The sequence below is a fragment of the Ursus americanus genome, chromosome 32 (genome assembly GCF_024610735.1).
Source record: "Ursus americanus isolate L20-20 chromosome 32, mUrsAme1.1.p, whole genome shotgun sequence".
NCBI lineage: Eukaryota > Metazoa > Chordata > Mammalia > Carnivora > Ursidae > Ursus > Ursus americanus.
The window spans coordinates 7,764,645-7,908,823 of record NC_142158.1 but is presented as its reverse complement, the minus strand read 5'-3'; the positions used below and the strand labels follow the sequence as shown (position 1 = coordinate 7,908,823).

Here is a 144,179-nt window from a genome sequence, read left to right as displayed (position 1 = left end):
TCAGCTGATGACAGCACATGTCCATGACTTCTAGAGAAATTCCTTTCAGTGACTTATAATGAAATGTTCATGTTAGGTTGGACTGATCATGAACGTTTATCAGCTAAAGCAATAGGATTTGTGTGTGTGTGTGTGAATATACTTCACTGGGACTCACAAACCTGATCACTGAGGAGAAAGAACCAAGACTACTTTGACGAACTGGGTGGGAGGAGAGGGCACCAGGGAGCACTCCAGGCAGAAGCAGCTGTGGGATCACATGGGACACGTGCAGGAAATTATGGGGCACACCTGCTCAGGAAGATATTGGTAGGTGTCAGTGACTAATGCAGTCAAAGGGCCAGAGGGCCAGCCATGCCAGGGACTCTGCGGGATGCCCGCATCCAGAAGTAGCTGGGAATCTGGGAGGTCAGCCGAGAGGGATGAACTTTTAGAGGTTAAGACAGGAAGAGTCAAGCATTAAGTAGGTAAGATATTCAAAGTTAATGCAAACTATACCTACGCCAGAGCTAGAGAAGAAGCTTCCCAGGTTCTGCTTTCCTTTAGATCTCTGGGTAGATTGGCATGATTTTAGGATCTCATGTGCCGGAAAGAGGAAAGGAATCAACGTTTACCAAGTGCCTGCTAGGTTCTAGGAATGTAACTGCAGAGACCATAGTGTAGAATAGAGAGTTAGCTCAATTATGTTATTTATTAACTTTGGGAACTTAACAAGTTACCTCCCTTCTCTAAATCCTTCTGTAACATCGAGTTCTTAATATCTACTTGTTCAGAGTTTTCAATGTCATTAAGGTATATATAATGATAAGAAAATGATAATGGCCAGTATTAATCAAACGTGTGCTGTTTCTCATTTATCTCATTTCATCCTACACAAACTATACAGTTTAAGTGCTTTTAGGCATTCTTTTTCTTTTTCTTTCTTTCTTTTTTTTATTTTTTTAAAAGATTTATTTATTTGAGAGAGAGAGAGGAAGCGTGTGCAGGGAGGGGCAGAGGGAGAGGGAGAGACAGAATCCTAAGCAGACTCCCCACTGAGCATGGAGCCCGAGGCAGGGCTCGATCTCACAACCCTGAGATCAGGACCTGAGCGGAAATCAAGAGTTGGACGCTTAACCGACTGAGTTACCCAGGCACCCCTAGTTTAGGTGATTTTGACTATGCCCAAAAGCATTTAACATTTTGCTTATAAAAGGGTAAGTTTGGGAAATTATTGAATCATTTAATCAAAAAGTCCAGGGGCAGATCTTTCAAGTTCTACCATGACTACACCTAGAGCCTCTAAATACGGTATCAGAACTTTCTCCTTTTTGCTCCCTGGGCTCTGCACTCTTCTGCTTTGGCTTTATTCTTTGGCAGCCTCTCCCCACATAGTAATGACTTTAGGCTCCTAGCACCCTATTGCTAGAGACCCAGAGAAAAGAACCCAGACTGGCCAGACCTGGGTTGTGTGCCCATCCCTGAATCAGTAATGTGGGCGGGGGGGGGGGGGGCACTGATTGACTACCATGTGAATGGCAGTCTCATCTTCTAGGGAACGGAGAGTTTCGAAAACAATTCAGGCTTAGATTAAGTAATTTGCCCCCAGATCAGTCAGCTCTAAGTGGAGGACCTGGATATAAACCCTGGGGATTTCTGACTCCAAGGTGCAGGAGATTTGCAATCCAGCACCAAAATAGGGATTCTAGCTCATTAGAAAGGGGTATCCAGAGCGGCAGCTGAGGACGCGTGCCTGACTCAGGGACAAGCAAACCTTTAGAGGCTCCATCTTGCCCCCGCTCCCGGCTCAAGTCTAAATTCAAAGCCCTGAACCATGTGGCCAACCTCTTTACCTCTCATTATTTTCCAGTATTCTCTTGTTACTTTCTGCATGAATGCTTCCTTGTATTAATTTCTCCAACTAAAAAATGTTGTACTTCCTCTTCTCCTACCTTCATCATTGCATATACCACTCTTCCACCCAAGAATATCTTATTTTACGTCTCTTCCCAAATGCTTTTCAGCTCTTAGAGTTATGCTAAGGTTCCACTTTTCTCAGAAACCTTTCTTCACTCTGATGCCTCAGGGGGCACATTCCTTGCATTGTTGATACACTAAAAGCCCAGTTCTAGGAGCCAGGCAATGTCAGTTTCCATCCTGACATTTTCAACTTCAGTTTTGGCTGTTGTTCATTGGTTCTCTATTACGGGTGGGGTTTTTTATTCCATTTTTATCTCCACTATTGGTTTAGTTGTGTGTATGTTTCTAGTGGTCACTCTGGGGTTTCTAAGATAAATCTTTTTTTTTTAAGATTTTATTTATTTATTTGACAGAGAGAGAGACAGCCAGCGAGAGCAGGAACACAGCAGGGGGAGTGGGAGAGGAAGAAGCAGGCTTCCCAACGGAGGAGCCGGATGTGGGGCTCTATCCCAGGACTCCGGGATCACGCCCTGAGCCGAAGGCAGATGCTTAAGGACTGAGCCACCCAAGTGCCCCAGCTAAGATAAATCTTTAATTACCATCATCTACCATCAAATAATACTGTCTCACTTTGTGTGCAGGCTGAGATTCTTACAGCAGCGTGCTTCCTAAGGGGGGAAAAAACTAAGGAGAACATATTTATCCGCATATTTACAACTCAGGTCTCTTCATCTGTTTGGGGGGATCACATTTCCTTCAACCTGAAAAACTACCTCTAACAAGTTTTTTAGCACAGATATACTGGCACGAATCGCAGCTTTTGTTTAGCTGAAAAAGTCTTTATTCTGCCTCATTTTTGACAGATATTTTTGCTGGACATAGAATTTTACATAGACGACTTGTTTTCTGCCAGCACTTTAAAGATGCCGTTCTGTTGTCTCCAGGCTTGTGCGGTGTAAGCAGTCACTACTGATGTTCAACTTTTTTCCTGCATGTGATGTTCTATTTTATGTCTAACTGCTTTTATTTAGACAGTCCCTTCTTTCTTCTTTAAAAATTGTTTTTATTTTTTATCTTTTTTAAAGACTTTATTTATTTGACAGAGAGAGAGAGCAAGAGAGCATAGCAGGGGGAGCGGCAGGCAGAAGAAGAAGCAGGCTCCCCGCTGAGCAAGGAGCGCGACTCGGGGACTCGATCCCAGCACCCTGGGATCATGACCTGAGCTGAAGGCAGACAGCTTAACTGACTGAGCCACCCAGGGGTCCCTCCTTTTTTCTTTCTTTAAAAAATTTTATTATTTAAGAATAGTTGACATACAATATTATATTAGTTTCAGGTGCACAACATAGTGATTCGACACTTCTATATATTAGGCAATGCTCACCACTCATGTGTGGTTACCATCTGTCACCATTTAACATCTTTAATATGATGTGCCTTGGGTATGGTTTCCTACTCTACTTGGGGTTTTATTCTGCTAGGATTCATTGAACTTCCTGAATCTGTGAGCTTACAGATTTCATCAAAATCATACAATTTTCCATTATAATTTCTTCAAATATTCTTCCATCCCCCACTGTATTCTGGGATTCCAATGACATTTATTTTAGATTTCTTGACATCGTCTCATAGTGTATTGATGATCTGTTCATGGTTGTTGTTTTTGTAATTTAGCGATTTGTTTTGCAGAGAGAGAGCAGGAGCTGGAGAGGCAGAGGGAGAGAGAATCTCAAGCTGATTGCTCACTGAGTGTGGAGCCCAAGGCGGGGCTCGATCTCATCATGCTGAGATCAGGACCTGAGCCGAAACCAAGAGTCTGATGTTTAACCGACCGTGCCACTCAGGTGCCCCGGATCTGTTCACCTTTTGTTCAGACTTTTCTCTCTGTGCTCCAGTGTTGACAGCTGTCCTTCCATTCATTGACCTTTTCCGCAGGTCTAATCTGCTGCTAATTTCATACAAGGATTTTTCATCTCAGATATTATATTTTTAATTTCTAGTTCTATTTTTGCCTTTTAAAAATTTTCCATTTCTCGGGGCACCTGGGTGGCTCAGTCGGTTAAGCGTCTGACTTCTCCTCAGGTCATGATCCCAGGGTCCTAGGATCGAGCCCATTTCCCTCTTTGTGTCCACGCTTTCCTCTACCTTCTTGAATGAGTGGAACATGTTTATACCAGCTGCTTTATGGCCCTTGTCTTCATTGTCTTTGTCATTTCTCATCTATTTCTATGATTGATTTTCTTCATGGTTATGGGCCGTATTCTCCTGCTTCTTTGTAACTTTTGATTGAATGGCAGACATTGTGAGTTTTATGCTGTTGAGTGCTGGATAGGTTGTAGTCCTTTAAATGTGGTTGGACTTCATTCTGGCAGACAATGACATTACTTGGAATAGGTTGGATCTTTTCAAAGCTTGCTTTTAAGCTTTACTAGGGCAGGTCCAGAGTAATCTTTGGTCTAGGGATAATTTAATCCCACTATTAAGTCAATGCCCTTGAGGCATTTCCATTCCAGTCAACAGGAACACAAATCATTCCTAGCCCTGTGTGAGCTCAAGGAATTGTTTGGTCTGCTGCTTTCCAGTTGTTCCTTCCCTATTCTCGAGTAATTTCTAATTTTGCACGTGCATATCAGTTCTCAGCCCAACACTAGAGAGGGCCTCTCTGCAGATCTCCAGAGCTCTCTCGGTGAAGTTCCTCCCACGTCTATGTTATGCCTTGTAGATCCTCTGACTTGGTTTCTCTGAATTCTGCTTTCTCCCTGCTCAACTCAATGCGTCTACCAAGCCGGTGTGGGTGCCCCTCCCTGCACTGCAGCCTCCAAATCTGTTGGGGCAATCATTAGCTAACTTTGTGTGTTTCCCTTTCTTCAGGGGTCATTGTCATGCATTGCCTGTGTCCAATGTCCTGGGAACGATTGTTTCATATATTTTGCCCACTTTTTTTAGTTACTGTGTTCAGGAAGATAGATCCAACCCTTTCCACTCCATCTCAGCCAGAAGTAGAATTTCTCTCTTCATTTTCTTTTGATTAAAATGTGTTTTCTTTCCTTCTATCTACTAACTCTCTTGGTATCTGTCCTGTTTACTTGCTCCTGTATTCCTTTTTATTTGGAGTTCATTTAGATTTTTTTTCTTTATTTTTATCCTTTTTCTCAGTTCTTTCACTTATTTTTTTTTAAAGATTTTATTTATTTATTTTTTAGAGAGACAGAGAGAGCCAGCACAAGCAGGGGGGAGCTGCAGACAGAGGGAAAAACAGGCTCCCCGCTGAGCAAGGAGCCCGACCCAACCCCGGGCTCGATCCCAAGACCCTAGGACCATGACCTGAGCTGAAGGCAGACGCTTAACCAACTGAGCCACCCAGGCGTCCCTCAGTTCTTTCACTTATTTACAAATATTTCTTTTCTCCAAGAATCTCATTTCAGAGTTTTTCTTATTTTAATGTATTTTTCCTTTCGTATTTGTGATCCTTTGCTTGACTTTTTCTTCTTTTTTTTTAGCTAATTTGAAATTTTAGGTTATGGTTTTCACCAGTTTGTATCTGTTGTCTTTCTGGCGTACTGTCGTCATCTGCAGAGGCATTATTCCGCTTCTAATTCTTCTTGATTTTATTGAATTTGATTATATGGATTTGATCATGATCCTTTTCTGTTGCCCATGTTTATGTGAAACGAGTTTTATTGTGGTTTTAGGAGTAAGAGAAAGGCCAGGATAGCTCTAAGAGCTGCGTGGCTCTATAGCTCCCCCTTCTGTTGTTTTCAGAAACCACCCTACCTTAGAGAACTTCAACGCTCCCTCCTTCATTTTTACTGGCGTTCTTCTTCTTCCTTGGCGGCTATTAACCCTATCCTCTGTATCATGGAGTCCACTTCCAGCGGTTTTCACTCACCGTAAGGCTTGTTCTGAAAGGGAACTTAGATTTTTTAATTTGAGAGTTCATTTAGTTAGCTTCTTGGTCTGTTTTCTGATGGGGGCCAGTAAGGGCAGATTCAAACCTATGGTCCCATCGCCATCATCTTCCAGATCGCCTAGGATCCAGTCATTTCTAAAGTCTTGTAGTTCTGACTGTCATGTTTCTATTTCATTACTCATTTACTTCGACAAATGTTTATCGGGTACCCACTATGCACAATGCTGTGCTAAAAATCACAAATGTGAATAAACAAACTCTAGCCTTCAAGGAGTTTCCAAGTTAGCCAGGAAGGCAAATATAAGCACAATTAAGTACAGCCAGGCTGTGGTCACTGCTGCAAAGATGCTGGGAAATAAGAGCAGTGTCCACAGTAGCCAAGATATGGGAAGAGCCCGGATATAGTTGGCTGGATAAAGAAGAGGAGGTCTATATACACAATGGAATACTACTCAGCCATCAAAAAGAATGAAATCTTGCCATTTATAAGGATGTGGATGGGACTAGAGGGTTTTATGCTAAGTGAAATAAGTCCATCAGAGAAAGACAAATACCATATGATCTCATTCATATGTGGAATTTAAGAAACAAAACAGATAAACATAAGGGAAAGGAAGGAAAAATAAAATAAGATGAAAGCAAAGAAGGAGGCAAATCATAAGAGATGCTTAACTCCAGGAAACAAACTGAGGGTTGCTGGGGGGAGGATGGGGTAACTGGGTGATGGGCATTAAGGAGGGCACTTGTTGTCATGAGCACTGGGTGTTATATGCAACTGATGAATCACTAAATTCTACCTCTGAAACTAAAAAAAAAAAAAAGAAAGAAAAGAAAAGAAAAAATAGATGCTATGGAAACACAGAGATGACATCAGCTAATTCTTATTGGTTTGAAACCAGGGCAATTTTCATAAAGAAGCAACACTTACATCCCCCCAAACTCGAAAGTCTAATGTGATCCACCTAATAATAGGAATCAGGGTTTCTGTAGGAGGGTGGACTGATTTAAACAGTGGCTTTGAAAAAGCCAAGCCGTGTTATTAAAGAACCCGAGCAAGGTAATTAGTGCTACAGAGCTGCATGCTTCCCCCCGCCGTCAGCCCGGCCTCCTATTCCTTTCATCTGTTTTCCTCTTCCCCTGGCAAAGTTGGCAGTTCTCTGGGAGGAAGACAGGATGGCTGCTGCTTGCTGTAGGTCCTATCTCGTTCTCTTCGTGGGAGACACAGCAGATTATAGCTTTCCCTTCTTCTGCTGGAAGAGGAGTCCTGTACTGAGCAGTCCTGCTCTCCTGAGCTGCGATGTTCGCCCCCGGCCCAACACCACCCCACCACCTGGGCAGGCTCTCGGGTTGGTGGAGGAGCCAGGCTGGCATTTCACACAATCAAGCCCCTTTGTTTGGATCTGCTCATAAAGCCAATGGGTTGATGTGTGCGCTGGCACAGGCAGAGGGCAGGCTGCCATCTACCCGGCTTTCACCCAGAGCAGTCTTTGTGGGCAGATCTTCATTATACAGTACCAATGTGTGTGTCTCACTTCTATTCATAAGAATGGGTGTGGTTTCTTTTTAAGTGTTGAGTCCTGTATTCAATTATGCAAGGTTTCAACTAGAAATTTCTTTAAAAACATAGAAGATGTGGTTATTTTTTGCAGTATTTTCTTGGTCTGTGATGCTATCGCTTCCTACAGAACCAGAAGCTCAGAAGCACCCCACGAGGCCAGGCAGGAGGTGGGAGAAAGGAGGAAGTGCACTGAAGAAGGCCTTCTCTCCATGAACCCCAGTAATGACCTTCCAGAAAGGGGAGCCTGCTAAAGATAAACACAGCCTGAAGCAGTTGACTATAAGAGGAGGAAGAGGAAGAGAATTCAGTCCAGGAGGGAAGGGACTAGCAGCCTTCCCAGCTGCTCCTCACTCTGGCCCTTCTGGGGACCCTGCTGTCCCTATGCCAGCTTCCCTGCCCAGGCCTTCAGGCAAGTCACTGCCGGATCACCACTGCTCCTGCAATCTAGGGGTTCACTGACACCCCTCAATTCCTCACCAGGTGGGGTGCCCCTTTGCATGATAGTTCCATAAGATGAGCTTAGAACCTTCATCGAAGAAATTAGAAACTAGAAACTGTAAAGCTTGGAAGCAAAGGACTTACAAGCTACAGGATTCTTTTTTTAGAGAGAGAGAGAGAGAGCATGGGGGGAGGGGCAGAGAGAGGGAGAGAGATAATCTCCAGTTGACTCCGTGCTGAGTGTGGAGCCTGATGCGGGGCTCAATCCCAGGACCCTGAGAACATGACCTGAGCTGAAATCAACAGTCAGACGCTTAACCGACTGAGCCACCCAGGCACCCCCGAGCCACAAGATTCTTGTCCTAACTTGATTGTCTTGCAGCTTGGCTTCCTTACTTCAACCCTGCCTGAGTTGGGCACCGAGTAGAGAGACTCAGTCATTTGGGTCAAGTGGACCTGGGATGGAGCCCTCTGTTCCCCTAGGTACTGGCTTTGTTTCTCTCTCACTTCTGGGCACAGCCTGAAGTAAGACTCTGGCCTGGGGCCTCCCAGAGTTTCCGTTTTGTTCCCTCAAGTTTCCCTGAGCAGCTGGTGATGAAGACACTTCCGTTTGGACAGTCAGCATTTCTCTTTGGGGTTTTAAACCTCCTTGAATAAATCCTTGAGCTCTGTAACCCTGGCCTGGTATTCTTCTCCCCATTTCTCCCGGTGCTATCCAGCCTCCCACGCACACAGCTGCTGGATTGTTCATGATAATTAATCTTTCGTCAGATCCCTCCATTCATCCCCAGTGGCACGGGCTGGAGTTTGGAACTGATCACGCTATGCTTATGGGGACTTAAGTGGAGCACTTTCGTTCCTGGGAACACATCTACCCCGCAGGGGCATGGGCATGGATAACCAGATTCTTTTCGTGTCCTGGTTTTAACTCATTTTTAAACCATTCACTAAGTCCCTAGTTCCTTCTTAGTGGTTTCTCTAGCTTTTAGCTCCTAGGTCCAGCAGTAAGTGAAAAAGCTCTTTTGCCAAAGCTTCTGTCCACTAGAGTGTCAAGCAGCTCTAATGATAATCAGGCATCATTCTGATTACAAACTGTGGGACTTGGCAAGTTACATAACCTCTCTGGGTTTTAGTTTCTGCATCTGTAAAATAGGAACTGTCATTAGGCGCATTCCGTACAGTTAAATGCACATGCAGCACCTAGAACAGCGCCTGCTGCATAGCAGAGCTCGATGTCATTACTGACTGTGGGCACGAGTCTGGATAGCATTAAAGACGGTGCAGGAAAACTGCCATCTCTTAAACAGAGTGTCCTTCTGGGCAAGCCTCCTGCCGGTCTCCTCAAAAGGCATGGCCGGCGCTCAGGTCAGAGAGCAGGAGGATGGTGACGCCACGCGCGCGCGCGTGCACACGCACGCACGCACAGTAACTGAGCCTGGAGAAGTCATGGACACATGAGACTCGTTCTGGGCACTCCCAAAGCATGAGGTCGAGCTCTCTTGCTCAGGCCTGTGGTGCTGGCAGGACGGGCAAGTATGGCGGTCTTCGTACTGCGAGGAAGCTCCGTAGCCACAGTCGAGATCAGAAGTGGCATTATAAATAGTACAAGAAAGCCCATTTGGACACAGCCCTCAAGGCCAACCCTTTGGGAGGCGCTTCCCTTGCAAAGGGAATTGTGTTGGGAAAAGTAGGGGTTGAAGCCAAACAGCCAAATTCTGCCATCAGGAAGTATGTCAGGGTCCAGCTGATTAACAATGCCAAAAAAAAACAAAAATAAAAACAAAGCCTTTGTACCCAATGATGGTTGTTCGAATTTTATCGAAGAAAATGAGCAAGTTCTGGTTGCTGGATTTGGTTGGAAAAGTCATGCTGTCAGTGACATTCCTGGGGACATTAAGAATGTCAAAGTAGCCAATGTCTCTCTTTTGGCCCCATAAAAGGCAAGATGAAAAGACCAAGAGCATAAGTTTGATGGTGCACACATGACAGCAATAAATTTTCATACGCCAAAAAACCAAAAAACAAAAAACAAACCAAGTCCGAGGTTGAACCATGTGGGATTGCTAGGGTTTGGGGCAAAAACCATGGATTCCTGTTGGTCCTGCTTTTAGCCCAAGCAGAGAACGGTGGAAAAGGGGATTCCTAGCTCTTTGCACCTCCCAGGTTCTCCTGATGACTCCTCCAGTAGGACGCAGCTTCTGCATCCAGACTGGCACCTCCAACGTGAAACTGCCTACTCTTCTTTTTGCAGAGGACTCATTAACATGCAGATTCTGACTCAGTTGGGTGGGGTGCGGCTGGCGATTCTACATTTCCAACCAGCACGCTGGGGATGCTGCCGCCGCCAGACCATCCTGTGAGAAGCAAGGCTCTAGAACGTTGTCGGTAGAGTTTTAACACATTCTAGCTCTGAAGATGGCAGAACGAATCTTTCCCGTACAACACTAGCGTACTAAAAACAAAATAAAACCAAGCTGCAGCAGGTGCTGCGTGTGACATCTGGGTCACATTTCCCCACCCCCACCCCACCGGTCTGGGGAGTTCCATAACCTACTTTTTTTTTTTTTTTGCCGCAAACCCACTAAGCCTATAAAAAAGGATTTTTTTCTTTCCTTTCTTTGCTGATCTTTCATTCAACAGATATTTCCTGAGCACCTACCGTGTCCGAGGCACCGTGGAACAAAGAAAAATTCCAACCTATGCCTCATACTGTGACGGGAGTAATTATTGGAAATGAAAACTGACCCTGTGATTTCTCATCTTACAATTCTGTTTCTGCAAATATAAAGTGCAGGTGCCCTAATATGGCCCTTCTGATACCTGCTGAAAGTCAGTTTACCCTACCTCAAGCCCTGCCCAGTTCTAGAAACGTGTTCCCACAGTCTCCTGCTGAGCAGCTCTGAGATTCCCTCCCTCCCTATAGACAACCTATAGAGCCTACTCTAATACAGACATGCGTGGCTCACTCACCGGCTTCCAGATGTGGCTCCCCAGCACTCGTCTCCGGAATTCTTTCCTGAACACCCAGCTGGATTTCCTGCGCCCCCTCAGTTCTGACAATTTTACGTTGAAATTCCAATTCTCTCTCTGCTAAACTTCAAGCTTCTTAAGTGTAGAGAAATTTCTCAACCATTTCCCCATCGGCCACTTTTGCTGAACTGCATTTTGGTATAAGTGCTATGAGTCCTGCAGAACTCCTTGCTGGCAGGTCTTCCCATCTGAGATGCCCATGGACTTTGACCTGCTTCCAAGTCATTAGTTTTGGCCTCACAGCAGCTGGTGAAGGGCTGGGCGACAGACTGCCGAGGAATGAAAAATGTTCCAGGGTGAACGTGCGTCATCCGTGCTATGTGACATTTTACAGCCCAGCTGTCGGGACAGAATCAATAAAAACCCTGTCAGTGCAGGGTGAGGAGAATACGAAATAGGCAAGCAAAGGACAGGAGGGTAGGGAGCTGATGTCTATCTAATGCCAAGCACTTAGAGACAGAGTGGGTCAGGAATTTTAGATCTGATCCTACCCTGGAAATTTCTCAACCTTGGATACAATGCTATGAAAAAGGAATTCAAATGTTTGGCTCCTTCTAAAACTGGTTCTATCTTGCTTCACCTAATGTTTGGCATGGCTAATCTTTCCTAATTTGACAGTTTTGTAAACCATTTCATTTTACGTCTTTGGAGTGCTAAAAATCCATTCTTCCTTTCTATGGGGAAAGGGTTTTGGAAAATATTTAATTTCCTTGCTCCTCTCTTGAAATCACAACCCCCATTCAAAAATCACGGGCACACACACACCCCAACGACAAAACAAAACAAAGACTTCTTTTTCCTTTATGAGACAAAGTATGTGTTTTTATTGTGGAAAGACATACATATAAGTGAAAAGATCATTTCACTTGGGTCCACCATTTGTAGGTAACCAGTTCACGCCCAGTGCATATCTTTCCAGATTTTTTCCATGCACATATATATGTATAAATATTCTTATGAAAATATGATCATACTATGACTACCATTCGTAATGGTATCTTGGGGTCAATTTAGAGCCATATCTTATGTGGTGCCCATACAGGTCTGTACTGTGAAGACTGCGTAACCTCGCACTTCGTGGATCTACCAAAATTTACTTAATTCTCTGTCCCTGGAAATTTCTGTTTCACTAATATTTAGGCATTGTAAGCAATGCTTAAAACAACATTTTTGAACTTGTGTCTCTGGCATCATTATTTCCTTAGGATAAAGTTCAAGACATGGAATTCTTGGAAGTTGAAGAAATTAGCAGCATTTTAAAGGTTTTACAGCATTTACTTTAAGGTGTATCTGTTACATCTTGCTTCATATGAATTGCTCTGTGTAGCCAGTGCCCAGTCTATAGCTTTGAGCACCAGGAAGGCCAGCCTGGTGGCCTCATCAACACGTGTTCCCAGTATGTCTGCCTCGAGGTAGCCGACTGCTGAGACACGGCCTGGAATTCAACTAGTCTCTTGGCACGACAGGGGCAATCTGGAATGTCCTTTTGTTGAGGGATATTTTCACCAGGAATCCAGATGAGGACAATCCCTCCGCCAATCTCTGAGAATTTGTCTCGATTCAAAAGCTATTTTGGGTTTAAACTTCTGCAAAATGTTATCTACCCTGGATTCATGTTTCACTATGGAATCCAGTGCTTTTTCAGGCGCTTCGCCCACACTTCCTGTAATCTGTGCGACATCATCCTTTTCTACAACTTCAGGTGTAATCCCAGCTTCTGTTTCCATTACGGTTTCAAATCCTGGAAAAAGAAAGCGGCGGTCTGGAACTCAACTGTCCTGATGATCTGTGTATAGCCTGCTTGTGTCTCAGTCTCCGGTCTGGACTTGGATGCCACCTCCTGCGGTTATGTGCCTTGTGACCTCTGGGGCAGCCTTGGGGGCCCGATAGCCACAGGCCCTGCAGAGAGGAGCACCAGACCTCAGCTGGAGGCACCATGATTCTCCTGCCTGTGGGGGAGGATTCTCAGAAGGGGGCTCAGATGGGTAAAACTTTTTCTTGGGTAGCTGATTCCTAAAAACTCACAGCCGGCTGAGCCCCGTGGCTCTGGGTAGCAGGAGAAGGAGGCCTGGGTGGAAGGCATCATGGTGAGGCTGGGCGGGACACGGGCACCTGCAGCACAAAGGGATGAAAGAGCCGTGCCCAGCTCACAGGCCAGCGGCTGCCCCCCTAGCCCCGCCATCCCCGCAGGCTGCCCGCCCACCTCACGCAGCACTGCTCAAACCGGCTGCCAGGCCAGCGCCTCCTCCCCAAGTCCTGCTCCGCCGACCGCCTTAATCCTTCAATATATGCGCAACAGCTGCTTTTAAATCCTTGTCTCATACTGACATTTAAAAATCTGTAATTTCTGGCTCTCTTTCTATTGCCTTGATTTTCCCCCAATTATAGGTCACGTTTTCCTACCTCTTCCCGTCTAGCGTCTTCTAATTGAATTTAGGACATTGCAAATGTTTCACTCTTAAGCATGTGGATTTTGTTGTCTTCTTCTAAAGAGTGTTGGGCTTTGCTCTTGCAGGTGGTTAACTTACTTGGAGATCAGCGTGGTCCTTCCCAGGCTTGTTTCCAAGCTCCTTTGGGTGGGTCTGGAGTAGCCTTTCCTTCAGGGCTACTTAAGTTCTAGTCTTAAGGGGAAACCTTTCTGGGATTTCTACTGAATATCCTGGGTAGTTCACTGAAATATCTCCATGTGGCTGCTCAGAACTCAGATGTCTCCAGTCCCATGTAAGCGAGAATTACCGAATAGTCGCTCTTTCCCCTGGTGGTTGTTCTGTGCTTGGCCTTGTGGAATCTCGCCTGCTCACCACCAAGCCAGCCTTCAGCCAGAACCCTCAAAGGTGCCATGCACGTTTATGGGGCAACTTCTTTGTGTGGACTTGCAGCTTCGACCGCCCTCAGCGTGCCACACATCCGTCTCCGTCTTCCCAACTCAGCAAGACAGCTGCACTCTGCTTGGATTGCTTCTCTCTGTGCCATGGTGTAGAAGGTTCTTCAGGCAGAAAGCACAAGTCATTGTAGGGTTCACCTCATTTGTTTCTCTTTTTTCCAGAAAGTACAGTCCTGGGTCTGTTTCCGTGGACTGAAAACGGAAGTTTCATAGATTTTGTCCAGTGCTCTCATTGTTTATGGCACAAGGGTTGGTCTGGAATCAATTTACTTCCCATACACTCCTTTTAATGAGGGTTTTTTTTGGGGGGGGGGTTATTATGTAGTTAAAAAAAAAAACAAAGAGTACTCTGGTTCTGAGGAAGGTTTTTCTTGCTCTTAAAAAATAGTTGGGCAAAAATAAGTAGTGCCTTTTCTGCCTCTGAAAGCATGTGGTGCCACAAAGGGGCTGCCACAGCGCCCGGGAGGGAAGCCCATCTAAGCGGAAGGCCAACAATGTGTTGAGAATAATGGTCTAGAAAACACCTGGGTCTGTGGTAACGTCAGTGAGATGATGGAGTAACCAAGCCTGGAGTTGTCCTAGTTCTAAACTAGCTGTTCTCAAATCTGTCAGCCTCAGGGCCCCCTTACACTCTTAATCACTGAAAAGCCCAATGAGCGTTCGTGTATGCGGCTTACAGCCGTCAATATTCACCATATTATTAATTGAAATTGAGAACATTAAAAAATATGTAATTATTATTAATTTAAATAGATACTTAATCTATGATAAAATCGAAAACCCATTACATATTACCATAAGTAACATTTTTTATGAAAAACAATGTTTTATAAAACAAAAAAATAAGTTAGGGGTATGAGAGGCATTGTTTTACATTTTTGCAAGTCCCTTTAATGTCTGGCTTAATACGAGACAACTGGATTTTCATAACTGCTTTTGCATTCAATCTGTTCTCATCTGTTGTTTCACTTGAAAAACAAACAAACAAATCTGGCCTCACTCACGTCTGTAGTGGAGAAAGGGGGGAGTATTTTTATTCGTGTTCAGATAATTGTGGGTACTCTTCTTTGGTAGACACCAAAAACTTAACAAGTTGTAATTCCTTAAAGGTTATTTATAATGTGACCTCTGAAACGATCTTCAAAAACACTTATACTTTATTACAGGGCTCAGTAAATTTCTTCTGTAAGGGGTCAGATAGTAAATATTTTCTCCTCTGCAGGCCTTGAAGTTTCTGTTACAACGGCTGAAGTTGCCCGGTGCAGCTCAATGGCAGCCTCAGTGATACACACACACAAGGGTGTGGTTGTATTGCAATAAATAAAAGGTTTTACAGAACCCTTTTTGAAATTAGCTTTTTGTAAATAACCGCTGACTTCTGCTTTAGGACAATTAAAATCCGTTGGTCTATCCTGCACTTGGAATGGATGGTTTTGACCACGCAGGGGCCCTGAAAAGGTTTCAGGGACCTCCAGGGGTCACTAGACCACACTTTGAGAACCGCTGCTATCATATTTTTGTTATATGGGATAATACATTTCTTCTTGCAAAAGACGTTTTCAGTTGGATCTTCTGTTCCTCGCAGACAAAAGCATCCTCGCTCATAAAGTCCCAGGTGCTTTCTCAAGCCAGAAATCCGCATAGCAGTTTATTTTGGATTCTGGGAAACGGCAAATCAAACCCCACCGCGTTCCCTCCCACCAGTTTCATGTGCCAGCCGTACAGTAGAAATCGCAAGTTGCACGTCAGGGCTGAGAGGTCCCGAGGCGGCCCCTGGGAGCCTCGCGGGGCCCCAAAACATTGCAAGAGAGCTTGGGAAAGTTTCATGTTTTCACTGGGAAGAACAGAGGTAGCCAGAGTCCTCATTATCTAGACAAGGGATATGTGAGTCCGGATTCTCCAGAGAAACAGAACCAACAGGATATCTATAAAGACATTATTTTTTAAAAAATGGCTCACAAGGTGTCTGGGTGGCTCAGTCCTTAAGCGTCTGCCTTCCGCTCAGGTCATGATCCCCGCGTCCTGGGATCAACCCGCATCCAGCTCCCTGCTCAGTGGAGAGTCTGCCTCTCCCTCTGCCCCTCCGCCTGCTCGTGCTCTTTCCCTCTCTCACATGCTCTCTCAATATAGAAATGAAATCTTTTATAAAAAATTGGCTCATAGATCACGGAGACTGAGAAGTCCTGTGGCCTGGCATCTGCAAGCTGGTGATTCAGGAGAGCCGGTGGTGTAGTCCCAGTCCGAGCCCAAAGGCCTGAGCACCCAGAGAGCCGACAGTGTGAGTTCGCATGTGAGAGCAGAAGGTAGACGTCCGGCCCCAGCAGTCTGCTGAGAGCAAAGCCTCCCTCTCTTTATCCTCTGCAGGCCTCGGGCGGATGGGCTCATGCCTGCCCACACCGGGAAGGACGATCTGCTCTCCTCGGTCTACCGATTCCAGCGCTGATCTCGTCCAGAGCCGCCCTGCCAGAAATAACGTTTAGCCAAATATCCGGGCACCCCAAGGTCCGGTCAGGCTGACACGTAAAATTAACCATCACCATGGGACAAGGCAGGATGCGGCAGCGAGAACTTTACGGTGTGAGACTGCAGGGGCAGGTGTCTAGAACGCGGGAGCTTGGACGGCGGGCAGAGAAGAGGCGGGGCAGGACGGCCACATCCCTGCCACCTCCCATTGCCCAGAATCCACCTCAGGGAGAAGGGGGGACAGTAAAGGCCCTGAGGTGACTGCGGGTCTTCCAACCCGACAAATACTAACCCTCACTGACTAAGCTGAAGTGTTTCTGCCAAACAGAACAGCGGCTCTTGAGCTGGAAATGAAGATCAATTTTAGGAAAACTTAAAATTTTTTAGATGCCTGTGTTTCTGTCCTAAAAACTTCATATTTTCTTCCTTTTTTTTTTGAAAGAAGATTTTATTTATTTATTTGTCAGAGAGAGAGAGAGCGCACAAGCAGGGGAAGCAGCAGGCAGAGGGAGAAGCAGGCTCCCATGGGGCTCGATCCCAGGACCCTGAGATCTTGACCTGAGCGGAAGGCAGTCACTTAACCAACGAAGCCACCGGGCATCCCTAAAAGCTCCTATTTTCTAACAGTGGACATAATCAGATTCAAAAGTTTGGCCAACCTGATGAAAAATACCTCACTCCCATTTTATTCATTTATTTTTAAAGATTTTATTTATTGGAGAGAGAGCGAGCGCGTGAGCATAAATGGGGGAGGGGCAGAGGGAGAAGCAGACTCCCCTCCGAGCAAGGAGCCCCAATCGGGGCTCAGTCCCAGACCCTGAGATCACGACCTGAGCCGAAGGCAGCCCAGTCACAGGTGGCTGGGGGCAGTGCATTCGAATTCACCACAGTGCCTTCCACGTTTGTGGGTTCGGAGCTTCAGAAGAACCTACCTGCGTTGAACTGGGGACCACGAATTTTACCTTTACAGTGAAGAGACTGACAGTTCGTCAAGCATTAGACAGACCACTCACAAGACCTAGTCCTTCACTTCGAGTTGGCCTTCTGCTCGTCTCGGATGTTGATGCTGTTTACCATGGAAGTTACATTTTGTTTTCACAGGTGCACTGCCCTCCCATGCCTTCCAATCAACTCTGGCTTCTGGAAACAAGGCCAGAGTGCTAGGGCTCCGTGCGATTCAGGATTTTGTTACTTCCCAAATTTCTCTTCTCCTTCCCAATATTCTAATAAACATAAGCACATCCTTTGAATCTACGTTCCTTATGACAGAAGCAAGTAATTTTCCATGTTGTGCAATTTTCTTGTATATGAGACAGTTTGCGCTTGCCTGCAGGGGTCGTGCCCATTTGTGAATTTCTCTGATTAGAAACCAAACGGTACACAGGCTAAAGAAGCCTACCTGAGATCCCACTGCTCTAACAGAAGCAGTTAGTTTTGTTTTTTTTAATATTAGCTTTAATCATTGCTCAACTCCACAGATATTTTAAATGCATATCATGCTGTGTCATTAACTAAGCATTTCTCCTGTGAGCATTGCCATCGGTCTGTTATATTTAGTCTACGAACGTGATAAAACATAAAAACAATTGTATTGTGCATTTGCACAATCCTTGGCTATTGTAAAATTCAAATATTGTCACATCTCTTTATTCTACTTCATTCGTTCATTTATTTATTTATGTATTTATTTACTCATTTACTCAACACATATTTATGGAGCTGGGCAATGGGAGTACAGATATAAATAGGAGAGACACCGTTCCTGCCCTTAAGGATATGAAGTCTAGGAGGGGAGATAGATATCATCACGTGATTTTCAAGCATTTACCCATTTGAGCCATGTATTCATGTTCTATCCACACAAGCATCCAAATAGAAATGCCCCCCCCTTTTTTTAATGATCTTGCTAATTGTGTACAAGTGGCCCCATGCGTGGCAGCTCTGTGTGTTTTGGTTGATCGAGTTATTTCCTCAGGGCTATAAAAGCAGAACCATGACAGGGATCTGGAAGACTTGCTGTCCTCTTTTGTGGTTTAATCTCCAGACAGCACTCCCCTCTACTTCCTGCCACAGGATGGGTAGTCAGATAAAACGTTCTTCTGAATGAGAAAAACAATTAAGCATTGAAAATGTGAGAAGAAGAAAACACAAGATAAAAATAGAACTCCCCAGCCTGCTCTATGAAACACATTTTTAACTGGTGGATTTAACGGTAGCATTTTTACCTTATTCTATTCTTTCTGGACTATACCATGTTTATAAAGAGGAAGTCAGCAAAACGTTAACTAACTGTACCACTTAGTATTTTAAAAAAATCTGTTTAATGTTTCAGGCCTAGAACTAATCATGAACCCTTTAAAAAAAGCTTTAAAAAACATTATTTAAACAATAACTCTTAAAAAATAAAAAAAAATCAAAATAAAAAATAAAAAAACGTATTTAAACAATAACTCTTAAAACTTACAAGATGGGGCGCTGGGGGGCTCAGTCAGTTAAGTGTTTACCTCGGGCTCAGGTCATGATCTCAGGGTCCTGCGATCCAGCCCCACATCAGGCTCCCTGCTCGGTGGTGAGTCTGCTTCTCCCTCTCCCTCTGCCTGCTGCTCCCCCTGCTAGTGCACTCTCTCTGTCAAATAAATAAATTAAATATTTTTTAAAAACCCTACAAGATAAAAGAATAGCTCAGTCAATTCTTGAATACCCTTCTTCTAATTTCAGCAGTTACTCATGTTTTGCCCATTGTGTGGCATTTGTGTGTGTGTGTGTGTATATTTTTTTTTGCTGAATTATTAGAAAGTAGATTATAGACATCATAAAAATTCACTCTTAAAAGTTTCAGTATATACCTCCTAAGGACAAAGACATTCTCTTATATAACCATAATGCCATTACCACTCCGAAGAAACTTATCATTAATTCAAGAGGGTCGTCTAATATCCAGCTGCCAGCTGCAGAGTCCTGGGATCGTGAGCTGGCTCAGCCCATCCTCCTGCTGGAACTAGCTGCCAGCCCCGCTGCCTGGGCACTGAGCCTTGTCCCCGCTCTGTCCACTGCCTGTCCAAAGCTAGAAGTCTGACTTGGGGGACTGTCACCGCCCACCACCTTCATCCATCAGCTCAGACCCCTGGATGCTGACGCATTGCCACATCCCTAAAATTGAGCCCACCGTTTCCTATCCCTGCGGGCTCGCCCTGCAGCTCGGCTGATGCCTCTTGACCTTGACCCGTGGCCATGCTGTCGCTGTCCATTGATATTTCAAATGGCAAGTGAAGGCTTAACCATATGTAATGAGGCTGGCCATAGATACTTCTAACTTGTTCCTTGAGCATAGTGCTGCTGAAACAAAATGGCTTTTAGCAGCAACACCCATGAGCTTGAATTTCATTAATATTTATATCAGGAGAGAGCTGCTCATAAAAGCAAAGTGCATTTCAGCTTCTTAGTAAAGGGAACGCTCGGGACTGATGAAGATCACATTGCTGACGGTGCTGAAGAAGCGAACTGCTTCAACTCTCATTCCTCTTGTGTATTTGATCTCTCAGCCTAAGCCTGTCTCTTGCAGCAGGGCAGGGAGAGCAAATTCTTCCAGTCCCAGCGGCCATCTGCAATGGCCATCACAGGACGGAAGATAAGCAGCAAAGACTCGGTGTCAAGATGAATGGGTCTGGTGACACAGACATTTGCCAGTCCTGGCCCTTGTCCTGGTCACTGGCGGGTCCAGAGAACGGCGAGGACTCTACCGAGCCCTTTGCCCATGGCAGGAGAGAGTCTGGCGTTTCTCGAGGGCACAAGCTCCTTTGAATAAGGGGTACTCACTATGCTCGCCCACTAGTAAAGGGAACTTGCTGCAAGGATCAAAAGCCCAGGAGAAAAGGAAAAAGCAGGGGAGTGAATAAAACCAGAAACAGGCTCCACGCTCTGACAGGCAGGATTCTCAATGCATCTTGTCCTTCAGTGAGTAGAAATATTTCACTGGAAATAAAATGCCACAGGCAAGCGTTTGGGCTTTCTGTGTTCGCCACATTAACACCCCGACAAAGGGCTGTGGCATTGTTGATGCAGGAAGTGAGGGGAAGAGTAGATGGATCCCACCCCCTCCTCCCTTTCATGCAGACAGTCCTGGAGGCTGTGTGCTGGTTGCCTAGGAAACTATGTATGTGAAACTGCAGAAAATGTGCTGTCAGGCGGCAGGAGATGCAACCGCTGAGTTTTTTGCTGGCATTGCCTGATGCCAGGCCATTTTCTTAACTCCTCCGAACCAGTGTCCTCGTGCACCAGGAGGAGATAATCTCTACCTCGTGTGTGCAAGTGTGCGTGTGTGTGTGTGCGCGCGCGTGTGTGTAAAGTGCCTTAGCTGATTGTAGAATACAGAAGGAGCTCTGTGTGGATCTCCCTTCTTTTTCGTTCATATCACAAACATGTGGCACGGAATAGACTCCACGGAATAAATGGAATAGAGATCTAATATAGAAACCATTTTGGTAACAAATGAGACATTCACTCAATTTTTGTAACTGGAATGATATTTAACACCTAGTAAGAAAGTTTGTTATGTGGCATTAGATGATAAATCTCTCGCAAATTGAAAAATCATTTACAATGCAAGTACTTCTCGTTTATCCCCTCTGTAAACTGGAAATGTTTAAAATGTAATGTGTGGGATGCTCTTTGAATCAGCACAGCCGCATGGCAGGTCTGAAGAGCCCATCGCCAGCACTCCGCCGTGCTCTGCCCGAATTCCGACCCAGGAGGGCTGCGCACAGGAGCCGGCCGTTATCAACGGCAAAACTGCAGCATCGCTACTGATAAGAACCATATTACTGACCGAGTGACGACAAGGGCCCTTTTGATGCCGCTCCTTGGAAAGACTGCACATTCCCATCCCAGTGCCCCACAGCCGGGGCCCTCCCCGCCTTGGCACCCCGGCCAGGGTCGGGCCTCCTCACCAGCCTGCCCCCCCCCCCACTGCCCGGGCAGCCCGCGTCACGCTCCCCTGCAGGCAGACCAAGCCGTGCAGCGTAAGGAGAGGTTGCAGACCATGTCTGCATTAGGACTTCAAAGGACTTAACTCTAGAAGTTTCTTAGTGAATCAAGGAAGTGAATTCCCCCGTCTGGACTCTGAGGCTCCTGGCCCCTGGGCCGCTGATGGAGCCTCAGCTGAGCTCTGCTCTTAGAGTTGCCTTCAGCCAGGGGGCTGCCTCACCCACAGGCGTGGTCCCTTCCTCGGGGACCTGTTGCACATGCAGGAGCTGGTCGTTGGGGGGTGGTGGTGAAGGTTCGGCCCCCTTGCTTCAATTTGGGACGTCCCTGAAGAGTCCTCTGAGCTCCAGAGCATGCCCTGGGACTGCACACCTCAGCGTCTCATTCCCCCCCTCCCGCTCCCTTCGCTCTCCAGTAGGCTTCTTGTGCAAGTCTCTCCCAGCCTGTTTCCCGAGAGCCTGATGCGAGACGAGGAATTTTCAAATAACTGGATCATGCATTCAGATCGTAAGGAGGTGATAGACTCCTCCACACAGAATTATATCTGGAAACACATTCTTCTGTCATTTTCTTCATATATTTATATGATCATATTTCTCACAGTTGTGGGCTTTTTTTTCCTTCAGCTGCTTCTCTGTGGAGCTGTTGTTATTCATCTGATGTTGGAACTCTGGCTAGGCCTCTAATTTTTTAATCAAATTCTCTATTTTCCACCCCCCACCCTTCTTTCCTATACTTTTCAGATCTGCTTGACTTTATCTTCCAGTGTCTCAACTGCGTTTTCAGTTATGCTCTTAGATTTTTTAATTTCTATGCATGGTTCTCAATTCTTTAATTTTACTTTCTATGTATTTTGTTCTTATTTCATGGTTACACTATCGTATCTTCTCTGAGGAGAGTCATAAGATTTTTAAAGGACATTTCCTTCTCCCGTCATAATTTTCTCCATGTTTCTTTCTTTCTTCTTAATCTTTGTTTACTTTGTTTACTGTCTTCCAGGTATCTGGTCACCTTCAGTTCTGTGCTCATTTTTAAGAGAGAGACGCTAAGAAGCTCTTTGTGGTCTCCAGGCCCCTGACTAGAGCTTTCCGAGTGTAGGATTCATTGGGTGAATTATGAGCGATCTCTGATGTACAGACCGAATGACAGCTGAATATCCGCTCTGTGATGGCGAAATTTTGTGTCGACTTGGTTAAGCTGTGGAACCTAGTTGTTCAAAGACTAGTCTAGATGTTTCTGTGAAGGTATTTCATAGACACGATTCACATTTGCAGTCCGTTTACTTACCGTTTTATTAACAGATTACCTTTCCTAATAAGGACGAGCCTCATCTAAATGGCTGAAGGCCTTAAGAGCAAAAACTGAGGTCTCCCAGAGGCGACTCCCTCCAAGACTGTGACATAGAAACCCTGCTTGAGCTTCCAGCCTGCCCTACAGATTTCAGGCTTTACTGGTTCTGTTTCTAGAGAAACCGACTGATACACACTCTCTCAATGTGATTTTACTACTCAATCAATCAAGAGGTGGAACCCTCTGGGTTTGGCTACATTAGCAAGTGTGATACAAGGAAGGGTAGGAAAAGCACTTGTGGACTGGGGCTTGCCCTCTCCTGCCACTGGGGACCCTTTTGCCACCATATAAACAAGCATGGTTAGCCTGATGGACGATGAAAGGCACATGGCTTTTCCAGCTGACATCAAGCCAACTGCCAGACATGACAGCGGGCCCCTCACTAGACCAACAAACCTGCCAACCAACTCACACATGAGTGCAGCTACCCCAGAACATCAGGCCCCAGATGAACCGGCCCATAACAAAACCCCTCGGCCAAGCCGCAAGCCTATAATTAACAATAAATAGTTCATCTTAATCCACAAAATTTTAGGGTGGATTTTTCAGCAGCAAAAGATAACCCTATATAATCATTATTATGACGTCTTTGTTCTTGAAATGATCCTATGGCCCAGATTATCCCCGCCAGTATCCTGCTGCTTCTGCCTGCCGCCAGCATTCTCGTCGCTGAGTAGAGGGCTGGAGGTTTCAGCATTCATACCGTAAATATTCCCTTCACCCCCCGAAGGAAGTACAGCCAGCTATGAAGTTTTAGAAGACACAAAGTGTCCACACAGAAGACTGCCCTCACTTCTGACAACCAGTGCAAGTTCAAGGGTCCCCTAAACCACACTCGGTTGTAATAATTTGCCAGAAGGATTCACAGAACTCACTGAAAGCTGTTATGCTCATGGTTAGGGTTTATTCTGGGGAAATTATATAGATTAAAATCAGCCAAGAGAGGAGACGCTTGGGGAAGAGTCCCAAAGGTCTGAAGGTAGAGATTCTAGTCGTCCCTTCCCCACAGAGTCAGGGACAATGTTAATTCCCAGTTTCTGTGTATGACAACACAGCCGGAGGATTGCCAACCAAGGAAGCTCACCTGAGCCTGGGGTGTCCAGAATTTTTATTGGGGCTTTTATCTCCCGCCACCGGGGACACATACTGCTCACGTGGCCAACCGTTAGTCTGCAGCCCGGCCTGCAGTTGCGCTGCTGCGTTCAGTCTCTAGTTCCTGGGAGATCTGAACTAGTACCAGAGCCCTATCAGACACACATTGACAGACTGTCTGGTGGCCAAAGCCCTCAGGCAAATAAAGATGATCCTATTGGACATTCAAGGGGCCTAGAAATCACCTCCCAGGAGCCAAAAGCCAAGGCCAGACCTCTCTTTGGATAAGATTAAGTCTTCCCTGTACAGCTCACCCCCTGGCCTTTGGCCAAGACTCTGTTACAGCAAACCAATCACCTTTGTCTGGGCACCCGTAATTAATGTAGTATTTACTAGACACAGCAACGGTAAACAACGAATCCCTTCACCCTATGAAGCCATGCCATAGATATTCACATTTTTGTGCTGGGTTGGTTACTCTTTGCCCCTCTCGATGTGTTGCTATTTGTACAATAAACTAGTACAGAACTATTTAGCATAAAAACTAGCTGATAGTTATTAGTTAAATCCAGCTGTTTCCCAAACCAGTCATCTTATTAATCCAAGGAAGCTCTAACTCAATTTCTCCATATAGTTGATTACGAATATCAGCATTACCATAAGACCTGTTTACGTCGGATGGCTGAATGCCCTCAGCAAGGCCAGTGGTGCATCGTATCACCGCACGGCCGCCTGGAAACGAGGCAAGCATATGCCGCATTACCAGAGCCCCACTGAGTCTTCAGGAGCTGGTCCAGTCCATCGTGATATCTCATGGTGTCTCCCTGAGTTGTGCCCCTCATTTTGTAGCCTTCCGTTCGACTTTGTCAAGCTTCCAAAGGTAAGAGTAGTCCATCAATGTATGGCCCCACCTTTTAAGGCATCTGGTATAAGTGAGCTAAGAGACAATACCGTGTCTCGCTCTGAGTCTCTCTCGAGGCACCAATATAATGTTGCATTGCCTTCATTGCATAGACCATTCATTCATTCCTTTATCCTCACCTACCATTCCTCCTTTTCCACATTTACCATTTTAATTTTACCAAGCATGTCCACCTTTTTGGGGAAAGGAGGTCAGGTCTGGCTACTGTGCTGGTCTAGATTGCCACTGGCAATACTAGTCTAGCAAGCACCTCCCCCTCAGTCCACTCTCATCCCTACATAGGTATGTAGGGTTACATACAAACGGAAAGAGTGGACTTTCTTCACCCCCAGGCAATATAGCTGCATTCACTGTTAATCTCAATTTTGCAAGATGAGATAAAGACACCACCTACTCCATCAGACCCTTAGGAATTCTGACAGAAGATTTAAAGGTATGGTGACATTTTTTTTGCTTAGGGATCATCCCTGCTACTGGTGCTTGTGGTCACTGCTCTGATCCCAGGACCACCATCCCAGGTATCAGGTAGGAAAAAAGAAAAGTGGAGGTTACATGGGGAAGAATTGTAGAGTCATAGCACCCCGTCCCACTCCATTCCCCAGATTCCATAGAAAAATGGAGAAATCCTCCTAATGCAGACACTTCATTGGCTCCCTACGTGTTGAGTGCGAGCACAGACTCATGAAGGCACGGAAGCCAGCCCTTCGTGCCCTAATCATTGCCTGTTCTAGTCATCTTCAAACTATCAGGATAAAAGTATGTTCCTTGAGCTGAAGAAATGTGACTTGGTGGTTCAAATTGGTACAAAATCTTCTAGTTCAGTCCTTTAAACTATTTGGAACATTCAACTCTACCACCAGGTATGCAAACCCAATCCAGAGCGTGTCTATTACAGCAGGAGCCCAGTTGTAGACTCTAGGGGCTACCCGCATCAGCCCGATTTGACAGCTACGTGCATGGCCTTCCCCACTGGAGGCTGCCTCAGAACCACCTGCAGCCTCTGTCTTTCTCATGGGCAGAATGTACGGTTGGTATTTTGAGCTTCACAGGGGGCTGGAGGAATATGTCTAAATTGAGCCCATCTCTGCATTGCTAGAGGATCTCCTCTCCATTATTCCATGGACTCAGAAGGCCACCTCAAGGATTGCCACCTGCCAATTCCAGCAACTTCTGATACCAGGAGGAGGTCCTTCTCATGGACATTGACATGTCCTACTTTAATGTACCCCTCAAATTCCCATAGCGATTTTCATAGGGCTGCACCCCATATGGGTATCCCTTTAATAGGCCAGCTTTCCTTAGTCCATCTGCCTGACCGCGTGGCCCAGCTATTGGCCACCACCATGAATCAAAACCCAAACATAGAGGCAAAGAGCATGCATTCCAGCCCACTAAGCTGAATTGTTTTTATCTTCTTCAATAAGAGTGACAGCTTTCCAAACAGGATGCTTGGAAATGTCCACTTTGAAATTGCTATCCATAAGCCAAGCAGCTCTTTGTTGGTCAATAGAGAGTTTATATGGTAACACCGAAGCGGCTATAGGGTCCAGCAGCACGTCAGGTGGTTCCAAAGTCAGTCCTATAGGAGAAGGAATTCCCTGCTCGTGTGTACCTTTCCTTGGATTTCCTTGATACCATTTCCTATATAAATGACTTCTTTTTTATTATGAAACCCTTCTGAGCACTCCCCTCCCCATTACAGTATTTTTGACATTACCCCAGACATTATGGATATTTTAAGATCACTTTATGTCCTTCAGTCATAGGAACAATTTAATTAATGTCGAATAGAAAGCTAGTAATTGTCTTTCAAAAAGGAATGTTCTGGAATTTTCAAACAGCAATCCCAGTGGTCATCACAGCTTTTGTCATGAGCCTGTCTCCACCCCACACCTCACACAGTATTATTGTACAGATACGTCTGCACTGTCACCCCAGTCAAATTAACAACAGCCCACATTGTGGGAGTTCAGGCAATGTTATTGGCTTTCATTTAGCTGTCTGCTTAATAATGGTTGACGTGTGGCTTTACATGACTTCCATTGTATAATATTAGGGTAGAGGAAGCATTGCCCAATCAGACACAATATCCACCCCTATAATATATTCAGGTGATGGAGATACAGCCACTTCACATAGTCTATTCAAACATTTCAGTCTTCACCTAAACCTTCACCTGAATCCCACCAACTATGTGGATTTCCTTCCAATCTGACCGCAACCCTGTTAGGACTTCACTAGCTGTGACATCAGGGTGCACAGGGCTCTCATGTCAGGGAGTCCCAGAAATATCATTCTTAGACTCCCTGACCATTTTGCCCACTCACGTGTACCTGCCCCCGGGGCCCTAGCTGGGGATCAGGTCAAGGGACCAGGCCCTTTTGTCAATCTTTAAGGTGATTTGATTGTGGGACCATCACCTCAGGCAATGCCAGGGTGGTTTTCCCATTTTCATCTTTGCCATCCAGCTTTTGAAATTCTTCCAAACGACGGCAAATAGAGCAGATTTGCTTAAGGCCCTTCAATGTGGCGGGGCGGGGGGAGGGCAGCAGAGGCTCTCCTCAGTCAGTCCAACTTCTGAGAGTGCTGCGGTAAGACCTTTATTTTGATCCCTTCCATGGCTGCTCTGTTTGTCAATAACTGTTTAAAGGTTTCTATCCTCCTGGGATGGGTCTCTTGACTCTCCCCTTCACCTTTCCCCCCATTATCTTGCAAATCTTGGCTATCTGTGGCTTCAGCTTAACTCTTTCCTTTGGTGGCAGTCCTAAGATAACTCAGAATAGCCTGATTCCAATCTTGGCTCTGCCTCAAGATCCACCCAAAACTCTACCTTTCATTTTGGTTATTACAGATAACAACCACCAAGGGATTGATATTTGCTTGTTTCTTGTTACTTTGGATTTCCTAATGCATCCAGTGAGCCACCTCCTCAGGGGCTGGAGCTGTCATTTCTAAGTTCTTTTGGCAACTTTTTAAATGATTTTATTTATTTATTTGAGAGAGAGAGAGAGAGAGAGTGCAGGGTGGGGAGGAACAAGCAGACTCCACACTAAGCATGGAGCCTGACATGGGACTTAATCCCATGACTCTGAGATCATGATCTGAGCTGAATTCAAGAGTCAGACACTTAACCAACTGAGCCACCCAGGCTCCCCTCTTTTGGCAAATTTTACCTCCAATACTAATGGCAGCACAGCTCCACCCCTGTATCTTAGGGGACCCTGTGGGCACTCAAGAATCAAAGGATCACCATCCCCCATCCATTCATCCTTCTTTTCTTGAGCCATATGTTTCAGTGAGTCAGAGTCAGGCTAGCAAATTCCACTTCTGACACAAACTGGGAAGCATTTGGACCAACTGTGAAGTCGGAGGGAACAGTCTTCAAGAGCATCCCCACCTCTTTTTTTTTTTTCTAAGATTTTATTTATTTATTTGAAAGAGAGAGCACCAGGAGTAGGGAGGGGCAGAGAGAGAGGGAGAAGCAGACTCTCCACTGAGCAGGGAGCCCAATGCAGGGCTTGATCCCAGGACCCTGAGATCATGACCTGAGCCAAAGGCAGACACTTAACTGACTAAGCCACCCAGGCACCCCAAGAACATCCTTACTTCTGACACCAACTGCAAGGTCAAAGGTCTCCAAGATCACCTTTAGTTTTGATAATTCACTAGGAGAACTCATAGAACTTACTGGAAGTTCTTATACCACAGCTACAGATTTGTTTTTATAGGTAAAGTCTATAAAAGATACAGGTTGAATTAGCCAAGGGAAGCGTACATAGGGCAGAGTCCAGAGGAGTACTACATGCAAAGTTTCTGTTGTCCTCCCATGGAGTCAGGACACGTTACTGTCACTGCATTGGTGTGTGACAATACGCATGGAGTATCACCGACTAGAGACACTCATCTGAGCTTCAGTGTTCAGAGTTTTTATTGTGCCTGTGTGCATGTTTGTGGGTGTCTCAGACCACGCATCCAAACTCCATCACCCCCTCTTCACATGCAGTCTCCCCTTGGTCCTAGAGGTGCATGCTTCAGGCACGGCCTGCCCTCAGGGAGACTCAGGGAGAGAGACTTATACATTCACTAGAAGTGGGCTCAGAGCAGTTTGGGCAGGAAATTCAGACATTCTAGGATTTGGGGCATGGTCTAAAGGAGGGGTGCAAGATTTGGGTGGATATGATCTCTTGGGTCTACAATGTCTACCATGGGGAGGGGCATGGCAAAAAAAAAAAAAGAGAGAGAGAGAGAGAGAGAGAAAAGAATGCCTATAGTTGGACTAGATCCTGTTATTGAGCTAATCTTATTAGCCCAGATCAAATCTTTAGCCTTACTGCCTGCTTTTATCACCATAGCTATATTCTCACCTCTGATTTCAGTTTTTCAGGCACTAGTTGATTCAAAGGTTTGCAAAAGCATGTTACATCTACAAACCTAGATGTGGAACCCCAGCCCCAGACAGGCTTTACCTTCCTTCCTTGCCACGTTATCAAGAACCCTTAGAACAAGAGGCTAAGGGATTGAGGACTCTCAGAAGGCTTGATTGCTACAGCACACCACACGTCGGCAATCTTTGTGCCTGGAGCTGCTGCTCTGTGGGCCATTCAGAAAGTCTGCCAGAACTACATTTTCTATATTCTGCTTCAGGAAATTACTAGAACTATAGACAATGTTACCAAAGACTCAACACCATCACGAAAGAACTATAACTCCAGTGAATAGACCTCAACAAGTGTCTGGCATTGGCCATGACTCTGGCTTCCCAAAGGAGCAGAAGTAACCACTGCATGAGCCTCCATAAATGTCTATGTCGTCACCAGAAATATCCACTGCAAACTAGAAAATCCATCAAATTGCCACTGTTATTTTCATTTCTGCCATTAAATATGCTGCAAGCCCAACATCTCAGAACCTACTCGACTAACTCCCTTCAAACTTGGAATTGTGGTTTTACTCCCTTATTTAACCCTTAATCATTATTCTTTTTAGTATATTCCTAAGTATACCTCTTATGACACTCCTGATTTTGAGGACCCTCTAACAGCTATCACTCTAGGCACATGCACAGTAGATGATAACCGCTAGTCCTTCAGAGCCAAGAATGGAAGGCAGCCCACCCCTGACAACTGATTGAACCAACACCAACCTCACAATGACTGTTATTCCACCCCCCACAGCATTTAACAGCAGATTGTATCTCTGAAACAACGGAGGCAATGACCAAGTGTTCACAATTGCCCATTCTTGCCCTCTACTTTGCTTCACACAACTGTAGGCAGGTTTACCCCAACCAAAGCCCATAAATTTTGGCTTGTGCCAAGTTTAAACAAGCACACAGGTGAACACTGCCCCTCTTAACAATTCAGTCTGAAAATCTGCTGACTACGGAGAAAAATATTCCAGCTGGGCAACCTGATTTTGCGCCTACAGACCCACCATCTCTTTCCCTCCTCACCTACATAGTCCCTGCCAGTCCTGCCCACCTCTGCCTATAAAAGAAAAGTCTATTCTGATTGATGTCTGATACCTGCAGATTTCTCAGATCAGAGTGGTAGATAATTCCCCTAATATGAGCACCATAGACATGATGAGACATAATGTCGGAGTCTGGCTTCCTGTCTGCCAGGCAGCAGGTGACATCCCGCGGCTGTGACTACCGACCGCAGTGGGCGAGGCAGGAGCCAGCCTGGTGCAAGGGTGTGGGCGGGCGCCTGGACAAGGACGTGGTCTCTTTCACAACCGCCATATTACCCACCCCAACCTCCCCGCCCCCCTTCCTGCTGCACATTCACAATGGAGCCTGTGCCCTCACCATGCCCAGCTCTACCCACTGTCTGCAGTCGGGCTCCCAGACTCCTCCTGCCTGCCCTTCCCTACCCAGCCCTGCTGTGGGCAGGGGCAGCAGGCCTTCTGGCTGTCAGTGGTCTAAACTGCGCTGCCTGCAGGGCTGGGTGGGGTTTGCCCCAGGAGACCTTGATCCCTGGAGGCAGTCACAGGGCGGGGTCCAAGCCGTTCTTGGTTCTGGCAGGACCCATCCATCAGCTGGGATGCTGTGACAGTCAGCCTTGCCTGGGTGTGATGGCCTCCCCAGCATCCACGGCTTTCCCTAGAAGGGCATCTGCTGTGCCCACCCTCCTCGTTCAGTGCCCTTCCCAGCTTTCAGTCTGTCGCCATCATATGGCCAATGCTCTGCGGATTTCCGTGCCCCTCTGCAGCACCCCTGGAGGAAGAGGGGGGTGCAGCTCTAGGACTCCTTCACTGGCTGACCACAGTGGCCGCTGTTCCAAGGACATGAGAGGGAGAAAAGGGCCATCCTTACTGATATTTAGGATGCCAGCCATCATTTGATTTTTTTTTCCCCAGTTTTGGGAGGTCATCAGTGATGAGCATGGAATCGACCCCACTGGCAGTTACCATGGAGACAGCGACTTGCAGCTGGAGAGAATCAACGTGTACTACAATGAAGCTGCTGGTGATTATTGGAATGTTTTTTGCCCAGTCAACCTTGCTTTGCATACTGTGGCAGACAGAGTGTACCAGGAGCAGACAAATGACAAAGAAATGTTTCTTGCATTCATTTAAATGTCACCTGCTAGAAACGACACATTATGTGGTTCCTCACGGCTCCTGCATGTTGGCCATGACTAAGCATGCCATTATCTCTCCTCTTCTGAGGCAGAAAAGCACCTCTATTTGCTCACTTTTGTCTCAGATGCTAGAATGTTCTCTAATGATTCAGCTGTGAAAGGCACATAGGGCACAGCCTTGTCTGTGATTCCTTTGCCCGCTGCACGTCTAAGTCCGGCTGTGTTCCCCACAGGTAACAAATACGTACCTCGGGCCATCCTGGTGGATCTGGAGCCGGGCACCATGGACTCCGTCAGGTCTGGGCCATTTGGCCAGATCTTCAGGCCAGACAACTTCGTGTTCGGTATGTAGTCATGACAGTGGCAACCGGCTCACTGAATTCCCTTCTCAACACTGAGGAAATCACAGTTCTTAGTGTTGGATGCAAAGGTGGAGACTGTGTGTTCACAGAGAGCCCTGGGTCCTGGCCTAATTCCACCTAATCCTGGGGCGGCCCCCTTCTCTGGCCCCTCTCTGGGCAGCTCAAAGAACAGTTGTCAGCCTGTAGAGGGCTCCTACTCCCCCTGCCCCCTGCCACTACAGAGCAGCCGGTGACAGGTGAAGAATACAGAGCAGGGATGAGCCTTCCAGCAGGAATTGACAGGCTGCTGGTGACGTCAGAGGACCAGAGCCAGCAGGTAAGCACGTCAGAAAGCCCAAGGCCAAAGGCACAGGTTATGACCAGAAGTGGGGCCAGTTCTTGGAGGCCATCTTCTCTTCAGATCATAATGTGCCCTTGCCCTTGCTGGTTTATTTATCTATTTTAGATACTTTAGATATGTTAAACACTGAATGCAGACCTGCACAAACGGGTCATAAACACGGTGCCTTTATCAGCCCCTAATGGTGCCCAAGCTCACCCATAGATGAAATATCCTTCCCTACAATCCAAATACTAATAGCAGAGGAACAGGAAGGGTGAGATAGCTCTTAGCAGCTCCACGAAAAACCAGGACAGCTTCATATGAGTCACCAGTAGGATGAGGCTGCCCAGAAGCTGATGTGGTCAGAGCTGCATTCATAGCTCACAGTCAAGACAATCGCACTAGTTCTGAACTCCAAATCCTGTTTCGTGGGGCCGGGGAAGCAGTCCAGGAAGGGACTGGAAATTCTAACTAGTGAAACAACACCTCAGGAGTATGGAAATTACAGGTATCTGAAAAGTGGAGAAGACAGACATCATTAGCTAAGGAACCAAACCTGGACCAATGGCTGAAGGGTGTCAACAGATATGAAGGAACTTTCTAAGGAATGTGTTTGTGGCAGATACTGTTGGTACCTGCCCATGTTCCTGGGACACTCATTCTTCCCAGACTCCCTACTGCATGTCCTGCCCATCATGCCCCTTTGAAAGGAGGACTGTCAAAGGACAGACTAGGGGCTAAATAGCCCAGCTTCTCTGGCTCTTGGTGGGACCACTCTGGGTGATGGTCTTCCTCGTCCCTTATAGATCCCCCAGCGTGGAGCCCTGTGCCCACCCCAGCACCTGCTTGCGAATGCAGCCTGGGGACCTCCCTTTCCTGGCTCAGTTCCCTACTACCCTCCTGCTGCTTCCTGGGGTAAATGTCACTCAAACCCTTGTCTCAGGTTGGCTTCTGGGGGACTGACCTGAGACACTCCCCAAAGAGGAGATGCTGTGGTTTTCTATTGCTGTGTAACAAGTTAGCAAAAACTCAGTGGCTTAAAGCAGCACAGCTGTCTTACGGTTTCTGTGGTCGAGAGTCGTGGGTCTTCTGCTCCTGTCCTCAGCTGACCGTCCTGAGCTGCTCCATCTGGAGCGCAGGGCCCTCTTCCATGGCCCTCGGGTGGTTGGCAGAATCCAGTTCCTCACGGTCATAGGTCTGAGGTTCCTGTTTGCTTGCTGACCCTTGATCAGAGGCCGTTCTCCGCTCCTCGAGGCCGCCTGCTGTCCCCTGCACATGGCCCTCTCCACAACGTGGCAGCCACTCCTTCAAGACCAGCAGGACAGTGTCTCTACTCCTTTGAAATTCCGATGTCCTCTCCCGCCACCAGCCAGAAAACACTCTCTGCTCTAAAAGGGCTCATGTGATTCGAGGAGGCCACCCCCATAATCTCCCTCTTTTAAGGCCAACTGACTTGGAATCTTAATCATATCTGCAAAATCCCTTCACAGGAGTACCTAGATTCGTGTTTGAACAACGGGGAAAAGGTGTGGCTCCCAGGGCCGTGTTAGAATTCTGCCTACCACAAACGGGCCGTCTGGCGAATCGAAAGCACATGGTCTTTGAAACAGGTTCCAACATCTGAACCTTTGTTCACAGAGTAAGTGATGTTTCTATTTACTGGGTGTATGGCCTTGGGTAAGTATTCAATCTCTCCGAGCCTTAGCTTCTTTTTCCAAAAAATGGTCATAATAGTATCTACTTCAGAGGGTCATTGTAACGATTAAGTGAAATAACATCTGGAAAGTATTCGTCACACAACAGTGCAAGAATGGGTGCTGTAGTGAGCGTCCCATTAAAGAAGGTGTTTGAGGACAGACTATATGACTTCTGGTTTGGAATTCTTCAAGGAGGGTGACAAAGACAGATTCATTTTGGAATATCTTTTAATTCTAGAAAATGTGATTTTCAGGTCCCTTTTGACCAGTTCCCTTTTGAAGTCTACGGATCTACGTGAATATTCTTGGCAGAGTTAATATACTCATCAAAATAAGACCTCAATTGATTGGTATTAAATCACTTCCTTGGTACAGAATTTCATAAGGGGATGGAGCCCGTGTGCTCCAATTTGGGAAAGAGTAGCAAGAGGTGGGAAAAGAATCAAAAGAGAAACCTGACCGCTCTTACAATTTGCCTTAGAACTAGTTCCAATTCAGTAAGTTAAATCTGGAACTTCAGGCCGCTACAGCGGACATTTCTATCTTAGGCTGGGCTCAGAGTAGCAACATGAGATTTTTTGAGGCAGCCCTGCAGGTGGCGGGCCCATTCTAATTTTCCTCTCACATGTACTTCCTAGTTTCCTTGCCTTGCTTTTCCATCACTTCCTTTCGGCTCCTATGTAAGATTGGACAGCAGGTTCCGGCCCCAGCATTAGTATCCAGTCAGACTTGACAGTTCCTTGGTTGACTCAGCTCCTGACCTTGCTGGGGCTCTTTCTTCCCTTACTGTTCCTCTACTCGGCCTATACTGGGCTCTCCCCACTGTGGAGACTCTCAGTCGGTGCCCTATTTTCAGCTTCATTGCTCCCCTATCAGTATTGGCATCTCAACGTGATCTGGATGCCTCAGTAATTGCAAAACTATCCAACCTTAAAAGTCATCTGTGAATCAGCACAGTATTCCCTGAGTTACCAAAAATTTGATGGCGCACCTGGGTGGCACAGCGGTTGGGCGTCTGCCTTTGGCTCAGGGCGTGATCCCGGCGTTGTGGGATTGAGCCCCACATTGGGCTCCTCTGCTGTGAGCCTGTTTCTTCCTCTCCCACTCCCCCTGCTTGTGTCCCCTCTCTCGCTGGCTGTCTCTGTCTCTGTCGAATAAATAAATAAAATCTTAAAACAAACAAACAAACAAACAAACAAACAAAAATTTGACTTTGAAACACCCAGTACATAGGAATTTCTGGTTACACATTACTTCTCTATCCTACAAGGCACCCGAAGGCCTTACCCTCCCCTCTTCCCCCAACACACACGCTCCCCCCGCCCCCACCACAACCAAGCTGTCCTTGGCCAGTGCGCCCCCTCTCGGCCAGTGAGAGGAAACGACTAGTCCAAGACCACACCTCTTCGTTATTTTCACCAAGGTAGTTGTGCACACTACACACCCCTCCCTTTCCTCTGTCTTTCTTTTCTTTTTTTTAATGTTTTTATTTATTTATTTGAGAGAGAGAAAAAGCAAGAGAGATCATAAATAGAGAGGAAGAAGCAGAGTCACCGCTGAGCATTGAGCCTGACATAGAGCGCGATCCCAGGACCTTGAGGTCATGACTTGAGCTGAAGGTAGGCCTTTAACCAACTGAGCCACCCAGGTGCCCCTTCCACCTTTTCCTCTTTCAACATTCACAGCTCTGTTAAATCCCTCTCAAAGGATGCCTTTCCCGACATATTTGTCTCCACCTTCTTTAATCTCCTTCTTTCTTCTTATAAAAAAAAATCTAATTATTTCTTTGTATTCAGATGATAATCCATTTTGTAAAATGTTTACACTAATTGTAGTTTATGTTATGATATAAAAGTTCAGCTGCATTTGACTAATTGACATACTATGTTTGGTAGACATGTCATTAAACCCTTATTAATTTTACTATGGCAGTTTTCTTTTCATATACATATTTTGGAGTTTTATCTCCCCCTTAACTCATCTCAACATTTTCTTAGGTCTTGAAAACTAGTATGTGCTATGCTTGTAGTGGTCAAATAGTAAAATGGGTAAAATTGGCCTTGCTGGCTAGGTTAAGAGTGGAAATAACAAATATTCTTTGTAATTATGAAAAGCAAAAGAATATCAGCAGTATGTTACCCAGGCATCACACTCCGAGTGTTCAACAAAATTTGGTACAAATACTAAATTTAACTAACTTAATCTACCACATATTTGAAATGCAGCCTATTACTATTTTTGTACTACATGACAACTAGCATAAAGAATAACTGATTACAAAATATATAATGGGGAAAAGACAGTCTCTTCCATAAATGGCACTGGGAAAACTGTAAAAGAATAAAACTGGACCACGGTCTAATAGCACACACAAAAATAAACTCAAAATGGATTAAAGACCTAAATGTGAGACCTAAAACGAGAAAGAGAGCACAGGCAGCAATTTTCTGATATCAGCTGTAGAAATATTTTTCTTGATACGTTTCCTAAGGCAAGGGATACAAAAGCAAAAATAAACTACTGGGACTACAGCAAATTAAAAAGCTTCTACACAGTGAAAGAAATAACAAAACCAACAGACAACCTACTAAATGGGAGAAGATATTTGCAAATGACCTATCCGAGAAGGGGTTAATCTCCACAACATAGAAAGAACTTACAGAACTCAACACCAAAAAACAATCTAATTAAAATATGGACAGAGGACTTGAATAGACATTTTGCCAAAGAAGGCATCCAGATCGCCAACAGACACTTGAAAAGCTCTTCAGCATGACTCAGCATCAGGGAAATACAGATCAAAACCACAATGAGCTATCGCCTTACACCTGTCAGGATGGCAGAAAGCAAAAAGACAAGAAATAACAAACGTTGGCAAAGATGTGGAGAAAGAGGAACTGTCGTGCATTACTGGTGGGAATGTAAATTGGTGCCGCCACTATGGAAAACAGTAGGAAAGAGCCTCAAAAAATTAAAAATAGAATTACTGTATGATCCAATAACGCCATTACTAGGTATTTATCCAAAGAAAATGAAAACACTAATCTTCCCTGTTTATTGCAGAATTATTTGCAATAGCAAATATGGAAGCAACCTCAGGGTCCATAGATAGATGAATTGATAAGAAAGGTGTAGCACGCGTGCACACACACACAACACACGCACACACGCACACACACACACAGAGGAATATTTCTCAGCCATACACAGGATGAGTTCATGCCATTTGTGACAGCATGGATGGACATAGAGGTTATTATGCTAAATGAAATAGGTCAGACTGAGAAAGACAAACACCACATGATTTCACTCAGATGTGGAATCTAAAAAAAAACAAACATGAATAAACAAACAAAGAAAAAGCAGAATCAGACCTATAAACATCGAGGACAAGCTGATGGTTGCCGGAGGGGGTACAGGGAGTGGGATAGTGGAACACGCAGACATCCGGTAAAAATAAAATAAAACAAAACCGATTACAAATAAGTAATGGTATTTCTGCACAGACAAAGCAAGCATTTCTGGGACTTCGTTGGGAAAAAGGAGGGCAGCACGAATGAGAAACAGTTTCAGGGTTTCTCTGAAGACTCCCGGCTGCACAATGCAGGAGGCCCCAGCAGACTGAAGTTTTCCACGATTTAAATGAGCTCGATCCAATAAACACTTTTCGAAAAGGTACCTCAATATTATCTTATAGCTTAAAAAAAAAGGCACTTCTGATATTGAGTGCATTTCCCCCCTTGGTATTTAATGAGTGGGGGTGGTCGGCTGTTGCTCCCACGGCCAAGGCCGCTCTTGAGCAAGCTGGACAGGCCATGCTGCTGGCTGGCGGAGAGGGGGTGGCTCCCACGTTAGGGGCTCAAACACCGGCGGTGTGGCCGGCACCGAGAAGGCTCGGAACGCGTTCCGGGAGGGCGAGCAGGCGCTCGCCGCTCCCCACCGGCCACGACTGGAAACCTCTCCCCGCACATGCGCAGCAGAAGGCAGAACTTCTGGGCTCTGCACAACCTCATGGCTTTCTCAGCACCGGGAGGAAAATGCTGACGTCAGCCTTTCCGTAGCTGCCGTTTGCCTTGACAGTGAAACAGAGCTCCGGCTGGAGCTTCCAAGAAAGTGACTCCCACCTTTTGTGCACCCGTATGGCTGCAAGGGAGTCAGCATGGTCGACCTCACCCAGATTCTTGGCAACTCAGAGTTTGGTGTGAAAAAAAGCCTGTATTCAGAAAACAGGTGGTGAGGGAGCCGGAAAGTGGGAAAGCGCTGGGAATTAGGCTGTCTTGGGTTCTACGCCTCCTCCGGGAGCTGGTCCGGTCCTGTGGGGGTGCTCGGGCTCAGAACTTCCTGCAGAGTGTGGCGACACCCACTGACCTGCAGACCCTTAGGGTCTGGGAGGGGGAGACAGCTTTCAGACGGTGCCTCAGCTCACTACCTGCTCAGTTCTCCCGCGTGTTTATTTCTACAGTAGTGCGTTTCCTTGCTAAATTCATCTCAGGGATGAAGGGTCAGGATTATAATATGAAGGTGTGTAGAGGATGGGGTACAAAGGAGGGAGCATCACAGAGAAGGTGACATTGGAATTGAGCCCAGATTTATGGAAAGGAGCTCCCCAGAGGGAGGGAAGGAAGGAAGGAAGGAAGGAAGGAAGGAAAGAGGGAAGGAAGGAAGGAAAGAGGGAAGGAAGGAAATAGTAATACTAATTATAATAGCTAAGATTAATGTAACACTTACTATGGAACAGGTGGTATTCTAAGTGTTTTCACATATCAATTCATCCAGTCCTTGTAGCTACTCTAGGAGGTTGGTGGTGTTATTACTACCATTTTACAGATGAAACAATGGAGGCACAGAGAGGTCAAGCAACTTCCTCTTGGTCACACAGCTAAGAAGTGTCAGAGTCAGGATTTGCACACACTCCATGGCCTGTGCTCTTAACTCCATCCAGGGAATGTGGGTGTGGGCTGAGTGGGGGGACATTCATTCCAGTTATGTGAACAGCCTTGGCTGTGTGAAGCATTCTGCTTAGAGAATTTGGTACGTTCCAGATGCTCTAGACTATAGAAAAAATGGTAGCAGTTGGGAGAAGGTTACATACGTTTGAGAATTTGTAAGATAGTGATTTAAGTCATAGCATAAGAAAATGCAGTATTTCTTCATTTTTTAATGTCCAAGGCAGATGTAATTGAAATGATGTTAAAAAGGAACAAACAAAAACACCCAAATGACCAGGAAAAGGAAGAAGAAAAGAAGGTAATGCATCAAATATAAACAGTGAAAAAAAGTACATACAGAGTAGAAAGACATATTTATGTGCCTTGGTATTTTCTAAAGTTTCTGATTCTATAGTCAGAAAATATGTATATATAAAATAAGTTTTCTTAACATAATAAAATATATGTATATATAATGTGTGTGTATATTATATGCACACACACACACACACACACACACACACTTGTTGTTTTCAACATTGAAAGGCCCAGATTGATAATTCTAGTAAAAATAACACATACTGGTACATGAAACTTTCCAGAAGGTGGCTGAAAAACATTACCACGTATTACTCCAAATTATTATTCTCTGGTGCAAAAATTTATAAACTGTAACTTGGTGGAGTTGATATTTTCAAAGTAAGTTAAATTGGGGTTTGAACTATTTCTACTTTAGGCAGTCTTTTTAAAAAGGAAGCACTTCAAATGCTTTAAGTAAAATTCCTCCATTTTCAAAAAGAGATGCTTTTATTAAAAGCTTGAAAATGTGTGCGCACAGGGCTACTTTAGAGGAGTTTCACAGGAAAGAAATCGAGGGGCCTTGTCCCCTGGACCGTCTCTGAGGGTACAAACAAATAGGCTGTGAGACTGTTCCAGAATAATTCATGCAACTTGATTGGTGGAATGTTTCCTGGGTTTTCATTATTCTACTGAAATTTTCAAAATGTCAGGATCCCCGTGAAATCTCTTTCAACCAGATCACATGCGCCCCGTTAGAGACGCCATCCGCTCACAGCGCTCTCATCATGGACACCCCAAGCCTGCAGACGGGGCTTTCACTAGAATCCTCTCACCCGAGGGCAGGAGAGGAAGAAGGGCAGGCAGAGCGAAGGAGGAGATCCCGAGTCCGACTGTAAAGTGCAGGCAAGGCCCAGCCTTCTACCGGGAATTCACTCCTTTGCTTCCAGTCTGAATTTTGTCAGCATCACCCCAAAGTGCCTTCAGGGCAGGGACGGCTCACACACTTGATGTCAGTGACATCAGGTCCAAAGCAGGAAATGACATGTGGCAGGAGGACGTTGGGGCCCCTCCCCCACCACCCTGCCCAACAGCCAGAAGTGCTGCTCCTTTTGGACAGGAGGGGGGGGGGCGGGCACCTTTCCCCAAAGCTTGCCAAAAGCCTATTCCAGGGGAGGGGGGGAACCACTGGCCCCATTCCCCACTGTTCGCACCTGCCCGGGGGCTGTGCACCAGAGCGTTGCTGTGTGACGGCGTGCCGGAGCTGGCGATGCCCACATGGAGGAGAGTAGGAGCTCAGGGCCGTCGGATGAGTCACCTTAGGCTGGGCAGGCATTGCTTAAAAATCTGCCAGTGTGCCTCTTTGATTATATTCCAACAGACAACAGGGGCGGGTACTGGGGGAGGAGCGAGCAGACGAGGAAGCAGGCCGGCCCAGACTGGGCGGCAGGAGGAGGCAGCCAGGGCAAGGACATCTGCTGCCAGTAATCCATGGCAGCCCTCCTGTGCCCGGCCTGCTGGAATCAATGCTGTCATCGATTTATTGACTGCATGTGTCCTAAACGTCCAGTTCACAGACATTGTCTCCTAGGCTCACAACATAACAAAACCAGAGTTCCAGGTTTCAGATATGCTCACAGAGGCTCACAGAGGGTAGGTGACTTGCTTAAGGACCCAACCAGGACGAAGCAGAGTGGACACCATCCATGAGGGTGATCTTTCCCTTCCACAAACATGGAAATGCCCACCTGTTAGGGTCCCATGTCCCCCAGTATCATCCCTTCCAGGTCCCATCTTCTGTGCCTACTTGGCCCCAAATTCCCATCTTGAAGGAAACAACGAAGACCAAGAAGCAGTTACCTCCAGAAAATCTTTATGGCGCTGTGTTATCCATGAAGTTACCCAGAGCAGGGCCATTCTCTGGAGGGGAACTAGAAGGCTCCAGCGGCTCATGAACAACCCAAGAAATGGGAGCTGGAGGTAGAGTTGGGGAGAAGGTGGAGGCGAAGTGCTCGGAACCTGGGAACAGCATCAGTGGGATGGACTGTGCACTGGGGGCCCAGCTGCATGGGGAGGGGAGAGAGGAGGAGAGAGCCAGGAAATCCATCCTCCCTCCCCCCAGACAGGGCACCAGGCGCCTGACTAGTGCTGAGAGGACCCCAAAGGACTGGCTCCCTCAAGCAGACGTGATGAAGCCATGACGTTGCCCACCTCTGACAGATGCCCACTATTAACACGGCAAGCAGGCTTCATACTTATAAAGACAGCATCACTTTGGGTTTTATGGGGGCGTTTTTGTTCCATAAACTTGACCTGCTTTCATATAGAGCTTCTCATTTCCTACTCACAAAGCTGGCTGCAGGGCACCTATAATTATCATTTTATAGTTGGAGAAGCAGGCCCCAGAGAGGAAAAGGAGTATGTGCGGGAAACAAAAACAGTCCCCAGGTCCCCATTCACCGAGCCCAATGTTCAGGATCATCTTTGAGAACAATTAAGATTGGGTGTTACCTCACCTTGACCAAGCCTTTAAAACTCACCCGGCCTTTGTCTTTGTGGAAGGACTCTAGATGCCTTCACTCACTAGCTTTGTAGCTCGTCAGCTCTTTGAGCCTCCTTTTCAGAACAGCAGAACTGGGATAGTAATTATGTGTACTTTAGAGCAGTGCTGTTTAATGGAAATACAATGTGAGTCACATAGGTAAAAAATTTTCCAGTATCACTACTAGTGTAGTAGTTATTTAAAAATGTAAAAAAAAAAAAAACCCAAGTGAAATTAATTTTAAAATATATCCAAAATGTTATTTCGATATGTCATCAATATACAAAATTGGTAATGGAATATTTTACAGCCTTTTAACTTACTGAGTCCGTGCAATCCAGTGACTGTTACACTTAGAGCACATCTCAATTCAGACTACCCACAGTTCAAGCGTTCAGTAGTCACACGTGGCTAGTGGCCTTTGAACGGGACTGTGCAGCTCCCCAAGGTGGCAGCGAGGATTCGGTGACATACTGAATGGAAGGTTCGGGTACATCGGGGCTGATGTGCGGCTGTTACACCCTCTCTGACACACATGTACTCACGCAGAATTTTCCACGCTTAGATGGCCTTTACAAGGACCCAAGAGCCCAAAGCGGACATGACACAAATCCAGCACCTTCCAGACCTCACAAGTAGAAATCTTCCTCACAAGTAGAAGTAAAAGCCGCCCCTCCCCCCATCCTCGCTTTCCTGGAACACCGTTCCCATCTGCTCTCACCGGGGAACCCCCCACTCTTCCCCATCCTGCACCCCTCCCCGCGTTTAGACTGACCGCTGCGAATTCCCACCCGGAATAGAAAGGGAGCGCGGCCCGGAGTCCAGGACCCTGCCCAGAGAGGCAGGCAACCCGAGGAGCAGCCCGCTGACCATTGTAGGCTCCCCGCTCCAGGAGGGTACCGGCTGCCTCTCACCTTCCCCGGAAGGCAAGGACCCTATTTGGAGACAGCCCCTCCCCCTGTTCCAGGACCCAGGTTTCCAGCCCCTCTTGGGCGTCCAGAGTGCAAGGGTGGGTGGGGTTGCGTGTTACTGAAGGAGCCGGTGCAAGGGTGCGGCCGCGTCCGTGGATCAAGCCGACCGCTGCCGCCTGGGCCGGAGGCCCCGACACCGCCCTTGGCGGCCGGACGCGGGGGCCGGGAGCCCTCTCCTGAGCGGACAGGCGCCGACTCGGGCCCCAGCGCCCCCGCACCTCGCACCGCGCCCCAGCTCCCCCTCGCGGTGCCGCAGTCGCCGCGGCACCGCCCCCAGCCCCGCCCGCCATTACGTCATCGCGGGCCAGGCCGGGGAGGGGGCGACTCCCCCAGTATAAAAGGCGGGGCTGGGGGGCGGCGACTGGTCTCTGCTGCGGAGTCCGCCGGTCGCGCCGCGCGCACAGCTCCGAGGGCCAGCGCCACCACCCTCTCCGCAGCCGGCACCATGCGTGAGATCGTGCACATCCAGGCGGGCCAGTGCGGCAACCAGATCGGTGCCAAGGTGGGCGCGCCGCCGTGCAGGGGCCAGGGAGGGGGCGGCAGGCCCCGAGGGTGCTGACCCGGGCCGGGGGTGGCGGGACGCGAGGGTGCGGGCCAGGGCAGGGACTAGGGGGAGGTGGCGGCGGCCCGCCGGCCCCGGTGGCGCATTCTCGGCGGGGCCGCCGGGCGGGGTTAAGGAAGCCACACAACCTGCCACGATGCGCGTGGCGACGCGGTGGTGGGTGCCTTTAATCAAGGCCCTTTGAAATTTCCTCGGACACAGCTCTTCTGCGAGACGTGGTCCGCATTTCCCTGACTCTATTACTGTCTGGAATTCGGGTAGGGAGAGCGGTCATATTAATCCAGTGGCCTCATGTGCAATTTAATTTGTGAATTTTCCTCTATACTTTGAATGAAAAAAATGCAGTGTCATTGGGGTGACATGCTAGAGAGACTTCTTGTTGGGTGTCAAAGACGAGGATGTTAGATAATTTTCCTAATATGAGCACCATAGACATGATGAGACATAATGTCGGAGTCTGGCTTCCTGTCTGCTAGGCAGCAGGTGACGTTCCGGGTCTGTGACTACCGACCGCAGTGGGCGAGGCAGGAGCCAGCCTGGTGCAAGGGTGTGGGCGGGCGCCTGGACAAGGACGTGGTCTCTTTCACAACCGCCATATTACCCACCCCAACCTCCCCGCCCCCTTTCCTGCTGCACATTCACAATGGAGCCTGTGCCCTCACCGTGCCCAGTTCTACCCACTGTCTGCAGTCGGGCTCCCAGACTCCTCCTGCCTGCCCTTCCCTACCCAGCCCTGCCGTGGGCAGGGGCAGCAGGCCTTCTGGCTGTCAGTGGTCTAAACTGCGCTGCCTGCAGGGCTGGGTGGGGTTTGCCCCAGGAGACCTTGATCCCTGGAGGCAGTCACAGGGTGGGGTCCAAGAGGTCCTTGGTCCTGGCAGGACCCATCCATCAGCTGGGATGCTGTGACAGTCAGCCTTGCCTGGGGGTGATGGCCTCCCCAGCATCCACAGCTTTCCCTAGAAGGGCATCTGCTGTGCCCACCCTCCTCGTTCAGTGCCCTTCCCAGCTTTCAGTCTGTCGCCATCATATGGCCAATGCTCTGCGGATTTCCGTGCCCCTCTGCAGCACCCCTGGAGGAAGAGGGGGGTGCAGCTCTAGGACTCCTTCACTGGCTGACCACAGTGGCCGCTGTTCCAAGGACATGAGAGGGAGAAAAGGGCCATCCTTACTGATATTTAGGATGCCAGCCATCAATTAATTTTTTTTTCCCCCCAGTTTTGGGAGGTCATCAGTGATGAGCATGGAATCGACCCCACTGGCAGTTACCATGGAGACAGTGACTTGCAGCTGGAGAGAATCAACGTGTACTACAATGAAGCTGCTGGTGATTATTGGAATGTTTTTTGCCCAGTCAACCTTGCTTTGCATACTGTGGCAGACAGAGTGTACCAGGAGCAGACAAATGACAAAGAAATGTTTCTTGCATTCATTTAAATGTCACCTGCTAGAAACGACACATTATGTGGTTCCTCACGGCTCCTGCATGTTGGCCATGACTAAGCATGCCATTATCTCTCCTCTTCTGAGGCAGAAAAGCACCTCTATTTGCTCACTTTTGTCTCAGATGCTAGAATGTTCTCTAATGATTCAGCTGTGAAAGGCACATAGGGCACAGCCTTGTCTGTGATTCCTTTGCCCGCTGCACGTCTAAGTCCGGCTGTGTTCCCCACAGGTAACAAATACGTACCTCGGGCCATCCTGGTGGATCTGGAGCCGGGCACCATGGACTCCGTCAGGTCTGGGCCATTTGGCCAGATCTTCAGGCCAGACAACTTCGTGTTCGGTATGTAGTCATGACAGTGGCAACCGGCTCACTGAATTCCCTTCTCAACACTGAGGAAATCACAGTTCTTAGTGTTGGATGCAAAGGTGGAGACTGTGTGTTCACAGAGAGCCCTAGGTCCTGGCCTAATTCCACCTAATCCTGGGGCGGCCCCCTTCTCTGGCCCCTCTCTGGGCAGCTCAAAGAACAGTTGTCAGCCTGTAGAGGGCTCCTACTCCCCCTGCCCCCCACCACTACAGAGCAGCCAGTGACAGGTGAAGAATACAGAGCAGGGATGAGCCTTCCAGCAGGAATTGACAGGCTGCTGGTGATGTCAGAGGACCAGGGCCAGCAGGTAACCATGTCAGGAAGCCAAAGGCCAAAGGCACAGGTTAGGACCAGAAGTGGGGCCAGTTCTTGGAGCCCATCTTCTCTTGGGATCATATTGTACCCTTGTTCTTGCCCGTTTATGGTACGTAATGTAAATACTTACACAAGGTTCCTGCTCCTAATTTGAAAACCAGTTGGGTTTCGGGGCGCCTGGGTATCTCAGTGGGTTAAGCATCTGCCTTCAGCTTGGGTCATGATCCCAGGGTTCCAGGATGAGTGCCCGAGTTGGGCTCCCTGCTCAGCAGGGGAGTCTGCTTCTCCCTCTTCCTCTGCCACTACTTGTGCTCTCTCTCTCTCGCTTACTCTCTTCCTCAAATAAAACGAACAAACAAAAACCATTTGGGTTTTGTTAACCCATCTTCTTGATCAATTAATAACTACATCTGAACTGAACTTGCTTTTTAGCCTATTATGATGTCCAGTGTTTTTGAGGATCATTGATGTACAGAACAATTTCCATAGGTAAAAAGAGTATCTAAAAGAGAAGAATCTGTCACTCTTAAGATTAGTCTATAGTCAAATGACAGAATTCAGAATTCCTGTTTTAGTGTCTAAGAGTCTCCTTTCCCTCTGGCAGGCCAGAGTGGTGCAGGAAACAACTGGGCAAAGGGCCACTACACTGAGGGAGCCGAACTGGTGGACTCGGTCCTGGACGTGGTGAGGAAGGAGTCAGAAAGCTGTGACTGTCTGCAGGGCTTCCAGCTGACCCACTCGCTGGGCGGCGGCACGGGGTCCGGCATGGGCACGCTGCTCATCAGCAAGATCCGGGAGGAGTACCCAGACCGCATCATGAACACCTTCAGCGTCATGCCCTCGCCCAAGGTGTCCGACACGGTGGTCGAGCCCTACAACGCCACCCTGTCCGTGCACCAGCTGGTGGAGAACACAGATGAAACCTATTCCATCGACAACGAAGCTCTGTACGACATCTGCTTCCGCACCCTGAAACTGACCACCCCCACGTACGGAGACCTCAACCACCTGGTGTCGGCCACCATGAGCGGCGTCACCACCTGCCTGCGCTTCCCGGGCCAGCTGAACGCCGACCTGCGCAAGCTGGCCGTGAACATGGTGCCCTTCCCGCGCCTGCACTTCTTCATGCCCGGCTTCGCGCCGCTCACCAGCCGCGGCAGCCAGCAGTACCGCGCGCTCACGGTGCCCGAGCTCACGCAGCAGATGTTCGACTCCAAGAACATGATGGCCGCCTGCGACCCGCGCCACGGCCGCTACCTGACGGTGGCCGCCATCTTCCGCGGCCGCATGTCCATGAAGGAGGTGGACGAGCAGATGCTGAACGTGCAGAACAAGAACAGCAGCTACTTCGTCGAGTGGATCCCCAACAACGTGAAGACGGCCGTGTGCGACATCCCGCCGCGCGGCCTCAAGATGTCGGCCACCTTCATCGGCAACAGCACGGCCATCCAGGAGCTGTTCAAGCGCATCTCGGAGCAGTTCACCGCCATGTTCCGGCGCAAGGCCTTCCTGCACTGGTACACGGGCGAGGGCATGGATGAGATGGAGTTCACCGAGGCCGAGAGCAACATGAACGACCTGGTGTCCGAGTACCAGCAGTACCAGGACGCCACGGCCGACGAACAGGGGGAGTTCGAGGAGGAGGAGGGCGAGGATGAGGCTTAAGAACTTCTCAGATAAATCGTGCATCTTTAGTGAACTTCTGTTGTCCTCAATCAAGCATGGTCTTTCTATTTGTATACTATGGTGCTCCGTTTTGCCTCTGTCAGAAATTCACACTGTTGATGTAATAATGTGGAACTCCTAAAAATTACAGTATTGTCTAAGATATCTATACTAATAAAAAAGCATGTGTCCAAAACTTTGTGGTCTCTTTAATTGCTTTTCAGGCAATATTTATTCTTTCACTGAATGCTTCTTAAATATGTTTCTGGGTTTAGTGACTTTAACAAACTAGGATTTCTGTTTTAATGTGTTTAATAGCCTTTCTGCTCTTTTAGTGAAGACAGATAAAAAGAAAATTTTTTTCATCTTCACTGGCCCAAAGTATTAACGTAAATGACTCCAGGAAGCGTGTGGAGTGAATAGAGATTTAAGGACAGAGCAAACCTTCCCACCTTATTTGGCGTAGTTCCAGCAACCCTGGTGAAAACGCAGTATCAAGGGCCCTAGGCAAGGACTTGCTTCTATTTCTCTACTTGGAACAATGTGATAAATTCAAGTAAAAAGGCCCGTGAAAGCTTGTACCTCTCGGATAAAAGGGAGAGTATAAGTCAAGATTCCAGGTATTCTGAAATCACAGTCATAAATACTCCAAATGCTTCATCTAAGATTCACTGGAGAGAAAGTAAATCAGAATCAGAATTCATTTTTTAAGTCAATGGTAGAAATTCTTTAATGTTAAAAAAATCAGCTTTAAATTTTATAGCACTTAGAGCTAGAAGACATTTTAACATGTCATTATTTCTATTTGGCCAGGAGCCGTTTGCAGGGAGGAGCAGAAAGCATGGGAAGGAGGGGAGCTGAGGAGTGACAGCAGTGTTTCAAAGGCAGCAACAGGCTCAAGCCCCACAGTCAGGAATCTCCAGGTCCCTGCTGTTCAGGGGGATTTCTCCAGCAGGAAGTCTTCTGCTAACTTATTGAATTCATTTGCAAAACGTAGATGCAGGTTGTGCTTGCCTTCTGGCATCACGTGCAACCTAAAAAAAAAAAAGTTTATGATTAATGGCACACCATTTAAAACTCTTACCCTTCCTAACATTTCATGAAAATCTGAAGCGAAAACCTGCCCCATCCTTTTTTTTCCCCCTGATGACTACTGGGGAAGAAATGTAAGGTATGTAATATAAACCTTCCCTGAATATAGACTAAGGGTGAGAGCTTCCTGGGACGGTTACAACCCACCGGGGGGTTGACTTAACAGAGCACACACACTGTATTTGGAATTTGGAACTGTATCATGTAACAAATGGTTTGACTTTAAAGCTGATTAAGAGTGGGGGATGTGAGTTGGTCATTACCTAGGGGAAAAAAACAACCCATTGTAACAAGGTTGATTTTAAGAGAGAAGGTTGGAAAGCCAAGAAAAATACGAAATGTCTAGAATCCACTGGATTGGAACAGGTGAGCTTCCTGGAGTATTCTAGAGGGAAAGCCCAAATCAGAAATCACAGCCCCCAGCAGCCTGTCATTTAAGGTTCAAAATCACCCTGTCGTTTTTGGAGGATTGAAGAAGTGTGACTAGAAGCCAGCAGACAAAGGACAAGTAAGTGCTCCCGGGGACCAGGAGGGCAGCTGGAGCTGCCTCACAACCCTTTGTTCTGCAGCTGTCACAACATGTCTTGTGGCAAACCTCACTCTGCTCATAAGACTTTATAAGCTTTTGGTCAAATGTGGCTGGTTTGCAATTTCTTGAATATAGGCAGTCTTCTTTGAGCTCTACATTTTATGTATTGGCTATAAAAGTGCAGAAATAATACAAGTGTTAAAGCTTCTAGGATCTAGGCCCAAGTTCAAGCTGTTTCGTCTATAATAACAATTGGACATTAAAAGGATCCTATTGGGGGCAAAATGCCAGTTACTACACTGCCTAATTCTCTGACCTTTCAACAACTGGGGGTTGAGAGCTCTAAAAACTTCAGGGAGGATTTGTAGGGAAAAGGAGCTGGGGAATAGAGCTGTCCTTGGACAATGTCGGGCCCCCTGAAACTCAACCACGTGGGGTGTGGGGTAGGGGGACCTAGATACACATGATAATCTACTTGAAAGAAGGATATATTGTTGGCATCTTTCTGAGGCCCTTGGGAAAGCTAATAATGCCATTAATAATAGCCAGCACGCTCCAAATTCACTTTTAATGCTGTTCAGAAACAAAAGGATCAGCAGCACCAACCCCAAAGATTAGGACCCCCGTTGCCCCACACCAGGAGCAGGGCTTGCAGGGATGCTCAGGGCCTCCATTTTTAGAAGGCAGAAAATAAGCAACTGCCAAGGAGACTGAGAGGTCACAGACGGACATGTCTAGGCTAAACTGCATCCCCTAATGTGTGCTAAGCTGAACTCTGAGGCAGAGGGACCCTGATCTGCCGAAGTTGGACGTCCTCTCGGTGGGTAGCCACACTGGTTATCACAGGCCCTACCCCATTTCTACAATTTGCTCAGATTCCCAACAAGGAAGGAGAGACACCAGTTGTGCTGCTTTTCTTTTTAGCCTCAGTCTATCTGCACTATTCCTATGGTCATCTCTAGGTCTTAGGGAAATAAAAACTAGGTCCCCTTCATTAAAAATATAGGAAGCCTGTTTTCAGGCATCTACATTCAGAACTGCACTGGACTGTGGATGGATGGATGGATGGATGGACGGATGGATGGACGGATGGATGGATGGGGCTATAAAGAAAATTGCTTGATACGTTTTAGGGGTCATTTCAAGGTCCTTAGTATATCCTTATCCTTGAGGTCTGACACCGGATTCACTATACTTAACCTATCATGTGTTCCTCTTTGGGAACAGCCCCTTGGACAAGCATAAACACATAGCTGTCAGGGCAACGGAGCAAAGTACTGCTGATGTAGATTCTTACCCAAATAACAAAAGGAACTCATCACATGCTCCATGGAGGGTGGTTTTCAAACAATCACGTTTTCCAGGAAAATCAGTAGCAAGTCCCCCAACGTCAGACACATGATGCTACTGGAAATGCAGGGGCCTCTGAGGGGACAAAAACAAACTCCTATTTCCCGGGGCAGGTTCCTGCCTGCATATGGCATCTTCAGAAAAAGATCTGATTCTAGATCTTTCGAGGAGCTAAAATGTGTCTGATCCCACCATGTAAATTCAGTGGTCACCTGACCTCTGCTTGGGAAGAGTCCTTCTCGGATGCTCCTTACAGATGAGGTGGCCAAGGACAAACATGCTGGCCCCACCATACTACCTTTCCTTCCTCAGTCTAACCCTCGACAGCTTTCAGATTAAGCTGTGAGGGCTACAGACAGAAGAAGACCATAAGTAACGTGCCGTAGCATTTTGTCTTTCACTCTGGATGTGATAAAATTCTAGTGACATATGAACCTGTAAAGTTGCTAGTCAAGTCTGCGAGCATTTTTGTTTTAATTGAAAACCAAAGTAGGCTGCTCGTTCTTTGTACCTGGATCTCCTCCACAACGACAACTGGACAGCCATGTGGCCAACAGGAAGGCCTGGTCACTTTCAGGCATTCCTTCCAAGGCCATCCAGACCCGGCTGCCAACAACATCACCTTTTAATTCTTTATTCTCCAGGTACCTGGGTGGCTCGGTTCGTTAAGTGTCCGACTCTTGATTTTGGCTCAGCTCATGATCTCAGGGTTGTGAGATCGAGCCCTGCATTGGGCTTGACACTGGGCATGGAGCCTGCTAGGAATCTTCTTTCTCCTTTTTCCCTCTGCCCCTTCCCCCACAAGTCATACTCTTTCTAAATACATACATACATACATACATAATCTTCATTCTCTGCTCCTTTCAGAAAGCCCATCTAAGGAAAGGGTAATAATAGGTAGCCCACAATCCCCTTCAAGTTGGTAAAATAGGGGTGTAGAGCACGGCCTCCAAGCCTGCGTCCTCTCCAGCAGGCTCTCCCGCTCAGCCCGAGAGCCGAGCAGATGTTTGGGAAAGGGAAGTAGACTTCCTAGAAGTTCCTTCTCTCAAATGCAAGCACGTCTCAAGCATTAGAAAGAAACCAAACTGCCTCAGCGGGGGCTTTTCCAGTAACGCCACAGCTAGGAAGGGACCCCCTCTGGGCTGTCCGCCCCTGCCAGATGGACACCTTTAATTCTTGTGTGTGGAGAAGCAAGCCTTGCCAAACCTGCGGGACTACAGGGCCAAGCTGCGGCCTTCTGCCTGCACTGAGAGCTCTGAGTCACCGCTGAATGTAACTGGAGGTGATACCACAGGGTGAAGGGCATGGGCTGGATGCAGTCAATCAACGTGGGGTCCATGCGGGCAAGTCAGTTCATCTCCCAAAGTCACACTTTCTCATCTGGAAACAGGGGACAAGTAGCAGCGCCTATCCCACAGGATTATTCCGAAGACAGAACGAGACAACGCACCTAAGGCCCATCGGATGCGATCTCTGGGCACACAGTGAACAATCAATGTTGTGTACTATCTTATTCTGTTTGAGTTACACTTGATAATATGCAGAAGTCCTCCCAATGGTTCTAACTAGGGGCAGCATCATTAATGAAATGATCGGACTTGGGAGCATAATTTATTGACGTTTGGCTAACATAATCCACTCCAAGTGGAAGATTGTCAGGAGAGATTTTACAAAATGTAAGGTAAGGTTTGTCTAGAAAGGACGAGACGCCACTCTCTCTCAAATACAAAGGACTCGGCTTTGCAAGGACGAGGCTATCCTGTTTGGTGTTCGTCCTGTAAGCTGACTGTAAGCGGGGGTCTTGAGCTGACTGCTTTCCCTTCGACCACAGCAGCAAGCAGCCTGCGATGCGGAACTAGAAGCAGTAACTGGGAGGAGGAAGGGATGGGGAGAGGTAGAGAAAAAGGCACCTGGGGCAATTAGGAGAGGGGAAGGGAGATCTTCCCTCCCCCATCCCAAGGCTGGAGTTGGTCTAGAAACGGAAGCCATGGCAGCCATCCCTCCTGCACTGTCTACCTGCCCCCAGTAACCTGACTCACTCTACCACAGAGCTGAAAACAATCCTTGGCAGCAGCATGAACCTTTGTCACCTAGGTCAATTCATTTCAGCTCCTCCGGGCCTGCACTGGAGGCCTGGGGCCATCTTACCTCTGGTGGCCAGACTTGAGGAGCCTGCGAAGCTGCAGAGAGGGGTCCTTCCTCCCTTCCATGAGTCAGACAGAGAACTCCTGGCACGCGGCCCACTGCCCAGACAGCCTAATCACATGTACCCTGACTAACAGCCCACTGGAACACCCTCCAGTGAACCTACCATAGGCCAAGACCTCTGTGGAGAATAGCCCATCCCTGTGCCCTCCTCGCTGTGATGGCTGGTTTTGTGCATAAACCTGACTGAGCCATGGATGCCCAGGTATTTGTTCAAACATTGTTCTGGGCATTTCTGTGGGGCCGTTTTTTGGATGAGATTAACATTCAAATCATTATAATTCAGTGAGGCAGACTGTACTCCCTGATATAGGTGGGCCATATCCAATCAGTTGAAGGCCTGAATAGCACAAAAAGGCTGACCCTCCCTCAGGAGGTAAGAGGGAATTCCTCCTGCCTGACTGCCTTCAAACTGGGACATCAGCTTTTTCTTGCCTTTGGACTCACACTGAAACACTGGCTCTTGCTGGTTCTCAGGCCTTCAGTCACGCTGCAACCACACCATCAGCTCGCTTGGGTCTCTAACTTGCTAATGTTCCAGCTTGCCCACTGAAGATCTCAGACCTCTCAGCCTCCATAATTGCATGAGCCAATTCCTTATTTCGTAAAATAAATCAACCTCTGCGTCCATGTGTGCCTGTTGTGTGAATCCTATTGGTTCTGTTTCTCTGGAGAGCCCTAATACCCCACACACCTATCCTAACAACGGTCTGGAAGTTGGGTCAGAGGGCAGCTTGCCATTGACCTCCTATCAAGCAACACCCTGGCTGCCGCCAGGGACCCCTGATCACCTGCACTCACCCCAGCATTCCAGCCACAGAAGTGGCAGCTACCGTGTACTGAGCTCTTAATAAATCTTAAATGTACACATGCTTCCTCTCTTAATTCCTCAAAAAAATATTCTGCAATGATAGTTATCATCCCCATCTTACATACAAGGGAACAGAAGTACAGAAGTACATGCACGCTGCAGACGGGCACTGGGGACAGTGCCAGCGCTCAAACCCGGGGCCGTCGGAGTCCCTGACCGTGCTCTCAACCACCGCCGTGAATGCTGCTCAGGACCCCAACGTACCAGTCCTGCTCTCCCGGCAAGACCCCATTTCCCAGCGCTCCCCGTTAGTTCACACTGAACCCTTGGTGCCACGTCCTTGCACACATGGACTTCACCCCTCATTCTTTCCCACCTGATCTGGCTCTCTGGCCCGGATCCCAGGGCACGCAGCTGGACTCCGCACCACACTTTTTGGGACTGAGTCACCGGTCAATGGCCCCTGTGTGCCTCTCGTGTTCTCTTTCTTTCAAAGTGTACTAAGCACTTTAAAATGCACTAGACCACATCCTGGGACCGGTGTCGACATGCTCAACAGGAGGGAGATTAAATTCATATGCTCACAACTGTTAAAAAGGACCATGCAGTCTCAAAACAATGTGTAACTGGAGGAGGAGGATACGTTTGAGCTGCTACCGCAGGGATGAATACACTTGGCCAGGCAACGGGAGGGGTGGAGGGGAGGGCGGGGGGGAGGGACTCCAGGCACGGGGCTGGGCATCTGCAGCTGGCTCTGGAGCCCGGGTCCTGGTCTCCGCTGGTCCTCCCACTCCTGAGATCCGAGCACCTCCACACAAACATGGCTCATGCATGGAACTGCATGTCCCAGAAATCCATATGTTGAAGTCCTAACCCCCAGCACCTCCGAGTGGGACCTTATTGGGATATAAGATCTTTACAGAGGTGATTAATGAGATCGTATGGGTGGGACCTAATCCCATGTGACTGATGTCCTTATAAGAATAAGAAGAGGACTATTTATAAGCCAAGGAAAGAAGCCTAAGAAGAAATCAACTCTGCCGATAGCTCGATCTCAGACTTCTAGCCTCCAGCATGGCGGGAACACGTTTCTACTGTGAAAGCCGCCCAGCATGTGATATTTGTTACCGTAGCGCTGGCTGACCCGTGCACACAGTGAGCACACATGGCTCCATCGGCTGTGAAGTCACATCTTCTTCTGAGACTTGTCCACCGCAACCCCAAAAGGTCTCACGGGCGTCAACCTCTGCTCAACGCAAATGCTCTGAAAGCGAGCGGGGGCCGGCCCTGAGGGTGACGGCCAAGAAGCCGCCCGCGAGCCAAGGAGGTGCTGAGCAGCGTCAGGGCTTTGCGGTGGAGGACGGAGGCCTGGATGAGCAGAGGACGCACGGGGGCTGGGGCAGGACGAGGAGAATCAAAGGGGCAGTTATGCACACACACCCCACCCCCCCCCCCCCGCTCTAATCAGAGTAGCTGTTGTTTTATGTGTTATGTCTTGGGCCTCTGCATCAGAGTTTGTTAGGAGGAAGGGTTCAGCTGCCAAAAAACAAATTTTAAAACCACTGACCTAGAATGATCCTTAAGGCCTCTTTGCTTCCTAGAGACTCTACCATTGTTCCTCACAAAGAGAAAAAAGAGAGACAAATTAACACAGGCCTGTTCAGCAGGCCTGAACAGCCCCACCCTCCATTTGGCCTCCTTCTGAGGACAGAAAGGCATTTGTCTCATACGTGATTATCTATTTGTTGGTATAATCTTTGACGGGATAGACCGCATCCTTAAGTTTAATTATACATGTACCTGGCAAGGTAACGAAATGCCAAGTTCACTGGAAACCTGCCACTCTGTCTTGCTTTCTGTAGCGTGGCCTGCGGCGCTGAATCTCAGTACGACTTCGGTGCTCAAGGAATCCACCTTCCTTTTCTGGGGTCCGAAATAAACCACCTGTGTTCTAGGTGGGTTCAGGCCCAACATAAAGGGCTCTTTTCGCAGGTGTACAAAGCAAGCCAGTTTAAGACAATCATTGCCAATTACACTTCACCTTCCACTCATTTGTTCCAAGGAATACTGCTCGAAGAAAATGATCTTCCATAAAAGTCTACTGAAATAATTCACATCTGAACGGGAAGGGGCTATTTTTTCCCATATTGATGTATTCTGTTGCTAGGAGATGGGTTTGGAACAGAATTCCTAAATTAAACCTCCTTGCAGACTGACTTTATTGAACCTGGCTCTCTAAGAGAACACACTGCATTTATCATGAGTGTCAGTGTGCAAAAACCTGTCATTTCTGAAGCTAGAAGACAATTAACCAGGTTGGCAAGTATATAATCCAGGCATCTTACCATCATATTAAAATAAGAGTATGTTTATGAGAGTAGCTGTGCTGTGGGGGGAAAGTGCTATCTTAGGAGGGAAACACATCTAGGATTTGTCACTTACTAGCAATGCAACCTTGGAAGATTACGTAAGATCTCCCAACCTTGATTTTCTCATCTATACATGGGGACAATAATTTTTTTCATAAGTTTGCTGTGAAGTATAGTGAGATATTGTATGTAAAATGCCTTTTAAGATATAAAATGCTATATGGATATAAAAATTATACAGGCTGACAATAATTGTATTGTAGAATACAAAACATGTCCCCCACATTTAAAAATTCTCCTTTTAATTTGTTTGTTGAAACTTATCACAGAATAGTATGATTAAGAAGTAATGTAGGGGCGCCTGGGTGGCTCAGTCGGTGAAGCGTCTGCCTTCAGCTCAGGTCATGATCCCAGGGTCCTGGGATCGAACTGCACATTGGGCTCCCTACTGGGGGGAGCCTGCTTCTCCCTCTCCCTCTGCCCCCACCCCCTGCCCCACTTGTGTGCTCTCTCTCTCCCTCTCCACTCTCTCTCTCTCAAATAAATAAATAAAACCTTTTTTTTTTTTTTTAAGTAGTGGATCGCTTATACCATGCACAAAGATAAACTCGAAATGGACTAAGAACCTACATGTGAGGCCTGAAACCATAAAACTCCTAGAAGAGAACACAGGCAGTAACTTCTCTGACATTGGATGTAGCAACTTTTTTCTAGATATGTCTTCTGAGGCAATGGAAACAAAAGCAAAAATAAACTATTGGGACGATATCAAAATAAGAAGCTTCTGCACAGCAAAGGAAATAATCAATAAAACTAAAAGACAATCTACAGAATGAGAGAAGATATTTGCAAATGACATATCTGTTAAAGGGCTAGTATCCAAAACATGTAAAGAGCTTATAAACTCAGCATCCAAAAAAACCCCCAAATAATCCAATTAAAAAATAAGAAGACATGCATAGGTATTTCACCACAGAAGACACCCAGATGGCCAACAGACATGAAAAGGCGCTCAACATCACTCATCATCAGGGAAATGTAAGTCGGAACTACAAGGAAATATTACTTCACACCTGTCAGAATGGCTAAAATCAAAAACACAAGACAAGAGTTGGAGAGGACGGAGAAAGGGGAACCTTCTTACACTGTTGGTGGGAACGCAAACTGGTGCAGCCACTCTGGGAATCATACTATTATGTGATAAGTTTCAACAAACAAATTAAAAATGGGACTACCCTACGATCCAGTAATCACATTACTGGGTATTTACCCCAAAGAATACAAAAACACTAATTCAGAGGGATACACACACCTCTATGTTTATAGGAGCATTATTTACAATAGCCAAATTATGCTAACAGCCCAAGTGTCCACTGATAGATACATGGATAAAGAAGAGGTGGTGTGTATACACACAGAAATATTACTCAACCATAAAAAAGAATGGAATCCTGCCATTTGTAACAACATGGATGGAGCTAGAGAGTATAATACTAAGTGAAATCCATCAGTCAGAGAAAGACAAATACCATATGATTCCACTCCTATGTGGAATTTAAGAAAGAAGCAAAGGAAAAAAAAAAAAAAAGAAAAACCAAGAAGCAGACTCTCAACTCCAGAGAACAAACGGATGGTTAGCAGAGGGGAGGTGGGGGGGGGGAGGGCAAAATAGGTGATGGGGATTAAGAGGACAGTTATCATGATGAGCCCTGAGTAACACATAGAATCGCTGAGTCACTATACTGTGTACCTGAAACTAATATAACGCTGTATGTTAACTTCACTGGAATTAAAAAAAACAGTAGTGGAACTGTTTCTGAGTTTGGTGTCCCTGCTGGACTGTGTGAGCTCTCAGGACAGGGATCAGCACTAACCAGGCAGTGCTGGTCCATGGCAGGCATCAGCAATCAGCTCACGGAAGGAAAGGAGAAAAGGAGGGAGGCAGCCAGGAAGAGAAAGAGAGAAGGAGGAAGGGAGGGAACAAGGGAGGGAGGATTTTCTTAAGTCATTAATAATGCCAATTTCAAAAGAATTCCAAAGCTGTCCAGAAGAATGACAGCATCTCTGGAATTAACACACAATCTCTGAAGGGGTCAAGGCTCCCTTGGATGTTTATCCTCTGGCATGTTTGTTAAAACAAAAGAAAAAAAAAATCAGGTCGCTATCCCTCAGTCACACCTGACTTTCTCCTTCAGGGTTCTCATCCACTCATGGAGAAGAAAGACTAAATTTATTCGACTTTAAATTTTCATCTCGATATAAGTACCACCAAAAGCTGGCTCCTGCGTCAGCCAAACTATTTAAAACATACATTTCTATTCCATACAAAAACGCATGGGGTCGAAGAACAGAATTTCTGCTGACACGTATAATAAGCTTCTTCGATGTCCAAGGCTGCTTAGCAGAAGCAAGAATGCGAAGAGCAAGTAGCATGTATCTATCTGCTGTTTAATCGAGTGAGCCACCAACATGGCTTGGTGTGTGTCGGTACTTTGTGACTCTGAATGACAGGCTTCCCATCTGATGTGTGCGTACTTAAGGCTGAAATAACGTGAGAAGTTTACAACATAATTTTAAGTGGAAAAAAACAGAATTCAGAGTTGAATACAGAATATAATTATATTTATGTTTAAAAAATACTAGAAAGGAGAAACACATTAAAATTGCTAATAGCAGGGGGCGCCTGGGTGGCTCAGTCGGTGGAGGGTCCTGACTTTTGCTCTGGTCCTGATCCCAGGCTCCCGACTCAGCGGGAGTCTGCTTCCTACCCTTCGCCCCTCCCCCCCACGCTGGTGTGCTCTCTTTTTCCACTCTCTCTGCGCTCTTTCTCAAATAAATAAATAAATAAATAAAATCTTTAAAAAGATGTTAATAGCAGAAGTATTTAAATGGGTGGCAAGCAGCAGGCAATTTGTCTTCTTCTTGTGATTTTACAAATTTTCTTTCCTGGGTCCATAGTACTTTTACAATGATAAACCCATCTGAAAATTTCCAAATTATATAAAACTGTTTTAGGTAACACTGATGGCTAGAAATCGAAACTGTCTGCAGTGTTACGGAACTTAGTACCTATTCGTACATTTGCCTTCGTGGCAACCAAAGGTGTCCATCTAAGAATTCCTTTCCTTCGGGGTCCCCATTACCCACAAATCCTGGCTCCTTGGCTCCGTGTTTCCCCGGTACCCTAAACAGAGCAGAACTACTTACTGACATTCGCAAAAAGGAGGGGAGGGGAGGAACACCCTAAAAACCCCCAACCCCCTGGCTGCCTGGGTGGCTCAGTCGGTTAAGTGTCTGCCTTCGGCTCGGGGGTAAACCCCAGGGTCCTGGGATCGAGCCCCACATGGGGCTCCCTGCTCTGCGGAGAGTCTGCTTCTCCCTCTGCCTCTGCCTCCCTCTCCCTGTCTCTCATGAATAAATAAAATCTTTAAAAAAAAAATCCCCACCCCAATGTTTCCCCTCCTTCCACAGCTCCTTCCACACGCACTGCCCGTGGGTCCTCAGGCTCTGAGGCAGAGACTACACTTACCGCGACCCTCTCACGTGTTCGTGTATGAAGTCAGCGTGGAACCGTGGGACCAGCGGATCCTTCTCCCCATGCACGATTAAGGTGGGGCACTGAACGAGCAGCAGCAAGTGCCGACAGATATTCCCTGCAAGACAAACAGCACGGAGAATGAGCAAGGGGGGGTCAGAGGGGCCGCAGAGACCTGGGACTCGTCCTGTCTCCCTCTGGACCTCGGTGCCCTTGTCCTTGAAAGAGGTGGTCTGCATTAGATGGGATCTGAGGGGTCTTCTAGCTCTCACAATCTGTGGGCCTCCTTTTCTGGTGCTCTGCTGTTTTTGTTTTGTTTTTTCTTGGAAAGGCCTACTAGTAAACAAGAAGTTTTGCCTGACGATATGCATAATTCATGAAAAACAGGAAAAGAAACAAAAAACCCCACAACTCTTTATATTATGGAGAGCAGTCCCTAGTTTGTAGAACAATGGTAGATGCTTGGCATCTGAAAACCTTTTCCCTTGAAATAATGTCTTAAGTGGTCCCTGGGCCCCCAGCTAACCCTCAGAGCTTCTACCCCTCCTGTGACGTTATGATTTACACCTGGCAAATGAGCGTCTCTTCATTCCTCCTGCTTCCATGACATTCCTGACTGACATACCCCGAGGACAGGCCCTCACCTCCATTTGTAACAACATTCCTAGGGCAGGTGAGGAACAATCTGGCTCCGGTCCTGTCCTGCTGTTTCCTGCCTGGGAAATCGCGGTGGTTCCTCTGATGTTTCGGCCTCCTCCCTGGTCAAACAGGGGATACTTCTAGTTCTCTGGGGTGGCCGCGAGGCCAAAGAGAGATGTCATATCCACAGTTCTGGGCAGTGGGCAGGTACTCCATCAAGTGAGCTCCTTCTTCCTCTGCCTCCTCCCGCCTCTGCGGGGGTCACTGGGGCCTTGAGAAAGCTGGGAGCCAGCCCACTGGGGTGCTGCACAGGTTCCCGGCCTGTCCCTCCTCCTCAGGGCCCAGGGAGGAGCAGGGGGGACTGCCTGCTTAATGAGAAGGTGACAGGTTGGCTAGAGAAACACCTCTCTAGGTCTCAGAAGCTGCCCTCTCCTGTCCCCGGGATGACACGCACCTGCTAACCGCAACATCAGAGGACGAAGAAAGCAGTCACTGCGGAGCGCTATGGGTCAGACACCGTTCACGTGGTTTGATGCCCACGGAACACCGCCTTCCCTGTTCCAGCTCACTTGGTCTGTACAATTATTTGTAGATCCAGTACTTTTATAAGAAGAGTCCTAATAACCTTTTATCAAGTGCGTACTCTGTACTTCGTACTGCTGAACCCTTTTTCATCCTCACAACACCTTACGGGGTAGTTATCAGCCTCTTCGGTTCACAGACAGGGAACGGCAGCTTGGAGAAGCTCAGCTTCTCCATCATTCTGACAGCAACCACGTGGCGAGGCCAGACTTCACACCCAGGCTCGTCTGACTCCAAATCTGTGAGTTTAACCCCTATGCTAAATAGCATCCACCGACATGAGTGTACAATCATGGAAAAAAGGGCTCCTATCAAATTAATGAGTGTGGAGGGGAGATAAGTAGTTTATTAACAGTCTCGCTGCAACATCATCGATACCATGCTAGCTCCTCTATATTTTGACATTTCCCCCCACCCTTTCTTTTCTTAAAAAAACTGTATTTGATTTTTTTAATTTTAGGTTTACAGCAAAATTGAGTGGAGGGTTCAAGGATTTCCTGTCCCCCAGCCCTCCACATGCACAGCCTCCCCCACTATCAGCAGCCCCACCAGAGTGGGACATTTTTACAACCGATGAACCTACGTGGACACGTCATCATCACCCAGAGTCTGGAGTTTACGTTAGGCTTCATTCCTGGTTGTTGCACATTCTGTGGGTTTGGGCAAATACACAATGACATGTAGCCACCACTACGGGATGACAGAGTATTTTCACGGCCCTAAAAATCCTGTTTTGGAGATTCTAACAGGTGAGTAGTGGGATCCTGTTATTTGGCTCACCTTTTAATCAGGTTATTTTCTTACTGTTCAGTTTTAAGACTTTGCTGTACATTTGGATAACAGAGCTTTATCAGCTTGCAAATATTTTCTCCCAGTCTGTGGCTTGTCTTTTCATGCTCTCGACAGTGTCTTTCGCAAAATGGAGGTTTTAAATTTTGACAAACACAGGACATATTTTTGAGCTGCTGATATAATTCTGCTTCTACCTTTGAGTCTTCCTACACCTTCTGCTCTCTAGTCAGGAAAGCATAAAAGTTTGCCTTTCAGAAATTTGCCTTCTTTAATAGAGACGTTCTTTATGGCATTTTTGTTTTAAGAGCTGAGGGAGACACGTTTTCAAAGACCTATTTCTATGGGTGGGTACTGCATTAGAACAGGATGTATTTGCTGTTTTGAACTTGAACCAGAAAAGTAACATTTCCAAATGTCCTTCTCATTGTGAAAGTTTTGATAGGTGACTCACTCTGGAAATGATTACCTAATAGATCAAACTGGTCCTTCAGCTGCAGCCATTTTGTCACAAATGTGCTCTCACATCTGACCTTCACTACCCTCTATTCTTTTAGCAGTTAAAATAGAAGAGTGAGAGATTAGCAACGTAAATAGCTACTGAAAAGCAGATTTTAATTCAGAATTTCTCTTAAGGATGTCCGTTCTTCCTGTTATTGGAAACGGTGTTAATTTTGCAGATAAAGACAGGGAGTTACAGTCCTCTGGGTGGGAAATACACTGAACGCTCGTCTTCAGGCTAATTCTGCTGGAGCTGAAGGTCATGACACAAAGGCCCTTCTTTTTTGTCCTGGTAAGAGAGGACATAGTAGGGTCACGCGTCTAAATGTAAAAAAGAGGGGCGCCTGGGTGGCACAGCGGTTGAGCGTCTGCCTTCAGCTCAGGGCGTGATCCCGGCGTTCTGGGATCGAGTCCCACATCAGGCTCCTCCGCTATGAGCCTGCTTCTTCCTCTCCCACTCCCCCTGCTTGTGTTCCCTCTCTCGCTGGCTGTCTCTATCTCTGTCGAATAAATAAATAAATAATAAAATCTTAAAAATAAATAAATAAATAAATAAATAAATGTAAAAAAGAAAAAATAGGGTATGGGCAGCAGCTTGTTTGTTTTCTGATTACCCACCCCAGAAGCAGAAAAAAAGCAAACACTATTTGAGGCTTCTGGAGAATTATTTTGTCATCATACACACAAAGGATTAGAAGGAAAAAAAGCACATTCTGCTATTAAAAACTTCACACTGTTGGGGGCGCCTGGGTGGCACAGCGGTTAAGCGTCTGCCTTCGGCTCAGGGCGTGATCCCGGCGTTCTGGGATCGAGCCCCACATCAGGCTCCTCCGCTATGAGCCTGCTTCTTCCTCTCCCGCTCCCCCTGCTTGTGTTCCCTCTCTCGCTGGCTGTCTCTATCTCTGTCAAATAAATAAATAAAATCTTAAAAACAAAACAAAACACTTCACACTGTGAACCCTGATACGTACAGTAGGCGTAGACACATAGTATCGCGTAAGGCGGATTTATTATACAAGAGTGTGTATGGCAATCCCTAGCATCCTCAGTTCGCACATCAGTGTGAAAGGACAGTGGGTGAGCTCATTCATCACCAGGGAATTCTGGAACACCAGGGGAGGAATGCAAGCAGCCTCTCTAATCAGCAAAGGAACAGCTGAACAGTTCACATAACCTACCATCTGGAAGATGTTTAAATTGTTTTATCCCATCCACCCACTTCTCACAGGTTTTGGCAAAGTAGTCGTAGCCATACAAGGTTTCGAGAGGTTTTCTTGTTTTCTCACTCCATTTAGAAACATCTCGGATACCTGAAAAATAGAAGTATTGACAGGAACAGCTTTAGTCTAGGGGCACCCAGGGGGCTCAGTCAGTTAAGCATCTGCCTTCGGCTTAGGTCACGATCCTCGAGCCCCTCGGAGCCGAGAGCCTGCTTCTCCCTCTCCCTCTCAACCTCCCCCCCGCTCCTTCTTTCAAATAAATAAAATCTTAAAAAAGAAAAAAAAAACAGGTTTAGTCTAATGCTAAGTAGGTTAATCTTTAAATATTGCAAACATAGCCCACTCCAGAGGCACCGTGTCTGCTGCCCTATCTGCCTGGAACGTTTCCCCGGGTTTCACACGGCTACTCCTCACTTCGCCCAGGTCAGTGAGGCCTTCCCTGACCCGCTCCCAGAGCACCGTCCCTCCAGCTGCTCTGCTTAGCATCCACCAGCACTTTGGAGCATTTTCTGTGTCCATGGCCGAGTGTCTGTCTCCCCACTAAGACAAAAGCTCCAGCGTAAGGAACTTGGTTTTGTTTTCCTTCCCACTTATCCCCACAGCCTAGACCAGGACCTGACACAGAAGAGGCACAAAATAAATTTCTACCCACTGAATGAAATTAGATCTGCATTTAATGCTTTCTGTTAAAGGTATAAGACAGAAGAAGATATTCCTGCAATTAGAGTTATCTGAGTAAGACTGTCATGATTTATAAAAGAGTAGGTTTTTTCTGAAGTGCATTTATGGACATTAAAAATGGACAAATTATTCATTCTAGTTTCTGCTACTGAAGAAATACGGGTGTGAAAGGCTAACCATGAACTCGAAATTATATTACAGATGATTCACTCCCAGGAAAGGAAATAATTGGGGCGCCTGGGTGGCTCAGTCAGTTAAGTGTCTGACTTCGGTTCAGGTCCTAATCTCAGGGTCCTGGGATCGAGCCCCACTTCAGGCTCTCTGCTCAGCAGGGAGTCTGCTTCTCCCTCTCCCTCCCCTCCTCCCTCTGCTCCTCCCCCTGACAATGTTCTCTCTCTCAAATAAAAAATAAATAAAGTATTTTAAAAAAAAGGAAAGGAAATAATAGCTATGCATTTTAAAACGCATGAACAGGGATGACTGGGTGGCTCAGACGGTCAAGCATCTGCCTTCGGCTCAGGTCATGATCTCGGGGTCCTGGGATCAAGCCCCATGTCTGGCTCCTTGCTCAGCAGGGAGTTTGCTCCTCCCTCTCCATGTGCCCCTCCCCCTCACTCATGCTCTCTCTCAAATATAAACAAATCTTAAAAAAAAAAAACCTCACGAACAAATCAATTACTTAGCGCACTCTTCCATATTTCTTTAAACACACCAATAATTGTAAGACTTCTGAGCATATTACACGTTGCTTATGGACAGCTTTTAACACACTGCTTCTGCCACACAATACACCTCAAAGACAACGCATGACTCAACATGAGTTGAACAATACCCCTCCCGACAGTGCCAGGCCCCTGGCAGGCTCCCTGTATGTACTCAGTGAATGCAAGTCACAGAGTGGAGGGAAAACTGCTGTTGACAACTACAGCTGCCCCCTAAGGAGGGCAGGAGCTGTGACAGTGCCAGATGGGTTCGGACCTGCAGAGGTCAGCCCAGAGGTGCGTACGGAGGCTGAGGAGAGCTGACCTGCTCTGCACAGCAGTGAAGAAACTTCACAGAGGGATGCAGAGAAGTGTGGAAATTAAGAGGGTGGAGAGGCGATCTGGGAAGAAGAAAAAGGAGAGCTGGAAGAGGGGAAAGGAGAGAGGAGCCAGCAAGAGGTCATAAAGATGGCGGATAAAAAAATCTCCTGTAGATATTTCTACTTTGGGCTCTATTGCAGACCACACTCTCTGCAAGGTGCCCTTGCAGGGGAATGACTAGTTTGTTGTTTTTTTTTAAGTAGGCTCCATGCCCAGCGTGGAGCGCAATGCAGGGCTTGAACTCACGACCCTGAGATCAAAGACCTGAGCTGAAATCAAGAGTCAGATGCTCAACCGCACTGAGCCACCCAGGGGTCCCTATGACCAGATCATTCATAAAACATATTCTTTGTTGCATTGTTGGAGTTGCAGCAATTAATGGAAACTAGGATATGAAGGTGTGTGTGTGAGAAAGAAGAGAACCTGAAAAGAGAGCAAAGAATAGTAAGCTACTTAAAAGGCAGGTTTAATTTGGGGGAAAATGCACCTGCTAGCTGGGGGTAAGTGGGTAAAGCTGAACCTGAGATTCCTAGATTAAGCGGAGACGAAATGGCCCCAAACCTGGCGTGATCCTGTGGTTCCCTACAGTGGCAAATGTAAATCCTCTCTGAAGGAAAGCATCACCACTTTGTATGCCGGTCTTTTTTGGGTGTGTGTTTTCAGATTAAGGGTAGGCAAATGTTCGCTCCTAATCACAGGCCACAAAGCAATTAGAATCTTTATAACGCAAATGAAAACGCTAGAACACTGGAAGAGAAAGCTTAAGCAATGACGCAGACCACCACAAAGAGAGACAAGAAGATGAACAAGAGACAGGGAAGATGGGAAGGCAAGACCCACAAAGTTCACTGAGTCCCTGACAGAGGAGAGGTGAGGGAGAACGGACGAGAAGCAATACAGGAAGGAGGACACGGGCGAGAACGGTTTTCAGAACTGATCAAAAATAAGGGTCCACAGACAAAAACTGAATATAACCCAAAGTGGATAAATAAAAAGGAATTCACATCTAGTCACACAATAGTAAAATAGCCATATATCAAAGAGAGAGAAAAAGCCTGAAAAACAGCCAGAGGGGAGACACATCACTCCAGAGGGGGAAAGCTACACGGGCAAAACTTCTCCACAGCGTTCCACGAAGGGCAGAAGACCCTGGAAAGGCAGACAACATAATTTGCCATTTATATTTCTGCCCTTCGCCACACAATCTTTCATGAATGAGTGTGGAATAGAGACAGATCGAAGCAAAACGGAGCTCACTATTAACAGAGCTGTCCCTGAAGACCTTCTAAAAAACACCTTGAGGAGAAAGAGAAGTGAGCTTGGGAGGAATATCTGAGATGAAAGAAGGAAAGCGGAGTAAAGAAACTGACGAGCGTGTCCCTAAGTGTGAAAACACACAAAACTCGCCAAGCTAACGAGAACACAAAACGCTGGAACTTTTTTTTTACGTTGAAATTCGTTCTGTCCATAAAGGAAGCCAAAGGGCAAGCCACAAGCTGTGTAGCACCAGTACTGAGGCAACTACTAACCAGCAAGGGGGTAATAACCAGACTCTCGAACACCAGAAACCCTGCCGATCAGTAACATCCTCATAATACTGGACGTGTTCTAGTCGAGCTGGGTGGAGAGTCCTTGGGTGTTTGCTCTGTTGTTAGACTTCACAGGTATGCCTGTTAAACACCTTGTTTTAAAACTCTGGTGTAATCTTTGATACGTAGGAATCAACAAAAAGAAGCGAAAAGACATGAACAGGTAAAATACAGGAGGAGAAACCCCAGTGTGCATAAATATGTCAAAAGACTCTCAATCCTATTAGTAAGAGGAAGAGGCACGTTAAGATACCATTTCACAGCCATTGGACTGGCTAGGACTAAGAAGTCTGATGATTCCAAGTTTTTGTTGAGGACGTAAACTGAGGAATCTAATATGCACCTGGTGGAAATGCAAATTTACGTAGTTGGAACACAGCTGGTCACTTGTTACACGGGGTAGTTACATCCCACAATATATTCAGCAAATCTCACGTATGGGCCTATACCCCAGACAGACACTGCTGCTCCCAGGCCCCAGGAGACATTACATGAATATTCACAGCAACAGTGAAAATAGACCTACAGTCCACTGATAAAAGAGAAGGAAAATAAAATACATTTGCTCAACGGAGTATGATACAGCAACATCACGAATGAATCTTAGAAATTCAACGTTCAGGGGCGCCTGGGTAGCGCAGTCGTTAAAAGCGTCTGCCTTCGGCTCAGGGCGTGATCCCGGCGTTCTGGGATCGAGTCCCACATCGGGCTCCTCTGCTGGGAGCCTGCTTCTTCCTTTCCCACTCCCCCTGCTTGTGTTCCCTCTCTTGCTGGCTGTCTCTGTCAAATAAATAAATAAAATCTTCAAAAAAAAAAAGAAATTCAACGTTCATTGAGACAGTGAGTCATAGATGATCTACAGAATGATGTCACTTTGTGTAGCTCAAAAACAAATAAAACTAAATTACCTATTGTTTAGGAATATAAACAGATGTGACGGAAGTGTTTTCAAAAAGGCACAGGGATGATCGTAGGACTCAGGCTAGAGGTGGGGTGCACTGGGGAGGAAGCATGTGGATACACTGAAGGTATAAACAGCGATCAATCTTATGTTCACGGTGAGCTCATGGGTGTCCGTAATTTACAGTGTCACGTGTTGCATTATAGGTATCAAATATTATACAATTAAATAAAATTCAATTACAAAATAATAAATTTAAATAGAATATTATATAGTAAATTACAAAATAAAATTTAATATATACTTATATAATAATAGTATAAATATGTATTATTCATGTTTACATAAAGATACACAAATATATTTAATATAAATGTTTAATTTATATATGTAATATATTATGATATATTTTATCATTTTATTGTTAATAAGGTTATTAATATGTAAAATAACTAACATTTTACACTTATATATTTTATAGAATCATATATATATTTTCATAAAATAAAAAAATTCCCCTGTGACAGAAAGGCCAAGATCTTTTAAGATCCAAGTTAGCTAATGTTCAATGTGAAAACATTTTTCTTGCTAAAATGTAAATTCGTCCCTGGGATAGGAGAGTAAAAGCAGACATTTAGAGAGTAAAAGCAGACATTTAGAGTGAGAGGTAGCTATCAGTATGTAAAATTTGGGGCCTGGCTTTAGACTCTCGGGGGAAATATTATCTAAATCTCAAGGAGCAGAAAAATCTAGCAGTAGCTGGGGCAAGCCAGAGGTTCACTTCAAGCACTGTGGTTAAGCACACAGGCTCAGAAGTCCTACTGGCTGGGTCTGAACCCTGAGCACATTCCTCAACCTCTCTGTGCTAGTTTCCTCATCTGAAAAATGAGAATTATAATAACACTCTGACATAAAGAGTAAATAAGTTAGACATGAAATGTGCTAACAGTGGTACCCAGCATATAACAAACACTCAAAAATATTCTGTGTATTTATATACTTACTTTTGTTAACTTTTTTTCAAGAGGAAGCCAGTTTTACCCCAAAGCATAATTTCCACCAAAAAATAAGTAGCAATTATGTTTCACAGTTAAGTTCCTAAAATAACTATTTGACTCAAACTATTTGCTGATGTGAAATAGATATAATTTGTATCCCCCCCCCAAAACAGATACATTTCTTTTTTTGAGCATATAACTTGTGCTAAGTACCAGAGGAAAACTCATTCACTCAACCATTAATTAGTGAATTAATCCAGTAAACATTATTTGTAGGCTGCTGAGTGTTAGAGCACATACGAACTTGAATAGGATTTGGTCTCTGCCCTCAAGGGCCTTATCGTCTAGAGTTGTAAAGGACCTCTGTAGAAGAGTGGGATAAATGTCATTGGAGAGGCTGGGGGAGGACAGAGGAGGGCCAGTGAGCTCAGAGGGGCAATGGCAGGAAGTGGCAGTGGTGGTGGGCTTCCTGGAGGAGGCACTGTTGGGTCTAAGTCTGCCAGAACAGAAGCTTGCAAGCAAATACAGGAGCCGTGCCACCGATTGCCAGAACTTCAGGAGTTTCCAGGTGGTCGAAGAAAAGGATAGGTGTGGGGGGTAGAGGAGAGAAAGCGGCAGCAGATGGGCCTAGAAAGACAAGGGGTTCTCGCTCACTCAGACTTCGAGAGCAAAGTAGAGGACTCTGAACCCTAATCATCTGGAAAGCAATGCGAGGCTGTGGAGGGTTTTCAAGTAAGATATAATGAGATTTACACCTTAGCAAACTACCGTCCAAGCAGTTTGGAAAGTAGACTGAAAGGAGGTAAAGACAGAGCAGGTTGGAAAGTGCTGGTGGATCTAAGTGAAGACAGATGGGGAGGCCTGGACCTGGGGCCTGGCAGGAGGAACGGAAAAGGTGAGACGGATTCCAGACAGAGCTCAGCAGAACGCAGGAAGAACGCAGAGGTCTGGATCACTGACTGCAGACGCAAAACGCTGGGCTTCACTGGCGGACCTCCCAGCTGTGCCATCAACACAGGCTTCTTCGCTTGCCTGAGCCCTGAGCTGAGTCACACATAGCTGTGTTAACGTTAGCTCACAGTAGGCGTTCAGTAAATCATAATCAAAATATTCTCTCTTGTGGAAGAAAGTATATTCCACTGAGTGTCACTTAGCAAGGTGGGAAATGTAGCAGGAAGGACAGGTGTGCAGGAAAGATTATGAGTCTGACTTTGGACACACTGAACGTAAGATGAAAAATGAACACGAAGTTGAGTATCTGGAATCTGGGAGTCTGAAGACGCCAACGGACGAGGGAAGCTCCCTGGGTGTCAGAATGAGAAGAGGAGCAGAGGGCTAAGGATGGAGCCCGGCAGCGCAGAGCAGGGAAGGCGTCAGACAGAGGATGGGCACGGGTAAGGGGAAAGCTATGGCTGCGGCGGCAAGAAAGTCAGGGCGGAGAAGCTTCAAGAAGAGGGTGTGGTCAGCACCACCTCACGTGTGTGCGTTCGCGTGCCGCAGAATGCCCGAGAAGCTGAAGCGCGCCAACGCACCCGAGGGGCCGGACAGCACGGAGGCCCCGGTGCAGGAGGCGGGGGCCCCAAGCCACCCCGCGCATGGTAGGGGGAGAGGGGGCCGAGCGAGTCGGCCTGGCGGCTGGAAGGGCGGCCCAACTCTGGCGGCAATGGCAGCGGTTCAACGTGGGAGCCGCACAGGAAGGCTGAGCGCACGGGGGCAGCGGGACAGCGGGGCCGGGCCCAGGCGCCTGGACGGCACCGAAGGATTTTACGTCGCAGAATCCAGTGCCCAGGTTTTTGCCTTAGGGAGGAAGCTCCTACATGGAAGACCGACGGCCCTCCGAGGCCGAGGGTCCTCAGCAGGAAAACGGTGCGCAGAAGAGACAGCAGTTACCTTAGAGGTCGGCCCTGCAGGCCTCCCAGGTGGACGAGCCCCTCTCGCGGAGACAGAGACGACGGCCCGGCTGCGGCAAGACTCACGCGGCGGTGAGCTCAGTGCAGACTCACCAGTTCCAGGCTGTCCAGAGCCAGGTGCTCGGCCGGTACACAGAAATCCGGCTCTGGGGGAGTCTGGCTGAATAGTAGTTTGGAGAACATCACCCCCTAGTCAGAGCGGAACCTGTGAGACCTCTGCTCAGCTGAGTACCAGTATCTCTTGGGCGTGGGTGCTGGCCAAGCTGGTGTGAGCCCCCCTCTCACAGATTATGGCCAAACTCCAGACGGAACGAGGAGCAACTACCTGCCAAGGTGTAAGAGCGGGAGGCTGACCACAGTCAAACCTTGAAGGATGACCCAGAAAGGAGATGAGTTTCTTATTTCCCTTTTCTTCCTTTGGGGGTGCTGAAAGCAGAAACTTCAGGAGAAGACCCCTAGGATTAGCCAGAGGACCTGGACCAGGCTCCCCTGCTTGAGGAAGACTGTTTTGTTTTTTTCTTTCTCTCTCTCTCTCTCTCTTCTTACCCAAGGCCATGTTGGGAAGGTGCACAACCATGGGCCTGCACTACTAGTCCAGCGGCAGGCCCCTAATCCTCCAAGAGAAGGCTAGCTCTCTGACCGAACGTATCAGAAAAAGGCGCCCCTAGTGTCTGAAGATTGTAGGCGACATCCCTGTTATTCGTTCCATCTCTTTTCTCTTGCTGCTTTGCCCTAAAGATGGCTCCAGTTGCAGGGTACTGCACAATGGGGGTGTGGGGTGCTGAAACCTGTCTTTCTGAGAGAAAACTGTGTTTCTGGTCATAGGAGCTTTGAAGGGGGTCCCTAATTCTGCATATGAACTGATGAAATGATTCAAGTCCTGGGATCACCCCTGAGCTCTCCATGTACAGGGAAGATGCAAAAAAGCACATACATAAGCTTCAAGAACTGAACTACCATATAAACCACCATCTACATCCCAGCACAGGCTTCGAGAACGGACCTGATGCTGCAACAACAGCCCACAGAAGGCTAAAGAGAATTTGCAGTATGAACCTAACCAGGCTGACTGCATGCCGAGGAAAAAAAACAACATTCCTCAGAGTTGTAACAGGATACCGAGTCTCACGGCATAGTACAATAAAAACAATCCCAAATTAACCAACATACAAAACCAAAAAATACATAAATGAAAAAACTCTACAACCCCCAAACAGGCAGATCTGACCAATTCTCAAGGGAAAAGACAACCAGCAAATGCTGACCCTAAAATGACCCAGACATTGGAATTATCAGACAGAGAAGGCAGGCATTGTCACAGGCATTTCCATTCCGTTTACAGTATTTTCTCCTCTGAACCCGGCAGGGATACAACAAGGACAAGCAGGAGTACCGATTAGGATGGGTGACTGCCTCGGACTCATCATTTAAGAGGGTCATTGCCCCTCCTCAAACAGGGTGAAGAACTAAGATTCTACAATGGAACACTGACATTAGTGGCTGACTTAAATCGGGTGAACTGCGGAACCAGCTGAGTAAAACTAAACTTGTCATATTCTAGTGTCTGCGTCTGCAAATGTTTTCTGTCAAGGCCCAGAGAGTATTTTTGGCTTTGTGAGCCAAGAGGCAAAATCAAAGGTATTCGGTAGGTAGATTTAAGGTGAGAGACCTCTGACCCACTTGATCCCAACTGGCTGGGCCGGTCCATCTGGGATCCAGGAGAAACACACTCCCAATAAAAAGCCACCAGACTGAAGAAGAGGGTCCTGGTGGGTCAGGCTGGCAGATGGTGTTGGGGAGGCATTCCAGGGCATTTTTGCTTTTTGCCCCAGACACCCTCAGATCCCAGTGTGTCCTTCTCTCCTCCTGAGAGCCACGCAGTTTCAGTTTGGTCAGCTTGCCAGAGGCTAAGCGAGTCCCGAGTTGCTGACTGCAATCCCACAGCTGGGTGCCTGGGAACGGCCAGCAGTCACTAGCATGTAAGCGGCCACCAGCACAGGCTCTGGGCAGCAACTCTGGGCGCAGAGGAGGAAACAGGGACGGAGGGGGATGCCCCTGCTTGATCTCTAGGCCTGACGGCACCAGCCTTCTCCATCAGTGCCCGGCCTTACAAAAACAGATGGGTTGGCTTTGGCCCACAGGCTGTAGTTTGACGGTCCCCGTTCTTCTGCCTCTAAAAACTTCAAAGATAAGCTTGAAGGACAACCTTACAAAATGTGAACAGCACAAAATTTCCTTATCAAAATATAAGGTTTCATATTTGGATACAATGTTCCTTTTTACGCTCCCATAATTTTAAATGAGGTTATGAAGAACACTTTCCATCAAGCCCTCCCTTCTCGAAGTTCACTATCAGCAGTCGGAAATGTGAACGCGGATTTTCTAGGACCTTTTCCTGAGTCATGAAGGTGTCCCTTCTGCAAACAGAAGGTGTTAAAACACAGGCTGGTTAAACTGTAGGACTTTTCTGAGAACTCATGGCTTTTCCTACCGCAGAGCTGAGTACTGGAAGCAGATGAGACAGGACTTGTCAACACATATTGAAGTAAGTCCTGAGAAGGGAGAGCAAAGGTGCCACGTGTCATGACATCTCTGATTCGTGAAACCTACCCTGATAAATCGCCTCATCTTCATCAGTCACGTAGGCATTGGCTCCCCAGATCACCATCTTGCTGATGTACGACGGATATTTTGCAGCTGCAATGAGAGCTGTAATGCCACCATCACTCCATCCCAGCAGAGACACCTTCTTAAACTTCAGCGTCTGCGGGGAATACAGTGAAAGGCATAGCACAGCTGACTGCTCCTCTCTGCTAAAAGAATCCCATAACTGACAGTTGTCAAAATCAATACAGCTGTGAGGTTTGGAGCAGCCGCTGGCAATTTAAGAAAAATCCTAGAGTCCATCATTTGATGATGTAAATGCTTTTTCTCAATTACTTTGGTGGAAGTATAAGTATCGTAAAATCCTAAGTGCCTCTGAAACTAATAATGCAGTATATGTTCATTAAATTGAATAAAACCCCCCTAAGTACATAGTACTGCTTTGAATTAATGAGGGAACTACATCTTCTGGAGGTATAGAATCTCTGGAAACAGAGGCGATCAGCTGTCCTTGGAAATGACAAGTAACATGTGCACACACACCCACGCCTGAGCGAAGGCTTTGAGAATAGTATGCAGATTACAGAGGGAAACTTGATATTTACTGGATGGAATGAAGTCACCGCATCTGATAAAACCACTGACTGCAACTGTGGGAAGAACAGGCTGGAGGAGAATGGTGTCACGGGGAGGTTATGTTAGTCTTTAAATCACCCAGGATCTGAAAACTTGTTAGACAGGGAAACTGAACAAAGATTACATCTGAGAGATACTGCCTAGAAGTAAAAATAGAATGACTTGGAAAATGAAAGATGTAACAAATATCAGTCCAAGATACTGATGGGACTATCAAGTGCTGTAAGTAGCAAGGATAATAATTTGGCACTATCTTGTAAAAGGAACATTTGCATCTCCTATAACCCAGCATCACCCCCTAGACACGTATGGGGCTCCTACGCTTGTGCGCCAGGAGACAGGCCCTGGGGTGTCCACACCAACATCGTTTATAAGAGATCTAAAATGTCCATGAACAAAACAATGTTCGCTGCACTGCTGTTTATAATCACAAAAAAAGCAACTTAAAAATTAGATTATTTAGCTACCAGCAGAGAGAGGTGAAATAAGATGGTGCATGCACACAATGGAATACCATGTGACTACTGTAAGACTTACGTAAACTTATTTATTCACATGCAAGTATCTCCTTGACAAATTGTTCAAAGAACAGTAATTTGGAAAAACATTATGTATAAATATGATGCCATCAATACAAAACTGTGTATTTATATATGTAATAAGATTGGCTGGAGGGGAAGCCTCTTGCACTGTTGTTGGCAATGCAAGCTGGTACAGCCACTCTGGAAACTAGAATGGAGGTTCCTCAAAAAGTTCAAAATAGAACTACCCTACCATCCAGCAATTGCACTAGTATGTCTTTATCTAAAGGATACAAAATAGTGATTTTGTATCCCAATGTTTACAGCCCACAATAGCCAAAATACGGAAAGAGACCAGATGTCTATCAACAGATGAATGGATAAAGAAGAGGTGGTATATATATAATGGAATATTAGTCAGCCATCAAAAAGGATGAACTATTGCCATTTACAATGATGTGGATGGACCTAGAAGGTATTATGCTAAGTGAAATAAGTCAGTGAGAGAAGGACAAATACCATATGATTTCACTCATATGTGGAGTTTAAGAAACAAAACAGATGAATATAGGGGAAAGAAGGAAAATAAGATGAAATAAAATAAGATGAAAACAGAAAGGGAAGCAAACCATAAGAGACTCTTAACTCTAGGAAACAAACTGAGGGCTGCTGGAGGGGAGGTGGGGGGAGATGGGGTAATCAAGTGATGGTAATTAAGGAGGGCATGTGATGGAATAAGCACTGAGCTTTATATGCAACTGATGAATCACTAAATTCTACCTCTGAAACTAATAATACATGTATGTTAACTAAATTGGGAAAAAAAAGATTGGCTGGAAAGGCAGAGTCTCAAAGTCATAGCAGCAGTATCTCTAAATAGTCGGACTGTGGGATATTTCTACTTGCTAATTCATACCTATTTGAACTCCCTAAATTTTCTGTAGGAATCACATGGTATTAGCCTTACAGAAATAAAAAAAAACCCAGAAACAAAACAGATGAAGACAGGCCCAGCCATCCTCCCTCCTCTGGACTCTTCCCTAAGAGACCCACCTTCATCAAATCAACAGCATCTTTTGCATCCCTTTCAAAAAAGTCCACTGGGAAATCTCGGTCTGGGGGTCTGGAGTGTCCATATCCTCGGGGATCCCAGGCAACCACTGTGAAGAGCTTCTTACTCAGGTTCTTAATCTGGGGTCCAAAATCAGTCTCTCCACTTCCTAAAAATAGCCACTCGGTTACCCACAGGTGAATGATTTCATTATTTCAAGCACATTACAGTAAAAGCAGAAACAACTACAATCTTAAAACAAAGTTAGACAGCAGGATGCAGTCAGCAAAGTAACCTTGTGATGATAAAATCCATTTACTGGGAGGCTGACTTCCTCTCCTGGTGGAGTTCAGACCTGCCTTTTGTCTCCTCCTAGTGGCTACTTTGAGAACAGAGGCCCTGATTCATTCGGTCCTGTATTATTTCGGCACTTAGGGTACTTTCCCAGTTAATCTTGCTTAATAAAAAATTTTTTTTTAATTAAAAAAAAGGAATTTATGAAACTGCATAGAAATTGACTTATCAATATGATATGCTTCTGGGTGATTTTTTCTTTCTTTTTAAAAAATGGCTGTTACAAATGAGAGAGATCCCAATATCATCTGTCAACAAATTTATGAGATTTGGTCCAAGTTATTCAAAGTATAATTCTAAATTCCCAGGTGTTTTTTTTACTAAGCTAATGTGAATAGCCCTGGAGATTTTATTTTCTGGTTATAAGTAAACACCAGAAAACAACTAAAACACTAAATGAAGGGGAGGGCAGGGTGTGGAGGGAAGAAATCAAATTAGCTTGTTCCATTCAAACAGCAGCATGGTAACAAGCAGAAGCACGTTCGTGAGGCTGCGGTGGAACTGCCTGGCAGTTCCCAGCCTGCCCGTAAGGTCACGGCCACTTGTGCGCACACCTGCCACGTGTGCCGTGGAAGGCCAGACTCTCAAGGAGCCCAGTCCGGGGACAAGTCAGCATTTCATTCATAAAGTCTGCTTAGCTTCTAAGGGCTGGTAGCTCAGGCCACATGTGGATACCAAACATCTTGCCTGATAAACTAGCTATTACTACAAAATGTCTTTTAAGGTGGTACAGGGTCATTTAACATTACCAAGGACCACCATTCTTCCTGGGAAGATCTACCTTTCTCAACATCAGGTAAATCATTCAGAAAACCTAAGGCAAAAATATAAATGGAGGGGTGCCTGCGTGGTTCTGTTAGTTTAGCGTCTGACTCTGGATCTCAGCTCAGGTCTTGACCTCAGGGTTTTGAGATCGAGTCCTGTGTTGGGCTCCACGCTGGACATGGAGCCTACTTAGAAAAAATATATATATGTGTGTATATAATGTGCAATATATATAGTATATGTGCTTTTTTTACACATATATATGGTTTTTACACACACATACATGTGTATGCAAATCTGGCAAAGCATTTTACTTTTAGAAGAAAATAAATCATAAGGAAATTGTATATGTTGGTATTATTTCACTAAATTAAAACACTACTAAAACCCTTAAAACCAAATTTGAGTGTCCTGGGATCACTGGACATTATCCCCCAGAGCTGTCTACATGTAAATTACTTATCTGAAAGATAAAATTGGGATCCAGTTGGCTTTATTATGCTCCATTCATGCCAATCTAATTCTGACTTCCAAAAAGTCTTTAAATTAAGTCTTGTTCTTAGCTCTTATTTTAATTAAGCATATAACCAACCACAACAGGTTGATCAATTCCTCTTCTAGCACTGGAAGTCTTGCACCCTGGAACCCCTCGATTCCAGGCACACTGGGATCGTTGGTCAGTAGCTCATCTCCTTCTTTCATCTATCCCTTCCTCCTACACTCCTTTCCTTGACCCCTGTTATCCTCCCAAATTTTAGGTAACTACACAGTATAACTGTATGGGGAAAAAAAAACCACCCTGGGTATTTAAAGGACTGAAGAATACATGTAGTAGAAAGTTATCTTTCTTTTCTGTCACTTAAATTTGTGGCCAATAGTAAAGCATTTAGCAAAGCACTAAAATTAATAATCAATATTTGGCATCTAATAATGTGAATGCATCACAGACTACACAGCATGCAAATTCCATTAAAAACTTCCAGACCCAACATTCCAGGAAGCAGCAGGACTGCGTGCTCTCCCTCTCCGGTCTGCTGATAGTGCAAATGGACCCCATTCACAGCTACTTTGCCCGAGGTTATGGAGGTGCTGAAAGAGAAAAATCCCACCCCCAAAGAAAAATTACTCAGCAGTACAAACGTAATATGACCAGACTGCCCTTTTATATACCTGAGTCAACTCCAGTACCCTTCTCAGGCTTCTTGGGTGACTTTGGTTTGTGCTTTAGTTTTCCAGACCTAAAAGGGGACGGCTTACTAGACTGCAGATCTGAACTGGGCCTTCGTGTTTGAATGTCCTACAGCGCCAGCCCAGGGCTTGCCCTACAGAAGTACTGAGAGGTTGCTGAAATCAACGGCCATACACCCCCAAGGGCACACACCTGGTGAGCTGGATGCCAGTGGTGCCAGGTGCAGGCTGATGTGGGAGCTTCACACGGTGACAAGCGAGGGTGGGCAACCGGGACACAGAGCCTGGAGCCATTTGTCAGGAACTCAGCAGACCTAGAGGGGCAGCCTGGGCCTTCGGCTGCACTGGCAGTGTTCCTAAGGGCGTGGCTGGTCTCAAGAGTCTGCAGAGGCGGCCTTGGTCCCTAGGCAGGCCTTTAGGCGCATGGCTTCTCATGGACTCTGGCCAGCTGCAGACGGGCTCCCGGCAGGAATGCCTGTCTGCACTGCTAGGGCCAGCCTGGTTTTTAACATGTTGGAATATCTGTGTTGATCGTTAAACACACAGGTCCATAAGCTTCCATGTCAAGAGCCCTCCCTGTGCCGCTGACCCTCCTTGGCCCAACACCTCCCATGACGTAGCATCTAACTGGACATGTTGGCTCAGGAGAGTGCCTCGGGCAGGACTTCTGCCCGAGTCTGCTCTGACCGATGCGTGTACCGTATCAAGGGTACTGCTCTGATGAACCTCTCCTCTGAGGCTCTTCCAGAAGCTCCAGAATGACTAAGGAGGGGTACATAGCAATAAACACATACAAGGCTCCTGGATCAGGCCCTAACAGCCTCCTCACTAATTCCCCAGGTGGCTGGGTGACATGCGGAAGCAACGTTCTGGCCCGCCAGGACAGATGCTGGAAGGAGATGCTCCTCTTCTCCTGGCAGGATGTTAAGGAATTTACATTAACCACTGCCCCCCTTTTTCTTTATGTACTCTCTACCCCTATTACCTCTCTGCAGTTAGTCAAAATGCTTACTGAAATGAAGCATTTTTAAAAAATGAGGTCCTCGGTGCCTGGGTGGCTCAGTTGGTTAAGGGTCTGCCTTTGGCTCAGGTCATGATCCCAGGATCCTATGAGTGCCATGTGGGGCTCCTTGCTCAGTGGGGGTCTGCTTCTCCCTCTCCCTCCGCCCCTCCCCCCTGCTCATGCTCTCGCTCTCAAATAAATAAAAATCTTTTTTAAAAAATGAGGTCCTCTTTCCTCTTTCGGTTTCGTCTCATCACCAATTTCAAATGAGAATGCAGAAACGAACGTGCTGAATGCACGTACACTGTCTTAACACAATTTCTGCAAAAATGACCGAATTGGGTGGTAATAAAGCCTGGCATACCTATAAGCTCATTATCTATAGAAAAATCACGAGGAGCAATAATAAAGCCACTGAGCAAGCGTGGTCTCATACTGACACCGCCAAGCACTTATCAGCGTCCTGTTCTTCGGAGTCCTTCATTTCTATTGTTAAAGTGGCTCTAGGGTCCAGATAAAGGCAGATAAAGGGTTATCACCAGATAACCCTCTGGTGATAAAGATCCATTTCCACAAACATTTATTGACAGAGTTACTTTTGCCCATGATCTAGCAAGAGGGAAGATAAAGAGACAAGAGATTCTCGGCAAACCATCAGGGAGGGAGGGTTAGGACTGAGGCCAGGAGCACGGCTGGAGTGAGTCAGGATTTCCCACGTTCGCCGCACAGGAAGAAGGCCCCGAGAGATGGCAAGCACCCGCACGGCTCCTGTTCGTGAGAAGGCGCACTCTTCTTAAACCTCGTGCCCTGAAGATCTCTGAGGGGCTCCCTTTCTTGCAGCGCTCAAGACATGCTTGTAAGAATCATTTTGTACAGTCAGGAGGTCACACACAGTGAGAGGAACCCCACTCCCCACAGCATCTTCCTCAACTCCCAAGACACTGGGATTTCGTGGCTGGGTGTTGCTGACTCTCAGTCTGCACCGTTCAGGGGCCTCAGCAAGGGCACTGCCTTCCAAGGGCATCCTTTCCTTCAGCTTTCACGATCACTCCGAAATCTCTTTGGCAAAAAACCTCTAACTTCCCTTCATGCTTTGCTGTATTTGTGTTTTGGTTCTCCCATTCCAAACTTTTCCCCCAATTACCCTATCCCAGCTTTTGGTTGCCCAAGATGAAGGTTAAAAACAAAAGCATGTAGTCTAGAATTGGCATAATGGGAACTCAATGTCAGGGCAAGGTTACTAAGGCAGAAGACTTTGAAGATGGTTCTAGAAGAGACAGAGACCATATCGGATCGAGCAGAGGTATCTGGAGAAGAGTGAAAAAAGTAGCATTTGAACTGCACTTCCAAGAGGAGTAAAATTTAAAAAAAAAGAATGTGGTAGGGAGGGTGCTTCTAGAATAACATGATCAAAGGCCCAGGGGCAAGGGACATATGTGGGGACAAGGCAGTGTTCACGCCTGGCAAGAGTGTGGGGTCCAAGAGGGAACAAGGTTTGGGCTGAATGCTGAGGGAGTCTGCAGCTAGGCTAAGGGGAAAGAAGACGTCTCTAGTGCCTTGTCATCAACATCAATGTGTCCCCACACCAGAGGTACCCACCACTGTCACATCAGCCCACCCCATGGGGTTAATGGAGGTTGCCAAAAACCTTTTATCGATCTCCGGGTTGGGGAAACAGGACAGAGAAGTGATTATAAACAAAAGTAAATCAAAGTAAATCAATTTCAAATGCAAGAAAAAAATTTTATTTAAAAAAATAGTTATTGAATAAAAAAATAAAGTTATCAAATTATTTACTGAATGATTTATCATCAATAGAAGACCACTGAAATGAGTAAAGCATTCTTTTCTCCAGTTTAGCAAGGGGCCTTTAGACAGTAGTTCAGGCCTCATTTTATGTGTCTGTGGAAAGAAAATCAGACTGCAGAGAGACCAGGCCTTCAATGGCCCTGAAATGTGCATATTACTTGAGCCACAATCAAGATACCAAATTTCCCGAACACACAGAAAAAAAGGATAAAAAAATTTCAGAAAATTTAAAGACCAAAAATGAATCTTTCCTTTGGGGTGTCCATCCGTCTTTATCACCACTTTCTCCCCACTAATGATCACTTCACATCTCTAACCCACGTGTTCTTAAGCACGTGCGCTCGTTAGAATACCTGTGGAGAGTTAAAAATATAGCTGCCTAGGACAATATGCTTGCCTAGGACAAACCCGGCACACTATGACTCAATGACTGGGGTAGAGCCCTGGCATGTGCTTTCTCTTTCTCTCTTTCTCACTCTCTCCCTTTTCATTTTCCTTTCCTTCCTTCCTTCCTTTTCTTTCTCTCTCTTTTTAAATATGGAACGCCTCACGAATTTGCATGTCATACCTGCACGGGGGCCATGCTAATCTTCTCCGTATCATTCCAATTTTAGTATATGTGCTGCTGAAGCAAGCTGGCAGGTGCTTTCAAAAACACCAAGACACTACCTTACTATTCATTCGCTCATCTATTTCCTGAACTCCTCCTTTGTTCTGAGCCCTCCAGTAGCTTAGAGGCCGGCAGAAAAGACATAATTAGATCAGCAGATAATTAAATCAGCAGGCACTATGCAGTTTGCCTAGTATTATGACTGAGAAGTTGGGAGGATACAGGAGATGCTGGGGGTGCAGACAGCAGACATTAAGTTCCCCACACCTTAACCAACATCTACACAGCTGCCTACTTGGCCCCTTTTATGAGAGCATTTTCAGCTTCCCACTGTATCAGCGGGAAGCTCAAACTTAAGATTTGAATCATCTGGCACACTTAAATTTCCAGATGCCCAGGCTGTAAAATCTCTGGGGTGGGACACAGGCATCTGTATTTTTTAAATTCCTCAAGAGATTCTAATTCGCAACCGAAGTTGAGAACGACTGTACTGAGTTAATTTCTTGTAGAAGAAAAAGAAAATCCTAACTATTAAAAACAGCCTGTAGGAAGGCCTGCTCACCTAGAATTGCATATGCCTTACAAATATGAATTTGTCCCTGTCTCTTTTTCCGGGAAGCTGGATAGGCAATTTTGTGAAAGGGAAGGAGGTCACAAGCAATACGATGATAATGACTCCCGGGTTGTGGGGGCTGAGCTGCTCCCTTCCAAGAAGGAAAGTGTCCTCCAAGAATCTAACGACTTGGGGAAAACAAACATTTAGTTTCATTATTAAGCTAAGTAATGAACTCTATTAAGAGCTTACTTATCTCATTTGTTTTGCTGTGATGTACATTATACTTACTCTAATTTTACCAATGAGAAACCTGAGGATTAGAGTGTTTAGACAACTTGCCCCAGTCACATTACTGGTAATTTACACCAGTAATGATGGTGTCTGACATCAGCGCCTTTGGCATTTTGCCCTTTGCTTAGAAATAAAAATGAAGCCAATTAATACACCCTCACTTTGAAAGCCCTACATATTCTCCATTATCTTATGTTCAGCTATTTTTTGGGTATATTTTTTCCAAAGTAACCATTAGCTACAATAACGTAGTAGCTACCCCTAGGGCTTGAATTAAATGAATTTTGATGACTTACTTTGCATCTCTCATACACTGCGTTACTACTGAGATAGTCGTATCTGTATCAGTACTAACTGTAGCTACTAATTAGTGAATTCTTATTATATTCCAGGCCCTTTACATTTATTGTCTCTAATCCTCAGAACAATTCTGCAAGGCACTAGGCTCAGAGAGGTCAAGTAACCTGCTCACATTTGTGCAGCTGGGAAGTGGCAATGAAGCCATGTAAACACCAGAGTTCATGCTCTTTCTGTTACCTCACGGCTGAACAAAGTGTCCCAACCGGGCTCTGGCCCCGGGGCCCCACGCACCCTGACTACCAGACAGAGGGTGGTGGTGGCAGGTGCCAGGGAAAGGAGGGTCTCTGATTCTCAGGCAGAGCATCCCAAGGTTGAACTCAGAGAACAGTTTCCTTCTGGCACATTGGTGAGTTCTGTAAATTATTAATACTGAACTGTACTCGACATACAACTGCAGATAGAAAAAGCATTTTTTAAAAATTTTTATTATTATTATTTTTTTACCTGGTTCTGGAACAAACCAGTTTACAGATTACAAAATAAAAAAGAGTCAGAGTGCCAACCACAGACAAAACAAGCTTCTGGAACACAACTCAAGTGTACGTTGGGTACTGGCTGTTCTGAAGCAAAGGTCTTAAAAGAGCGCTTTCACCTACTTATACTGGGCTGCAGCTTCATTTCAGGATCAACCAGTACCCCTGCTCGTTTTCTCTGATTACATGTAGTATCAACTTGCAACTGCATTTACAAAACAGCAGTTCAAAATCCAGAGAAACCTGTTTTTCAGAGATATTTTAGGAAGAATGATTTACACTAAATGGATGGGGCCTTCCTGAAACCATTAAACAACCTATCTCAACTTGGGTATTGGTACATAGTAACCTTACTTCAATCTCTTTCTGCAAATAGGAAACTGGATAAATTGCCATTTTTCAATGTTGATTTATACAGCTGTGAACATTGACCTATTTTTCCACCTGTATTAAAATAGTCCTGAAAATCTAAAAGTTCTAAAATAATAATAAAAAAGAACTTCAATCAAATATGAAACTTAGGAACTAGTTAATCACAACATAAAAATTTAAAGCTGACCAGATTTTTCCCTTCTCCTTCCAAATTAAATTTTCAAATGAGAAGTTTTCATATTGGATCAACTGAAGTTCTAAATGCCAGGTACCCATTTGGGATTTGACTTTTCCTAGCCATAAATGGAACTGACCCATCACCAGTTAATTGCATACATGCCCTGTGTACGTTTGTGTGTAAAGTGTATAGGTAGGTGTGTAGGGGGTGAAGTAGAGCAACCCTCATGCTGCTCTAACCACATTTTCTGCTTAGTATCTCTTGGGACCAAGGGCACCCATTAATCTAGTTTTGTCTTGTTCTATCTCGAAGTGTACATGAAGATGGGAGATAGGGAGTCAGAAAAGAAAAAGGCAGATTGTTCGCCTTTCCGACTACATCTGAACCTCAGAGTCAGGCCAAGGATTCTGAATTATCCCAGAGGCTCAAGGTGGTTCTTTTGCACATTAAAGTTCAAAATCAGAAAAAAAAAAAAAAAAAAAAAAAAAGACGAAGACGACGCAAGGACTTTGTACCCGGGACTGTGAGAGCTAACAGGTCACGGAAATTCTCAGGCTGGCTTTTGATATAAGAAGCATGAGAGATAAGAGCCCTGAAGGTGTGAAGAGACTGGACAGAGCAACGAATAAGAATGAAGGGTTTGGGATTCTAATCTCTGTCTTGAGAGTGTGGCTAAGATTACGTTACCTCCCTGGGTCTCCTTCGTCTGTCTGCACAATGAAGGGCTTGCACTCCATCACCCAAGCTCTTTAAGGCTCCAGTCGCAGAAGTGAAACCGATGAGTGGCTGAAGTGCTCAGTCCGGGAGGAGCAGAGGTGGAGGTTTGCTCCACCGCCTCCCGTGCACCCACGTGGGGCAGGCTCCGGGTCGCCGTGTAAGGGCAAGACGGCGGAGACGCTGTACCCACGGCCGCTGCCCTCACTGCCCAGCCTGCCCCGCCCCCCCGGCTAGCGCGCTCCTCTCCCGCCGCCCCCCCAGAGCGCGGACCTGGCCGCGCGGGCTCCCGGAGGGAAGCGGGTACCATTACCCGAATGCGGCTGCAGGCCCGGCACGGGGGACCTGGTTCCCCGGCTTCAGAATCGACAGGACGATCTGCAGCCGCCGCAAACACTGGCTACTCAGCGGCGCAGCCATGATCGCAGGTGGCGCCCAACCCCGGGAGCGCGCCAGCGCCGGGCTCCACCTACCGTCCTGGGACCGCTCCTCAGCGCCGCCAGAGAGCGAGCGTGCGCCCCGCCCCGCCCCGCCCCGGCGCCCCGCCCCGCCCCGCCCGCCGCTCCAGCCCCCCTCGCTGAGTCGCTAGGAGACGCGCAGGCGCCGAGGACCCGCTCCGCCCGGCTGCCCGGGAACACGCAGGCGCCGGGACTTCCGCGGGGAGATGGATTCACTAGTCGCGTTCCGCCAGCCTACCCTCGTCACGCCGAGGTGCTCGGCCACGTAGGCAGCTGAAATGTCTCTGACCCTTGACAGAAACGGGGCTTAGGGTCCCACGGGTACTGCGACACAGATCGTCTCCTCTCGGGGTGCCAGCTCTGGCTCTCGAGGAGCACGTCCCAGTTGGCTCTGTCGTACGCGTCGCCACCGACGGAGACCCGTCCCTTCAGGAAAGCGAGGCCACATCCGCCCATCCCTCCCATCTCTCAGGGGGTGGGTGGTGAGGAGGCGCTTGGGAGGGATGGATGGAGAAGGGGCCTTCAGGCTGGCTGCTATCCGTGGGATGAAATGCATTTGCTTCTAAGAATGATGCAATTAAAAATTTCCTTCATATCATCTCACACCCATTGGTATAGCTATTGACACACACACACACACACCCAGAAAATAAGTATTGGCAACGATGTGGAAAAATTGGAACCCTGTGCACTGCTGGTGGGAATGTAAACTGGTGCAGTACAGTGGAAAACGGCATGGTGGGTCTTCAAAAAATTAAACCTAGAATTACCGTAAGATCCAGCAATTCCACTTCTGGGTCTATACCCTCAAGAATTGAAAACAGTGTCTCAAAGATATTTATACCCATGGTCACAGCATTATTCACAGCAGTCAAAAGGTTGAAAGCAACCCAAATGTCATTGGAGGGGTGAAGGTATAACTGTGTATACATATAATGGAATATTGTTCTTTAAAAAGGATGGAAATTCTGACATACGCCATAGTATGGATGAACATTGAGACATTATACTAAGTGAATACACCAGTCATAAAAGGACAAATACTGTATGATTTCATGTATATGAGATACCCGGAGTAGGCAAATTCAAAGAGACAAAGTACAGAGGCGGTATGCCAAGGGCTTGGGGGGAGGGGAGAATGGGGAGTTAGTGTCTAATGGGTGCAGAGTTAGTTTTGTAAGATGAAAGGAGTTCTGGAGATGGAAATGGTGGTGGCAGCACGATGATGTGAGTGTGCTTAATGCCACTGAACTATCTGCTTAAAAGTTAAGATGGTAAATTTTATTTGTATTTTATCACAAAATATTTTTCTTCTTCAGATCATGTAATTCAAGCTTTATAAGGGTTATAAACATTACCTGCAATTCACAGTTCAGTGAAGAAAAAACTACCGCTGTAACGCTGGCTACCGCTGTGCCTTAGCTGGAAATAACTGGCCTCACTGTCACTGGTTAGCCTTGGCTCCAATTATTCAGGATAGCAATAGCTTCCTTGCATATTACATTCTGTCTCCTCCATGAGACCCCTGTATTGTAACAGTCCCAGATACACAGTGCTTTTTAAAGTGTTACAGCCATGGAAAGTTCTGATACCTGCAGTTTCCCCACTAGCCCTTTGAGTTTCTTGAGCAATAAAGGCAAGGCTGGCTTAAAGATGGATTATGCAAAAACATTCTCTCAACATAAATGTGTCACATCAATTTCCCGCATAGAAGGAAACAAATACGTTTTAGCTGACTACTATCATCTGACTTTCAGAAACCTTTGGTGGGTCAACATTTCCTTATTTTTCCCTGAGACGTTGATTTGGGATTTCTGGTCAGAGATCAGGAGAGTAAAACTAATCGTACAATTTTAACCTGTTATCCTACCGAGAAGCAAAAACGGTAGCACTGTGAGGCTTTAGGTTATTGGTGTCACAACTGATTTTTAAGTGCACACTTGAGAACTAGTCCTTTAGGTGTAACACTAGCGTGCAGTTTAAAAAAGAACTTTGTGCCAGGCACCTTATGATGCATTATTTTGATCCTGACATCAACTTTATTGCCCTAGTTCTAGAAGAGAAAATAGAGGCTAAGAGAGGTTAGGAAGCAGGCCCTCCATGCACAGCTGAAGAGTGGCAGATGAGAATTGAAGGCTGCTTGATTTCACAACCTGTACTTGGATTGTTATTTGTTATGGAATTCACTGGAATAGCATTAGGCCTTCAATGATTTCTTTGTAATCAGATACTTCTCAAATCTTGACCATAGAGACACCTAATGTTTTGCTTTGCTTTGTTCTTTTGTTGTTGTTTTTCTTGACTTCAGTCCTTTGCAGTGAAATTGCGCATTAACACTGCCCTGATTGCAATGGGTAAAAATCATTAATCTTTCACTTCTTACTCCTAAAACACTAAAACCTGATGAATAAAAGTACACTTAAAATGTAAACCGTGATGATGAGGGAACAGAAGGCAAGCTGAGGACAAAGAAACGGACGCCCTGCGACACCCCCCCCCCCCCACCTCCCCGGGATGTAGGTGACATTCCTCAGGCACTCCTGGCTGCCCTAAAGGACAAAGAAATAGTTAACCTATAGATACCACAATCCTGCAAGACTTAAGTCTGCCTCGGTTTACAAATGTCTTAGCAGTTTACAAGAACAAAGCATTTCTATCACTAACCTAGCTTCCGGAAGGGAATGTAGATACAATTAAATGTCCTTATAATCTGCAGCCTCCGGGAAGTTCCCAACTATCTTTATGTTAATGTCTTACTAGAGGGGAAAAACAACCTTAATTTGACAATGGCAAGGTCTCCAGTATCCTGTGAGTCTTCTTTAACATATGAAAGTATTTCTCAACCTCCCTTTTTCCTTACCTCCCCCAACCCCATGGTATATAATCAGCCACCCCTCACAACCCCGGTGCAGCAGCTCTTTCTGCTCACGGGTCCTGTTCCCGTGCTTTAATAAACCACCAATTTTGCACCAAAGACACCTCAAGAGTTCTTTCTTGGTCGTCGGCTCCGGACTCTACCCCACTGAACCTCACGAGTATTCCGTGTCCTCATCATTTGGCGCCCAACGTGGGGCTTTGAGTCTTTACAGCCGGACTCTGAGCTTCGGTGCAAAATTGGTGAGTACTTTCTCTCTTCCTTTACTGTCATTTCAGGGGCTCTTCAAGGAGTACGGTCTTATTGGAACACTTTCATGTCGCTAGGTTAGGCCGCAATCCTCTAGCCCATGGCTACTCTATGGGGAGGAAAAAGCCTGCCTTTTGACTGGAAGTTAGTACCCTGGCCAGGATGGTAATAAGACCCAGAAACTTGATGCCCTCTTTTTACTGCTGTCCTTATACAAAGTCATCTGTCTTGGGCACGGGACAGCCACCTAAGTGACTAGCACGGCTGCCAATCTTAAGACTCCCGTGTGAGGTTTCCTCCTGATGGATCTAATGCGATCCCCTCCACATTCCTGGTCTAGCCACTTCTGGCCGCTGGACCTCCCCTGAGAGCCGGCCGAAACCAGTACCCGATTGAACTAAAACCCAACCAGGTACCGTTTCCTAGGGAAGTTGGCTGTAAGGACATGTGTTGGAATGTCGCTCAGACCATGATGGATTTCTATCTTTACTGTTTCCTGTCAATGTCCTCTACTAATTACTTAGGCTACAAAATTTGGTAATTTCCCCCTTGTTAAACTTTTCTAGTTTTCTCCATGGGTTAAAAACAGCTGGTTCTTCAAGGCAAGGTAAAATACTTTCAAGGCAAGATAAAATAAGGTGTGACCTTCACGGCACGACCTTCAAGGCATAACATCCAGTCCATTCACCAGGCACCCATCGGCAGCCTAGGATGCGATGGGGTAGGAGAGGGACGCCGGCATCCGTCCTACGGGTCTTTTACGGCAGGAATGCCTTCACAGGAAGGCAGGATTATGATCAATAGCAATGTCTTGTTTGAGGGACGCCTCTGGTCGCTTTGACACACGGGAACCTCTGACATATCCTGCGTGGGATGCCACGTGGGAGTTGGGGGGGATTTGGTAATGGACCTTCTTTACTTTTCTGAGCGTGGCCTCGTAGGCTGCTTCTTCGGTTCCCAAGGATTCTCCTTTGGGGTGCCTTCTAACCCATTGGAACCAATTCGGATTCCAAAATTTAGGAAACCACAGCAAGTGGAAAATCTGCTCATTTCACAAGGCTGCAAGAGTTGCAAGTGGATGTTATTTACAGTAGAAACCTTAGGGTCTGAGTATCTTCTGTGGAACCAAGTAGGGATAGTCTTCTTTCTCATTTTGTATCCATGTCATCTCACTTAATTGATTTCCTGCCCAACTGATTTTCTTGTATTGAAACTCTTCAGACAGAAATTGGGCTCTTTTCAGCCCAGTTTTTAGAGAGTGGGGGCTGAAGGAAAGCCTTCCGAACCATGTTTGAAGGACAGTGGGGCTGCAGACTCTCAAGGCAGCATCCTGAGAGCCAAAAAGCTGTCCAGAAGTTTCTCCTCTTTTTACTATCAGCTTCCTCTTGCCTGCTAATAGCAGGACGGTGAAAGGGAAGAGTACATACAGGAAATGCCAACTTAAGTGGAGAAGCCCAAACGGTTTCATTTATACAAACACATCATTTCAGTTGCTTATATTTGAGGTACAAAATTTTATTTTTAAAAGTCCATTAAAAATACCATTTTTGCCTCTTAACATGAATCATTCAATTGCTTTGGAATTTAGAGAATTTAAACACTTAGGACAGAGGTACAAGGGATACATTTAGAAAAGCAATCATCCGCCCACTCCTTTCTAGCAAAGCCTGGGACTCTTCCTCCATCCAATTTTTCTTTTGGTCTATGTAATCTAATGCTATGTGGTAACTAAGTAGTGAGCCTGGATATGTGTGGATAAGACACAAGGTTCATTACTTTGTAGCAGTGTTCTTCTCAACTGGGGCAACTGTGCCCTTCCAGGGAACATCTGGCAATGTCTCCGGACATTTTGGCTTGTCCCAACTGGGGACAGGAGGAGGGGAGAACAGCACTATTGGCATCTAGTGGGTAGAGGATACTTTCAGAAATCCAGATCCTACAATGCTCGGGACAGCCCCCACAACAAAGAATTATCTGGCTCAAGATGCCAATAGTGCAGAAGTTGAGAAATTCTGTTTTGTAGTTCTACTCCAGGTATAGGTGTAGGTGTGTGTGTGTGTGTGTGTGTGTGTGTGTGTGTATCAGCTAGGGCTAGCGGGATTTTAGAATCAGAACCGCAATACTGTTATCAGCCCACCAGATGGAAGAATCTGTTCTGACATCCAGAGTCACCATACTGCATCCTTCTCTCCCTCCTTCCCAGAAGGGCAGAGCACAAGGACACACACTGTCTGTTTAGCCAAGTGCAGGCAGTGATCCTTGGATGGCCTGCTTGCCTCCAGTCTTCTAGTCTTCTGGTTCCTTTCACTCATTCCTGAGTTTCGAGTGGGCTTTGAAAGGCTGGGTGTCAGAGGCACCATTATCAGGCTGTAAAGCGTCCTTTTTTGACATCACAGCTGCTCACAGAAAAAAATGAAAATATTTCTACAGTATCCTGGGGTAACCTGAGGAAGCTGCTCAACAGTGATCAGCCCTGAGACTCCAGTCCCAGCCAGGTGGGAAGAGATCCATATCCCCTGCACTCCCTCTGCAGGGCAGAGAGGCTGGGAAAGTGTAAGTGGAAAGAACTTAAAAACTGCATCAAGAATTGATGTAGTCACAACTGGCAGCAATTTCTTGCAACAACCGCCTGGAAAACTCTGATATTTTTGTTCTCTCTCTCTTTTGTTTTTGTTTTTTTTCTGTTTTAGTACTCCCTAAAATCCCTTCAGGTAATTTATGGAGTGGAGACTGCATGTAATTCTTGAAGCCTGTAGTGACTGACACAACATTTGATACTGAAGTTAAAAGACCTTATAGTTTTGGAATGAACTGTGGTTAGAATACCAGAAAAAACCTAGGTGAGGAGAACGCACAATTTCACCGTACTTTGGTTATAACAGGAGCCTACGTGGAGAAGAGAGCATAAAATAAAAAAGTTGACTTTGTTTACGTCCCCGGATTTTTTTTTTTTTCTTGCTGGAACAAAACTCCAGGAAATTAAATGAATGGCACTGTTGAAGGTTATGGAATGAACTGAAAGAAAATTATCTTCCTCAAATATCTCTCTCTCCCTTTCAAAACACAGGCTTCTTTTTGGATTGGGTCTTGGCCATTACTAGGTCTTCCTGGTTAGCAGGTTGCTTGCTGCAGATTTCTTTCCCATTCTCCAGCTATGGAATGCAGGAGATTTTTATGCAGACAGAGAACCTGTATCAGTGAGGAAAGAACGCTGAAGGATCTGAGGCAGTACACTTTCAGTGGGTTACGTATTCACAAGGTGAGGAGATTACCTCATGCTGCCAAAGCCCCTTCTGGAGTTAGCTCTGGCTGATATGTACCAAATAGTTCAGAAGGTCTATTCTGGAACACTGGTAGAGCGCATAGGCCAGCTTTCCCACCGTGGCCCCCTTATTGCCTTCCCTCATCAGCCACTTTTGGAGCATCTGGTAAACTTTTTCTTTTAGTCCATCGCGCTCATAGTCATGGTCAATTTCATCAATCTGAGGTTCAGTGAAGCCCAACTTACGGGCACAGTTTTTCCATTGCTTTCCCAGATTTTCCCTGACTGGGTCCAGATGTTTATCTGTCAGACTAGTGACATTTTCTGCCAAACAGAAAAGAGAAGAAGGCATCAGGCTACAATCCATTTGAACATTCTATTTTCAAAAACCTGTATAAAGAGTATTGGGAGACAGTAAAAAAGATAATTTAATTATAGAATTGTTGACCCGTGAGGTGAGTCTTTACCTGTCGGGAAGCCCATTTGGAGTGTTTCAGTGAATACCACAGAGAACCTCTTCCTCCTAGCAGATACCTCTCTGAGCCACAGCTGATGGCTTTGGGAATAAAAGCCCTGCTTGGCTACCAGGCTGTTCTATACAACCTTAGCCAGTGGCCCTGTTAATATCAGACCTTCCTGATGTAAAGAGGCAAAACACCATTTTTGTTCCTTTTGGCATTGTCTACTTATATCTGGTTAGAATCAAGGTCATTCAGCTCCTGATCCCCTGCACCCAACAGTTCACTTTCCTCTTACTTAGGGAAACCGAGACCATCAAGTGTGAACTCGTGCAAGTACCATGCCTTCCTTTGTCTTTTACGGAATGAGGTATCTACTTTTCAAGGTCTATTTTGGGACTCCTCTCTCCTCTACCCTAAGTGCTACCTTCTCTTCTCCTACAGCCACAGCCTCCCTTTCTACTGGTTCCTCCTCCTTAGGCCTTCATAAAAATAACAAAAAGAAATTAAAGTAGAAAACCACCACCACACACACTTTCCTTGATCCTCATCTCACCCCAATAAGCTGAATATAAGGAAAACGACATCTCACACTCAACCCCCCAACTCCCATTCTTTCCTTAGCTCCCCATAATGCAGCTTCTGTCCTCACTACTGGATGTCAGCAACCCCAAAACCTCCCATGACATTTCCCAAATTTTGTCAATACCTCTCTGGGAAAGGGACCCTTCATCAGATTCTCAAAGGTACCTGTGTCACCCCAAAAGTTACGAACCTCCTAAGGGGGACTATTCTTCAAATTGATTGGGCCAGGGATTGGCAAACTATGGCCTCTGGGCCAAATCTGGCCTGCTGCCTGTTTTTGTAAATAAAGTTTTATTGGAACACATCCACGCACATACGTACATATCATCTGTGGCTAGTATTGTACTACAATGTCAGTTGAGTAGTTGCAACAGAGACCTCAGGGCCAGTGAAACCTAAAATATTGACTATCCGGCCCTTGATAGAAACATTTTGCCAATCCTGGGGTTGATCACAAAGCTGGGTTCTTAAATCCCGTTGTTTTGGCCTCATGCTCGTGTTTCCCAGGTTGTGTTTTGGGATTCATGTTATGAGCCTGTGTAGTGGAACCCTATAAAAGAAAGCTCTCTTGTTTTTATTACAGAGGTGCTGTTGAGGGAATAGTCTTCTATCTTTTCAGAACCCCTTTTGATGAAGATGTGAGGGAACTACCTCTCCTAGGTCTAAGCAGTGATATTGATCACGATGACGATGATGATGGTGATGTGTTCAACACTTTCACAGATCTTACTATGTGCCAGGCAGGGTTCTAAGCTCTTCGTACATATTGACTCATTTAATTTTCGTAACAAATCCGTCAATTAGATATTATACTTATCCCCTTCTTAAACATAAATAAATCATAAAGGAATTATATGGAAATTACAGAGACACTTTACAGAGAAAACATGGGGCAACTTTCAGCGAGAATAATCAGAGAAATTTCAGGATTCCACTGTATCCCTCTAAACAATGAGAAAGTTCAAGGTTGCTAGACAATGGGTCCTTAAAGGGCATCTTACCAAAGATATCTTGGTACTTAGAAGCTGGCTCTTCTTTCAAGTTCATGTCCGGTAGCACTGAATTCATTCCACCAATCTCCATATAATTATGGTCTCCAACCTGAATGCCAGCACTGTTGTATATGGCACATTTCACAGACTCATCTGAATCGAGTGAAACACACAGGTAAGTATATTTAGATTGAAAGCAAGAGAAATAAATACAACATGGTAAAAGGGTAGAGCTTTACTCCAGATGCATAAGTTAAATTATTTATCCTATGCCAACCTTTGAAATTTTCTTCTTTAAAATGTAGCTGAACCAACCTCACATCCATCAGGATGACTATTACAAAAAACAAACACAAAAACAGTAACAAGTGTTGGCAAGGATGTGGATGAACTGGAACCCCTGTGTGCTGCTGGTGGGAATATAAAATGGTGTGGTAAACAGTATGGAGGTTCCTCAAAAATTAAAAATAGAATTACCCTAAGATCCAGCAATTCCACTTCTGGGTATATACCCAAAGGAATTGAAAGCAGGGCCTCAAACAGATATTTATACACCCATGTCTACAGCAGCATTGTTCACAACAGCCAAAAAGCGGAAGTCACCCAGTGTCCATCAACAGAGGAACAGATAAGCAAAATGTGTTATCTACTGGCAATGGGATAGTTTTCAGCCTTAAACAGGAAGGAAATCCTGACACACACTACAACATGGATGAATCTTTAGGACATTGTGCTTAGTGAAATAAGCCAGTCACAAGAGGACAAAGACTGTACGATTCCACTTATAAGAAGTACCCTAGAGTAGTCAAATCCATAAAGATGCAAAGTAGACCGGTGGCTACCAGGGACTAGGGGGAGAGGAGTGGGGAATTAGGGTCTGATGAGTACAGAGTTTCAGTTTGGGAAGATGAAAAGAGCTCTGGAGATAAATGGTGGTGATGGTAGCCCAACATTTTGGTTTCATCACAAATGACAGTCTTTGGCCTATATAAGGTAAGAATTAAAATATCCAAGACTTCTTTCTTAACCTTCAGAAAACAGCAAGCAAGTAAAAGAACACAAGCAATGACCTTCGCTTCCATCAGAGATTGGGTATAATGGGACCACTGTGATGCAGATTAGAGCAGAAGACAGCTACCAATGAAAATGACCTGTAACCCACCATTTGCAGGCAGCTGCAATGAATCCCACCCAGACCGAGGCAAGTGGTCTGATGGAGACTATCCCACAGGTGCAAACTGCATCTGGCGTCCAACGACCACGAGCAACTCACCTTGTTACCTCAGAGTCTACAACAGAGCTAATGGCTGCTTTATTTTCAGAAACATTTAAAAAAAATTATAGCTAAAAAAACTGTTTACCTCTTGAAGGGAAAGAGGTGAATGGAATGGTGGGTGTGTTTCCCAGTAGGTTGGTCTCAGGCACTGGAGTTTTATGCACGCTTGGCATATGGCTTGGATTTGGCCCATACCAAACTCTTGAGCCTGCCGTTCCCAGATCCTGTGGTCTTGTTCCAAAAGTGAATGGATTGTATAATCCATTGTTCCAGTATAGTACTTGGGGTTGGCTGGTTAGCCCCGTTGATTGATGTAGGGCATTACCAGGACTGGCTGCACTAGAATAAGGAAGGCCTTTTACTCCTGGGTTCTGAACGTTCTCATGAGGTCTCTGCTGCGCAAAAGGGTCATGGGAGACCCTTCGTCTCCTTTCCTCTTCTCTATTATAAGCCACATTCTGTCTGAGCGGTTTTGTCTGCCTATCCATGCGGCTTCCAAAAAGATGGTAGTTGGCTTCCTCCTGGAGTTTACTCTGCAAGCTGAGCTGATTCTCCTCCTGCTGATTATCTAGGGAGGGAGCGAACCAGGACTCCTCCACGGGACCTATCCCAAGTCCCTGGGAACTGTGCAGCGAGCTGGGCTGTTCTGGGGCTGAGAAGAAATGATCAACATTGGAAAGAGTTTCATAAAGCAACAAGAAGTAAAATAAAACCTGAGCACCATCATACATCTGTATCTCAGAATAGCATACTGAAACCTTTGAGAACAAAAAAGCATTTACTTGACCATCCTCTTCCTACAAGTTACGTAGGTAATTCGTAGAAGTCCATGCATGGTGGTGAGAGAGCAGTGGGGAAATGTTAACGGGCAACAGAAACGTGAGTGTCACAGGAATGACCAAGGAAGAAAGGGACTTGTGTTGTAGCAGAGACGGTGGCTGTCGCCTTGGCGTGATGCGGGGACTATAAGGTAAGAAGAGGAGCAGCTTGGTGGTAAGCACCTTCCATGGATTCTTTTATTCTTTAAAAGCCCTGTAAGGGTAGGAGCAATTATTATCATGATTTGATGGATGGGGTTTACGAGAGCTTAACTTGCCCTAGAAGAGATAGCTAATGAGTGGCTTCCATATCCTATACTCTGTTTTCCCTTTTGTTATAATGAAAAAAGTATCCCTCCTTGAATCTGAGATCAACCTCTCTGCTTGTTCTCCCAATCTGTCATCCCTGACCTCAAGGACCTTGCTTCCACACACGTCCCCTCTTGTTCCTGAGTTGTCACTTTCTCCCTATCAGGTATGTTAGGCCTCTTATGTTCAGGATGCTTTGTGATTTTGGTGAATGCACTGTTATTTACTATTTCAAATATATGTATCTTCACTCCCAAATATATTATAAATTCCTTTAAGGCAGGGGTTAAATTTTATAGCTTCTTCTGTTTCTTATAAGGTCGTGAAGAGTATTCTCGAGAGCGGAGTGAATGCACGAACAAACAAGTGACTACATTACTTTCAGTCATAGGGTGTTACCTGAATTTGACCTGCTTGGAGGTATTGCTGTACAGTCAATCTGGAGAGAATGCATTCTCTTCACAAATGAATTCTGGGCTGCATCTGGATACTCTTTCTGTAATTAACAGCGTACGTGTATACTTTAGTGAAGAGTAGAAAATAGTTCCAGAAAATTATTATAAGAAAAATGAATCTTTTCAAACAGTAGAGGTTTCATATAGCTCTAACAAGGAATAAATCTTTCTTTAAAAAGAAACTTTTTTCCCCAAATAGCCAAAACAATCTTAAAAAGGAAGAACAAATTTGGAGGGTTCACACTTCCTGATTTCAAAACTTACTACAAGACTACAGTAATCAAAACAGTGTGGTGTCAGTCTAAGAACAGGGCAGAGACCAATAGAAGATAATAGAGAACCCAGAAATAAACCCTAGCCTGGCCAACTGATTTTCAACAAGGGTGCCAAGACCATGCAGTGGGGGAACACAGGATATCCACACCTAAAAGAATGAAGCTGGACCCTTACCTTTAATATATACAAAAATTAACTCACATGGACCAAAGACTGAAGCTTAAGTGCTCAAACCATATAAACATTAGAAGAAAACATAGGGCAAAAGATTCATGACATTCAATTTGACAGTAATTTCTCAAATAGGACACCAATAACATAGGCACCAAAATAAAAATCAATAAACTGGACTACATCAAAATTAAAACCTCTGCATCCAAGGACACTATCAAGAGAGAAAAAAGATAACTCACAGAATAGGAAGAAAAATATTTGCAAATCACGGATCTCTGATAAGGGATGAATATCCAGATTATATAAAGAATTCGTACAATTTGACAATAAAACACAAACAGTTCAATTAAAAAGGGCTTGAATAAACATTCCTCTAAAGAAGATATACAAATGGCACAGGAAAAGATGCTCAACATCATTAGTCATTAGGAAAATATTCATCAAAGCCACCATATAAGATATACATGACTTCATACTCATTAGAACGGCTATATTTAAAAAACAAAACAAGGGGCGCCTGGGTGGCTCAGTCGTTGAGCGTCTGCCTTTGGCTCAGGGCGTGATCCTGGTGTTATGGGATCGAGCCCCACATCAGGCTCCTCTGCTATGAGCCTGCTTCTTCCTTTCCCACTCCCCCTGCCTGTGTTCCCTCTCTTGCTGGCTGTCTCTCTCTGTGTCAAATAAATAAATAAAATCTTTAAAAAACAAAACAAAACAAAACCCAGAGAATGAAAAGTGTTGGTAAGAATGTAGAGAAATCGGAATCTTCTGCATCGCGGGTGGAAATGTAAAGTGGTAGGGCCATTACAGAAAACGACTTGATGGTTCCTCAAAAGTTAAATATACTATTATCATACGACATAGCAATTCCACTCTTACGTATATACCCAAAAGAATTTTTAAGGGAGGAGCTCAAAAAAAATTGTACGCCAATGTTCATAGCAGCATTATTCTCAGATAAAAGGTAGAAACAACTTAGTACCCATCGCGGCTGAATCAATAATCAAACTGTGATATACACATAAAATGGAGACTTATTCAGCCTTAAAAAGAAATGAAGCTCTAACACATGCTACCATATGGATGAACCTCGAAAACATTATGCTTCGTGAAACTGGGTAGACACAAAAAGACAAATATTGTCTGATCCCCATGTCTGTAAGGTACCTAGAAGAGGCACATTCATTGACAGAAACTGGAATTAAACGTTACCAGGGGCTGGGGAGAGGGAGCAATGGCGGGCTCTTGTTTAATGGATATTTAATTTCTGTTCGGGATTTTTAAAAATGGAAATGGAAACTAGCGACGTGTGTACAACATTGTGCGTGTACTTAACGCTACTGAATTGTATACTTAAAAATGGGTACGATGTGGGGCGCCTGGGTGGTGCAGTCCCTTAAGCGACTGACTCTTGGTTTCAGCTCAGGTTGTGATCTCCGGGTCATGAGATAGAGCCCCGCGTTAGCCTCTGCGGTCAGCACCCAGTCAGCGTAAGTCTCTCCCTCTCCCTCTGCCCTCCCCCTGATGTGCGCTCACTTTCCCTCTAAAAAAAATAAACAAATCTTTAAAAAAGAAAAGGAAAAATAGGTAAGAGGGTAAATTTTGTTATATATATTTTACCAAAATTTTAAAAAGTAGAAAAAGAAACTTTTTTGCTATAAAAGTGATACTACTCATTATTGAAAGTATAGAAAATGTACAGAATTATGCTTAAAAAGAAACCTACACGTACTGCCTCCCCTCCAAGCACAAAATTAATAATATTTTGGCATTTCCTTTAAGTTTTTTTCTTCGTCATATTTGCATTTTGTTTTAATATGTAGTGTTTTTGTTAGTCTTCAGTTTTAAATTTTTCTAAGTTCCACTGTGACTTCCTTTTTGATCCACAGAGTATTTAAAAGTACATTTTTTAACTTCTAACCACATGAGATTTTCTAACTTTAATTTGTAGCATAACTGAAATAAAATCGGAGAAAATTCTTATATGATTACAATCCTTTTAAATTCGTTGTTAATTGTTTTATTTCCCAGGACATGGTCAATTTTAAAGTATGTTCTGTGTGTTCTTGAAAAGCCTTTAAAGGTAAGTATTCCACAGTTATTAAGTGCCGTCTTTTATATATTTTCATTCATTCAAACGTTACTCATGTTCTTCAAATTTTCTATATCCTTACTGATTTTTTTGTCCATTTGTTCTATCAGTTAAAGAGAAATTTGTATGAAAATCTCCAATTTGTCTATTTTTCCTTTGAGTTTTGAAAAGTTTTGCTTTATATATACGGAGACCATGTGACTAAGGGCATATTACATATTTAAAGCTGTTATTATCTTCCTGGTGAACTGAACTTTCTATCATTATGAAATATTCCTGATTATTGTGGTGTAGTGACTATCCTTCCTGTCGGGCTTTGGATGCCCAAGAATGGTTTCCATTGGATACCTCTCCTTTTAGAGTGTAGGTATCCCTCAAAGGTCTGGTAATTCTTGACTCTCTAGTTTTTTATCTGTATTTTAAAATCTCCATATGCCTGCCTGTTTTATCTACTGTAGTCTCCCCCTCACGATTATAGCAGCATGTTGCCGTAAGACTTATGCCAGCAACTTGTTTCCTAAGTGTGTATGTAGGGAAGGTCTTTGTTTCTCTTGGTTACTTAGCTGGTAACAACCTTTGACATACTTCTCAGACCCCAGACACCCAATTTACTGTTTCAGGTTGGGGCAGCTACTGCTCCCGTTTGTTGCTCAGCACAAGGGAACTCTTGTAACTCGCACAACCATGGTTCCCAAAGGACAATCTTACCATCATGGGCCAGGTGACCATTCTGTTTCTTCTACACACGGACGCAAGGCTTGCTCCGCCAGTACTTCTTCAGCATAATGTTCTGGGTTAGCATTTTCTTCTTCTGTTCTATGACTTGGCAAATATAATTCTGTTGGCTTTCTACCTTTCGAGAGTTCCTCAAAATGACTGATCCACCTACGGTACTTTCCATTCTATTCCGGTGACATTGTGCTTTTGTTTTCAGATTGCTATATATAATTTCTCTCATTTCATTAGTTTTGATGGAGGAATGGGTCCAGTATGCCGACCTGATGATATCTGTATAAAACCCCTAATTTAGTTTCATGTGGTTATCAAGTTCACTTACCTTAAATCTTGGTAACAAATTACATTGCTTTGTTTTTCAAGATTGATAATATATATGCTTTGATATGTTAATGCTTTGAGTACCTGCTATGTTACGTACCTTTAAACTTATCACATCGTCTTCTACATTTTCTTCTAATTGATCTACATAAAAAGGCCTGAATTTTTCTTCAATACCTGTAAAAAAAAAATAGTACTTTCAATTTCTTAGGTATTTTCTAAAGTAAAATTTAAATATTAGTAATCTATTATCTTTGAATCACTTAACCTGCGGACAAACCAGTAAAATAAAAATTTTAATGCCAAATCACTGACTTACATGAACAGACTAGTAAGACCAATAACTAGGTGGACAGAAGGAGGGACAAAATAACACTGGAAACAAGAGCTACTGCCTAACAGCATGTTTCTCTGGCTGCAGCACAGAGATCTATCTAATATGAATTACTCTCCAAGTGAACAGGGATGGACAGACTCCTTGTTTCTGTCTCTCTGGCATCAGAATTACTATAGGACAGAATACTCTGAATAAAGATTTGATATAAAGAGCTAAAAGCTGCTAGCCTTAAAAGAAAAAGGCACCTTCCACTTTCAGGAAGATGAAGTAGACATATTTTTCCTCATTTCTCCCTCTAAGCACAAGAACCCCTAAATATCACATATAAAATAAACATAAAAAGAGTCTGAAAGGAGAAAAGAAAAGGACAGACATACTAGGGACTTTGGGATCTGAGGAAAGACATAGCGATGAGTTCACTAGGATTTCTTTCTGCCTCTTAGATCCCAGACTTGGAGTTAAGGAAGACGGCAACCCAACAACAACAGAAAAAGCCTAACAAAAGCCTGCTCTTTCTAGCCAAAGGACTAAGGAAGGGGCAGCTCAGCAAGACAAAAGACCTTTAGTCTATAACCACTCTCCAGCCAGGCATCACAGAAAACACTGGCTCCACTCCCAACCTCGCCACCAAAGGCCAAGTAAGGAGAACTAAGACTTCCAAACCTCATGAAACTGTAACAGCGTACTCCAACACCCCCACCAGGGTGATGTCAGAGAAGGTCAAATAGCAAGCCAGGTCCTTCCTTCCTGCTAGATGGTAATGAGCCTCTCTATGCGGTGGCATCAGTGGACTGTGAGGGTAAACTGGACTTGCACCCTTACTTGGCAATAATAAGGTGCCCTCACCCATTCCAATGGACAAGTGTCAGGGGAGGCCCCAGTGGGAGTCAGAATTTTCACCTCCCTTGCAGTGTCCATGGAGACCAGGTGGAATCCACTGGAACTTCCACCCTGACCAGTACAAACAAGGAGGCCCCCTGCCTCAGACGTCAACAGGGCTCAGTAGAAAACCTGGACTTACTTCTACCTGTCAAACAAGGTGGCAGCCACCCTTCCACTGCCAAAGCCATGTCAGAAAAGCCCAGCTAAAAGAGAAGGCTTGAAGAAGATCTGGAATCTCCTAATACTGTAAGAAAATGTACAAGTTTCAAGAGAAAAATCACTCATCACACTGATGATGAGGGAGCAGAAGGTTTGGCTGAAGACAAAGCATAAACTGACACCCTGCAATCTCCCCCCACCTCTCACTCTTGGGTGGGACATGTGTGACATTCTTCTAGGAAGCTCCCAACCCTCTCATGCTAATGCCTTGCTAGAGGGAAAAACAACCTTAATTTGACAATGGCAAGGCCTCGGGTATCTTGTGAGTCTTCTTTAACATATGAAAGTACTTTCTCAACCTCCCTTTTTCCTTACCTCCCCCAACCCCATAGTATATAATCAGCCACCCCTCACAACCCGGGGCAGCAGCTCTTTATGCCCACGGGTCCTGTCCCCGTGCTTTAATAAACCACCAATTTTGCACCAAAGATGTCTCAAGAATTCTTTCTTGGTCATCAGCTCCGGACTCCACCCCCCTGAACCTCACCTATATTCCAAAACCACATCACTAAGAACCAGGAAGATCTAAAACTGGAGGAGAAAAGATAATCAATCAATAGACACCAACACCAAGATACCAGAGATATTAGATTTAGCTGTTTAAAAAATGCCATGATACAAATGCTTCAACAAGCAATTACAAATAAGCTTAAAACAAATGAAAAAACAGAAAGCCTCAACAAAGAAACAGAAGATATAAAAGAAAGCTCAATGAAATTTTTGAACTGAAAAATATAGTAAGCCAAAATGGATGTGTTCAACAGCAGAATAAAGGGGAGAGAGGGAAGTCAGTGAGCTGGAAGACAGAATGATAGAAATAACCCAATCTGATCAAGAGAAAGAAAATAAACTGAGAAAAAAAAAGGTGTATAGAGCCTAGGGACAGGTGAAACTATAACAAAAGATCTAGTATTTCTGTTATCCTAATCTCAGAAAAGAAAAAGAGAGCATGGCTAAAAAAAAGTACTCTTTAAGAGATTAATGGCTGAAAGCTGCTCAAATTTGGTAAGGGACATACACCCACAGATTGAAAAATCAAAACAAAACTCAAACAGAATAAACCCAAACAAATTCATACCAAGACAAATAATAATTAAACCTCTGAAAGATAAAGAAAAAGTTATGAAAGCAGCCAGACAAAATACCTTACCTATTGGTTAAAAAAAAGGATTTCTTACCTAAAACCACGGAGGCCAGAGTAAGTGGCACAATATTAAGTCCTGAAAGAAAGGAACTGTCAACGCAGAAACCTACACCCAGCAAAAATATCCTACAGAAATGAAGGTAAGATCAAGATATTCTCAAATGAAGAAAAACTATGATAATTTGTCCCTAGTAGACACAACCTCAAAGAATGGCTAAAGGAACTTCCTAAACAAGAAGGAAATGATAAAAGAAGATACCTTGGAACAATAGGGAGGAAGAAAGAACACTTGTGGTATAATTAAAAAGCAAATATTTCTTCTTTTTCCCAGCTTCAGCTGGTTCATGGCAGAGAGCTCCCCAAATCCCTGGGATCTCCTAAGCAGTAAGAGTGTCTTTTATATGGTAAGGAATGGCTCCTAGCTAGAGGGATGGGGAGGAGAAGCTAGAGAGCTTCAGGCTGGGAGCTGGTTACCAGAAAGACCTAGTTAGGATTATAAGGCTGGAGCTTTCAGTACCACTCCCTGTCCACCAGCGAGGGGAGAGGGAATAGAAATTTAGTTCAGTCACCAATGACCAGTGATTTAATCAATACTGCCTACCTAATGAAACCTCCGTGAAAACCCCTCAACAATGGGGTTTGGAGAGCTTCCACCAGTGAGTACATTGTTGGAAAAGTGGCATGCCCAAAGAGGGCATGAGAACTCTGTGACACACCACTCCCACCACCAATAACTTACTTAATGAATCTCTTCCTTTGGCTATTCCTGAGTTGTATCCTTTATAATAACCCAGTTAATATAATAAAATGTTTTCCTGAGTTCTATGAGTTGTTCTAGTGAATTATTGAACTTTAAGAGGGTATTATGAGGACCTTCAAATTTGTATTTGGTGAAACAGCAGTGTGGGTAGCCTGGGCATCCTATCTGCATCTGGTGTCTAAAGTGGGGACAATCTTACAGCAGGGCTAAGCCCTTAAACCTGTGGAGTCTGACAATAACTCCAGGTGGTTAGCGTCAGAATTTAATGGAACAGGACATCTAGTTGTAACACCTTTAGTGTCAGAAGTAGTACTACAAAAAACACCCCAAACACAGGAATAAAAAAATATGGGTAAATACAACACACTTTCTTTCTCTTTTCGAGTTTTCTAAACTATGACTGACAGTTGAAGCAAAACTGTAACAATGTCAATGTATTCTAAAATACGTAGAGGACATACTTAAGGCAATTATATGCAGAGAAAGGTAAAGGAAGTTTTTCTACTTCACTCAAACTGGTAAAATAACATCAGTATACTGTGATAAATTATGTGCAGATAATGTAACATCTAGAGTATCCACTGGAAAAACTACCCTCGAATATACTATTGATAAATTCAGGGGCGCCTGGGCAACTCCGTCAGTTAAGTGTCCAGCTCTTGATTTCAGCTCAGGTCATGATCTCAGGGTTGTGAGATGAGCCCCACATTGGACCCTGCGCTGGGGCATGGAGCCTGCTTAAGATTCTCTTCCTCTGCCCCTCCCCTGCTCATATGTGCAAGCATTCTCTTTTTTTAAAGAAAAAGGGAAAGAAAGAAAGAAAAGAAGAAAGAAAGAGAAAGAGAAAGGGAGAGAAAAGACACTATTGATAAATTCAAATGGGATTCTAAAAATGTTCAAGAATGCACAGGGAGGCAGCAAAAAGAAAACAGAGAAATGAAAAACAGAAAGAACAAAAACCAAAATAAAATGGCAAATGTGAGCTCTAACATATCAATAATTACACTACATTAATATGGTCTAAAAACACCAATCAAAAGACAGACATTGGCAGAATAGATTAAGGAAACCCAGGTATATGCTGTCACAAGAAACTCACTTCACATATAATGATTATAGACAATTTAAGCTAAAAAGATGGGGAAAGATATATCATATAAATATTAATAAAAGGAAAGAAGGGTGGCTATACTAATATCCAATAAAGTAGACCTCAGAGCAAAGATGATTACTGGAGACAAAAAGGGACATTTATAAAATGATAAAAGGATCACTCCATCAAGACATAGCAATCCTAAAGATATATGTCCAAACAACAGAGATGGAAAATCTATAAAGCAAATGATGATAAAACTAAGAGCTGACAAGTTATAGCTGGAGATCAGCCAAGGCATAGAAGAGCTCAACATCATCACCAACAGGTTCTAACACTCTACCCGACGACAGCAGAATAATCCATTCCTTTCAAGAGTCCACAGAACATATCCCAAGATACACCATATCCGGGGCCACAGAATAAACCTCAATAAATCTGACAGAAGTTAAATACACAGAATGTGTTCTCTGACTAAAATGAAATCAAGCCAGAATCAGTAACAGAAAGATAACAGGAAAATCTCCAAACTCTTGGAAACTGAACAACTTCCTTCTAAATAACGCACAGACCAAAGAGAAAGTCTCAAGGAAAATTTAAAAATGCAATGAAGTAAATGAAAAAAAAAAACCAATATATCAAAATGTGTGGGACATAACTAAAGCAGGGTTGAGAAGGAAATTTATGGCATTACATACACATTAGAAAAAAGTAAAGGTGTCAAATCCAAATCAATAATCAAAGTTCCCACCTCAAGAACTTAGAAAAAGAAGAACAAAACAAAAAGTAGAAGAAAGGAAGTGATGAAGAACAGGAATCTATGAAATGGAAAACATAAAAACAATAGGGTAAATCCATGAAACAAAAAGCTGGTTATTTGAAAAATCAATAGGATGACTGACAAAGGAAAACAGAAGACATAAACAGTATCAGGAATGAAACAGGGGATATCACTACAAACGCTGCAGATATCTCAACAATGATAAGAGATACTACAAACAACTTTACACATACAGATTTGACAAATGAAATATACTGAATGAATATAGTCCTCAAAAAATACAAACTACCACAAGCAGAACTACCAAAGTATTTGATACACTACTTTGATATAAAAGACTGCTCTGATGTAAAACACATCATCTTGATAGCTCCTATATTATAAAAGAAATCAACTTTACAATTTAAAAACTCCCAAAAAAGAAATTTCCAGGTCCGGATAGTTTCTTGGGAGAATTCTACCAAACTTTTAAAGAATTAACATCACTTAACCCCCATTCTCTTCTAAAAATAGGAGGGAAAACTTCTCAATTTATTTTATGAAGCCAATATTGATCCTGATATCAAAACCAGACAAAGATAATACAAAAAGCAGAAAGATATAGACCAATATCCTCATGAATATACTTCCAAAAGTCTCCACAAAATATTAGCAAATGGAATTTAGCAATATATTAAAAGATCATACACCACTACCAAATAGGTTTTATTCCTGGGATGCAAGGCTGGTTTGTTATGCAAAAATTAATCAATGGAATTAACCATATTAACAGTGAAAAGAAAGGAAATCACATTACCATACCAATCAAGGCAGAAAAAGCATTTGCCAAATTCAAAACCCATTCATGATAAATTCTCAGCAAAATAAGAATAAACATGGTGAACTTCATCAAGTGATAAACAGTATCTACAAAATACCTACTGCTAACATACTTCATACTGAAAATCTGAGTGCTTTCCCCTAATACTGAGAAAAGGTGAAGGTGTCTGCTCTCACTGCTCTTATTTAAGAAAATGCTAGAAATTCTAGCCAATCTGATAAAGTAAGAAAAGGAAATAAAAGTCATACAGATCAGAAAGGAAGAAATAAAACTGTCCCTATTTGGAGATGACATGAAAATCTAAAACAGATCTCCCAAAAAACTGCTAGAATTAATAAGTCAGTTCAATAAGATCATAAGATACAAGATTAACATACAAAAAATCAACTATATTTCTATATTCTAGCAATGAACACATGGACACCTAAATTTAAAATATAACCTACTCGTAATTGCTCAAAAAATAGAAATATATAGGACTTGTATGCTGAAAACTACACAACCCTGATACGATAAATCAAAGAAGATATAAATAAATGAAGAGACATATTGTGTTCATGGATTAGAAAACTCAATATAGTAAAGATCTCAATTCTCTCCAAATGGATATATGATTTAACATAATTTCTATCCAAATCTGGGTGAAAAAAAATTTTTTTTGTAGATATAGACAAGATTTTTCTAAATTGTATATGGAAACACAGAGGAACTAGAGTAGCTAAAATAATTTTTTAAATAAAGAAAAAAATGGGAGGAATCAGTCTACCCAGTTTTAAGACATATCACTATATTAAGACTGTGGGTATTGGCAGAGGGACAGATGCACAGATCAATGGGCCAGAATAGAGAACCCAGAAATAAACCCATACAAATATCCCAACTGATTTCTGCCATTCATTGGAGGAAAGATAGACTTTCTTTCTTTCTTTCTTTTTTTAAGATTTTATTTATTTATTTGAGAGTGCATAAGCGAGGTGAGGGGCAGAGGGAGAAGCAGGCTCCCCACTGAGCAGGGAGTCTGACACGGGGCTCCATGATCATGACCTGAGCCGAAGGCAGACATTTAACTGACTGAGCCACTCAGACGCCCCAGAACAATAGACTTTCAACAAGTGGTGCTGGAACAAGAGGATATTCATAGGCAAAAAATGAACTTCAACCTAAGCCACATATCTTATACAAAAATTAACTCAAAATAGATTGTGGCATTTTTCCAATAAAATATAAATTGAATAACTGGCAAGAAAGACAACCAAATATTTAGTTCTGTGCTATTGTTCTTTGGTTATCAATTAAAAATTTTCCTTGACAATTATAGGAAAAAAATATTTACCACAGACTTAAATGTAAAACTGTAAGAATTTTAGTATAAAACATATCAGAAAGTCTTTGAAATCTAACCCTGACAGTGTTCTTAGGCTTGACACCAAAAGCACAATCCATAAAAGGAAAAATTAATAAACTAGACTTCATCAAAAACTTTTACTCTGTGAAAGACACTGCTAACAGGATAAAAAAAAAAGCACTATATGTTGGAAGAAAATATTTGCAAACCACATGTCCAATGAAGGAATACTATATAGAATATATAAAGAACATTCAAAATTCAACAGTAAAAAAACCAAGCAATTTAATTAGAAAATGGGCAAAAGACATAAAGCAACATTTCACCAAAACAGATAGACAGCAAACAAGCAGAAAAAAAAGATAAATTCAGTATCATTAGCCATTGGAGAAATACAAATTAAAACCACAGTGAACTATCACTACATACCTATCAGAATGGCTACAGTGACATAGTGACAACATCAAATGCTAGCAAAGATGCAGAGAAACGATCACTGGTGTTTCACATTGCTGGTAGGAACATAAAACGGTACAACCACTCTGGAAAACAGTGGCAAAAAAAGCCCACAAAAAAAAACAATCGTGAAACTATCATACAGCCTAACTATCTCACTCCTGGGGTATTTAGTCCAGAGAAATAAAGACTTATATTCACACAAAAACCTGTAACATGAATATTTACAGCAGTGTTAGTTACAACAGCCAAAAACTGGGAACAAACCAGATTTCCTTCGAGGAGAGAACAAACAGTGGTACACCCACACCATGGAACACTACTCGGCAACATAAAGGAACAAATCATTGCTACAGTGAATCTCTAGGGAATTACGCTGAGTGGCGAAAAGCCAATCCCAAAGGGTTTCCAAAAAGTATCTTATGATTCTATTTATGTAACATTCGTGAAATGACAAAAAAATGATAGAAATGGAGAACAGATCAGTGATCGGCAGAGGTGAAGGAGGGGGGCGGGACTGGGGAGGAAAGTGGGTGTGACTATTAGAGGGCAACATAAGGGACACTTGTGATGATGGAGATGTTCTGTATCCGACTGTATCAAGGTCAATATCCCGGTTGTAATACTATACTGTAGTTTGGCCAGATGTTATCATTGGGGTAAACTCGGTAAAAGGTAGGGGATACTTCTGTTATTTCTTTTCTTCTTCTTCTTCTTCTTCTTCTTCTTTTTTTTTTTTTTTTTTAGATTTTATTTTATTTATTTGGCACAGAGAGAGAGAGAGCACAAGCAGGGGGAGCAGCAGGCAGAGGAAGAGGGAGAAGCAGGCTCCCCACGGAACAGGGAGCCCAATGCTTGATCCCAGGAGACCCGAGCCAAAGGCAGAGGCTTAACTGACTGAGCCACCCAGGTGCCCCTCTTTTTTTTTTTTTTTTTAAGATTTTTAAGTAATGTTTACGCCCAACCTGGGGCTCAAACTTACAACCCCCGAGATCAAGAGTCACACGCTCTACCGACTGAGCCGACCAGGTACTCCTCTGTGTTTTTCTTACAACCACATGTAAATCTACAAGCATCTCAGCATAAGAACCTTAATTTCAAAAAGTGAAAAAGGCATGAAAGAAGAGAAGAGACCAAGTCAGGAGATGATTGGCTAAGAGAATAAGAAAACAAGCAAATAAATCAAAGTACCCCTCTAATCCTTGGAAGTAGTGGTAGGTGGGGCTTTAATTCTGTTTTTGCATAGCATAAATAGGCTCCTAAGGGACTTCTTACTGTTTATTTTTTGCTCACCTCATTTTCTTTCCTCTGCCTCCAGGATCTTAACGAGATCCTAGGTAACCCAGGGGAATGGGAAGAGGTGCAAGGAGGTGACAAACATGCATGTCCCTTTCCCTCTCCCTCTACTAAAGGCCCATCTCGATGACAGCATACATTTCCAAAGATGCCAGCTACACAAGGGGAGAGAGAAGAAATAAAAGAAGCTAAGAAGTAAAGAGGCCAGTGGAAGCAACTAAAGTATCCATTGACAGACGAATGAATAAAGAAAATGTGGTCTATACATACCATGGAAGACATGCCATTCAGCAATAATTAAAGGAAGGAACTTCTGACACAGGCTACAATGTGGAGGAACCTTGACATTACGCTGACTGAAACAAGCCAGGCACAAAAAGACAAACACTGTATGATCCCACTTACGTGAGGTGCCCACAGTAGTACCTTTCTATTTATGTAAGAATAGGAATAACAGAATAAATTCTGAGAGATGAAAAGTTAGAATGGTGGTTGCCAAGGGCTGGGGGAAGGGGAGTGGGGAGTTAGTATTTAATGGGTACAAAGTTTCCGTTTGGGAAGATGAAGAAGTTTTGGAGGTGGTTGGTGGGGACGCAGGCCCAACAGTGTGAATGTACTTAACACCATTGACCTGTACGCTTAAAGAAGGTTAACGTGGCAACTGATGTGTTATGTATATTTTAACACAATTTTTATTTTTTTATTTTTTATTTTTTATTTTTTTAAAGATTTTATTTATTTATTCGACAGGATAGAGACAGCCAGCGAGAGAGGGAACACAAGCAGGGGGAGTGGGAGAGGAAGAAGCAGGCTCATAGCGGAGGAGCCTGATGTGGGGCTCGATCCCGTAACGCCGGGATCACGCCCTGAGCCGAAGGCAGACGCTTAACCGCTGTGCCACCCAGGCGCCCCTTAACACAATTTTTAAAAAGTTAATTATGAAAAAAAAAAAATAAGAGGGCCTTGTATGCCTTCACGCTTTTGAGAGGGATGGTATCTTTTCATTGAACAAAATGTCTGAAATCGAGAAAACCAATTTGAAATCACAAGTGGAACTGAGATTTTTGAAAACTTAAAGCAACTTCCTGACAATGTCTTACTAGGAAAAACTGCCTCCTTGGCAATATATAGTCGTAAAAGATGCTCTTACCAGTAAATGTTGGCCGAGCTTCTGGTTTCGCCTCCCAGCACTGCTTCATGATGCTGATAATCTCCTCCGGGCAGTACTCGAGGATGTCTCCCACATTGGGCCTGTTCCCAGATTTAATGCACATTATCAACTGCTGTTCACAGATCGCATCTATAAAGCAAAGAAGAATTTAAATTGACTTTCTCTCAGGTCCTGCGTGTCTCAGGCAGGGAGGTGGCAGAACTCGGACAACACTGCTAATCTCTCTCTACTCAGGGTATGCTTTTAGTATAGGTGTCTCATCTGATAGGGGCAGAATGACCCTCTGACTAGGCGCTGACGATCAAATGACATTCTGACTTCGGCAGATGAGAGACAGAATTCGCCACAAAGTGGCCTCCTGGCAGAATAAATAGAATATATAAATAAAACCAACGGCATACTCCAGATTTTAATAAAGACAAATACGCTACAGCTCTTACCTGTAAGAAGCTCAATCTACTGAGAGTGACTGAAAACACAGAGTGGCAATTGCTATTCAAGAAGTAAGTGCAAAGGGTTCTTCTAACACAACCGTGACTAGGAGGTCAGAGAAGGCTTTGCTGAGTCAAGAGAAATAAGCAAGATTTATCCATGTAAAGGATCAGGAAGGAAGACTCAGAGAGGAGGATTCCAGGCTAGGGAAGCAGGATATGAATAGATTGGAAGTCCCCGAAATCATGACGTGTCCCAGGAATTATGAGTAGTTCACTATAACTAGGCATACTGACTAAAGAAAGAGAGGTAAGGAGTAAGGCTAGAGAAGGCTGGAGAAGCCAAATCAGAGAGGGCTTTGTATTCCATACTGAAGAATCTGAACTTTATCTTGAAGGCCCAGGGAGTCTTGGAAAGATTTCAAATAGATGAGTGAGATGGTCATACTTGCCTTTTAGGATGACCAGCTTGGCTGTCATGTGAATGAGAAATGGCATGAGCAGGCTTTAGCAGAAATATGGAGGGTGTGAACTACAGAGAGTCTGGTGGGGATAGGAGTGGATGGATTCAAGATGTATCTTGAATCATATGTATACCTTGAATTCACAGGTTTTGATGTCTGATTGGATGTGGGAGACAAGGGGCAAAGCTGAGACTGGGATGCATAAGGTTTCTGGTCTGGCGACTCGGTAGGTGAATGGTGATGCCACTTTCTGAACATGAGAAAAGCAAAGCTGCGTGGACTACAAGGACAGCATGTAGAAGATGAATTTGTTTGGGGGGATGTTGCTTTGGGGTTCCTCTGGTCTGAGTAATGGATCTAACAGATAACTGGATATCAAGGCCAGGGCTAGAGATAAGAGATTTGAGAGACCTTGGCAATGGGTGATCATTAAACCAGGGGAGCCGATAATCGCCCAAGAAAATGGGACCAGAAAATGTCCATTAACCTGAAGAATGACTAGTTCTATATCCGTTCTCCTGCATCAACCATGTCTTTTCTCATCTCTTTATTCTTAATTCCAATTAAAGTGCCCATAGTAAGTACTGAAAAGAAATAATTCTCTAGTGAAGGAGCAAATGAATGAATCAAAGTATGACGTTTATGTCTCAGAAGCAGAAGCAAGCAAGCTTTCCTGTCCAGGAAGAATCCTGGAATTTTGTGGCACTTCCCAAACTCAGATACATCATCAAGGCTCCTACTTGTCCTGTGATCCCTGATTCCTAAACTGAGACTACTCATTCATTCAACATCATGGTATTGAGCACCTACTGTTCCAGGCAGTGTGTGTGTGTATAGACTGGGGAAACAACACTGAATAAATCAGATATGGTCCCTGTGTAGCTTACAGTCTAGTGGGTAAGAAAGACATTAAATGAACAGACAGTTATAATCTTAACTGACTTCATTGAAGGCCACTATTTTACTCAGCAGTTTTGATTAATAACCAGATCCCACTCCTCTACAAATGTCTTACTTTCATAGGGCTCCTTATTAGCAAATATTGCCCAAAGTACTATGCCAAAGCTGTACACATCTGACTTCTCCGAGGGTTTTGCATTGATGTCATTCAGATGCTCAGGGGCCATGTAGCAAAGAGTGCCGCCATTTTTCTTAGAGACACTATTCAATTTCCTCTGCTCATTATGTTCCTCTTTAGTCAGTTTACTCCACATCTTAAAGGACGCAACGCCAAGATCAGCTATCTGCAAGAGATCAAACCAATGAGATGGTCCTGTAAGAGCCACAAGCAAATCAGACTTGTCTTTAAATTTGGGACTTAACTAATAGATGGGAGGTAGAGTGGATTTCCAGAAATTTACATTAGATAGATTTAAAACAGCTACTTCTGAACAAATTCATAGAAACTTTGTGTTTTCTCGGCTAGCTGGAAAATGTCCCCTAAGAAATGTCCATGTGAAATTCTGGCATCTCAAATTCTTGTGCAATAAAACCATGGAATTTGTTAGTGGGGTTAGGGGAGGGGGAGGGAGGAGAAAAAGCAGAAGTCATTTCTGACATGAACTACAGCAAAACATGTTTATTCTAATTCCTCATTTACTCTGCATATTTTTTCAACAATTTCTGGAAATTGTTTTTCTTCCTGGCTACGAAGAAAAGGTATTTTCTTCTCATCAGAGCTGTATAGCCGATGGTGACGAGATACCGCACCTTCAATTTTCCCAAATGGTGTCCCGAAGCCCATGGATGCGAGATTCTAACGACTCCAAAGTCCTGAGTTATCCTCAGGACTGCAGTCCTACTTGTTTTGAGTTGGTAGCCTGAACCTAAGAGAAGATGGGATAGGAAAGAGAAGGAAAATGGACAAGAAAGGAAAAAGAAAAATACAAAGGTCAGACACAGAACAGAGAGAGAGGTGGCAAGGGCAAAAGTACAGAACAATAGAATCATACAGTTACGAAGAAATCAAAGATGACAGTTCCACTTTTGCCTCTAGGAATCCAAGCATACGGGTATGGGTTTTGGCATGTGATGATCTAAAATCCCCAGATTTTAACATAAGAGATACATTAAGAAATGTTATTAATGTAAAGAAGGAACCTTCTTTCATAGTCGTAGGAATAAAAATCTGTCCAAGACTAGAAGGAAGTGTTAGAAGCAGAATCTTGTAGTACAAGGATGCCTGCGTAAGCAGTTCCTGAGTTCTCCCCCAAATGCTGCTTCCCCTTTCAGATTCTCGTGCTTGGATTCCTGCTGCCAAAACCAATTAGATGTGACGTTCCACCTAGTTAAATCTGCTCTTAAGTGAACAAGAGGAAAGTCTCTTCCCTTTGTTCCCTTTACTACAATGGAGTAAGTTACAGTTAAAAAAAAAACACTGTTAAAAAATGTAGATGAGAGTAAATAAATAAGCAAATAATATGAACTCCATCGAGTCTGTATCTTTCTCGTCAATGCTTGGCAGAACCTTCCAGCACCACTGTCGCCAGTTCTAAGCTGAGTGAGGTCTTCCTTTAGGGGGTCTACCAGGTACAAAAATGGATTTATAGCAGAGAATTAAAACTAAAATCAGCCCAATCTTCTAGAAACCTTCAGATTATGATTTACCTTAATGTGAAAGTCATCATCAACGAGGATATTTTCAGGCTTTAGGTCCTTGTGTATTACGCCTTGTCCATGTAAGTAGCACATCCCTTCAACGGTCTCCATAATTATCCTTCCTTTTACAGAAAGGGGGATACTGACCTAAAACAAGTGACATTAAGTCTATGAAATGGAAAGGTAAGTCAAACAGGCCAAAGCGACTGCTTTATTCAAGATTAGTGGGGTCTGAACCTGAGGATATACAGATCTTCCTTGACATACAATGGGGTTATGTCCTAATAAATCCATCATAAGTTCACGATATCATAAGTCAAAAATGTGTTTAATACATGTAACCTCCTGGACATCATAGCTTAGCCTTGCCTATCTTAAATCTGCTTAGAACTCTTATATTAGCCTTAGTTGGGCAAAAGCATCTAACACAGAGCCTATTTTAGGAAAAAATGGTGAATATCTCATGTAATGGACTGATACTGCACAGCAAGTGAGAAACAGAAGGGCTGTGTGAGTAACAGAACGGTTGTGAGTGTATCAGGTGTCTACCATGCGCTCACACGGCTCCCTGTCCCTACCCAGCATCATGAGAGCGGATCGTCATGCAGGCTGGAGCCCAGGAAAAGATCCGCGTTCAAAATTCAAAGTATGGTTTCCACTGAACGCCCACTGCTTCTGACCATCATAAAGTGAAAAAATCAAACCATAAGTTGGGGACCACCTGTAGTTACCGGGATTCCTTCTATCGTGCTCTGCAGCACTGCCATCGTTGTAAAAGGAGCCCTTTTGTGTTCTTTCACGTAAAAATAAAACTTTCATGCCAATACGGTAATATATTAAAATGCCTTAAAATTAAGCCCCTTGAGAGAACATGAGGAGGAGGAGGATTGTAATATGCATCCTTACACCGAGCACAGCCTAGAACTGCCTAGAACTGTTGAATGAAGGGAAAAACAAATAAACAAAAAACAGGCATTTTCTACAGTGCGTGGATATATGCTACTATATACTAAATAGATGAACGCTGTCACAGAAGTGTGGATATGAAATAATACTGAGAAAAGGAATCAAGAGATTCTCAGTGTGTTCACACTGATCATAGACACGTAAAGATTAACCCGTGAGAGATCATGATGTTAGAACAATGCTGGACTGAAGTTAGTAGCTATTTGGTAATTTGGTATCGGATACTTCGGCAGGTCTTTGTAAATTCACAAGTCATTCTTACTTAACAATTGTATTCTAGTTACATAAATACCAACGTTAATATAGAGAATTCCAAACCATCAGTGTTGCTTAACACCGAAAAATGTAAACCGTTGTGTGTCTGTGCGGTCTCTAGTTTACAAACAGGCTGTTTCCTAAAAATGTATGTATAGCTCGGTTGTTGGTAAACAGGACAAAAATTTAAATGATGGAAGTCAGAATCCCAAGTCAACCCCCCAAACCATATGTAAAACCCATCATGTAGTTGAGTTGGTAACCTGATCACCACCACCCAAGAAAGAGCCGAGATTTTCCCTTCTTCCTGGGTATACTTTGGACGTAGGAAAAAATTCTGAGCAAGCCAAGGAAATGCCCTTCTCCTTCCCCTCTCTGCTTTTCTCCCTTACATCCTCCTGAATTCTTCTGGAGCCCAAACTAGTCCACCTTATCTTCACCTGATCAGCAGAACGCCTCTTGTCGCACAGGATTTATCTCCCAATCAAAATGCCTATTTACTTATGCAGCAGCTGGTCTAAGCTAGTTCTGGCAGAAGAGCAATCTCATTCAATTATAACACAATGTGTATAGGTGAACATCTCTTCCCCTTCCCACAGGTGTCTGCGGGAGATGTCTGGGGCTTAGAAGAACTGAAGAACGGGCATAACCTCAGGCAGTGGTAGGGGGAGGGAGAAGATGGGGGGGGATATTTGCCTTACAGACTGCCACAGCCCACCACTCCCACATGCAATCTACGCTTTGGCCAAATCTAGTTATTTGCAGTGTCCTAAATTTGGCATATTCTCTTTCCTTTGCCATTCTCTCACCTGGAACACATATTTCCCGATTCTCTGCTTGTCCTTCAGGCTTTGGCTTAAGCATCCTCCTTCTGGAAGCCCTTCTTATCTATTCCACACTGAAGTGAATGCCTCTCCCCTGCGTTCCCAACAGCACGCTGGGAAATGTCTACCCAAACACCATTATGCCCTACCGTTCCCTCCTTAGCTGTCCGTGGGAGGTCCGCGTCTGTGTCCTATTTGCCATTGCCTCCTGAACAGCCAGCACCAGGCCTTGCTCTAATAGGTAGATAAACTCTAAAAAAACGCTTTAGTAAAGCGATGTGGTTTTCATAAACATTTTTCTTTTCTTATTTTAAGTCTTACTTATCCAGTGTTGTTGCCTCTAATGCTCTATATTTGGCCTCTACGTTTCTCAAGTGGTATCAAAGAGCAATCATGAATATTCCGTCTCCACATACAGCGGTGTCGAGCCTACATCCTCCAGTCTGCTCATGGTGACCCAGGAGGCATAGGCCTCAGGTCAGACGGCGGGCTTCAGCAAGACAGTGGCTGTCCCTGCACTGTGGCTGCTGGACCGGCTGACCAAAGCTAGCTACAGCACGGGGACACGGGGGGACCTCCCCAAGCGGGCGGCACAGACAGGGGTCTGCGAGGACCGACAGCGAGGCAAGGCCACCTTCTGGGCAGCGGAAGTCCACGCGTTCTCACCAGGGGCTGACTTCAGAAAATCCAAACTATGTAGCAACTCACAAGGGGGTCATTTGACACCCACAAGCTGCAAAAGAACCAACACAGCGGCGAGAAGCATCACGGACGAGCCGCGCCGCGAGCCCTCGTTACCTCCGCCTTCAGAACGTGCATGAGGTTGCCCTTCTCCATGTACTCCATCACCAGGGAGTAGTTGCCTTCTTCTATGATGACGCCCAGGAGCTTCACCACCCGACTGTGTCTCAGCCTGTGCATCATCTTGCCCTCCTCAAGCAGGGACTCGTTGTACCTGCGGGACGGAAAGGCGCTGAGAAGATGCGCGGAGTTAGCGCGCTCGTGCCTTGTGCCCCGAGAAACGCATCCCGTGCTGGTGCTGCCGCCCGTGCGTGCACTGATCTCTCCCAGGCCCAGAGCACGGGCGTCCGCAGGCACAGGAGCTTCTCGTTCCTGGCCCGGATGGGCAGCGAGCGCTCAAGACACATCAGAGCAGTGAACGAATGAATGCAAAGTACCCGAAGAGCCGCAACGAGACGCAGCCGAACAAAGGGCTGCGTGAGATGGCATGACAGAAAATGCAGCCTCTCTGGGTAGCCACTCTGGCAAGAAGAGAGGGAAGTAAAACAAGTCCACCAACTGCTTTAAAGAGAGGGCTTCTCGAACCTCTAATTAATGGGCTAGCTTTTTTTTCCCTATACGTAGGGCTGGTCCCCCCCCAAACAGTGCAGCAGGTACCCAAGTCTCTCAAGGACCCCTCCCTCTGTCTTCTCGTTGCCTCCCTCGTCACCCCTCATCTCCTTCCCTTTCTCTCATTCCTTCCCTTCGCTTCTCTTCCACTGTCTACTAGCTGTGAGCTTTGGTCGCTCTGAATCCTCATTCAGCGGTACGGGGACAATAATAACCAGCTCGCAGGGTTCCTGGACAGAAAGTGCACCCGCGGACACACCGCAGTCTGTCTCCTTCTAACGCCTGGGCCATGCTTATCACTGCCCTGCCCTGAACCGCCACAGTAATTCTTCCCACCGCCAGCCCCTAATTTGGCCCACCCGCCTCTACTCCCAACTCACTCAGTGCGTTTGGGCCCGGTGTACACCTTTTTCAGGATCACGAGTCCATGGGATCTGTGTAAACACAAAGACACCTTTCCGAAGCCCCCGCTGTCCAGATGCTCCTTTTCCAAAAAGTCACTAGATTTCATCTTAATGTCATCCAAGGACATGGCTGGTGTCCTTGTGACTCCTCAGAATGGCCAGAAATGTACCACGTTTTCCCCCTCAGAGCTGCGCCCTGTAAAACAAAACAAAACCAAGAGGACATCTCAGGGCAAAAAGTCATTATTCAAAAACATGTAAAGTTCCACCATGTGCTTGGTGTGCCTTAATTTTTTTTTTTTGAGGATATACATAGTTCGTAAGATGAACTGTTTGTCATATTTTCCAAGATCATAGAAAACCACAAGTTTTATTCCCTTAAACTTCCATCCAGCAGATACAACAGCAACACAGAGGACTAGAAACATTTTAAAATCTCCTGCTGCAAAAGACCTATCTGTGTGGGATAACGTAACACAAACACCCATTCAAATGCACGGATAGGCCCAAGAGAAAGGAAAATTAACTACAGAGACTAAAAAGAAAAGATTAGGCACTGGACCCCGGGGCAGTGGCCCACATGGTGGCGGCAATGGACCGAATGTTTGTGTCACCCAACTTCGTTTGCTGAAGCTCTAACTCCACTGTGATAATATTAGGAGGTGGGGTCTTTGGGAGGTAATTGGGTCATAAAAGTGAAAGCCTCATTAGGGTCCTTATAAAAGATGTAAGAGCTCTCTTTCTCTCTCTCCCTCTCTCTCTCCACTACGTGAGGATACAAGAAGAGGACAGTCATCTGCAAACCAGGACACATGCCCTCACGAGACACTGAAACTACTGGCACCTCAATATGGGACTTCCAGCCTCCAGAACTGTGAGAAATAAATGTCCATTGTTTAAGCCCCCCAGTCAATAATGTGTTATAGCAGCTGAACTAAGACAGTGGCCCTGTTGTGCATGGCCGATCTTGACATCCAAAGGTCAAGGTTTAATGCAGCCAGGGACAGGAGACGAGATCATGGCATGCAAGAAAAGATGTTTGAAACAGAGACTCCCCCACCCCTCCCCGAACATGGCACTCATCAATGAAAGGCTGGACAGGGAAAAAGCTAGTCCACTAGCAAAAGAAATTGCTTGTCTTAGGACATGTGGTGTAAAAAAAAAGTCTTGAAGTGAATTTATAACCTTGGGCCTATCCTCACATAGATTTGGGCTTCGAATTTATACTCCTCCTATGGCCAAAATTGTCCAAACTAAGAATTTTTAAAAATTCCTTTTTTTAAAAGAATTGTCACAAATGGCAAGGCTACAGGCTGATGATATCGCCGAGTTAGGGGTAAAGCAAACAAACACTGTCAAGGAAGACCAGACAGAATTCCCACAAATAAAGTCTAACTTCACATTAGCTCCTGTTCCAGAATTACAAACACAAAGGAAAAAGTTCGACATGAGCCAAACCCAGCACATACAACAGCAATATGAGACACCAAAGAATTTCAGGTAATTAAACTACTGAATACTCTCGGAAAATAACAGGTTTTAAGTAATTGTGAACAAAAATAATGAATCTGAAGAATATAAAAAGACCAATGCATTATCTAAAAAGAATAGAAAGGTGTAAAACGGATGAGGATTTGGGGAATTTGGACATAAGTGCTATGAAGTCTACAGTGTACACAATCTCAGAACTGTTTGCTTCTCCTTCTTCCCTTCTTCCATTCATTTTCCTTAAACTGAAGAATAAAAACCCATGGGGGACCATAATGAGATACCATTATCACCTATCAGAATATCCACAATTAAAAAGGCTGACACCACCAAATACTGGGGAAGATAAGAAACAACTGGAATTCTCATACATTGTGAGTGGGAATATAAAGTGGTACAAGCACTTTGAGAAAAGGTCTGGAGGTTTCTTATAAAACTAAAAATATACCTAAACTATGGCCAAGCAATTCGAATCCCAAAAGAAATGAAAATGTATGTCCCCAAAGACTTCTATGATGTTCACAGCAGCTTTATTCATGATAGCCCCAAACTGGAAACAGTAATGCATCCATAGGAGACTGGATAAAAAAAAAAAAAAAAGGATTGTACATTCATACAATGGATCAGCAATAAAAAGCACTGAACTGCCAATACACACAACAAGGTGCATGAGTCACAAAAGCTGCTAAATAAAGGAGCCTAGTACAAGAGAACACCTGCTGTATAATGCCATCTATGCTACGTGCTCAAACAAAGTAATCTCTGTTGGAAAAGGAGCACTTTTCCAGGGACAGGTTGCCCAGGGACAGGGTGAGGACTGCATGGTTTGGACATGAGGAAACTTTCTGGTGTGATGGTAATGCTCTACCATCTTGGTGGGGGTTAGGGTTACACAGGCATAAGCTTGTGTCAATACTCAGCAAATGTGCTGTGGGCAAATCTTGCATCAAAAGAAAAATTTGTAAACATACCGAACTCTAGTTAATGGTGTGCATGTTGAAAATATTTAGAAGGAAGGGTACTGATATCTGCAATTTACTTTGCAGACAGACTAGTGGATAAAGAATGTGATAAACAGATACTCTGTGATAAAGCAGGCCAAATAAAATAATATTGACAGTAGACACAAAAAAGTTCACTGTAAAATTTTTTTAAATTTGTTGCTACATTTCTATTTTTATTTATTTTTTCCCATATATTCCTCACCCAGTTTCTAACAGTACATATGTCAACACTAAGAAACCGACACTGTACATTACTATTAACTTAAACACCCTACTTGATTCTGATATTACCCAGTTTTTCATGAATGCCCTTTTTCTGTTCTAGGATCCAATCCAGAATACTACATTGCCTTTCGTAGCTCGTGATTTTTTAATTTTTTAAAACTTTTTGACCACCTTCATCCATTCCTCCCAGCCCCTGCCTCTGGCAACCCCCAATCTGTTCCCTGGATGTATGAGCTTTTTTTTTTTTTTTTTTTTTTTTTTAAGATTCCACATACAAGTGAGATCATGCAGTATTTGTCTTTCTGACATTTCACTTAGCATAATGCCCTCAAGGTCCATCTATGTTGTCACAAATGGCAAGATTTCCTTCTTTTTTTACAGCTGAATAATATATATATAAATCACATCTTTATCCATTCATCTACTGATGGACTTTTAAGATATTTCCATATCTTGGCTATTGCAATTAATGCTGCTATGAACATAGGAGTGTGTATGTCTTTTTGAGTTCGTGTTTTTGTTTTCTTTGAGTAAATACTCAGAATTTTTTGAGGAAACTTCATACTGTTTCCACAGTGGCTGAAACAATTCACATTCTCACCAACACTGTACAGTTTCCCTTTTCTCCACATCCTTGCCAACACTTGTTATCTTGTCTGTATGATAACAGCAGTTCTAAGAGATGTGACGTTCTATCTCATTGTGGTTTTGTTTGCATTTCCCTGATGATGAGTGATGCTGACCATCTTTTCATGTGTCTGTTGGCCATCTGTATGTCTTCTTTGGAGAAATGTCTATTTGGATCTTCTGCTAATTTTTTAGTTGAATCTTTTTTTTTTTTTTTTTTTGCTATGAAGTTGTATGAGTTCTTTATATATTTTGGATATTAAGCTCTTAACAGATATATGATTTGCAAATATTTTCTCCCATTCAGTAGGTTGCCTTTTCATTTTGTTGATGGTGTCCTTTACTGCAAAGAAGCTTTTTCATTTGATGTAGTCCCACTTGTTTATTTTTCCTTTCGTTGCTTTTATTTTTGGTGTCAGATTCAAAAAATCATTGCCAACACCTATGTTAAGGAGCTTACTGCCTATGGTTTCTTCTAGAAGTTCTATGGTTTCAGATGTTACATTCAAGTCTTTAACCCATTTCGAATTAATTTTTTTGTATGGTGTAAGATAGTGGTCCAGTTTCATTCTTTTGTATGTGGCTGTCCAATTTTCCCAACACGATTTCTTGAACGGATTGTCTTTTTCCCATTGCATATTCTTGGCTTATCTGTCGTAAATTAATTGACCACATGTGTAAGTTTATTTCTGGGCTCTCTATTCTGTTCCACTGATCTATGGGTCTCTTTTCATGCCAACACCACACTATTTTAATTACCACAGCATTGTAATAAAGTCTGAAATCAGGGAGTATGATGCCTCCAGTTTTGTTCTTCTTTCTCAAGATTGCTTTGCTGATTCAGGGTCTTTTGATGTTCCATACATATTTTAGGACTGTCTGTTCTATTTCTGTGAAAAATGCCATTGGAATGTTAACAGAGATTGCTTTCAATCTGTATATTGGTTTGGGTAGTATGGACATTTTAATAATATTAATTCTTCCAGTCCACAAGCATGGACTATCTCTCCACTTATTTGTGTCTTCTTCAATTTCTTTCCTTAGTATCTTGTAGTTTTCAGTACACAGATCTTTCACCTCCTCAGCTAACTTTATTCCTAGGCCCCCCTTTTTTTTCCTTTGATGCAACTGTAAACAGAACTATTTTCCTAATTTCTCTATACATTATTAGTGTATAGAAACACAACAGATTTTTGTATATTGATTTTGTACCCTTTAACATTACCCAAATCACTTATTCTAATAGTTTTTTGATGGAATCTTCATGGTTTCCTATATATATTATCATATCTTCTGCAAATAGTGACAGCTTTGCTTTTTTCTTTCCAATCTGGATGCCTTTTATTTCTTTTTCTTGCCTAATTGTTGTGGCTATGACTTCCAATATTATGGTTTTTTTAAACATTTTTTAAAAGATTTTATTTCTTTATTTGACAGAGAGAGAGAGAAAGTACAAGTAAGGGGCGCAGCAGGCAGAGGGAGAGGGCGAAGCAGACTCCCCACTGAGCAGGGAGCCCCATGCGGGGCTTGACCCCAGAACTCTGGGATCACCACCTGAGCCAAAGCAGACGCTTAACTGACTGAGATACCCAGGCACCCCGACTCCCAATATTATGTTGAATAAAAGTGGCAAGAGTGGGCATCCTTGTCCTGTTCCTGATCTTAGAGAAAAAGCTTTTAGCTTTTCACTATTGAGTATGATAAAATCTTTTGAACTTTTCACTTTGAAATTTTTCATAATAAAATAATGTGAGGCAGGAAGCTTAAAAAGAAAAGTACCTGAGGGATTTCTGAAAATGCATGGCCTGATAGTGGTCTTGTGTTGTGGCCTGTGGCACTCTGGCTCAGGATACCACCTGCACCTTGTACAAAGGCTGTGGGCAGACCATGTCACTCCAACAAAGCTCACATATCAGAACAGTAGACAACACTATGGACCATATTTCTGTAACATGAGACATTGTCAAACAAGAGGAATCACCCTCTAGAAAGAAGCACATCTATGTATGGGGTAGACAGGGGGTGGGGGAGGCCCAGATAAAGGGCTTGAAGATGAGAAGCAGAGGGTGGTGATGGTTCTGAGGCAGGCATTGAAGGAGAGATAGCAGCATCGTATTACTGTCGAAGAGGACAGGCCTTTCTCTTTTGGGTATGAACTCTAGCTCTGTAATTTGTTAGCCCCATGACTTGTGTAACTTTACAAGCCTCAATTTCCTCATTTCCAAAAGGAAAACAGATTTGTTGCTTGCTTAATGGTTCTGGCTATGGTTGGACCAGCTGCACATTTATCCACATTTCTCCAATTTCAATGGACTTTGAGAATGCCAGTGTGCAGCTGGGATCCTTTGCTCAGCAGTTCTCTACTGATCCACTCTTGTGAGAATGGCAGAGTGGGGGGAGAGAGAGTAATTTGTTCCACTCTCCCCTACAACCCTCTGAGGAAACAGTCCTCCTGGCTCATCCTCATCATCCTTCAGGTCTCAATGAAATGTCATTTCCTCAAGGAAGCCATCCTAGGTTTTCCCGTTAGACATTTTCATAGCACCCTTTATTTCTCCCTTGAAACAGTTAAGATAGCTGTAATTTGAGAACTATTTCTAATTAATCACACAGGAGGCAGGAAACTATGTTGTACACTGTCTGTAGTGCCTAGGACAAAACCGGACATATGGCAGGATGCCTGTTCTTGCCATTTGTACTCAACATAATGTTGGAAGTCCTAGCCAGAGCAATTAGGCAAGAAAAAGAAATAAAAGGTATCCAAATTGGAAAGAAAAAAGCTAAGCTGTTTCTATTTGCAGAAGACATGATATTATATATAGGAAACCATGAAGACTCCATATGTCCTAGTTGGTCATTAAACAGATAATTATTTTTTAAAAAGAAATACTTAGTTGCCCAAAAATAAAGGATACAGTTAAATGAATTACAGGACATTCAAAGATGGAATGTCATCTAACCATTCAAAATTATAGGTAAAAATAAAAAATATATTTACAGGTAGATGGCTATATATACATATAGATACACACACAGAAAAAAAAAAAAGACAGAAGACACCAATATGTTAGCAAGGACTATATTTGGATAGTACAGTGATTTTTACTTTCTTCTGTACACTTTTACCTTTTCAAAATTTCCTAAAATAAGCATAAATTACATTTATAATAAAACTTATTTCTTAAAGACAATAATTACTTCACTCAGTATTTCTTTAATCAAATCAGAGATGCTGAGACAGATTATTTACTACAACAGTCCTGGCAACATTACACAGAACAGCAAAAACATATAAAAACAATTTACATACACAGAAGAGAGAATAAGTCACGGCCCATCCATACTCTGAATTACATCTAGAAGTTTTCTAAAATACTACTGTGTATGACCTTTTAAAAAAGGTTCACAGACAGTGTAAAGAAATAGGAAGGCATTATTAACTGTAAAATATGCCATCCGAGTTAAAGATTTCAACTTTTTTTTGAGGAGTTCTACTTGCTCTCTCTCCTTCAGCCAAAGTCTTGTCTCCTGGAATTTGCCAGGACCAACCAGGATTTGCAGTGCCTCCCGTCAGCATGATGGACCTCAAGGAACGAGGCCTCCTGGTGATTCCACTGCACTTTGTGAAGTTGGCTCCTGACCCAAGTCAGTTCTGCTCTCAGTCCGGCAGTTTGTTGGATTAGTCTGACCTTTATCTTACGCTACTCCTGCATGGTTCCCAGTGATTTCGTTTGCTTTTACTGCTTTTGCTCCTTTTTTTCCCCATGAACAATTCAACTTTATAAGCACTGAATATCTTAGGAAGGTCTTGTGAGTGGTTTAGATACCCAACAGTCACAAAAACACTGAATGTAGACAGGCAGAAAACAACACTATAAAGCCACGTTACAGAGTAATTAATGAAAGCACACTGCCCTCTTATATCATCTTATGATAACTAATTTCAACTAATAATGTAATCGTGTCCATTTTAATGGGATTTCTTAATGTTTTTTGCATAAATGGATGTTAATTCAGGGACTCAGGAAAGCAAATTTTGTCCACTGAAATTAATCGAAAATTTCAAGAAATTTCATAAATTTCTAAAATTTCTTCTAAGGAAGGGTAAGTCTACATATCAAAATACTCACATCTATATTCAATTTTGTTTGTCAATTATACCTCAATAAAACTAGGGGAAATACAAATAAATAATAAATAATAATACCACGAACAAAGGCAGAATTAATTTCTGATATTAACAGGTAGGATAGTGGTTACTATAAGATAGAAGACAAGAGATAGTGAATGAGAAGACAGAGGCACAAGAGGCTTCAGGGATGATGGCAATGTTCTATTTCTTAACCTGGGTAATGTTCATTTTGTGATACCTCATAAAGCTGTACAACTATGAAAAGTGCATTACCCATTGATTATGTTACACTTTTTTTTTTAAAGATTTTATTTATTTATTCAACAGAGATAGAGACAGCCAGTGAGAGAGGGAACACAAGCAGGGGGAGTGGGAGAGGAAGAAGCAGGCTCATAGCAGAGGAGCCTGATGTGGGGCTCGATCCCACAACGCTGGGATCACGCCCTGAGCCAAAGGCAGACGCTTAACCGCTGTGCCACCCAGGCGCCCCTGATTATGTTACACTTTAATAAAAAAAAGTTTTAAAACGACTTTAAAAATATTCATACTTACCTTTCAGTGATAGAAGACTATTTTGTTTAATTTTTCAATGATGATCATACATCAAGAATCAGAAAACGTCAGTTGCCTACCTGTCATCGCCTTCCTTTCCCCTGCTGATAGAACTCTGATTTTACTCAAGTATCCAGTGTGGACTTCTCTAAGGTTCTTTGATTATAATGGCTTAATGCTTTGCCCCAAATAAACAAGAGCTCCAAGTAAGGAAGAACCAAACGAAGAGCGAAGGACAGGACTGGAGGAGTTCAACCAGGCATTATCATATACATTAACACATTATGACCCCATGAAGTAAGTTTTATTCTTATCATTCCAATTTAGAAATAAAGAAACTAAAATCTGTAATTAAATGATTCACCTAAAGTGGCAGATCCTGGCACTGAACCTTTGTTTTTCATTCAAACTTCCACTATCAATTCACTAACACATGCAACTTCTCTTGATAGCAAACTATAATCTTTGTTAAAATCCCGTTCAAAGACTCAACCTTGCAGCCTTGCTCACCTATATTAAATGAATAAGCTACAGTCAGAAACATGGGGAATGCACAGACTAAATTCTAAAAACATAACAAAATATGTGGTTCAAAATCAGTATTTTACAGGTTAATGCAGTCAATCATTTTTGCCAGAGTATAACATACAACCAAAGCATGGGAACCTATATATATTTTTTCAAATTCCAGATCCTATAGGTGGTATTAACATATTATGGATTAATAAGCACCAAATAGTAGTTTGCCATTTTGGAAGTTGATATTTTAGGAATTTTTCTTGATTCTCATTAATATTTACATTTTTTAAAACTTATTTTTATTTATTTATTTATTTTAAGATTTTATTTATTTATTTGACAGAGACAGCGAGAGAGGGAACACAAGCAGGGGGAGTGGGAGAGGAAGAGGCAGGCTCCCAGCGGAGGAGCCTGATGTGGAGCTGGATACCACTGAGCCGAAGGCAGACGCTTAACGACTGAGCCACCCAGGCGCCCCAATATTTACATTCTTAAAAGTGCAACATATTGGGGGAGCCTGGGTGACTAAGTTGGTTGGCGGCCTGACTCTTTGGCTCAGGTCATGATCTCAGGGTTGTGAGAATGAGCCCTGCATGGGGCTCCACTAGACGTGGGGCCTGCTTAAGATCCTCCCTCCCTCTGCTCCTATCCGCCCCCCCCAAAAAGTGCAACATATCTTTGCGGCTCAATATAGTGAAGAGGAAAATGAAAATTAAAGTTAATCATTATTACTGTTTTATTGGCAACAACTGTAATGATACACCCTAAGTTTTATTTATTTTTTTAAATATTTTATTCATTTTTTTGAGAGAGAGAGAGCGCACATGAGCAGGGGGGAGGGACAGGGGGAGAAGCAGACTTCCCGCTGAGCAGGGAGCCCTGTGCAGGACTGGGTCTCAGGACTCTGGGATCATGACCAGAGCCAAGGGCAGAGACTCAACCGGCGGAGCCACTCAGGCGCCTGATACACCCTAAATATTAAACAAACTTAGTCTTCACTTTTTGTGTTTAGAAGAGCTGCAGTTTCCCACATTTTTAATCGACTATAATTTCCTCCTTCCTCTGGCACCTACCTGGTGTTTACAAAATGCAGCTCAACGACTAAGTCACTCTACGTTGTGCCTCGATTTCCTCAGGTGTAATTCAAGGGAAGAATTAATATAGTCTAAAGACCAAAGGACTTCTGAAAAGTTGGTTGAATGTAACAGTCTCGGGCTTTGTCCAAGATAAACAAGAGCTTAGGGCGAGGAAGAGCCAAATGATTAGCAAGAGACAAAGAAATAACCGCCTCCGCTCTCCATCCGTGGGGTTTTGTCAAATGTTAGGAAAGGAGGATGTAGCTTAACCTCCTCAAACCCTGACGAGATTCTTCAGTACTTCGGCAAAGCAAACGCCACTGACTACCTAAGACGTCTCCTATTGTTATGACATGCATCCCTTCTATCGCTGTGGCAGTGGACTCTTCCATTTGCCAGCTCACATTAAGATTATGCGGAAATGCTTTGCAAGATGCTTTCCCTCTGCGACCCGCGCGCGCGAGGCCCCAAGGGCAAGAGTAAAAGCCCTTTCAAAGGCTTGGTAAGCAGTCCCAGCCCAGGACCAGTACATAATCCTATTATGGCAAGAGCTTGCGCCACCGTTATCTTAATGATACTGCAATAAAACTCATCATTGCTACGAAACAACGCCACACCGTCCTCCTGGCCCGAGGGTAGGTCTGCGCCCTCGGACGGAGTTAACACCTGGTGAGAAACATCTGGTGAGAAAGGAGCGCAGCTGGGATTTTGACAGTCCCGCAGCGGACTCAGCGAAATTCCATGCGCCCAGCCTGCCGCCCTACTTCCGGGAATACCGACGCCTTTCCCACAGCTCAACTTCCCCACCGCCGCGAGCCCCGCCCACCAACCGAAAGGCCCAGTCACTGCTAGACTTCCGGTGAACGCCGTCCCCGCCCACCGCCCGCCCGCCTAATCAGGAAACCCCACCCCTGCCTGGAAGCTGGTCCCTGGCGAACCTGGATGTGGTAGCCGCTGCCTCCGCGCAGACGCACCCAGTTATTTACTTTCGTTTCCGCGGCAAACTCCCCGAGGCCTGGGTAAGGAAGGAAACAAGCAGCGGTGGGAGAGTCCGGAATTACTCCGACGCCGCGACAGCCTCGCCAGGACAGGCAGGGGGCGGACGCCCGAGCCTGCCGCGGGGGTCTCCGGGCACAGAGCTCGTCGGGCTCGGGGAGGCACAGCCACAGAGTGGCCGCTCCTCTGCGCGCTCTCCGCGCCCGGCTCTGCGGGCCCCGCTGGTCAGTGCGCGTCCGGCCGCGCGGCCCGGGCTCCCTCCTTGCGGCGGGATGGCGGGATGGCGGGCTGGCGCACCTGCAGATGTGGGCCCGCCAGGACCGCCGCGCTCCGGGAGGCTCGGTCCGATGTCCGCGCCCTCTGGGTATCGAGTGAGGGTGCTGGGGCCGGGGAGAGGGCGTGGACTGCTCGCTCCGCCTCCGCGGGCTCCGGAATCCGGTAGGAGGAGAGCGCCTGCCCCGCGGCCAACCGGGCCTTGCACCCAGATTTTAAATTCCGGAGATGTCACCCAGAGGATCATGGCTTTACTTTGTTTTAAAGTCAGCTGGGAGGCCAAAAGAGGATATGTTACCTCGTCCTAGAAAACGCCGCCGCTGGGGAGAAGCAGCTTGGCCTCGGGGTAAGCACTGGTAGATTCCACCACTCCCCCCAACTTCCACTGTGAGCTCTCTGCGTTATCAACCCTGCAGCCTTAGGCAAATTACCATCCTCTTATCTCCCTTCACCTGTGAAGTGGGCATACTAAAATCCGCTCGGTGGAGCTGTGGAGGAAGAAATGCGATTTGATGCAGCCCTTTAGAATGGTGATTGGGAAGTCTCAAGCAAAATGGAAAATGTCATAGTGTTATATTAGAAAGCAAATTATACATAGCATGATTACATACTGTTGAAAGATACACACTTGACCACTGAACATCAGGGATTTGAACTGCACGGGACCACTTATAGGTGGATATTTTCGGTAAATACAGTAGAGTACTGTAAATGTATTTTCCTCATGATATTTTGAACATTTACATTTCTCTAGTTTGTTAGAATACAGTATATATATATGTGTGTGTGTGTGTGTGTGTGTGTATATGACATAAAATATGTGTTAAATTGACTGTTAGTGTAAGACTTCCAGTCAACAATAGGCTTTTAATAAAGTTTTTTGGGGAGTCAGAAGTTATATGTCAGTTTTCAACTGTGTGGGGATGGGTGCCACACTCAGCGGGGAGTCTACTTGAGATTCTCTCTCCTTCTCCCTCTGCCCCTCCCCACCCCACATGCTCTTGCTCTAAAATAGATAAATAAATCTTAAAAAAAAAAAAGGCTCAGATGTTTAATCAACTGAACCATCCAGGTGCCCCTGTTCTTGTTCCTTTTAGTGTATTTTCAACTCAGCATCAAAAATGACCCCATTATAATTTAGAGCATGCTTCTCTTCTGCACAAAACCCTTCAATGACTCCATAATTCAGAGTAAAAGGCAAACTTCTTTATATCACCTACAGAGCCTCACTTTGTCTCCCCTGCTCCCTACCTAACTTTTCTGACCTCATCCTCTATTTCTACTTTTTATTTTGTAGCACCAAAGTTGGATTGGAGATGTGCATGTATGTATGGGGAGTGGATCATGGTATTAGATGCTTGCTTACTTGTTCTCTCTCTCAAAGAAATAAATAAATCTTTTTAAAAATAGAACAAGAACAAGTAGAAAGACAAGTTTGAAGGTTATTACAGTAATGTTGAAAGGATAAGGATGGCTTGAATGAGAATGATAGCAATGGAGATAGCAAAGAATTGTCAGATTCTAGATAAAATATGAAGGTGGAAGTGAAGATTGTCTTGGAGATCAGAAACAGGGTGTGGGAAATGAGGAGGAAACCAGAAGTTTTGTGTCCTGAGTGTAATTGGAAGGACAGAGTTGCTGATGGAGAAGAGAAAGAGTAGTGACAACAGCAGGTTGGTGGAAATATCAGGAGCTCTGTTTGAGCATGTTAAAATTTGAGAGGTCTATTAAATGCCCAGGTGAAGATGTCAAGTAGGCAGATGGATATGTGAGTATGGAGTTCAGGGAAGAAGTCCAGGTAGGAAATAGAAATTAGGATAATCAACACATGGATGGTATCTAAAATTAAGAGGCAAGATCTTCAAGGGAGGGAATGTTGACAGAAAAGAGGAGAGGTCTGGGGAATAGGCCCTGAGGCTCTGCAATGTTTAGAGCTTGAGATGAAGAGGAGCCACTAGGAAGGTAGGGTTTGAAAACCAGGTCAGGGGGGCATCCTTAAGAGTGATCAGTTGTGCCAGTTGCTGCAAATAAGTAAGATGTGGCCTGAGAATTCACCATTGGATTTGATAACATGGAAATTGTCACTGACCACAATAATATAAGTGTTAGTGGTATGGTGGGAGCAAAAGCAAGTTTGGAGTACATTCAAGGAAAAGTTGGAGGAGATGGGGAGAAAAATGAGACACTGTGAATACAATAAGGTCTTTAAAGGAATTTTTCAGTAAACAGAATGAAATTGATAGGGGAGTCCCTTAGAGAGGCAATTGTTCCATAAACATTATCTAGGTATGTGCCAGGTTCTGTGGCAACAGAAAAAGTTCCACCTGAGATAATTCTAGAGCAAAAGAATCAGGAAAAACTTCACAAAGGAAGTCACATTTAGGTTGAATCTTAAAATACGAGTATTCTGGTCTCCACGGAACTTCCTATTCTGGTCTTCACAGAACGTTCAGAATGAGTCCTTCCATTGAAAACAATAATGGAAAATGGACAAAATATATAAAATGACTTAAGGCATTGGAGAGCTAATTTCCTTGCTTTTTCTCTGGGGGTGTATCTAATTCTATGCAAGCGATAATAGAACCTAAGCAGAAAGTAGCAGTCTCACTGAGGTTGTCAGAGTTTGGAACTTGAAGAGCAAAATCTCAGGAGGGAACGATAAAGAAGTGACCCCAAAATTATCCATTGATATTGCACTCCAGTGATTGGCTGATGACTAAACTATGCATACGTAGGGACAGACTCCAAGAAACCCAGCAGGCAAGAGCAGACCAGAGGCTAAAAGCTGAGCAGGGTTTTCAGCAGCTTCATAGTGCTAGGGAGATAGAGGTTAGAGTTCAAGTCCTGCCAAGCTGACTGGGCCTTGGAAAACACACTAGGCTTTCCATTAATTTATCATAGAAGGGACAGGCCCTAGGAGTCAGGACCATACTTGCCTTAGCCTGCCCAGAATGCTAAAACAAAATACCATAGACTGGGTAGCTAAAACAATATTGCATTTATTTTCTCACTGTTCTGGAGGCTGGAAGTCTGAGATGAGGATGCCAGCATGGTCAGTTTCTGGTAAAGATCTCCCTTCCTGCCTTGTTAGTGGCCACCATCTTGCTATGTGTTTGCATGCCCTCTTTTTTGTGCACTTGTGGAGAGAAAGCAAGCTCTATGGTGTCTCTTCTTACAAAGGCACACATGAACGTTCCATCCTCATAACCTCATCTAAACCTAATTACCTCCCAAAGTCCCCATCTCTAAATACCATTAGATTGGGGGTTAAGCCTTCAATATATGAATTTGGGGTGGGGAACATACAATTCACTCTATAACAATTACCTTGAAGTAAGAACATGACCCAAGAATAAGGTCAAAGTTGAAATAATCCGGCTCTAACAAAGCACAGCTTTAACCCATCTAAACGGGACCATGGTAATTTGCTGGTAAACTATGTGCTTGCCAGAGAACACTTTTTGAAGGTAGATAACATTATTCTGTACTTCTGCACTTCTTCATAATATCTGGCATCCAATAAAAAGGTGTGAAACATGCTTAAAAATAATAGAACCTTTAAAAAAACAGGAAGAAAACACAAGAGAAATGGCATCACTGGTGATTCAGATATTGAATAATCAGATAGGAACTAAAATAATTATGATGAGAAGCACCTGGGTGGTCAGTCGGTTATGCATCTGCCTTCGGCTCAGGGCATGATCCCAAGGTCCTGGAATTGAGCCCTGCATCGGGCTCCCTGTTAGGGGGAGACTGTTTTTCCCTCTCCCTCTGCCTGCCACTCTGCCTGCTTGTGCGCTCTTTCTCTCTCAAATAAATAAAGTCTTTAAAAAATAATTACGAGGAATATTTTAAACATTGATGAAAAGATGAAGAATCTCACCCAAAATCTGAAAGCTGTCTAAAAGAAAGCCAAATGGAGATTCTAGAACCTGAAAAATACTATATTTGTAGATAAATCAAATGGATGGATAGGGCTGCCCGGGTAGTGCAGTCAGTTAAGTGTCCAACTCTTGGTTTGGGCTAAGGTCATGATCTCAGGGTCATAAGATCGAGCCCCTCATCGGGCTCTGTGCTCAGTGCTGAGTCTGCTTGGGATTCTCTCTCCCCCTTCCTCTGCCCCTCCTGCTCATGCTCTCTCTCTCTAAAAATAAAATCTAAAAAAAAAATCAAATGGATGGGATCAATATCAGATAGGAGCAAAGGATTAGGGAAGTGGAAGAGAAGACAGTAAAAATATCCAGAGTGAAAAACAGATGTGAAAATAAATGGAAAATGGGGGGGAGGGAGTACAAGAGATATATGGAACACGACAAAAATGTCAAATATTTATGCTATTGAAATACTAGAGAGAGAATGGGATAAGAGAAATATATGAAAAATTACTGACCAAAAATGTTCCAAATTTAATTGTCAAACATTAAACAACACATTCAAAGAACTTTGTAAACCCATACAGGATAAAGACAAAGAAAACCACATCTAGACACAGAAAAGTTGGCTGAAGATACAAGCAAAAAGAAAATCTTAAAAATAGCCAGAGGGAAAAGACATATTACATTTAAGATGGTAACAGGAATACAGATGGCTGATTTTTCAGCAGAAATTGAAGCCAATGAATTGTCCTCTAATATGTTGATAGGAAAAAAAAAATGCTTCGATTCCAACCTAAAGTTCTGTAGCTAGGTAAAATGTCATTCAAAAATGAAAGAAAATACGCATTTCAGACAACTAGAGCTTAGAGGATTTATTGCCAGAGAGCTGCATTACAAGAAATACTAAAGGAGTTTCTGTAGGCTGAAAGAAAATTCTCTCAAAGAGAGCACAGAATGACAGGAAGTAAAAAAGCACACTGGAAAGGGTAAATGTATGTGGATAAATATAAATAAATATTGAATGTTTAAAACAATTATGATGGTGATGACTTGTTAGTTTAAAACCTAGGTAGAAATGAAATATGTGATAACTAGTACAAAAAGGTTAGAGTTGAGAAAATAGAATTAAACTGTTTTTCGTTTCTAGCATTGTTTGTGACGTGGTTAAATACTAATTTCTGGTAGACATACTGCAAAATAAGTAGTTTAATTCCTATGAGATTAATACAAGAATGTATAAGTAAAAGGCTAATATGGTAGAAATACAATAATATAAAACTTTTGAGGAATCTGAAATGAGATGAGGAATGAGAAATAAAGGAATAAAGACAGATGGGACAAATAGATGGCAAAGAGCAATGTGGTAGACTTAAATTCAATTATGTCAGTAATAGTATTTTGTGTAAACAGTTTAAACACTCCAATTAAAAGTGTAATGTGAAGCAAACTACAAAACCCAATTATACGTTGTTTAAAAGAGCCACATTTTAAATATATGGACCGAAAGTCTGAAAGTAGAGTAATAGAAAAGTTATATAATGTAAACACCAACTAGAAAAAAGTAGGCATAACTATTCTAATAGCAGGCCAAATAGAATTTAAAGGAAAAGCTGTTGTGTAACAATAAAATAGTCAATTTGATGAGAATAGATCGTAATTCTAAATTTGTATGTGCCTTATAACATAAAAAGATATTAACAGAACAAAAATAAGAAATAGACCTAAAATAATAGTTGAATATTTTAACAAACTTCTGTCAGTAATGGATAGAAAAGGCAGACCAAAAAATCAGTAAAGATACAGAAATATTTGAATAACCAAAACAAACTGACCCAATTGACATATATAGAAAACTAAATTCAACAACTGCAGAATATTCATTCTTCTAAGTACACATGAAACATTTACCAAAACAGACAATATCCTGCACAATAAAGCAATCTCAAATTTCTAAGGATTGAAGGCATGTGGATATGTTATCTGGCTACAGTAAAATTAAACTAGATACCAATAACAAAAAGATAACCAGAAAGTCCCCAAATACTCAGAAATTAAGCATCACAATTCTAAATAGCTAATGGACCAAGAAAATATTAAAATAACAGAGGGATGCCTGGGTGGCTCAGTTAAGTGTCTGCCTTTGGCCCAGGTCATGATCCCAGGGTCCTGGAATTGAGTTCCACATCGGGCTCCCTGCTCAGCGGGGAGCCTGCTTCTCCCTGTGCCTGCCACTCCCCCTGCTTGTGCTCTCTCTCTCTTTCTAACAAATAAAAAAAAATCTTTTAAAAAATTACAGAATGTTTTGAACTAAATAATAATAAAAATATGTACATCATTTGTGTGTGTGTGTGTGATGAAGACAAGTCAGTGTTTTGAGGGGGTATTTTGGGCTCTAAATGAATGCATTATAAAATAAGAAAGGTTGAAAATCAGTTATTTGAGTTTTCACCTCAAAAATATGAAGAATACAACTGCAAATTAAAGAAAATATAGTAAGGTTCTAATACATATAAGAGAATAAATCATTGAAATAAACAAATATACAAAAGTAGAAATCAAGAAAAAGTTGATCCTTTGTAAAGATTAAAATTAACCCCTGAGCAAGACTGACCCTGTTGAGAGAGAGAGAACCCACTGATATTAGAAATGCAAAAGATGACATCAATACAGAATTTTAAAGCATTGGGAAGAAAATAAGGGGTTGCCATTAACCATCTTATGCCATTAATTTGACAGTGTAGATGAAATAGAGAAATTTCTTGAAAAATATAACTTGTCAAAACTGATCTAAGAAGGAATAGAACATTAGAATATTCCTATATCTCTTGAATAAATTGAATGTATCTTTAAAAATCGAAAACACCACACCCAAATGACTTCACTGGTAAGTTTTTCTAACCACTGAAGATGAAATAGTGCAAATTCTACACAAGCTTTTATAGAGAATAGGAAAGGAAACTTCTCAAAAGTTTTTAGTAAGACCAGCTTAAACTGTAGTCAAACCTGACAAGGACAGCACTAGAAAAGAAAATTACATTACAATGTATCTCATTAACATAGGTGCAAACAATCCTAAATTGGATATCATCAAATTGAATTTAGAGACATATTAATAAAATAATACATTATGACCAAGTAGGTTTTATTTCATAAACGCAATTTTTTTTTAAGATTTTATTTATTCATTCGACAGAGATAGAGACAGCCAGTGAGAGAGGGAACACAAGCAGGGGGAGTGGGAGAGGAAGAAGCAGGCTCATAGCGGAGGAGCCTGATGTGGGGCTCGATCCCAGAACACCGGGATCACGCCCTGAGCCGAAGGCAGGCGCCCAACCGCTGCACCACCCAGGCGCCCCAATGCAATGTCATTTTAACATCCAAAAATCAGAGTAATTTACCACATTACAGAAGAATAAAAAATCACATGATCTCAAAAGATAACAGGAAGGATTGATTAAAAATTCAAGATTTGTTCATGGTAGGGAGAGGAAAATAGGTGGCAGAGGAGTAGGGTACCGTATTTCAACTGATCCCCCGAATTGAGCTGGATGTCTACCAGACCATTCTGAACACCCACAAAATCAGCCTGAGATGTAAGAAGATATATCTGGATCTCTACAAACAGAATATCTCCGGTGGTTGGTCTCGAGGTATGAAGCAGGGAGCCGTGATTCTGTGGGCAGATATTGGAAGATAAACGGAAAGGGGAGGGAGCCTCTGTGCTCTAGGAAGGAAGGAAGGAAGGAAGGAAGGAAGGAAGGAAGGAAGGAAGGAAGGAAGGAAGGAAAAGGAAGGAAGGAAGGAAGGAAAAGGAAGGAAGGAAAGGAAGAAAGAAAGAAAGAAAGAAAGAAAGAAAGAAAGAAAGAAAGAAAGAAAAAAAGAAAAAGAAGAAAGACTCTTACCTATAGAGAAACAAGCATAGGAATTCCATCTGGAATGATATCAGGAAAATGACAGAGTAAGAAGCTCTAAGTTCTTGTACACACACACACACACACACACACACACAATTTTTAAAACGGGCAAAAATTATCAATTTTATAAGAACTCTCAAAGATTTATAGCATCCAAGTGAGCATAGAATCAAGAAGAGGGCATTTTGCCCCCTGGGTGGGGAATACTGTTGCCACCTGGCCTATGCCCTGTCTTCGCTCCAGTCAGCTCCTTGCAGAGTGCTGCAGAAGCCCCCAGCTTGCACCCACTTCAGCTTCAGCTGTCCTGCCAGGTAACTCTCTGCATGGGGAGCTTTGGAAACACCCTGGCCCACATCCACTTCAGCTCTGGCCAAACCACAGGTAGCCCCAACATGAAGTGGCCCAGGACCCCCAGCCCATGCCAGCCACAGCTCCAGTGAACCAGCAAAGTAATCAGGCACACAGAGTCAACACTAGGAACAACTATACCCAGACCATTCCTTCAAGTTTATGAGAAGTAGCTGTCTCACCTAAATCATAGAAACAAAAACAAAAAGTCAAGCAAAATGAGGAGACAGAAGAATATGCTTCAAATGGAAGAACAAGACAGAACCTCAGAAAAAGAACTAAATGAAACAGAGATAAGCACTATGTCTGATAAAGAGTTTAAAGATATGATCATAAAGATGCCCTCCAGACTGGAAAGAAGAATGAAAGGATTCAGTGAGAATTTTAGCAAGGAGAGAAAATATTTAAAAAGACCAATTAGAATTCAAGAATTCAGTAACTGAAATGAAAAATACACTAGAGAGAATCAACAGTAGGTTAACAGATGCAGAAGATGAATCAGCAATCCGGAAGACATGGTAATGGAAGGACACAAATTGAAAAGCAAGAAGAAAATAGAATTTTTAAAAATAAGGATAGATTAAGGAATATCTTGAACAACATCAAGTGAACAAACATTCACATTATAGAGTTCCCAGAAAGAGAAAATAGAGAGAAAGTGTCAGAAAATGTATTCGAGGAAATAATAACTGAAAACTTCCTTAACCTGAGAGAAGAAACAGACATTCAGTTCCAGGAATCACAGAGATTTCCAAACAAGATGAACCCAAGGAGGTCTACACCATGACACATAATAATTAAAAATGTTAAAGGTTAAAGATAAAGAGAGAATTTAAAAAGCAGTAAGAGAGAAGCAAATAGTTACATAGAGAGGAAACACCATAAAGCTATTGGTTGATTTTTCAGCAGAAACTTTGAAGGTCAGAAAGGAGAGGAATGATATATTCAAAGCTCTGAAAGAAAAAACTTTACGCCCAGGAATACTCTACCTGGTAGGGTTATCATTCAGAATTGAAGGAGAAATAATGAGTTTCCCAGACCAAAAAAAGTTCAAGGAGTTCATCGCCACTGAACCAGCCTTGTAAGAAATGTTAAAGTGGGTTCTTCAAGTGAGAAAAAAGGTCAAAATTGAAAGTAAGAAAATTATGAATAAAAAGATTTAAAATATGACAACATATACATAAAATGTGGAGGTGGGGCTAAAAAGAAGGTCTTTAAGAATGCGTTCAAACTTAAGTAACCATCAACTTAATATAAAGTGCTATATTCTTAGGATGTTATATATGAATCTCATGGTAACCTACAACCCAAAACCTATAATAAATGCACAAAAAATATAGAGAAAGAAAGCCAAGCATAACACTACAGAAAATCATTAATCACCAAAAAAGAGGAAGAGAAGAAGAAAGGAACAGAGAACTACCAAAACAACTGGAAAACAATTAACAAAATATGAATAAGTAAATACCCAACAATAATTGCTTTAAATGTAAATGGTCTAAATGTTCTGATTGAAAGATATAGGGTTGTGGAATGGGTGAAAAAACAAGACCATCTACATGCTGCCTATAAGACACTCACTTCAGACCTGAAGACACATAGACTAAAAGTGAAAAGATGGGAAAAGATATTCCATGTAAACAGAAGTGGGGGGAAAAAAAAAGCCTGAGTGGTAATGCAATACTTTGACAAAATAGATGTTAAAACCAAGACTGTAACAGTCAAAGAAAGGCACTACATAATGATAAGGGAATAAATCCAACAAGATATGTAACAATTGTAAATATCTATGTGCCCAACATTGGAACACCTAAATACATAAGGCAAATAGTAACATACATAAAGGGAGAAATTGACAATAATACAATATTAGTAGGGGACTTTATCCAGGGAAATAATAAAGATTAGAACAGAAATAAATGATATAGGGGCACCTGGGTGGTGCAGTTGGTTAAGTTTCTGACTCTTGATTTCAGCTCAGGTCATGATCTCAGGGTCCTGGGATTGAGACTCACACCGGGCTCCATGCTCAGTGTGGAGTCTGCTTGAGATTGTCTTTCTCTCCCTCTCCCTTTGCCCCTCCTGCTCATGCTGCTCTCTCTCTCAAATAAATAAAGAAAATCTAAAATAAAAAATGAAATGATGTAGAAACAAAAAAAAAGTATCAATGAAATCAGGAGCTGGTTCTTTGAAAAAAATTTAAAATTTAAAAAAATTTTTAAAATTTTAAAAATAGTCAGATTTATCAAAAAGAAAAGAGAAAAGGGGGCGCCTGGGTGGCGCAGCGGTTAAGCGTCTGCCTTTGGCTCAGGGCGTGATCCCAGCGTTCAGGGATAGAGCCCCACATCAGGCTTCTCTGCTGGGAGCCTGCTTCTTCCTCTCCCACTCCCCCTGCTTGTGTTCCCTCTCTCGCTGGCTGTCTCTATCTCTGTCGAATAAATAAATAAAATCTTAAAAAAAAAAAAAAAGAAAAGAGAAAGGACCCAAATAGAATCACAAATGAGGGAGGAGAAATAACAACCAATACCACAGAAATATAAACAATTATAAGAGAATATTATGAAAAACTATATGCTAACAAATTGGACAATCTGGAAGAAATGGATAAATTCCTAAAAACATATAAACTACCAAAACTAAAACAGGAAGAAATAGAAAACTTGAACAGACTGATAAGCAGCAAAGAAATTGAATCAGTAATCAAAAATCTCACAACAAACAAAAGTCCAGGGCCACATGGCTTCCCAGGGGAATTCTACCAGACATTGAAAGAAGAGTTAATACCAATTCTTCTCAAACTATTCCAAAAAACAGAACTGGAAGGAAAATTCCAAAATCATTCTATGAGGCCAGCATTATCTTGATTCCAAACCCAAAGACTCTAAAAAAGAGAACTACAGGTCAATATCCCTGATGAATGTGGATACAAAAATTCTTGACCAAATACTAGCAAATTGAATCCAACCACGCATTAAAAGAATCATTCACCATGATGAAGTGGGATTTATTCTTGGGCTGCAAGGGTGGTTGAATATTTGCAAATCAATCAACATGATACACCACATTAATAAAAAAAAAAAGAAGGATAAGAACCATATGATCCTCTCAATAGATGCAGAAAAAGCATTTGACAAAATACAACATCCATTTATGATAAAACTCTCAACTGGGGTGCCTGGGTGGCTCAGTCGTTAAGCATCTGCCTTCAGCTTAGGTCATGATCCCGGGGTCCTGGGATTGAGCCCCGCATCAGGCTCCCTGCTCAGTGGGAAGCCTGCTTCTCCCTCTCCCACTCCCCCTGCTGGTGTTCCCTCTCTTGCTGTGTCTCTCTCTGTCCAATAAATAAATAAAATTGTAAAAAAAAAAAACCAAAAACCCTCAACAAAGGGCTAGAGGGAACGTACCTCAACATACTAAAGGCCATGTACGAAAACCCTCAGCTTATATCATCCTCAATGGGGAAAAACTGAGAGCTTTTCCTCTATGGTAAGGAACATGACTGAGATGTCCACTCTCACCACTGTTATTTAACATAGTACTGGAAGTCTTAGCCTCAGCAATCAGACAAGAAAAAAGAAAGGACACTGAAATCAACAAGGAAGAACTCAAGCTTTCACTGTTTGTAGATGGCATGATACTCTATATAGAAAACCCAAGAGACTCCACCAAAAAGTTGCTAGAACTGATGCAGGAATTCAGTAAAGTCACAGGATACAAAATCAATGTACAGAAACCTGTTGCATTTCTATACTATGGTAATAAAGAAGCAGAAAGAGAAAGCAAGGAATCAATCCCATTTATAATTGCACCAAAACCCATAAGATATGTAGGAATAAACCTAACTAAAAAGGTAAAAGATCTGTATTCTGAAAACTACAAAACACTAATGAAAGAAATTGAAGATGACCCAAAGAAAGGGAAAAACATTCCATGCTCATAGATTGGAAGAACAAATATTGCTAAAATGTCTATACTACCCAAAGCAGTCTACACATTTAATGCAATCCCTATCAAAATACCACCAGCATTTTTCACAGAGCTAAAACAAACAATACTAAAATTTTCATGAACCACAAAAGACCCCAAATACCCAAAGCAATCTTGAAAAAGAGAAGAAAACCTAGAGGCATCACAATTCTGGGCTTCAAGCTGTATTACAAAGCTCTAGTCATCAAAACAGTATGGTACCGGCATGAAAACAGACACATATATCAATGGAACAGAATAGAGAATCCAGAAATGAACCCACAACTATACAGTCAATGAATCTTTGACAAAGCATGGAAAAAAAGATAGTCTCTTCAACAGATGGTATTGTGAAAACTGGACAGCAACATGCTGAAGAATGAAACTGGACCACTTTCTTACACCATACACAAAAATAAATTCAAAATGGATGAAAGACCTAAATGTGAGACAGGAAACCATCAAAATCCTAGAGGAGAACACAGGCAATAATCTCTTTGACAATGGCCGTAGAAACTTCTTACTAGATATGTCTCCTGAGGCAAGAGAAACAAAACCAAAAATGAACTATTGGGACTTCATCAGATAAAAACTTCTACACAGTGAAGGAAACAATCAATAAAACTAAAAGGCAACCTACAGAATGGGAGAAGATATTTGTAAATGACATATCTGGTAAAGGTTAGTATCCAAAATATATAAACCGTTTATTATTTGGTTTTGGGGTGTTGAGTTTTATAAGTTTCTAAAAGAGTTCCCAATGCCCAAAGCTAGAACACATGGATTATGTCATAATTGGATGATAACCAAAGTATAAAATCATATGCATGAGTCCATATTGATACAAACAAATGATTAAAAAATAAACAAATGAGAAGAGACAAATGTCTTATGCAGAAAATTCCAAATACAATCTACAAATTATGTAGATATTACATTCTAAAGGATGGGAAGCATAACCCCCACTCATTAAGTGTGAGCTCCACAAAGTGATTTCTTTCCAAATAATACAGCATAAAAAGGGAGAAAATGGAATCCAGCTACCTAATCCCATTGATCAAGGTCAACATCAACAGTCATATTTATAGTATGTGTCCTTGATATGATGCGATGAAAATGACACTTTCCCTCTGTGATCTTCCACCCCAAACCCATAATTCCAATCTAATCATGATTTTTAAAGATTTTATTTATTTATTTGAGAGGGAAAGAGAGAGAGAGAGTGAAAGTGGGGGAGGGGCAGAGAGAGAGAGAGAGAATCCTAAGCAGGTTCTATGCCTAGCATGGAGCCCAATGTGGGGCTCAATCTCATGACCCTGAGATCATGACCTCAGCTGAAACCAAGAGTCAGATGCTCAATTGACTGAACCATCCAGGCGCCCCTAATCATAATTTTAAATATGAGGCACATTCCGTTAGAGGGACATCCTACAATGTACCTGATCAGTATTCTTCAAAACTGCCAAGGTCATTAAAAATAAGAATCTGGGAAACTATCACAGGTAAGAGGAGCCTACAAAGACATGACAACTAAATGTAACATGATATTGTAGATGGAATCCTGGAACAGAAAAGTGAATATTGGGGTAAAAATCAAGGTAATCTGAATAAACTATGGACTTCAGTTAATAATAATGTGTCAGTGTTTGTTGGGTGTGGCAAGCAAACCCCAAGACGGCAAATGAAAAGATTACTCCAGACACTTTAGTAGGAGAAAGGAGAGGCCTGGCGACCAGACGCTCTAGTGATGAAAGGCCCTGAGCCAAGCTCTGTCTCCACTTTTATCAGGGTCTTAGCAACATATCGGGCACAAGCGCAAAGCAAGGAGGAGGGTGTAACTTTAATGGCCAGGATAATAAGTGGGGCAGCGTGTGATAAGGACGAGGAGGCAAGGAGTCCGTGAAGTCCATGACCACCACAGGTGCCTGTTTTTCTTCAAAATTTAAACATTTACTCCCTAGATGAGAGCCTTGAGCTGCAGTAAGAATCCGGCCGTTTTCAGCCAAGAAACTTCAAAGGAGGCCCAGTGTTCTAGGCACTCCTCCTCTGCTTTTTGATTAGTCTCACCCAGGGAGGCACATACGAATCAGATTTTGTCTATCCAGGCACTGTGTATTCCCACAAGTGTTGCTTCATTAATTGTAACAATTGTACCATACTAATGTTAAGATAATAGGGGAAACTGTGTCCATGGAGTATATGGAAACTCTGTACTATCTGTTCAGCTTTTCTATAAATCTAACCTGTAGTCTATTAATTTTTAAAAGCCAAAAAAAAAAAAATCAATTAGCTGTACTTGTGTGAGTCTATTCTCTTTACTCTTTCACTGATCTTGTATGTATTCCTTTACGATACCACACTTTATTACTGTAACATTAGACTATGTCTCAAAATTGGATAGTATGGGTCCAACTGTTTGCTTGTTCAAAATTTTTAACTATTCTAGCTTCTTTGCTTTTCTCTAGAAATTTTAAAATTGTCTATATCTACCAAAATTTTTTGGAGATTTTGATTGAAATTGTATTAAGCGTGTGTATAAATTTGGGAAGAATTGACATCTTTACAATATTCTCCTAATTTATGAATGCAGTGTGTTTCTCTATGTATTTAGAACTATTTTAATTTTTTATCAGCCATTTGTAGTTTGCAACAGAGATTGTATACATGCATTGTGAGATTACTCCATTTTTGTATCTATCATAAATTGTATTTTAATTTTGGTTCGCAATTATACATTGCTAGTATATAAAAATATAATTTACCTTTGCTTGTTGATCTTGTGACTTTGCCAACTCTTATTAGTTTTAGAGGATGTTTTTGGTAGAATCTTTGAAATATTTTATTTAGACAATCATATAACCTGTAAATAGGGACAGTTTTTTTCTTCCTTTCCAATGCGTATGTTTGGGTTTTTTTTCTTGTGTTATTGCACTAACTAGGTCTTCCAGTACAATGTTTAATTATAGTGGCGAGAGTGGATATCCTTGCCTTATTCCTGATTTTATGGGGAAAGTATAATGCTAGCTATAGTTTTTTAGATGCTCTTTATCAGACTGAAACCATTTCTTTCTATCCTAAGCTTGTTGAGCGGTTGTTATTTGTGTGTGTGTGTGTGTGTGTGTACAGACATTAAATTTTGTCAAATACTTCTCTGTGTCAATAAATATGATCATGTGTTTTTCTTCATTAATGTATTATGGATTACATTCATTGATATTCAAATATTAAACCAGACTTGAATGCCTAGGATAAACCCCACTTTGTCATGTTATTCATACTTTACTGGATCTGAGTTGCTACTATTTTGATTTTTTAAAATTGAAGTATAGCTGACACACAATGTTACATTAGTTTCACATGTACAACACAGTGATTCCACAACTCTATATGTTATGCTCACCACAAGCATAGTTACCATCTATCACCATGCAATGCTCTTACATACCATTGACTGCATTCCCTGTGCTATACCTTTTATCTCCATGATTTATTCATTCTATAAGTGAAAGCCTATACTTCCCATTTCCCTTCACCCATTTTACCCCATCCCACCCAGGCCTGGTAACCCTCTGGTAACCATCAGTTTGTTCCGTGTATTTATAAACCTGTTTCTGCTTTTCTTTTATTTGTTTCATTTTTCAGATTCCACATATAAGTGAAATCATATGGTATTTGTCTTTCTCCATCTGACATTTCACTTAGCATAGTACTCTCTAGGCCACCCATGTTGTCACAATGGCAACAAATTCTTTTTATGGCTGAGTAATGTTCCATTATATCTCTATCTGTATCTCTGTCTATACACCACATCTTCTTTGTCCATTGAGCCGTGGATGAACACTTAGATCGCGTCCGTGTCTTTGCTGTCATATATACACTGCAATAAACATAGGGCTGCACATACCTTTTCAGATGAGTGTTTTTGTTCTCTTTTTCTTTTTTAGAGAGAGAGTGCACAAGCAGGGGAGGGGTGGAGGGAGAGGGAGAGAGAGACTCTTAAGCAGGCTCTACACTCAGTGCAGAGCCTGACACAGGACTCAATCTCACAACCCTGAGATCATGACCTGAACCAAGATCAAGAGTTGAACACTCAACTGACTGGGCCACCCAGGCACCCAAAGAGTTTTTGTTTTCTTTGGCTAAATACCTAGTAGCAGAATTACTGGGAATCATATGGTAGTTCTATTTTTAAGCTTTTGAGGAACCTCCATACTGTTTTCCACAGTGGCTGCACCAGTTTACATTCCTGCCAGCAGTGGGCGAGGGTTCCTTTTTCTCCACATCCTTGCAACACGTGTTATTGCTTGTCTTTTTTACTCTGTGAGTTGTTAATTTTTTGTTGAGGATTTTTGCATTTATGTTAAAAAACAGGTAGTGATATAGTGGTCTATAGATATAGTGGTCTAAGATTTTCTTTTTTTATACTGTCTCTGTTTTTGCTATCATGATAGTACTAGCTTCATAAAATAATTTGGGAAGTGCTTCCTCTTCTATTTTCTGGGAAGGGATTGTGTAGAATTGATATTTTTTATCATACAGATGTTTGGAAGAACTTATTAATAAAACCACATGGGCCTTGAGATTTCTTTTTCGGAAGACTTTTAACTATAAATTCAATTTTATTCAAGTTGTCTATTTTGGTTCGGGCACAACTTAGTAGTTTGTATTTTCAAAGAATTGGCCCATTTCATCTAAACTTTATGTGTATAGAGATGCTTATAGTATATTATTATATACTTATTAGTTTTTAATGTCTTCTTATGTCTTTTTAATGTCTTCTTTATGTCTTCTTTATGTTTAATATAAGAATTGAATGTGAAGCATTTTCTTCTAAGCGCTTCCTTAGTTGCATTTTTATATGTTGGATTTTCATGTTCACTCAATTCAAAATAGTTTCTAATTTCTCTCAAGACTTCCTCTTTGACCCATGGATCATTTATAAGTGTGTTGTTTAACTTCCAAGTATGTAGTGATTTTTTGATCTTTCCTCTATTGATTTCTAGTTTAATTCCATTATGTTCAGAGAATATATTTGGTATGATTTATTTCAAACTTCCTGTGACTCAGGATATGGTCTATTTTAGTTAATGTCCCATGTATACTTGGAAAGAGTATATATTCTGATGTTGCTGGGTGGAGTGTTATATGCATAGATTAGATCCAGTTGATTGATGATATTTTTTCATTTATTTCATCTCCTGCCGATTTTCAATCTTTAGTTCTATTACTGAGATAAATGGTTTCTGATGAGAAATCTGCAGTCATTTGAAATGTTATTCCCCTGTAGATAATACATTTTTTCCTTTGGCTGCTTTCAAGATTTCTTTTTTTTTTTTGTCTTTAGTTTTCAACAGTTTCATTATGATATATGTGAGCATGAATTGTAGTTTATGCTGTTTGGGTT

At 43.8% G+C, this 144,179-nt stretch overlaps 3 protein-coding genes, 1 non-coding gene and 2 pseudogenes across 10 annotated transcripts; 2 read left to right on the top strand and 4 right to left on the bottom strand.

Annotated features, from left to right (window-relative positions):
* Positions 1-9,288: 9,288 nt before the first annotated feature.
* On the top strand, positions 9,289-9,771 carry LOC123801526 (small ribosomal subunit protein uS12 pseudogene; annotated as a pseudogene).
* Positions 9,772-12,114: 2,343 nt separating this feature from the next.
* On the bottom strand, positions 12,115-19,415 carry LOC123801525 (uS5 assembly chaperone PDCD2 pseudogene; annotated as a pseudogene).
* Positions 19,416-42,578: 23,163 nt separating this feature from the next.
* On the top strand, positions 42,579-46,777 carry TUBB2A (tubulin beta 2A class IIa). Its single transcript, XM_045811510.2, has 4 exons — positions 42,579-42,731; positions 44,007-44,115; positions 44,464-44,574; positions 45,521-46,777. The coding sequence occupies exons 1-4, from the start codon at positions 42,675-42,677 to the stop codon at positions 46,579-46,581; spliced, it is 1,338 nt and encodes a 445-aa protein (XP_045667466.1). The 5' UTR covers positions 42,579-42,674; the 3' UTR covers positions 46,582-46,777.
* Positions 46,778-47,280: 503 nt separating this feature from the next.
* Positions 47,281-83,320, bottom strand: BPHL (biphenyl hydrolase like). 2 transcript variants are annotated; one of them, XM_045811511.2, is made up of 7 exons: positions 83,163-83,320; positions 76,281-76,384; positions 74,179-74,345; positions 71,975-72,128; positions 62,162-62,293; positions 58,467-58,590; positions 47,281-47,615 (listed from the first exon to the last, which is right to left on the bottom strand). In XM_045811511.2, exons 1-7 carry the CDS (start codon positions 83,267-83,269, stop codon positions 47,516-47,518), a joined length of 888 nt encoding a protein of 295 aa, XP_045667467.1. In that variant the 5' UTR covers positions 83,270-83,320; the 3' UTR covers positions 47,281-47,515. The 2 variants fall into 2 exon arrangements, with proteins under 2 accessions (XP_045667467.1, XP_045667469.2); XM_045811513.2 differs by lacking the exon at positions 83,163-83,320 and adding an exon at positions 82,823-83,026.
* LOC123801615 (U6 spliceosomal RNA) lies at positions 79,827-79,929 on the bottom strand. Its single transcript, XR_006782278.1, has one exon. It is a non-coding gene; the product is annotated as a U6 spliceosomal RNA (small nuclear RNA).
* A 4,605-nt stretch (positions 83,321-87,925) lies between the features above and the next one.
* Positions 87,926-126,786, bottom strand: RIPK1 (receptor interacting serine/threonine kinase 1). 6 transcript variants are annotated; one of them, XM_045811572.2, is made up of 12 exons: positions 126,342-126,786; positions 115,757-115,976; positions 114,825-114,981; positions 111,991-112,128; positions 110,399-110,627; positions 108,468-108,617; positions 98,285-98,361; positions 94,531-94,627; positions 93,090-93,656; positions 91,738-91,881; positions 89,704-90,017; positions 87,926-89,620 (listed from the first exon to the last, which is right to left on the bottom strand). In XM_045811572.2, the coding sequence occupies exons 2-11, from the start codon at positions 115,906-115,908 to the stop codon at positions 89,731-89,733; spliced, it is 1,998 nt and encodes a 665-aa protein (XP_045667528.2). In that variant the 5' UTR covers positions 115,909-115,976; positions 126,342-126,786; the 3' UTR covers positions 87,926-89,620; positions 89,704-89,730. The 6 variants fall into 6 exon arrangements, with proteins under 6 accessions (XP_045667528.2, XP_045667529.2, XP_045667527.2 ...); XM_045811573.2 differs by having other exon boundaries at positions 87,926-90,017; positions 126,342-126,418; positions 126,697-126,777; XM_045811571.2 differs by having other exon boundaries at positions 87,926-90,017.
* Positions 126,787-144,179: the final 17,393 nt, after the last annotated feature.

Coding starts and splice junctions, on each gene's coding strand:
- BPHL (XM_045811511.2), bottom strand. CDS start 83,269: ATGGCTGCGCCGCTGAGTAGCCAGTGTTTGCGGCGGCTGCAGATCGTC. Junction 72,129..74,178: donor ATGCTGTTGATTTGATGAAG/GTGGGTCTCTTA, acceptor TATTCCCCGCAG/ACGCTGAAGTTTAAGAAGGT. Junction 62,294..71,974: donor AGATGAGGCGATTTATCAGG/GTAGGTTTCACG, acceptor TCTATTTTTCAG/GTATCCGAGATGTTTCTAAA.
- RIPK1 (XM_045811571.2), bottom strand. CDS start 115,908: ATGTCCTTGGATGACATTAAGATGAAATCTAGTGACTTTTTGGAAAAG. Junction 94,628..98,284: donor ACGATGTGATAAGTTTAAAG/GTACGTAACATA, acceptor TGTTAATTACAG/AAAGAGTATCCAGATGCAGC. Junction 93,657..94,530: donor TCCAAGCAGGTCAAATTCAG/GTAACACCCTAT, acceptor ATTTCTTCTCAG/CCCCAGAACAGCCCAGCTCG.
- TUBB2A (XM_045811510.2), top strand. CDS start 42,675: ATGCGTGAGATCGTGCACATCCAGGCGGGCCAGTGCGGCAACCAGATC. Junction 44,116..44,463: donor GTACTACAATGAAGCTGCTG/GTGATTATTGGA, acceptor TGTTCCCCACAG/GTAACAAATACGTACCTCGG. Junction 44,575..45,520: donor GCCAGACAACTTCGTGTTCG/GTATGTAGTCAT, acceptor TCCCTCTGGCAG/GCCAGAGTGGTGCAGGAAAC.